This window comes from Marmota monax, unplaced genomic scaffold (genome assembly GCF_021218885.2).
Source record: "Marmota monax isolate L192 unplaced genomic scaffold, Marmota_monax_Labrador192_F-V1.1 WCK01_AAM20220418_F8-fsc00231, whole genome shotgun sequence".
NCBI lineage: Eukaryota > Metazoa > Chordata > Mammalia > Rodentia > Sciuridae > Marmota > Marmota monax.
The window spans coordinates 543429-681679 of record NW_026693458.1 but is presented as its reverse complement, the minus strand read 5'-3'; the positions used below and the strand labels follow the sequence as shown (position 1 = coordinate 681679).

Genomic DNA, 138251 nt, shown 5'->3' with positions numbered 1-138251 from the left:
AAGATGACCAAAAGGAGTCTGGCATATCCTGCAGACCTCCTCACTCATTTGATAGGTGATGAATCCAAAGCACCAGGGGTGGGCTGATCCGGGGTCGCACAGCTGGTCAATCAGCAGTTCAGGCAGTTCAGCCACTGGCTCCAGCATCTGGGCAGTGTCTGCTCCTCTTGAGGGGATCTTTATGGGCGCATATGGAGCTCAGTGGTTTGACAGATGCAGTTTTATTAAGGAACACTTTTGGCAAACTTCTATATTAAGAATCTAACAAATCCTTTATTTTCTTCTCCAAAGCTTGGTGGATATTATAAGGTAACTGAAGTGCAAGGAGCAAAAGTGAATTTGTGTGAAGTCCATATTAGACCTTAAAATGATACCTTCCATACTGGCTGCTGGTGAGCAGCTGAGAAGCCTGCTGGTGATTTTAACCCCCTCAGGGACTCACATAGTACTGCCAACACAGTGGTGCCCATTAGGGTTTTGTTTGGGGTTTTTGTTGTTATTATTTTTTTATATTTTCTTTTGCTGTTATTTTTAAAGAAATATGAATTTTAATGTTTATCATTTTAATTCTGCATATAATTTTAAAACAAGTAGTAATAGTAATAGAAACAAAATAGCATCCCTTGCCCCTCCATCCCTCTTACTCTCTGGTTTTATGCAGTTGTAAGAAGAAACCACATCCAACCCGTCAAGTCATTTCTCTGCCACTTGCCTCCATATTCCTTAGGTGTAGGCATATGCTGCTATTCTGCAGTCTCTTTACTTTGGATATTATTCTGTGTCTTCCTCTCTTGACAGATGCAGATTTAACCCCTGGGATGACTAGACCACAGCTTTGTGTTTATGTTCTTATTTTGTATCCTGTGGATGCCATTCCTATGAGCCTGGTGGAGTACGCTTCTTTTTATAACGTGAATTATCACTTTTATAAAAGTAGGTTAGTTTGCTTGCTTGCTTTCTTTTTTTTTTGGTTCTAGGAACTGAACCCAGGGGTGCTTAACCATTGAGCGACACTCCCAGTTCTATTTATTTATTTGTTTGTTTATTTAATTTTGAGACAGCGTCACACTAAGGTCACACTTAGAGTCTTGCTAAGTTGATAAGGCTGGCTTTGAACTTTGGATCTTCCTGCCTCGGCCTCTGGAGCTGCTGGGATTACAGGCGTGCATAGATTAGCTTTCTACACACTGTTCTTGTAGTCATCTGAGGCTCCATGTGATCTGTCTCTGAAGCAGCACATTCATTGGTTCTGTTACTTCCCATCAGCCCTCCACCTTCCTCTTTTAGGCTGACTTGAGAGCCTCTGGGGCCTGCGGCACCCTTGCTGAGCGCTGTACCTCATGACCCATATCTTCCCTGCTCTTGGCATACACACTGAAGTTCCTGGAGGGTTTCCTTCCGTAGCATTCAAGGACAGGGCAAAGACCTTAAACTTTTGAATGCTTCTGTCCAAAAAAAAAAAAAAAAAAGTCTTTGGGTTGGCAGGAAGTTTAGCTGAATGTGAACTGCTAGGGTGATTCTTTCTCTTTGGTTTCCTAGAGTGGCTGGGGAAAGTGCGACATCCTCTGGCTTCTGTGTCCTCATAGGAGGGACCATCTGCTTCTCTCCACCCTGCTCTAGGAGATGTGTGACAGGTTACACTGTAGCTGCCTTCAAACGAAATAAAGTTTCCTAGTAGCCACCTTGAAGTAGAAATAAACAAGTGAAATTGATTTTAATGACATGTTTTAACTCAGCTAAAAATATGTTATAATTTCAATATGTGGTCCATAATGCACATTATTAGTGAGATATTTGATTTTTTTTCCTTCGGGATCTGGTATCTATTTCACATGTACAGCACCTCCCAGTTCGGACCAGCCTCATTTCAAATGGTCAAAAGTCACCTATGACTTCTGACGGTCATTGTGGACGGTGTGGCTTTGCAGGCCGTCAGCATTTTCTCTTGGTCCCTTGTACACTCAAGTTTCAGGTCCATATATGTCTAGTTGTGGGTTCTTTGCCTTGTTATGCTCTCTCAACCTAGAGACACACTGCACTTCTAAGACACTGCCATCTCCACCCATCCTTTTTCTTAGTTCCTCTTTTTGACATAGGTATTGGTCAGATACCAGACTTCTGGATTGGTTTTCTAAATTAATTCTTCTTTCTCTACTTTTCTTTCTTTTCTTTTCTTTTGAGACTGGGTCTTGCTAGGTTGCTTGAGCTGGCTTTGAACTTGTAATCCTCCTCCCTCAACTTCTGCGTCTGGAATTACAGGCACGAACCAGTGTGCCCAGTTCTATTTCATTTTCTTTTTATTCTGTATCCTGGGAAATTTTTTTAAATATTATATTTCAACTCTTTGTTGATGTTTCTAGTTCAGGTGCCATAATTTTAAGTTCCTTGAGTTTTTTCCTTTCTCTCTTACATCATCCAACTGTTCTATTGCATGAATGCAATGTCTTCTTTTGTTTGTCTGAGGCTTTCAAAGGTTTTAAAAGGTTTACGCTGGCCAGGCCTGGTGACGCACAGCTGTAATCCCAGTAGCTTGGGAGGCTGAGACAGGAGGATTGTGAGTTCAAAGTCAGCCTCAGCTGAGGCACTAAGCAACTCAGTGAGACCCTGTCTCTAAATAAAATACAAAAAAGGGCTGGGATGTTGCTCAGTAGTTGAGTGCCCCTGAGTTCAATCCTCTGTACCCGCCCCCTCCCCCAAAAAAGTCTTACTCAGTTCGTATGCCCACCGTTTCCCCTCGGTTCTGTCAGCTTTCCTTCACACAACAGTGATGCTTGTGACCTTCCCTCATCCCTAAGGGAGTGACTGGCAGCTTGTGGGGGCCTGTGAGGACAGCCAGGGCTTGTCAACTGAAAGACCCCTGAAGTCAGAATTTGGAGACGTTTCCTTGACAGTCTTTTGAGAGTGGCCTCGTGGGCTTTCCCTTTGGGCAGCCAGGAGGCTTGGGGTGTGCTGTAGTTTGACTACCAGAAACAATCCAAGAGCCGCTGAAGGAAGAGGGTGTGGATTTTGTGTTCAGGATGCAGATTTAATTCCACCCTCCTTCTGCTCTTTCCTTCCTCCTGCTCTCTCTCTTTCCTCTTTTTCTTTTCTCTTTTTTCGTCCACATCCTTTTTCCTTGAGCTCAGAGCCTACCTGTCCTCGGTGTCTGGGGTCCAGGTGTGGAGTGCATCCTTCCATGTCTCCATAAATCTGTGGTTTCCCTCCTGGGCAAGGGGAGTGGTAACCTGGATGTTCAGCTTCGGGGGAGGGATCAGGGCAGCCGGCACCTGTCTGGACCACCACCCAGTCCTGGCTGAGGACCAGTGCTGGCAAGATCCTGACACTGGAACCCCACAGGCCAAGAGTTCACCCTTCCATTCTGTGAAGACAGTTCTCTCTGCTCTCTGGGGTCCTCCTCTCCAAAAAATAACTAATTCCCATGTCTGTGGATATTCTCTTTCCTGTTTTATTTATCACTGTAGATTTAATGTATTTTTTATTCGGTTTTTCTAATTTTAGTGAGGTCTCTGGAGGAAGACATGAAAGCAGTTGCTCTGACACAAGGAACTGAACATCCTCCATTAGATTTTGTGTATAGTCGGTTTCTGATTTTTTTGGTTAGGAAAAGTAATAATTATAGTATCCACTATTAAAGCTGTGTGTACACTATTCCAATATAATTTGCAAAATGGTCTATCATCATATTAGTACAACACAGCAAAACCAATAAAACATGAGATATTTTATGGAATGTTTTATTCTGCCTAATTAGGTAATAAGGAATTATTTGCTCATAACACTATCTTTTGACAGATATGAACAATATCAAAAAAGCTAATAAGTTTTTTCACCTTCATGGTTGCCATCACAATTTGATTGGTTGACAACAAACCTCCCAGGAAAAATTTTCCTTCCTTTACAAAGCAGCAATGAAAATTTGGTTGTCAGCTTGCAATGTCCATCTGGGAAGTAATTTTCTACATTAAACAAATACAAGCTAAAATTCTTAGCTTTATCTTATACGAAATTAAATTTGTTTAATTTTATTGACCGATTTAATATTTTGTTATCTTTAACTGTAAGTAATTTTTATGTACTTATCAGAATTCTTGGGGGTTGGGGAAATAGCTCAGTTGGTAGAGTGCTTGCCTAGCATGCAAAAAGCCCTGGGTTTGATCCCCAGCACCTCCAAAATAAATAAATAAATAAATAAATAAACAGAATTCTTCAGAAAAGGAAATTCTTCAAGGAAAGCTGAGGGACCCTGGGGTCAGAGGCGTGGCCTAAGATGGCAAGAGCAGGAAAGGGTCCTGGGGCTGTTCCCTGACAGGCAGGAGGAGAGGAGGTAGAAATAACCTGACACCACTTTCTTCTTGCTCTCAGGCCTTCACTGTTAAACAAATTTAGCCAAACACAAGAGAGAAAGTGTGGGATGCAGCCTGCAGGGCTCAGTTACAGGCCCAGAGCTGGGGAAGGCCTTAATGAACAAGGAGACCAGGGGAGGAAAAGGGGGTAGCGTGAGCTGCCAAAGGAGTGATGTGGGCTTCTTCTGGAGAGAACCTGGAAGCTATTTGGTGACCATGGACACTTGGGGTAATGGCATCCCCTGTCTCAACTAATATCCAGCTTTTTGCTTCAATGTCCCCACTGGGGTTAGGAATGCCTGTGCCAAGGATACTTGGTCCTGCTTGAAAAGAACTCATAGCTGCACATTTAAGAATTTCTAAAAAGAGATGGAAATTATAGTCTCTTTGCCGCTGAAGTAAAACAGAAATGCTTGTATTTTTCTTTAAATGCTTTCTATAGGATTAACAGTTTAGTTTAAAATTGAAGAGAAAATCCAATTCTCAAGTCTGTATCAATGCTGACCTTCCCATTTAATTTGGCTGACTAATTTGCAGATGTGAAACCTGATCATCTCAGTGTTAGTGTTTTGTTATGTAAGAAGGTGGTACCTTTAGCAAAGTCTTAAGCCTGTTAATAAAATTCATTTTACCATTGTTTTTCATGTTGACTTCAGTGAGCTCTCTTGGGTTAATTTTTCCACCCTTCAGTGGGTGTTATGTGCAGGGAAGAACTTGAGAACTGGGTCTTTGGTTTATTTCTTAACTACTCACTTGAATTGCCTCTGCCTAGTTTTCAAAAGGTGGTTTCCTGGATCTCTATTCATCTGTGCACTGCACCCTCTCTTTCCCTTTGTGAATCTGGACAATTCATACCCCTGCTTTCTTTTTGGTGTCCAAAAGTCCTAGTCTATGAAGCATTGTTGCTTAGCAACAGTTTAATGGTTCTTCCTCTCTGTGGCTATGACAAAAGAGCTGATCAGCATCTCCACAGCTCTTATTTATCCAGCAAAGATAGTTTCTTATCCTAGTTTACTAACAGTATAATTTTGTCTATCTTGAAGCTGCAACAAGATAAAAAAATGTATATTTTTAAGTAAAACATTTTTTTTAATTGGCTTACTTGTTTGAACTTGATTTTGAAACAATCTTTTTGCTTAAAAAGACTCTTCTCAATGAAATAAGGTAAATATTTTTCCTCTAAATGTAAAGCAAGGAAAATAGATATGATTTTTAAGCTGATTGAAAAACCTCCTCCAAAGTATTTTTTCTTAACTCAAATTTGCTTCACATAGTATCTGGAATATACCAGTGGGGGGGAAAAATCTTCAAATTGTCTTATGTCACATTTGAATATCTAGGAGAAGCCAATCTGGGATTCACAAAAACAGAACTGTGACACTTTGGGAAATCAAAAGCTTTTAAAAACATCTTTAAGAAATTCTAAAGTTCTACGCTATTGATCTTTCTCCCTCTTTCAGCGGATCACATACCTGTGTTATTTCAGAGAATTCCCCTTCCGGGTCTCTCCTCTCCAGAATATTCTGAAACTTCCTGGCTCTCAGGGGGGCCCCCTTTCCTGGTGCTGTGGCTAAATATTACCTTCCTGGAGTATCCTCTGATTTTCCCAAAGGAACTTCTCCCAGAAGAAAATGGCAAAAAATAAAAATGAATTCCCTCTGCATTCTTCAGACCACAGGGCCACTTATTCCAGTTTCCTATGGCTGGAAAGATCTGTTTTTTCCCTTCAGATGTGTAGTTCACTTTGCCAATGCTTTGGCCTTGGCAGTGCTTCATCATGACTAGGGTTATCAGGACCAAAAGAGAAAAAACAATTTTAAAAGCACAACAATAACAAAACCCCCAAACAAAACCAAAATAAAACAAAAGCCCAAAAGAAATTATTGCCATGCTCTCTGGTTGGCAGGGACCCCATTTACCAGAACATTTTAAAGCCAGTTCCAGAGTCTTTTTCTGCTAGGAATGTCTAAGAGTTCCAGTTCCTCCTCATTCTTCTCAGTACTTGATAATGAACAGTGTTTTAATTTCAGTCACTCTAATAGGCTAATAGGGGTGAAGTAGTTTCTTAGTGATTCCTTTTGTTTTGTTTTTGGTACCAGGGATTGAACTCAGGGGCATCCAACCACTGAACCACATCCCTAGCCCTATTTTGTATTTTATTTAGAGACAGGGGCTCACTGGGTTGCTTAATGCCTCAGCTTTTGCTGAGGCTGGATTTGAACTTGCAATCCTCCTGCCTCAACCTCCCCAGATGCTGGGATTACAGGCATGTGCCACTGTGCCCGGTTTAAAGTGTTTCTTAAACAGTTTTATTGAGACTCATTTGCACATAGCTCACCCACTAGAAATGCACAGTTTAATATTTTTGTTATATTACCATATTAATTTGTAAATATTGTGGTAAAATATACGTAACATAAAAGTTCCCATTTGACCATCTTTGGATGTGCCATTCAATGGCTTTAATTCCATTCACAGTGTTGTGTAACCATCACCACTACACAGCTCCCTAATTGCCACCACTTTAAACAAATTCTGTACAATTATGCAATGACTCCCTATTCTCCCTACCCCAGACCTTGGTAACCACTGACCTACTCTCAGCCTCCATGAATTTGTTTATTCTTGATATCTCACAGAAGGGAATTATATAATATTTGCCCTTTTGTGTCTGGTTTATTTCATTTAACACAATTTTTTTCTAGGTTCATTCATGTTGTAGCATGTGTCAGAGTTCATTCCTATCTATGACTAAACAACATTCTCTTGTGTGATATATCATGTTATATTTATTCATTCATCTGTTTACAGGCATTTGGGTTGTTTCTAACTTTTATCTATTATGACTCATATTGTTATGCACACTGGTGTTTTCATTTGAGTCTTTGCCTTAAATTCCTTTGGGTATACACATCTAGGAAGAGGAAGCTGGGTCACGTAGAATTACATTTTTATATAAGGAACTAAAAAAATCTGGTTTCCATAATGGACACAATTAGGAATCCACAATTCCTATGACCCTACCAACAGTGTATAAGGGCTCAACTGTCTCTATATCCTCAGCAATGTTTTCCCATCCATTTTTAGGATTGTAACCATTCTAGTGCATTTATCTCCTGGTTTGAACTGTTTCTCTGATGGCTAATACTAATCTCTCCTCTTTTCCTACAAAGAATTTAGTGTTAAATATTTCCTGCTCAGCATTGCCCCAGCTGACTCCTACGCATCTTGATAGATTGTATTTTCATTTTCATTCAGCTGCATGTCTTTTTCAAATTTCTCTTGAGACTTCTTGGACCCATGAATTATTTAGAATGTATAGTTTAGGTTTCGAGTGTATGGAGAATTTCCTATTATCTTTATGTTATTATTTTCTAGTTTGGCCCTACTGTCACCACAAAGCATGTTTTAAAAGTTTTAAATTCACTTAAAATTGTTGAGGTTAGTTTCACAGCCCAGCTTACAGTTGATTTGGATTGTATGTTCTGTGGGCACTGGGATGCACATGCTCCAGGGTGAAGTGTTCAATGTTGAGCAGATCTTGTTGCTTGTTGGTGTTGAGTTGTTCTATATCCTTGCTGATTTTCTGTTTAGTCTACCAATTGTCCAGAGTGGAGTCTGTAGTTTCTAACTACAATTGTAGGTTTCTCTGTTTCTTCCATCAGTTCAGTTTTTAAAATTGGCCTTATTAGTGAATTATAGTTATGCATAATAGTGGGGCTAATTTTGGTGAAATCCTACATGCACGGAATTTCATTTGTTCCATTTCACTCCACAGGGCTTCCTCTTTCCCTCTCTTGCTCCTCTTCCTCTACTCTATTGGTCTTCCTTCCATTTATTTATTTATTAAGTTGATGCTCTGGAGATATACAAAAATGTGGAATTCACTGTAGTATATTCATACACACACACACACACACACGTACACATATACAGGGTAGTTTTTTTTTTTTTACTTCATTCTGCATTTCCTCGCCTTTTCCCATCCCTTCTCCCCCCACCTCAATGGCCTTCCTCTGCTCCACTGACCTATTTTTGTGAAATATGCCCTTTTCCCCATTTGTCCTTACTTTACTCTAATTTCTGCCATGACTTGCACAGCTGAACCCAAGGAACCAGAGAGAAGCAATGGGGGATTAAGAAACACACACACACACACACACTCACACATAAATATTAAGAAAAGCTGGGATCAGGGGGAACATTGCACTCTAATGGAGAAAGAGTGTCTGAAGAGCTGGGCCAGCAGGTTTATTTATATAGGGTCTCATAAACAAGAAGATCAAGAAGTAAAGGATTACAGAGCATTGTTCTTTGGGCACTAGAAAGTTACAGGGCTAGAAACATTCTTGCAGCTATTTCACTGTTGCAATGCTTGGGGCTTCTTGTGACACCCAGGAAGCCCATTGTCTTATGTTACTGTTAAGCAAGTAGCAGTGCTGGTGAAACATTGTAGTTGTCTTGTTCTGCTCAGAATTCCTGTATCCCTGGGAACTATGTGCCTAAGATCAAGGTAGAGACTGATAAGACTCTTGCACAGAGCCTCTTCAGGTGGAGCGTCATCATAGCAACTGTGCACCCTGTTCCTCTGCACAGAAACATTCCCAGGCAGCAGGGGGGCCACAGCCATGAAGCAATCAGGTACCCCCAGTTTCAGTCACCACACTCCACAAACTTATGCATGTGAGAAGAAACATTTGACCATTGACTTTCTGAGTGTCTTATTTCACTTTGCATGATATTCTCCAGTCCATACATTTCCTGGCAAATGCCATAATCTCATTCTTCTTTATGGATGAGTAAAACTCCATTATGTATATATACCACATTTTCTTAATCCATTCATCTGTTGGCAGGTATCTGGGCTGGTTCCAGTACTTGGCTATTGTGAATTGTGCTGGTCTAAATATTGATGTGACTGTATCACAATAGTGTGCTGATTTTAGTTCTTTTGGATAAATACCAGTGTGTGGGACAGCTGTCCTAGGGTGATTCCATTCCTATTCTTTTGAGAATCTTCCAAAGTGGTTGCACTATTTTGCAGTACCACCAACAATATACGAGTGTCCCTTTCCCCCCACATCCTCACCAGCATTTATTATAACTTGTATTCTTGATGATTGCCATTCTAACTAGAGTTGGAATCTCAGTGTAGTTTTGATGTGCATTTCCCTCTCAGGGTAGTTTTGTCCAGAGCCATCCGTGGGCTGTGTGTGGACTACATTGGCATTGCAGCCTCGTGAATAGGAGAATGTGGTGTCTGGGAACTTCCAGTGCACATTTCCTCTGATTGACTGCCCAGACACATTGTGAGCCCTAGACAAGGTCTGCCCCAGGTCCCACATAGCACCGGAGATGGGGTGACCTGCTGCAGCCACAGAGCCTCTCAGAGATGGGCATGACCTGCCAAGATGCCAATGAACATGCTGACTTCCAGACACCATGAAGCAAAATTCCACCCCTGAAACCTTATCCCTCCCTGCCTTTGGTGTACCCCCCTAAATAAACCACCCGAGCCATTTTCTAGTTGTTTACCTCCAGCTCCTGTGTGGACTGGACCTATCAGGTGCTTCATCCTTTAAAATTAATTCTGACTTGGTCTTTTGTTATTCACTAATTATTCTAGACTTTAATTTCTTAAGAGGCTTACATCTTCCAAAGCAGGAAGAAGAACATCCTAATGAGGCGCTGGATACCTCTCTCTCTCTCTCTCTCTCTCTCTATATATATATATATATATATATATATATATATATATATATATATATATAATTTTTTTTTGTAGTAGTGCTGGGAATTGAACCCAGGGCATTGTGCATGTGAGGCAAGCACTCTGCCAGCTGAGCTATATCCCCAGCCCATCCCCCCTCCACATAGTTTATTTGCATTTCCCTCTCGGTGCAGTTTTTGTTTTAAATATGCATTTTATTAGTTGTAGGTGGACACAATATCTTCATTTTACTTTTATGTGGTGCTGAGGATCCAACCCAGCACCTCATGCGTGCCAGGTGAGCACTCCACCACTGAGCCCCAGTCCCAGTCCCTCGGTGCAATTTTTGATTCATATATTTTTTAGCTGTTGTTTGTGCTTCACACTTAGGATTGCTATATCCTCGTGATTTACTTATCCTTATGTTGTTATATAAAGTCTTTGGTAACTTCCTTTCTGAAATCTACTTCATTCTGATTTTAACATAGACACTCCTGCTTTATTTATGTCCATCTGGTATACCATTTTGTATTCCTTTTCATCCAACCTCTATCATTATATTTATGATGAGTTTCTTATAGCTACCATATACCATATAGTTGGGTCTGTAATCTCTGTCTTTAATTAGTATATTTAGACCACTTACATGCCATGTAATTACTGAAATATTAGGGCTTAAGTTTGGCATTTTAATTTTTTCTCTTTTATTTTTCTTGCTTGGTTTCTTTGATCAATTTTAGTATTATGTTTTAGTCTATCTACAGTGTTTTTGAGAGTGTCTCTCTGTACCTTCATCAGTGGCCGTCCTACGTGCTACTCTGTGCACTTTTCTCTAGTGGTGTCGGTGTTCTACTCATTCAAGTGCAGTGCATAAGTCTTGCTTTCCTGTGTGCCTTTGCCCTCCCCTCTTTATAATGGAATTATCTTAAATATTTCTTCTACAAATGTTTCCTCTACATATGATCATTCATGTTATTTTTGTTTTACCATCATACATAAATTAAAAAGCTCAATATGACCAAGAATATGAGTTGTATTTGCCCCTTCACTCTTTTCATTTTTCTTCCTTCACTTTTTTTTTGGGGGGGGGTACTAGGGAATTGAAACCAGGGGCACGTGACCACTGAGCCATCTCCCTAGCCCCATTTTGTATTTTATTTTGAGACAGGGCCTCACTGAGTTGCTTAGCGCCTTGATGTTGCTGAAGCTGGCTTTGAACTTGTGATCCTCCTGCCTCAGCCTCCCGAGCTGCTTGGATTACAGGTATGCACTACCGCACCTGGCATCAGGTCTTTTGATATAGTAGCATTAACACACCGAGACAAGATTCAATTCTGTCAAGTTGTCAGTTTGTTCCAAATTGATCTATGTACTCAATACATAAAATTATTGGCAGGATTTTTCTTGGGGGGTAGGGAGTTACTATGGATTGAACTCAGGGGCACTTAACCATTGAGCCACATTCCCAACCCTTTTTTGTATTTTATTTAGAAACAGGGTATCACTGAGCTGTTTAGTGCCTCACTTTTGCTGAGGCTACCTTTGAACTTACCATCCTCCTGCCTCAGCCTCCCAAGTGCTGGGATTGCAGGTGTGCGCCACTGCACCCAGATTCCTTCACTTTTTTTTTTTTAAGAATTTCTTTTTTCACAATGCCTTTATTCTATTTATTTATTTTTATGTGGTGCCAAGGATTGAACCCAGGGCCTCATACATGCTAAGCAGGTGCTCTACCACCGAGCCCCAACCCCAGCCCTTTCTTCACTTTTAATGGTTTCAATTTTTATTATTATCATTCTGTTTAGAAAAATTTCTTCAAATTTCTAAAAGAATAGCTACACATTCTTTTAGTTTTCCTTCATCTGTGGATGTCTTGATTCCTCTTTCATTCCTTAAGTAGACTGAATCGGAGTTGATTCTTTTTTCCTTTTTCTTGGTGGGGGGGGGGGGTTGCCAGGGACTGAACTCAGGGGCACTTGACCACTGAGCCCTATTTTGTATTTTATTTGGAGACAGGGTCTCACTAAGTTGCTTAGTGCCTCGCCATTGCTGAGGGTGGCCTTGAACTTGTGATCCTTCTGTCTCAGCCTCCTTAGCCTCTGGGATTAAAGCTTGTGCCACTGTGCCCAGCTGATAGTTTTTTTTTTTTTTTCCCAGTACTGGAAATTGAACCCAGAGATGCTCAACCACTGAACCATATCCTAAGTTCTTCTTATTTTTGAGAAAGGGTCTAAGTTGCTGAGGCTGGCCTCAAGCTTGCAATCCTGCTTCAGCCTCCTAAATCACTGGATTAAAGGCTTGCACCACAGCAACCTGCTTTGGTTGATAGTTTTTTTTGTCTTTGCTTTTGAAAAAAATTTTGTCACTTCCTTCTTCCATGGTTTCTAATGAGAAACCCACTGTCTGTTTTCCTCTTTGGGTCAACTTTCATTTTTCTCCTGCTACTTTTAAAATTGTCTTCAATTTTCAGAAGTTTAACTAAACTGAGTTAAACTTTAGTACAGATTTCTTTGAGTTTATCTTGTTTAGAGTTTGCTCACCTTCTTTGATCCATAGGCTTGTATCTCTTGCCAAATTTGGGGAATTTTCAGCCATTATTTATTCACATTTTTTCTTCTTCTCTTCCTTGTTGAACTCTGATGACACAAAGCTTTCTTCTCCTTCTCCACCCCTCCTCTTTTTTTTCCCCCCTTTACCAGTCTATTTCCATGTTTGCTAGTTTGGGTGGTTTCTATTGTTCTGTCTTCAAGATCACTGATTTATTTCTGTCTCCCCCATTTTTCTGTTGAGCCCATTCACTGAGTTGTTTTGGTGATTATGTTTTTCCATTCCATAATTACTATTTGGTTCTTCATATTTTCTATTACTTTGCTCAGACTTTCTATTTTTCATTTGTTTTAAGCATTGTTTGAATTTTTCATTGAAGCATTTTCATGCTGGCTGCTTAATATTCATTATCAAATACTTAAAACATCTCAAGCATGTTGGCATCTCTCTCTCTTTTTTTCTAGCACTGGTGACTGAACCCTCATGCATGCTATGCACTCTACCACCAAACTACATCTGTGGTCCTTTAAAAAAAAATTTAGAAAATTTTGAGACAGTCCTGCTAAGTTGCTCAGGCTGGCCTTGAACTTGCTGTTCTCGTGCCTCAGCCTCCCAGGTAGCTGGGGTGGTGTTGGTATCTCTTGATTTTTTTTTCGTTCACATTGAGATTTTTTTCATTCAAGTTGAGTTTTCCTTGGTGTTTGTACAATGAATGATATTTCACTGAAATATGAAAAATTTAGGTATTATATTACAAGACCCTTGATCTTATTTAAATCTTCTATATTGGTCAACCTGTTTTCGCATCACTCCAGTCAAGTAGGTCTGGGGCTGTGCTAGCTACAGCCACGAGAGGTGGGAGTGCACAAGTCAAGGGGTGGAAAACAAGTATAATGGCCATGATCATTTGATTTAAGTAAGGAAGAACAGCTTAAAGGTTTCCCATTCAGCTTCCTGGTTCCTAATAGGGAAACCTGAGGACTCCAGCACCTCACTGGGTTTCCACTGTATTACTCTGGCTACCCTGGGCACGAATGCCTCATTACTGCTTCCCAAGGGGCCTCTACTCACACAGAAGAAATGAACACATTATCATCACCTGCTGACTGTCTAAGAGGCTTTAATACCATCCCAGCGTGGAGGGGGAGGGTTGCCTCATTAGCATCGGGTTGGGGTGGAAGTCCAGGTTGTCCATGCACAGTCTCTTACAATACCTGGGGCAGGCCTCTCCTTCTCCTGGCAGGGGTGGAAGTATTGAGTCCCAGCTTGGACTTCTCTGCAATTACCCTGAAATGGAGTTGGGGAGATTTACGTGGCATAAGTGAACACTAGGCTCCCCTCTGCGCCTCTCCTGGTGGAGCTGGGGGTCTGGCTGCAGTTTCCTTGGTGGTCCTTGGCTGGAGTAGAGTGATTATTGTCCAAAACCTTTTTTTCTCCCTGCAGGCTGCTCCTTTCCTAGTCCTTTGACTAGAGAGAAAGTTGGTTTTGACTGAAGGTTTTTGTTTTGTTTTTAGATCCCTTGATATTTCATGTTATCAGCTTCTGCAGCACATCTTAGATGCATGAGGCAGAAAGAAAACCCGTCAAATTTATTACTGTGTTGTTCCCAGGGTCTGGAGGCCCCTAGCCAGTTGTGTTCATCTCCCTACCTTTCAAAAGCTTTTTATGTTTGTTCTATACATAATGTCAAGGATTTTAGTTCTACTTAGCAGGAGGAACAGGAGAAAGTACTTCTATTCCATCTTTCTAGGAACAGATGTTTCAGACAATTTATATCAATGTGACAGGGTTTGATTGAAATCTATTATCCTATTTTTCTATTTGCTGCATATGTCCTTTATTTCTTTTTTCTTCCTTTTTAACCTTTGTTTGTAAGTGTTAGATATTTTGGTTCAATTTTTTCTACTAGGGGTTGACACCAGAGATGCCTTAATACTGAGATGCCTCACCATTCCTTTTAATTTTATGCTTATTAGGGTTATAGTGTTGTCTTTAACTCACCTTAAGTCTACTTCAGATGATATTGTATTACTTCACATAAAGTAGTCTTATGACAATATACTTTTCTTTCTCCTCTCTTTGTGCTACTTTTGCCACACATACAGAGATTTACTTCCATAAATACTATAAACTCCACAGTCTATGGTGCTATGGACTGAATTGTACCCTAACCCAAATATGACTGTATTTGAAAATAGAGCCTGTAAGGAGGTTAACAAGGTTAAATGAGATCACAAGGGTAAGACCTTGATAAGACAGGATTAGTGTCCATGTAAGAGACACCAGTGTATTCTTTCTCTTCCCATCATGAGAGACACAGTGTGCAGGTGGCCATCTGCACAGGAAAAGAACTTTCACGTGAATTTGACCATGCTGGCACCATGATCTCAGGCTTCCAGACTCCAGAATGTGAGAAATATATCTTTATTGTCTAAGTCACCTGGTCCATGGTTATTTTGTTATAGCAGCCCAAGCTAAAATGCATGGTCATTATTTTGCTTTAAACTTTTGATAAACAATGATCCCTGACCCTGGCAGTACTGGGGATGGACCCCAGGACCTTGTGCATGCTAGGCAAGCAGTCTACCACTGAACTACATCCCCAGCCCTTTATTTTGAGACAGGATCTAAGTTGCCCAGGCTTGTCTCAAATTTGCAATCCTCCTCCCTTAGCCTACTAAATAGCTGATTTATAGAACCAAGATCTCCTAAAGACTTTTAAATAATAAGAAATTTTAATCTAGATGGGTAGTTATCATTTCTGGTTCTCTTCATTCATTTGTGTAGGCCCAGATTTCCATCTGGTGTCGTTTTCCTTCTGCCGTTAAATAATGTCACTTAACATTTTCTTATTTAAGCCATCTCCTGCCACAAGTCAAGGAGTGGAAAACAAATATAATGGCCATGATCATTTGATTTAAGTAAGGAAGAAGAGCTTAAAGTCCCATATACTTTTCTAGTTTGTGTGCAGAGTAATGATCCAAACCAGTGCCATGGTCCCTGGTGCTTGGATAACGGTCCAAGTTCTCTTTATTCATCTTCATATTTAGTTGGAAAATAGATTCACATGAGGGTCATGGAGTAAAGTATTATTACCACCTTCCCCAGGGAAAGGGCTCAGACTCGATGTAAGCTGGGGATAGGTGATGAACTTGGGTCTCTTGTGATATGACTAGATTAGTGTCCATGAAAGAGACACCAATGTATTCTCTCTCTTCCCACCATGAGAGGACACACTGTGAAGGTGGCCATCTGCACGGGAAAATAACCTGTGTGTTCTGTGATGTGATTTCAGAAAAATATTTCACCATGCTCACTCCCTACCCCTCGGAGTGTAAAAAGTAGGTGCTCACATGTGCACTGAGCCCTCTTCTCATAGGGCACTCAACACAGCTGCCCCACCTGTAGGCAGGACTGACCCAGCAGCCAAAAAACCCAGGATGTATATACAACTGCCACGACCACCCGTCATTTAACATTTTTTTACATTGGAGAGTCTTCTACCTTTTCTGTTTAAAAAGGTCTTTCTTTTGCCTTCACAATTTTTTTTCCTTACATAAATAGTTCTTGGTTGCCTGGAGGTTGCTCCATTTTTCTCCCGGCTGGTATTATTTCTATGAGAAATGCGCTGTCACTCCTATCCTTGTTTCTCTGTACATAATATGCATTCTGGGCAGGATTTTCTATAATCATTGTCTCATTTTCACTGCTTTAAAAATTTTATTATGTTGTGCTTTGGCGTGATTTTCTTCACAGTTATTTTACATGGGTTCATGTAGGTTCTCAAATCTGCGGGTTTATGATTTTCATCAAATTTGAAAATTACTTTTTCAGTCCATTCAACTACCCACTTACTATGTTCAATATTTCCTCTAATTTCTTGAACATATGGAATATAATCACAAAAACTGCTGTCAATGTCTGTGTCTAATTCCATCATTTTTTCTCCTCCTGGTAAGCAGAATACTATGCACCCCAAGATGTCCATACTGTAATCCTCTGAACCTAAAAATATTATAGGCAAAAGGGATTTTACATATGTGATTGAGGGATCTTGACATGGGGACATTAAATGGGGCCTTACAAGGATCCTTATAAGAGGCAGGGAGAGTTACAAGAGAGAGACCAGAGTGATGTGGGACCACTAGTCACGGGATGTGGGAAACTTCCAGAAGCTGAAAAAGGTAAGGAAAACATTCTCTTGGGGAACTCGCAGAAGAAACACAGCACTGATCACTCAGTGTAGACTTGTGGCCTCCAGATCTGTACAATAATGTATTGTTTTAAGCTACTACATTTAAAAAGCAATAAGAAATGAACAATTTTCATGAAGAGTTGATTTCTAGTTTCTTTGAGTGTCTGGTAATTTTTGATTGAATAACAGACACTGTTTTATCTTGTCGGGTGCTGTATATTTTTTATATATTGTCAATCTTTGTTAGGCAGGCCTGCAGCTGAATCTTGTCTCGGGTTAATTTATCTCATTACTGAAGGAAGACTCTTTTTGGTACTGTTAACTTTTGAATGATGTGATTCTCCAATCTTCTGGGAATAGGCACTACTTTTGGCCTTGTGGTAGTTTCAGGCACTATACTCTGTATTTTTTGCTTTGTTGTGTGCAGCTTCCTTGTGTGCATGCACTGATCAGTCCTTACTGAACACTGAAGGAGGGACCTCTGCAGGTCCCCAGTGTCCTCTTTCTGTACACCATTCCCCTTTCCTGCTTTCTGAATTCCAGTGATGCTGCCCAACCCTCAACTCAGGTAGACTGCCAGGATCTGCCTCATTTCCCATCTCTCACATCATGGCCTGGAAACTTTCTCCAGGCAGTGAGTCAATTGTGACTTCATCTTTTTTTCCCTAAACTTTCAAGAATCTCTGTTCTGCATTGGCTGATGGTCAAATGTCTCATATATTTTGTCTACCTTTTTTAGTTGTTTCAGGTGGAAGGGTGACCCAGTACCTGTTACTACATCTTGGCTGGAAGTGAAAAGCAGAAGTTTCCATCTAAATTAATCTTAAAATAAAATTTTCTTAAAATTGATTTCATATGATCTCCTAGGTATATTCTCTAGTCTTTCCACAGGCATTAATACCTTTCTTGGCAATATAAGTTAAATATGCCTATGTTTTTATCTTCTTAAAGTAGACTGAGCTTCTGGTAGGAAACATAAAAAAATTCTGAGTCCTAGTATAGGACCTTACAAATGTGAGAAGTATGAATACTTAATAAGCATCTACTTAATGGAATAACTAATAAATAGGAATCCTATTTGGCCCAGGACTTCAAGATTTGAGATAGAAATGTTGTAGTATTTTCCTAGCAGTAAGGCTATCCATAATCTTATGAGAGTCTTTGTGATAAGATGTAGATATTGGGCTGGGGCTGTGACTGGGCTGGGGCTGGGGCTTAGCGGTAGCACACTTTCCTGGCATGTGCGAGGTCCTGAGTTTGATTCTCAGTACCACGTATAAATAAATAAAAATAAAGGTCCAGCAACAACTTAAAAAAAATTGGGGCTGAGATGACTGAGGCTCTAAAATTTAAAAAAATGTAGATATTGATTTCTTGTGTAGGTAGGTGTATCTGTAGTGTTAAGTAAATGGGGGGAAAGGGAAAATGAATCAAATCAAAATAGGATAGTTCTTTAGACAAGTGACTTGGCAATCAATCAGTTTCTAATCAGTGGCTTAAGACTTAGAAGGCATAGCTTTATGATTTCTGTATCTTCTAAGGACAGGGTACATAAGAGGCTTATCATGTATGTTCAGCTAAAAGTACCCAGATTTTTCTCTGAAGTTGTACACAGTTCTGGTGAGATTGTCATTCCAAGTATCTGCTTCTTCATATTAAAGCCAAAGAAGCTTTGGCTTTTCACTGCCAAGCCAAAGAGATGTTTGGCCCATTTTACTTTTTCCATGACTTTGAATACTGAGCACGTGACTACAAGATAAGGAAAGACTGCAGTTCCCTGTGTTGTTAGCACCTGGGCTGAATTACATCTACTAGTTCCCACCCCTTTCTAATAATGGTTCTCCCACTTTCATAGATTGACTTGTGAGTTCTTAATCTTTGTAATAAGTTACTTTTTGCTTATATTAGGGAGAGTCATTTTTGCTGCCTATGACTGTTACAGTAACATGGAATCGTATATCTCAAGGTAGGGGTTTACATGGTCTTTTCAGTTAATTTGGCTGTCTGACTACAAGTTCAAACCTGTGAGAGACATCTGCTGTAATGGTAATTCAGCCTAGTCTGCACTCAGAGACCTACCCAGATCTCAAGAAATAATAATTGCACAGTACTGACCAGGCAATAAATTGACAGTTGTGTCTGGTACAAGCAAAGTATCCTTAAGATTATTGAAAAACTGAAGAGATATCCGGTAGAATATATCCCAGGTGGTGAGAACTTTTTGAGTGATGTGATATAAATAGTTGTTTAGGCTGAATTTAAAATGTAGGGGGTAAGCCTTAAAATTTCCACATTTATAGAAGTTGGCAGCCATCTAATAAGAGAGTAGAGGAGATTTTGGAAAGAAAGTAATTTATGAAGTATAAAACACTGCACAAAGAAGGTTATAACGAGGTATGACTAATTTATTGAACAAACTAATGAACACTAACATAATCCAATATGGGATCAACTGGTGTAAGGGCCCTTAGGAATTAAGATCTTCCAATATGGTAGCCATTAGATTCATGAGGTTATTTAAGTTCAATTTAAAAATTTAGTTTTTCTGTTGTTCTAGGCACATAGGGTTAGTGGTTACAAAATTAGTACAAATAATTTCCATCATAAGAAAAAATTGTTTTGGACAGTGTTCCTCAAGAAAAATGTCAGGATAAGTTTAGTCAATGTATTAGTGACATAGAAATTTTGATTTTTAAACATTTTATTGTGTTTCCTAGTTTAACAAACTGGAGGTGCCTTTGTATATGATGACCTCACAAATAATTGTGCTGAAATCCTTACTCCTGACTACACTGACGTGGTAGATGGATGCCCCAGGCTCTCAGCTCCCAGACTGGGCCAGTTCTCTCTGCACCACAAACTGTAGCTGCAGAGGTTTAGGTGGAGGCAGCTGTGAACAGAAGGGAGCCAGGACTGTCTCCTCTTTCCCAGCACTGGGCTTTCCTAGGCTCAGGGTATAGCACCACACTGAGGCTATTTGCACTTGAGGTAGAACTTTCTCCCCAATCAAGGAGTTTCCACTAATCCCAGGATGACTGTGTTCCTGAATCTGAGACCCCTGAGTACACTGTGATCTGTTTATGCAGCTGTCTCCTGTGCTAGACTGAGCTGCCTGAAAAATAGACCAATTTCTCTATGTCCATAATCCCAGTAGCTGGCCTACATATAGCAGGTGCTCAGCGAGTGAGTTGTTGTTTTGTTATTGACATCACCGACTGGACATGGCACTTACCCCTCTCAACCTCCATATTCAGATCTGTGAAATGAGTAGGTGGGTAAAGGCCCTTCCATCTTTGAAGAGTGAAATGACACTCAATACTGCTTGTGGTGGCAGTACTGAGAAATGCCCAAAGCACTACTAAATGTCCTGTTCCTTCACATCTTTCTTCTTCTTCTTCTTCTTTTTTTTTTTTGGTACTAGGAATTGGACTCAGGGGCACTCAACCCCTGAGCCTCATCCCCAGCCTTATTTTGTGTTTTATTTAGAGACAGGGTCTCACTGAATTGCTTAGCAGCTTGCTTTTGCTAAGGCTGGCTTTGAACCCAGGATCCTCCTGCCTCAGCCTCCTGAGCCGCTGGGATTACAGGTGTGTACGGCACCCAGCCCCTTTCTTCTGCTTCTTGATGGCCTTGTAAGACCCAAGAAATACTTCCACTCTGGAAAGAACTCTGAAACCAGAACCAGAAGCTCAGGAGCGATGAATTGAGGTTTTTCCCTGGTGTGATGGACAGGACCTACAGATTTGGCTACTAATGTTTTCTTGCTACTTCAATGCCTCTGCATAGTTGGGAAAGATCATTAGGGTGGATATTGTTTTGTTTTGAGATACTTTGTTACTGACATTACAGCTTCTGGAAATCTGAAAAGAAAAGTTAATTTATACATCAATTATTTGGAATATGAAATGCATTCACTCTAGAGAGTCTGAATGTTGACTAGTCACTGCCTCAGGGTAGCTCACCTACCTAATGCTGGTAAATCACAGCACTGAGGGGATCCTAAAGACCAGCCATACTTCTGAACTACTGATATACTAGAAAAGAAGTCTGATTAGTTACTGATCTTCCATTTCTGATGAAGTTCCAAAGTTTGCAAACAATTTAAGGCTATGATATGAGTCACTCTCCTTTGTTTACACTCTAGTATGGGAACTAGGAGGAAAATGGAACAATGGGTTTTCTCAGGATAGCAACATACTCTTTTGGACATCGTCCATCATTTGTGGGAAGAAAGTAAGAGATTCACTGATTCAGAAGACCTTTTGTATCAGGATCCTTGTTCTAGTGTGGAGCCAGTAACTTATCTTCTTTTTCCCTTCCATTTCCAGCCTGGTCCTTAGCAATTCAAGTCAGGGGTGCACCGGGGTGGCAGTAAAGTGTTGGATGCTGGGATCTCTAGCTGCAGTAAAGAGAGATGTAGGGACGAAGATGTCTTAGATGCCAAGAAGTGTGCAAGAGGCTTCTGGGAATTCCCAATGCATTTGAGGTATATATATATTGTGGTAATGGGAATTTGGAAAGAGACAACAAACAGTAACCCCACAGTTGTAGACAGAAGGGATGAGGCAATTGTAATGATCAAGGGAACATAGTGACCCTTCCATTAAGATGGTCAACAGCTGATTATATAAAATGTGTGTCAGCTAAGCATTTGAAGACTATATTCTTCATGAGTGTCAGAAATGTGATTTTATAGAAATCGGCTTAAACGTTCATGTTGGCTTATAAATTTATTTTCCTTTAAAAATTTATAGTTGAAAGAGAAAATGAATTCGCATCTATGTGGAGAATAAGACTCTTTTTTTTTTTTTTTTTTTTTTGGTACTCAGGGGCACTTGACCACTGAGCTATATCCCCAGCCCTATTTTGTATTTTCTTTAGAGACAGGGTCTCACTGAGTTGCTTAGTGTCTCACCATTGCTGAGGCTGGCTTTGAACTTGCAATCCTATCTCAGCCTCCCCAGACGCTGGGATTACAAGCGCCCTTCGAGAATAGGACTCTTAATCCACACAACTAAAGACAAAAAAAAAAAAAATTTAGAGTATAAAAACCATCAAAACATCAAAATCTTCAGACTGTAGAGATAAGCCTGTGCTCTTCCAGGTAAATTAAGATGACAATCAAGTAACAGATTAGGCCTGGGTCTAGGAAACATTAGGCATTCAAATCCCAAGCATGGATTACTCTGTCTTTTCCCTGGTCACAGAGTTTAAGCTTAGCCCCAGTCCAGTTCCCCTATCCTACGACAAGACCTGGTAGGAGCCAGGTCTCTGTCATCTTACTTGAAAAAGTGAAAACTCACCTGTTATTGCTGGTGAATATAGGACTCAACTTAGTGGAATATAAATTTAAGATATCATTCTACTATAAAACACATTGGTTTGGAAAGAATTGAGCAATTAAAACAATAGTTTCCTGCTTTGGGTTATAGATGAATTGACTTAAAGAAACCAACTAGTGAAAATGAAGGAAAAGCTGAAAGAATATCTCCTTGGTTTACCACATATTGATAATTTCTGAACATCCTGGGTTGGCTCTGTCTATTAATTATCACTTTTTTTCTGAGTTTTCAAAAACATAATTTTTGTGAAGGATCCCTGGGTATTATTTAGCATTTTTCTTTTTTCCCCCCTCACTGGTATGGCAATCTCTTCCTGAATTTTAAAGTTTCTATTATGATTTCCAAAGATTAAATGGATGGAAATGAAAATCCCCAATCATTAGTTGTTCTATTATAAACCCAAGCAGATGTGACTTTTTATTCAACTTTAAATATATTTTCTTTCATTTTGAGATTTAGAAAATGTAAATATCACCCAACCCCTAAATTTTACATAGTGTATCTAAAATGTTTTGTCAGCGATTAATAATGCTACTAAAATTTTTTTTAAATAAAGGTCAACAGTTAAATAGGAAAAGTAAGCATAATTTATGAACATTTTAAACTTTCAAATAGTAAAATAAATGGTCCATGTTCTCAAGCATAAAGTCTACACAATTATAGTATATTGAAATAGTGGGTATAAAACCCAACATTTATTGAGTATTTGTATAAACTGGGAAGTAAGACCTTTGAGTATCCTTATTTTGCAGATGATAAAAACTGCATTCTAAAGGCTATTAGACTGCATTAAAAAATGACAAAATCATAGAATTTGCAGGGAAATGGATGGCATTAGAGCAGATTATGCTAAGTGAAGCTAGCCAATCCCTAAAAAACAAATGCCAAATGTCTTCTTTGATATAAGGAGAGTAACTAAGAACAGAGTAGGGACGAAGAGCATGAGAAGAAGATTAACATTTAACAGGGATGAGAGGTGGGAGGGAAGGGGAGAGAGAAGGGAAATTGCATGGAAATGGAAGGAGACCCTCAGGGTTATACAGTGGAGGGGGTAGAGAGAGAGGAGGGGAGGGGGGATGGTGGAGGATGGGAAAGGCAGCGGAGCACAACAGACACTAGTATGGCAATATGTAAATCAATGGATGTGTAACTGATGTGATTCTGCAATCTGTGTATGGGGTGAAGGTGGGAGTTCATAACCCACTTGAATCAAAGTGTGGAATATGATATGTCAAGAAATTTGTAATGTTTTGAACAACCAACAATAAAAAATTAAAAAAATAAAATAAAATAAAAATTCATCACCTTAAAAAAAAAAAGGACTAATAATATTCCTTTATAGCTGGAAATAAATGGCTTAACATACTCAGTAAAAAAAAAAATAAAGGCTATTAGAGAGAGCACAGAGTTAAGATGAGAAAGATTTGGTGGTCTACCTCCAGAATCTTAGCATTTTACACTGTCTGAAGGTGAAAATAATTTCCAGAATCCCAGATAATGGCACTAAGACAATTTTTAAAAATCAAAAGAAATAATATTTTAAAGAAATAAAAATAGGATGGGTATGTAGATCAGTGGTAGAGTGCTGGCCTAGCACGTGGGGTCCAGGCCCAGCAACGTAAAAAACAACAAAAAAACGACGAATATGAAACGCAGTGCTACTAACGAAAATAACACGAGTGGTTACAACAGCTGGTCAATCTTGCTGACTGCTCTGGGGGTTTTTATTTAACATGGCTTTAAATAGATTAAAAAAAAACATGTAATTCCTCACTATTTTGTGCATGAGTGGCAGGTGAAGTGAAAGAGAACTAGTCAGAACACCAAGCGCATTTGACTTCCATACATACCACAGTGGCTGCATGAGTTTGGGGTAAGCACAGAAATTAAGGTGCGGCTGGCCTCTGCCTGCACTGGCGCGCAGGGTGGAGGCCGGCGCTGGTGCGGGTCACCCGCGCGTCAGGTGCATCCCGCCTCCCCCCAGGTCCCTCCAGAACAAAGCAGAGGGAGAGCTGAAGGTAAGCCAAACGCCACCTTGGGCGCCTGGGAAGATTATCAAAGGCATTCGTCTCTTTGAACCAGGGGTGGCGGTCCCACGCACGCAGGTCCCAGCCTCGCCGCAGCAGCCGTCCCTGCGCACCCGGGTCCCGCGGCACCGACGTCGCTCGGCAGCGCAGGTGCAGTGCCTCGGCGGGCGCGCGGCGCCCCCTCTGGAGGCGCGGGTGACAGCGGCCGCGCACGGCCGGCGCGGACCTGCGCGCTCGGGGCGTCCCTCCGGGGCTCCCGCTGTGCGCCTGTGCCGAGCGGCGCGCCCCGCGGCTCCCGCACACCTGCCCCCCGGCCGGGCCCGGCCGCGCAGCGCCGCCGCCATCTTGCTGCCGCCGCCCTCCGCAGCGCCGCCCGGCCTCCCAGCGCCCGAGCCCCGCGGGCGGCGCCGGCGGCGGCCGAGGAGGAGGAGCGCGGGGCGCAGGAGGCGCGGCCTCGCTTCTCGGGCCCTCAGGGCCAGCGCGGGCGGGGCGGGGCGGCCCGTGGCCCCGGGACGCGGCCTGCTCGGCCCGGGCGCCTCCTCAGCCCGCCCGACCGCGGCCCCCGAGGCCCGGGCAGCCAGGCCGCGCCTCCCGCTCCTCCTCCTCGGCCGCCGCCGCCCCGGGAGCCGGCCGCGTCCGGCGCCGCCTCTTCCGCCCCGCCGGCGTCCGCGCGGGCGGGCCCGACGTCAGCGCCGCCCCGCCCGGCCCAGCCTCGCCTCGGCCTCGCAGCGCGGCGGCGGCAGGTCCCTCCCCAGACATGGCCCTGGGAGGCGGCAGCACATGGCGGCCGCGGCGGCCGTGAGCGCGCCCCCGGCCCGCCCCAGCCCGCCCTAGAGGCCGCCCGCGCCGGCCCGCCACGGCCCCGCCGCCCCCCGCCCCGCCGCCGCCGGCCCCGCCGCCCGCGCGCGCCCGCCCCGCCGCCGCCATGGGCGTGCAGGGCTTCCAGGACTACATCGAGAAGCACTGCCCGAGCGCCGTGGTGCCGGTGGAGCTGCAGAAGCTGGCCCGGGGCAGCCTGGTGGGCGGCGGGCGGCAGCGGCCCCCGCAGACCCCGCTGCGCCTGCTGGTGGACGCCGACAACTGCCTGCACCGCCTGTACGGCGGCTTCTACACCGACTGGGTCAGCGGCGGCCAGTGGAACCACATGCTCGGCTACCTGGCGGCGCTGGCCAAGGCCTGCTTCGGCGGCAACATCGAGCTCTTCGTCTTCTTCAACGGCGCGCTCGAGAAGGCCCGGCTGCACGAGTGGGTCAAGCGGCAGGGCAACGAGCGCCAGACGGCGCAGCAGATCGTCAGCCATGTCCAGAACAAGGGCACGCCGCCGCCCAAGGTCTGGTTCCTGCCGCCCGTCTGCATGGCCCACTGCATCCGCCTGGCGCTCATCCGCTTCCATGTCAAGGTGCGGCCGGGCCGCGAGGCCGGGGGTCCTCGGGGCTGGGGGCCCCGGGTGGGCCAGGGTCTAGGGGGGCCGAGGACCCTCCGCCTGGGGTCCTTGGTGCCCAGGGTCAGGGCTGGGCCTTGGGTCACTCGGACCAGGGGCAGGACTGGGCCGGAGTCCAGGGAAAGCCTGGACTGGGCCTGGGGTGGTCCTCCCTCTTTGCAAGGACTGGGTAGTAGGCCGCACCGCCTTCCCTCCATGTCCCAGGCCTCTCTCCCGGGCGCAGCGTGTCGCCAAAGTGGCGCGCGGGGGACTCGGGAGAGCGTGCCTGGAGCTTGCCCCCAGGCGCCAGATGGATGTCCGGCAGTTCGGGCCGCGCACTGTTCAAGTCCGCCCGCGGCCGTCCCTCCTCGCTGGCCTGCTCGGGCCTCACCGACGACTGAGGATACTGAGCGTCGGTGAGAGCCCTGCACCAGAACTGGCATTGGTGGTGTCGATACTCATGTCCTTAGTGTTTCCTCTCCTTTTGGAGGTGGGCAGGCTACTCACTCGCGTTTGATTTGAACGGTATATGAGTCTATGCATTCTTCGGTTTTAGTCCTTCCTTTCTTAGCAACAGGTTTATGCTGGAAGCCTGAAGGATGAGTAGTAATAGTGGGGGCATCGCCAGGGCCATGGGGAGAAGCCGTTGGAAATGGCAGTGCTGCCTCCATAGCTGTGGGAGGCGAAACTTGTGTAAGGCCCGCGCTTTGGCCTCTAATTCAGAGCGCAGAACCCTGCCCCCGTGCCTTTGAAGATGGAGTGTGCCTTTGGAGAGTGTCTGTGTTTGTGGTGGTGGTTTATTTTATTTTATTTTTTTGCGTTTGATTCCTAGGAGTTGTAAAACTTGACAGGATAAGATTTTTGTCAGTTTTGTGACAGACTGTTTTTAAACTAGTTCAGTTTTATGTATCTGATGCAGAAGGAGTTCAAAATTAGAGGAAAAGGTTTGGGGATCAGGCAATTACAGGCCTGAACTTGCAGGATTTATTTTTCTGGTGCATAGTTAAGTGTTCAGTGACCTTCAGCAGTGCCCTGACTGGTGGGTAATCAGAGGTCCACATTGTCAGCCTTCTGCTGTTCCTGTGGCAGAGCATTGTGAGGCCAAAACTGGGCCAGAGGAACGTGAGGACCCACAATTAACTAGCAAAATAAGTACGTAAATGATCATGAACTTAAAGTTTTGATCGCTTGCTTTTTCCTTAAAACAGTTTTTTTTGTGGGGGGGGTATGGTATCGGTTTTTTTAGCACTTGCTCCACTGTCTTCCAACTTGTCCTTTCTATTTCTCTTGAAACTGTGCCCGAGTTCAAAGTTTGTGAAATTCTCCCTCTTCCTCATTGCCCCCACTGCCTGTGATGAGATGGTGGTAGTTAAGCCTAAAATGATAGCGGAAGTCCCACCCAGGATCCTGTTGCAGTTTCACCAGTTGCAATCCCATTGGTGAAATGGTTTTAAGGCTGTGGATAGAATTGGCTGGAGCAGTGGTGATTGGCCCATGAGCCTGGCAGATACTCTGCCTGCCATTCCTCAGGAAGTTCGGGTGAGAGACAGTGTGTGCTGCTCACATTTTCTCAGAGGCAGCCTGGGCTCTGGGAGAGGGAAAGTGGTGCCATTTCTTTTCCGTGATCCACCTCCAGTGGAGCGTCTAAGTGTTCATAGTTTTGTCTTCAGAGTTGGGAGACACCACTTAGGAGACAGCAGGAGCTTTACTCATTTGCTTTTGGTGATATTGCAGGCTGTGGCCTTAACTAGTCAGTGACTTTCAAGGGAACACTAAAAATATTACTTTGGCTTAGAATCAGTCTGTATATATAGGGTTGCTGTATCTTTTGAAAGAACTATTGGATTCGTTTTTAACTGTAGATTCTCTTTATCTTTGTGTCCTTTTAAATGCCTCATACACCTAGGACTTGATCAGAATTTTGATCTATGTTTGGAACCTGGATTTAAACCGCATTTAAGATGATCTTTCTGCTTAGATTTCTGGTTGCAGAGTAATTTTGTCTAGGTTTTATTTCAGATGAGCTGTTGATTCCTGATACAGAATCACAGCATAGTGTTAATTGCACAGATTAATATTGTCATGACTTCACTACCTGATGGTCCCTTCCCTTGCAACCTCACTTTTTTAAAAAGATGCTTAATAAATTTGCCTCCTAGAAATTTCTCAGCAAGCAAGTGGGTTGTCAGGAAGTTCAGGTATAATAACAGGAAAAAATAGCCTTCTCTTTCTTCACTGTAGAACCCTTTAAGCTCTCTCACTTCCAGACTGCCCTCTCCTTTTTAGATGTAATTTAACAAGCTCGGTTATCTGTTTTCTCGACTCAGCTTGAGAAGAGGGTGAAGAGGAAAGTCTGCCAGAGGCAGGAGCACCATTAATAGCAAGCAGTGACAAGGGAGAAGATTTTAAAAGCTATAAAAAGCAGACATAATTCTGGGGCTATTTTAGAAAAAGAAAAACAGCCCTATGTATGTACTTCAGTAGTCCCTGAGGGTAGTGCAATGTTTATTCTACAATGATGATTTGAGTGAGTTAGAAAACTGTATCTTCAGTGTTGTCTGTTTAAGGAGTGAGGCAGTGTATACTGTTATTTTTAAGATACCACTAAAATGGTTAGAAATCTTAAACCATGATGAGATATCCCTGTATGCCTATTAGAAAGGGAAAAATAAAAAGCTGGCAAAACCAAGTGCTAGCAAGAATGCTGAGCATCTGGAATCTATACCTACTTGCTGGTGGTAATACAAAATGACACCATTTCTCTAGAAAATAGTTTGATGGTTTCTTATGAGATTAACAATTTTTGTGTGACCCAGCAATCCCACTCCCAAACTGGAACAATCAGAATATCGTTTAGTAAGTATGTGCAACAAACTAGATCCGTTCTGTAGGGTACTACTTAGTAATTAAAAGGAAGGCACTACTGATATGTGTATCAACTTAAACAAGAATCTTTTACAGAGGTTTTAGGCTGAGTATAGGAAGCCAGGTTCAAATGAGTGGTTCTCTTTACATGACATTCTTGTGAAGATAAACCGTAACATTGGGGGCCACTCACTGGCATCAGGAGTAGAGAGGAGGAGGTGTGGACATGTGAACTGTTTCCTGGAGGTGGTGGTGGTAATGTGTTTTAACATAAGAATTGTACATCAAAAATAAATAAAAATTTTAGTGTGTGGTAATGACGGTTTTTTAAAAAGAAGGTTAAACACTGGTAAAAGAATTGATAGGAACACTTAACTGTTGGATAAAAGGCATTTCTCATACAAAAATTTACCATCTTGTTGGTCTTCTGATGTTTTATGAATGGACAGAAAGGTATAATTTCCTGTTGTCCTTGCTCAGAGAACTCCTTTTTCAGGCAGTAGTGTGCTTGTTTGTTTTCCATGTGGAGAAGGAACCCAGTGATGCTCTGCCACTGAGCTACATCCCTAGCTCTTTTCACGTTTGGAGACAAGATCTTGCTAAGTTGCCCAGGCTGACCTAAAACTTGTGATCTTCCTGCCTCAGCCTCCTGAGTTGCTGGGATTACAGGTGTGCATCACTGTGCAGGGACCGAATGTTTCTTTGATGGAGTAAAAACTGTACTTTTTTGTACAGTTATAATTGTATTTCTTTGGCCATTAAAAGTTCACTTTTACTTGAACTAGTTTTGTTTAGAACATTGAACAGCCTAATTTGAACTTGGCTTTAGCTTAAATCCGAGAGTATTTCCTCTTGTGTGCCGTGAGTCATCATAACCTTTGAAACTTCAGTGAATGACTGATGTTTATTTTTAAATCTTGGTGGCATTAAATCACCAAGACTTTTGTAAATCTTTCTTCTATAAGACTGGTGGTAGAGATGGGAGAGTATATCATGAAGTCCTTCAGATTGTACCTTGAATTTGCTTCTATTGGAATTTTTTTAAATCAATTCTTTGATGTGCAACTTAGATCTTCTGTAAAATGGTGTTCATGTTTTAAGTCAGTGAAAGAATGTGAGATTAGACCATGCTTTCAGATTTTTCGTGGTTAGCATAATAATATGTTTGTTTCTAGAGATAATGATCGATAGTCCTTGTTGAAGTAACTGGTATCTGACCAGGTGCTTGCTAGGTCCTTCCTCACACTTGCTAGGTCATTTAGGCCTCAGTGCCTCCCTACCCCATTTTACATGCAGAGAAATAGGATCTGCTGATTCAATGACATCTGTGGACAAGCTATTCATCACCCCTTCAAGAGGGAAGTGCAGTGCTAAAGTCCAACTTCAGTTTCATTGTGAGAGTACTTTGGGGCGTGCCTACCTGCAGTTTGCCCTGTGTCAGTTGGGATAGCAAAATGTCCATGTTCTTTTTCCAGTTATAAAAGGAGCAGCAGGGTTTCTATGTAGAAGAAATCACCCAACAAGTAGACCCTGAGAATTGACTATAGTTTTTTTCTTAAGGATCTTTAGTTGACCAGGAAATACTTAGTGTTCAAAATTGATCATGTTATAAGTCAAATCAGTCATCACTTAAAAATGGGTATTTTTCTCCAGTGTATCAGTTTTGTGACTGTAGTCACATGTTGGTTAATGACAGAGAAATATTCTGATGAATGTGATTTCCTGGATACTTAGAGGGTGCAGCCTGTAGGTTGTATGGTAAACGTCCTGCTTCTAAGCTACAAACTTGTAGAGAGTATACTGTAGGCAGCTGTAACACAGTCGTGTTTATGTACCTAAACATAGAGAAAATACAGTGAAACTGCTAGATGACAGGAAATTTTCACCCCTATAATAATCATGGAACCATGGTTATTTATGCAGCCCGACCTTGAAATGTTGTTATTTGGCACATGGCTGTAGTTAAATTCGCTTAGATGGCTGACTATCTTAAGGGTTCAGTCATGTTGTAGCATGTGTTATAATTCCGCCATCTTCTTTACACTAAATAATAATCCATTGTATATATTGCACATTTTGTTTATCCATTTGCCTATTTATGAATATTTGAGTTTCTCCCACTTTTTGACTTGTTAATAATGAATAATGCTTCTAAGAACAAAGTATAAAAATTATCTATTTGAGTGTCCCTGCTTTTAATTCTTGTAGGTATGTACTCAAATGGAATTGCTGGGTTGTATGGTAATTCTGTGTTTGTCCCCCACCCCCTCAATGCTGGGGGCCGAAGTCAGGGCCTCACACTTACTGGGCACTTCTCTACCCGCCTGGGATACATCCACGGTCCTGTGTTTTAACCTTTTGAAAGAATCTACACAGTTTTCACAGGGACTGCATAAGCTATAGGTGCTCTGTCATTCGATATGTTATCTGTTATTACAATGTGGTTCTAAGTTTTAACATTAACGTAATCACAGTGTAAGACCTCTTTCCGTTTCTATAGAGAATTCATTCTTTTTAATGCCTGTGTAGTATTCCACAATTTGTTCAGCCCTCATAGATGGTACACACATTTTGAAAGCCACATGGGACTGTGAGTCCACATTGTCAGATCTTCAGATTTTTTTTAAGAAAGCCATAAATCTGGATTTTATTTGAGATTATCCCATTTAAAAAGTACCAAGCCATGCAGTTCTTGAACCATCTCTTTACTATTTGAACACTGATCTTTATCAGCAGTTACCATTCTTGTCTAGATCTCTTCCTTTTTTTTTTTTGTTTTAAAGTTTGAAGTTATACTCCTGAAGCCCGCTGTCTGTTTCACTTGCCTCCTTGAATCCTTTTCAAGGATCAGAGCTCTTTCGTGTTTCCTTGGATTGCTGAAAATGACTTTGAATGCTACAGTCCTCACCCCTCCCTGTTGTCCACTCTTCCTTCTCACAGTCGCCAGCTCCCCTTTTTGCGCGGTGGGCCCTGTCCATGCCTTATTCAGTATCTGACAGCTCCCAGGCCACTCTCTGCAGTCTCCAGCACCTGCTTTCACAAGATCACATCTTGTCCCATCAGCACACCTGTGGCTCCTCTAGTCCCCACCCTGGCCTTCCCTGCTGTCCCGTTCCTCCTCCCACTCTCTGGTTTCACTTTCAGCCCTGACTGGTTTGAGCCCGGTGACCATTCACACTGGAGTAAGCCCTGCTACCCCAGAGTCCTCTGCCAGTTCAGCCCCATCCTGTGGTCCTGTAGTAAGGATGCGTCGTGCCATGCCGCTCCAGTCTCCACACTTGTGCCCTCCCTCATTTCCAACATCCCCAGCACGTGGACTCACCAGAGCAGCCTTGCTGCCCTGCCTGGCTTCTCCAGCGCCACCCTCGCAGAGCGGTCACCTGCATTTCCATGGAGGCCCAGCTCTTGTTGAGGCATGCAGACACCTGTAACTGGAACCCATTGCTTCATGTTTCATAATTTCTCTACTTTTTAAATGCTTTCAACCCAACTGCTCACCATTTCCTCAAGAATATTCCAAGCTCTGCTTATGCCATTTCCTGGTTTCTAACTACTACTCAGCTTTGGTTTGTCACAACCTGACTCACTGTTAGCCTATCTCAAATGTCAGCTTTCCTCATGAAGTCCCTCCTGATTTGGGGCAGGGTGTCTGTGCAGTGGGGGTCCCATCCCGTCCTGTCCTGTCCTCGGTGACCTCCTGCTTGCTTTCCTCCCCCACTAAACTGTAAGCTGCCTGAGGCAAGGGATTGTGTCCCACCCCATGGGGGCTCTCCAGCGTGTTCATGTAGGCATCATCTCTATCGGAGTATTCGCTGTGTTCCATTATGTAGCCAGACCATTTTTAGATGATTAATTCTTCTTTCAGTAAATTTTCAAGTGCCTGTTACTGCCTAGGCATGGGTGAGTGAACTAAGCAGGAAGAGGGACACCTCCAGGAAGACTGCTGCCAACAGGGGCGTGGTGTGGCCTGGTGGGGGGGAGTGGCATTTAAATAATTTTTGCATGTTAATGTTTAGAACTTTCTCTGATACCATAAAACAATAAACTCAGTGAAGATCTATGAATGGTTCGCAACTGAGGTTGACAGATGAGACTTGGCAGTGTCTGGTGGCATTTTTGCTTATTAGAGCTGGGGAGTCAGGGCTGTTAACTGTAGGCATTGGGTAGAGGCCAGGGTGCTGCTAAGCATTTTGCAATTCATAGAATACTCCCCCCTCATTTCCTTGCCTTCGCACTGCCCCAAATATCAGCAGTGCCAAGGCAAGGAAATCCTGGTATGGGCAAGTCAAAGAACTCTAAGCCTGGGGTCTTCAGAAAGCCATTTAACTGTTTGAAATAGATATTTCCAAGTACACCAGGAAACAAAAAGTACAACTTTTTTTTTGTACCAGGGATTAAACCCAGATGTGCTTAACCACTGAGCCACATCCCAGCCCTTTTTATTTTTTATTTTGAGACAGGATCTTGATAAGTTGATTAGAGCCTTGCTACATTGCTGAGGCTGCCTTTACTTGAGATCCTCCTGCCTCAGCCTCTAGAGCCTCTGGAATTATAGGCATGTGCCACTGTGCCTGGCCAGCTTAATTAAAATACATACATATGTGCATCCTATTCCTAAACTACTTTTAGACCCACATGCTCTTCATTTTAATTTTCTGAAATTTATGCTGATAGAAAGAGACTAATTAACACACACTATATATCCCAGCCTCAGCAATCAGCCATAGGAGTACATGTCAAATACCATGTAATGTGAAGAAGAGATATTTTAGAATTTGAACTACTGGACTATTTAATGTATTTGTAGACGAAAATTTCTAAATAAAATAGTGAATCAGAGTTTAGATAAAAATATTCTTAAATTCTCTGAATTTCTTATATAGTTCATCATTTATTTCAGTTTTGCCTATTTGTATGTTTACCCAAGGAAGTAAGTTCTAAGCAGACCTTGCCTGTTGTCCACTTAGAACAAACCTGACCTGTAACAGGTGTTAAACAGTGTGTGGTGAATGCATGCCTCCGCAGTCACTGTAGTCCCTCACACAGGGCACTGTGGTGGCAGGAAGCGGAGGATTTCAAGGCCGGAGTCAGAGCTGATTTCTGAGTTCCCAGCTTGGCCACCTGGTGCGGAGGTTTTTGTCTTTGATAAGCCTTTTATCCTTCTTAGGAGGCATGTGGAAGGCGTAAGGGAATGACTGCTTGGATCAACTGCTGCTGCTTCTCTTGATATCCTGCTTCTGAGGTGCATATTGAGGGTGGAGTTGCACAGCAAGTAGAGATAAGTCTAGGGTATAGTACTGAAGGATCTGCAACTCAGAAATAGCACTTCAGCACTCCAGTCATTAGGCATTTCTTAGTTGTCTCAGGAATAAATTAGCCTTTGGGGACAGTGGATTTACCTTGTTACTGGCATTTTACCAGTTATAGTTGGGGCAGTAGCTGGAGGGTTCAGAGCTGGAGGGTTGACCTCACAGGTCTGAAGAGCGTGGATTGTCTTCCATCTCCACCGAGAGCCTCACTGAACTGGTCGATGACATTTTTAGTCAATATTATCAATCTGATCTTCCTTTTTCCTGAATTCTGGAAATTAGATTTTGACATTTTGTATTAAATTTTATTTGTATTATTATTATTAGTCTTTTGAGACAGTGTCTTACTATGTTTCCTAGGCAGGTCTCAAACTCCCAGGCTCAAGTCGTCCTCCTGCCTCAGCCTCCCTGAGTAGCTGGGACTGTTGGCGTGCACTACCACATGCAGCTTGGAATGAAATCTTAACAAGAATAATCTCACTATGATGTAGCTGAGTCATCAGGAGATTAATATAGCAGGCTATTTTAAATAGATTACAAATATAAGAATTCCTTTTTTTAATTTTTAAAGTTTATAAAATTTAATTTGCATTTCTTTTATGACATTTGCTCTCCTATTTTTTTTTTTTTAAAGAAGAGAAAGGAGACGGTTTTATTGTTGAATAAGCATTAAACCAGACTGCAGTCATACCATAAGCAATCTGGAAAGGAAAAAAATGTCACCCTTTGATCCAGGCTGGGACACACAATTCATTACATGCATGCAGATTGTCATTATCCAAAGGGAAAATAAAACTTTTTAAATGTTTATATTTCTTTTAGTTGTAGTTGGACACAATATCTTTATTTTATTTATTTATTTTTTATGTGGTGCTGAGGATCGAATCCAGGGCCTCGCACGTGCTAGGTGAGTGCTCTACCGCTGAGCCACAATCCCAGACCAAAACTTGTATCTTTTGATAAGTAGGAGGTTATGTCTTAGAGCCAGGTTATATTTGAGAAGCTAAGTTTTCTGAGAAGACCGGAAGACATAGCAATACCCTTATTATTTTTAAATATGATAGTAAAATATACATAATATAAAATGTACCATTTTAGCCATTTTTAATCATTCAGTTCAGTGAGATCAGGCACATTCATAGTGTTGTACAGACATCACCAACGTCACCATCCAGAATGCTGTCACCCCACATCTTTTCCATCTTCTTGAACTGGAACTTCATCCCCATTAAGCAACAGCCCCTATTCCTTTCTCCCAGCTGTGGCAGCCACCATGTTACCTTCTTACTCTGAGCTGGGCTGTGCTAGGAACTTAATGTAATGAGATCACATAGTTTTTGTCTTTTTATGACTGGCTTATATACCCTTTGTAGTATCTTCAAAGGTTTTTTTCCATGTTGTAGCACATGTCAGAATTTCCTTTTTTTTTAAAGGGTGAGTAATATTCCGTTGCATGGAGAGCCACCGTCTGCTTTTCCATTCATGTGTGGACAGACGCTTGGGTCACTTCCACTTTTCCATGATTGTTGATCAGTGCTGCTGTGGACGTGGATGTGCAGTTGAGACCAGGCTTTCAACCTGGAAGTGGAATTGCAGGATCCTAGGTTGATTCTATTTACCTCGTGAGACTCCACCACGTCATTTGCCACAGTAGCGGCACAGCTGTTACTTTCCCACCTTGGTGCCCAAGAGTTCCATTTCTCCACATGCTCACCAACACTTCTTATCACCTGTTTTTAAATTAAGTTTGGGGGTAGTAGCCACCCTGAGAGTGAGGTGGTGTCTTGGGGTTTTGGTCACTAGCGAAGTTGAGTGTCTTTGCATGCATCATGCCCTTGTTTTAAGAGAAATGCTTTTCTTTGCTTCAGAGCTCACTGCATTCAGTTCTTATGGAATGAAGAAGGTCTGCAAGTTGTGATTGTGCAGCCCTGATTTGAGATTTCCTGAGGGGAGAGACTGCCACATGTATCCTAACAGTAAATTGCCCTTTTAAAGAGAGTCAACCCAAGCATCTCCCATCAGATTGGAATTGACTTTTCTGTTCTCATTCATGAGTTGGATCACAGTAGAGAACAGAAGCCTGAGAGTTAAATTTTACCACCTAATACCTGTTGATTAGAGTTCGGTTGACTAAAGGTCAAAGCCTGTTTTTTTTTTTTTTCCTGTAAGCAATAAGATGGGGTTAATTTATATCTCCTAACTCAGACAGCTGGCTGGAGGATATGTCATTTTATTCTTGGAGCTAGTATAAAATTATTCTGAGGAAAAGCCACATAGGGCATTGTTTCTTTGTGTCAAAGAACTCTATGACAAGCCCTAGTGAAAAGTATCCAGAAACCTGTTTCATGTAGCTTCCTTAAAAGATAGTAACTGACATGTATCTAGTGTTCAGTACTCAGAAGGATGCCGAGCTGTTGACATGCCTGTTGACATGCGCTGTGGAGCTACCCTGGAGGGGGAGGAATGCTTTTATTTTTGCAGATGAAGAAGTGGAAGTACAGAAAGTGTTACTGAAGTTGGCAGTGGACACCTCATTGTCCAAGTGTCTTCCCTGGGGATCAGGAGTCAGCAACAGTGCTGAGTGTTACTTGTGCAGGACTGTCCCCATTGTCACTTTTTAAGAATTGACAAATAATTAACACTTGCCAAGTAAGGTTGGGAACTTTTTAGCCTTTATTCCTTGTAAAATTGGAGTTTTGATGGTTCTGTCTTTTTAAAATAATGACATTAAAACTATTGATTAAAAGATTCACCCAGGATTCTGTGGTAATTTATAATAGCATAAAATTATTATCTTAAACTAAATATAAAATACATCCTTGGGTCCCAAAATGGGATTTTGCCGCGGCTTTGACTTTTTAGTGCTAAGGGTGCTATTCCTTTCCTGGAAAGGGTGGGAGGAGAGGCTGCTGGCTGGAGCCCTGAGTGGGACCCTGGCTCCTCCTCCCTCCCGGTCCTGGACTGGAGTGTGAGATGTGGACAGGAGTTTGACTTCCTTGATCTTGAGGACTTCTAATGCACAGATGGTCTCAGTGTTTACCTGCGCTTCCCAGTAGTGAGGCAGCTCAAATCAAAGTCTGATTTACCAGCTGGGCTTGCGACAGGGGAGGCTAAGGCAGGAGGATCACAAGTTTCCAGCCTCAGCAATTTAGTGAGATCCCTGTCTTGTCCCTTTGAGGAGTTTGGGGGTAGAATAACCCAGGAGTGCGGTCATTTCTTGACACACCAGGATCAGCTGGTTGGAGTGCTCTCTCTGGTCTGGTGCGCCTTTTCCCCTTGCTTATTTGTGGCACCCTCCTTTGGAGGCAGACAAGTCAGGCCCACATACACCCAGGCCCACATACAGTGGGGGTGGAGGCCGGCAGGATTAATCAGCTTCTGTTCTGGAAGGGATTATTTGGATTCCTCTGTAGGGAACATTTGTGTCTTCTTCCCCCCTCATTTATCTCATCAGCATATCAGTCGGAAGCAGTTTATTTGGGGCTGTGATCAGTCACGTTGTCCACCATGTGGCTTGCATTATAAGGTTGGTTCTGGGACACTCCCTGTCCTTTGGTTTGGGGGCTTTTCCTTGCCTTGGCCCTACAAGATGCCTCAGGTGTGTCTGTTTCCTGGCATCTGTGCTGAGCTCAGGGAGGTCTGTGTGTCACCAGGGCCTCCAGCAGCTCCATGGTGAGTGCCCCTCCCCCACATCTCCAGGCTGGCCCGGTGTGGCCTCTGCCTCCGCTTATCTGTACCCTCTTCCTCTGCCAGGTACCCTTTGCATCTGTCCAGGTGTTCTTACAAAGCAGTTTCAAAATCATTAACAGGGCCCTGGGGGGAGACCTTGCCAAGCAGAGGCGGTGTTTGTCTAGCCTTCGGGCTTCCTCAGTGAGGTTGCTTCACTTCTGTACGATGCAGCTCCATGCACTGGTCAGTCTGTGTTCCTCTCTGGCACTCCCCTCCCACATCATGGTTGATTTGTTTTTTAATTTGCATACAGGTTCATTCTTTGTGATGAACAGTTGTTTGAGTTTTGACAAATGCAGGGAGTTGTCTTGTCCCCACATTGTCCCCACCATCTCTGGGTTGTCAACATTTAACTTTTCGCTTCATGTTTTTTGTGGTTTTCTTCTGTAGATCTTTTTTCCTCCTTAATTGAGTAATTGCTGAAGCAAACTTCCATTATTCACCCATTGAGAAGGTTAAGCTGTTATCCTTGTGGGGTTTTTTGTTTTGTTTTTGGTGCTGAGGATTGAACCCAGAACCTGGCACTTGCTGAATGTGCTTTACCATGAGCTACCCTAGCCTTACCCTTGTGGGTTTTTTTTTTTGTTTTTTTTTTTAATTTTTGTAGTTGTAGGTGGACAGAACGCCTTTATTTGTTTATTTATATGTTATGCTAAGGATCAAACCCAGTGCCTCACACATACTAGGCAAGTGCTCTGCCACTGAGCTACAGCTTCATCCCCTTCTTATGGTTTTTAATGTCCTGTTGCGTTTGCATTTTCTCAGATAAGGCATAATGAATTTTAACAGGTGGAGGGGTGTATGAGAATTCTAGAAGTTGAAGGATCCTTGAAGAGCCATCAGGTTTTACCTTGGGGATTGTGCAGTTTATATGGCAGGTTGGGTATGGAGTCTGAGCTGGAGCCCAGACATTTCCACGCTTCTTGGAGACTCAGGAGAATGGACCTGCTCCTGCCTTTGCTGTAGGTTGGATGCCTCCCTTCTTGGGAGTGGCTCCTTTATCTTTTGTTTCAGGACATTAGGTCTCATAGTCAGCTATTTGTTTCATGCTCTGTGTACTTTGGGGAGGGTTAAGATATTGTTAATCATTTGCAAATTAGAGTTGTAGTGAATTATTAATGGTTTATGCACTTTGCTTTTGAATGTCAATCTGAAATTGAATGTTCTGAATGAGCATTCTGTAGGCTGGGGAGAGGAGGTGACTGTGAAGAGCTCCATGTACCATTTTCCTTTAATAAGGTTCTACTGGATTTCTGTCTCTAATACAAGATCGTATCTTATTAATCTTTAGATAATTTAAGAAATCTTCAGAGACCCACAAAAATGTGACAGTTTTTACTTCTTTCAGTTTTTACTGGGTGTCTGCTGTCCATAAAGATGCACTCTGGTCCTTGTCCTCTGGGGAGAGCCAGGTCAGACTGCCCAAAGTGCTGTAGAGTGTGGTGTGCTTTCCAATAGGACACCACCAGCTTTTTAAGCATAATTATGTTCCCTGATACAACTGTGTTGGGTTTTGCTTTTTCCTTTCTACCCTGGTTCCATAAATACAGTTTTACATAGTTGTGAATACATCATCCTGTTGTGGTACAGCCGGAAGTTGATTTTAAGTTGAATTTAATTTTTCATTCAGTACAGTCACCATATTGTATTCTGGAGTGATTTTGTTGCAGTAATTCACTTGCAGGTCAGCATGGGAAAAGAAAGAAGAAGCAGAGCAAGCAAAGCAGCAGCAGAAAAAAAGTCCTTTATTGTGTACAGCAATCTTTTTATAGTATTGTGAACAAAGAAGGTAGCCTTCCAACATCAATAAATCAGGTCTTTCAGCTAATTAAACATAGCATACAGAAGTTTTACTTTCTAATCAGAAGTGACCCGCTTCTCATGGCTAATCTATTCTTGGCCCGGAGTATGTTGAGCTCTGCTCTTTGTTAAGAACAGATAATAAAATTTTTCTCAGCGCCCTCCTAGCCCACTTGGCAGAACATCCCGTTTGCAGGCAAGCCCTCCCAAGGACAGCAGACACCTCGTTTTCAAGCATGTCCGCTGTTACCTATCTATACCTTGACAGAATATCCTGTTTGCAGGCAAACTCCATCAAGGACAGGAATAGTAACGCAGTCACATCTGATTCTCTACAGATTTGATATTTTATTGTGGCATTTTCCCTCTGTTTCTCCACATCCACTGCGGTTGCTGTATGTGCCTGTCTCCATAATGTTAATTTGCTTCTTTCCTGTAGAAGTTAATGTGATCATTTTTATGCTTCTAATATTTTATTTGGCGGTTTGGTTTTTCAGGCTCTATTTCCTGGAGTGAGGTTACTGGGTCAAAGAGTATGAATGTTTTACAGCTCTTGAGATATAATTGCCACCATTTTACAGCGCTCACAGCATTATTTGAAAGTGATGGGTTAGACTTGATCTCAGCCAACTCTTAGACTTCATCTTTGACCCCAGGTGGAGTTCATTGTGTCTCTCTGCTGGGCATGTGCACGCCCACTTTGGGGCCATTGCACTTGCCCCAGGTCTGTGTGGATGGGCTCCTGGAAACCCTCTCAGGGCCTCCTCTTTCTTCAGGTCTTTATTGAAAAAGCCACTCTGCGTTAGAAGGCTTCATCCCATTCTGGTACAGCACTGGTGGGAGTTCTTCTCCATCCCATGAATTTTGTAGCCCAAGGACTGCGAAGAGTAAGCAACCGGGAGATGAGCCGTGGGCAGCTGGACTCCCTCAGCATGGAGGTGGATCTGCTCTGAGTCAGTTTCTTGGAGGAAGGGTGCTAATAAACTACCTCACAGATATAAATATGGAATATGCATACTCCTGTGTTTTTGTTCTGTACCACCACCTACAAGGTGCATGGATCTTAAGAACCAGTGGTCACCTGCCTTTTCTAGAAGTCCTGGGAGGAGAGGTGGGAGTGGTGACTCACTGTCTCCTCTCATTTTCGGGTCTGTTTATAGAGTATACAGACTTACTATTAAAGATATCTGGAAAACAGCCAGTGGTTTCTAGTGATTTTAAAACACTTACAACACCACTCTAAATACAAAGTTCTGTGTAGTAACATCATTTGAGGTAAAGAACTTGAACTTGGAGATTACCATATCTGGAAGTGAGAGAATAAAGCTGGCCTGATTTTAGCATTTTTTTTAAGCTGTACTTTTTGGTCATAGCTGGTGTTTAGTGTTTTTAGATGTAGGGATAAAACAGCATCCTCTTATTCTAAGGAAGAAAACTCAGGAAGTTATGTTTCCTTTAAATAAGTATCTTCCAATAGGCTTTCTTTGCCTCTCAGATTTCATTACAGCTAACATTTCAGTAAGATTTAGTAACCACTTGTATTATGAAAGTCACTGAGAACTGAGATTAAGTGCTGTCCAGTGGAATTTTCAGAACTGATGGAAATGTTCTATTCTTTGATATCCAGGCACTCTGTTAGGTACTGGTCATGTCACTGTCAAATGCTGTAAGTTGATTTTGAGTTTAATTTTTTCTTCAGTATAGTCATTTTAGGTTAAGGGCACATGTGTTCCTCCACGAAGGCTCTGTAGAGAGTTAATTTTCCATTGTTAACTGAATCACCTGATTTAGTATAAAAGTTTGTTCTTTAAAATACTTTATCTAGGGGCTGGGGTTGTGGCTCAGTGGTAGAGCACTTGCCTGACATGTGTGAAGCCCTGGGTTCATTCCTCAGCACCACATACAAATAAATAGATAAATGAATAAATAAATAATCCATTTACAACTAAAAAATATTTTTAAAACAATACCTTATTTATTGTAGAAACAATAGATAAACCTTCCAGGATTTTTGTTGGAAAAATGAGCATAATAAATAGCAGAAAAGAAATCTGTGGCTTTGGACTTGAAATATTTTAGAAGAACATTTTTTTTCCAGTTATTTCTGGGACTGTGGCAATTGCAGAGGACTTTCTGCTTTTCAGAGGCGTTGCTTCTCTCTTTCCTCCATGGTGTCCTAGAAATCTGAGCTGGTATGTATGCTCCACGGTGGGGATTCAATAGAAATAAAGAACATTTGGCTTACATTTTTCATCACTAAAGTGACAGTGATTTAGAGCTAGGAGAGGGATAATATTCAGCCTTTGCTTCTTTTAAAAACCCTTCTGATTCTTGTACCTATTTGACACATTTGGTTTATTTTGAAGAAATTGTTTTGTTTGCATGGAAGGCAGATGGCTTCTTTGTCTTCTATACTCTATTTTCCTTCCCTTTTCCCTCCCTCGTTCTGTTTCCCTCTCCTCCTTCCTTCAGAAGGAAGAGTGGACTTTTTGACTATTTGGCTTTTTTGGATAGTCTGTAATTTTCCAGCTTCTGTACAGACATGTCTGCTGTTGAACATTCTGCTGTAAGTTTTACCACATCTGATGAAGTTTTCTTCTCTGTGCAGGTTGCACAGAGCATTGAGGATCACCATCAAGAAGTGATTGGTTTCTGCAGAGAGAACGGTTTCCATGGCTTGGTGGCCTACGACTCCGATTATGCACTGTGCAACATCCCCTACTACTTCAGTGCCCATGCCCTCAAGCTGAGCCGCAACGGGAAAAGTCTCACAACAAGCCAATATCTGATGCATGAAGTTGCCAAGCAACTGGACCTGAACCCAAATCGTTTTCCTATTTTTGCTGCTCTGTTAGGTAGGTGGAACATTGTGAAAAAATATACTGTGAGCATTCTGATCTTTGAAATATTTCAGTGCTTGAATCATTTGGTTGTATATCTTAAATTTAAAAGAACCAATGAATAGGCTCTTCCTTAGCATTCTTTACTTCAGATTTTTTGGCATGACTGACAAAGGGGTATTTTTGTTCTTAAGAAATCATTTACGTGGGCTGAGGATATAGGCTTGCATGCACAAGGCACTGGTTTCAATCCGTAGCACCACAAAAAAAGAAAAAAAGAAAAAAGAATTCATTTATGTAGTGTTCTGTCTGGGCTGAAAACTTACTTTGTGAATAAATTTAAAAGTTTTGGAAAAATAACATTTTTTAATTACAGGTATGCCTACTATGAATATTAGGGCATTTAAGCCTTTGGCATAAATTATGTTAATAATAGAGGAAAATATGCCATGCAGTTAGCACTGTTATGTTCACCACCATCTTTAGGATACTCACTACTTAAAAGAAAAACAATTGCCTTAAAAGGAAGAATAAAAATTAAGTAAATTTATAAATTAAAATTCCTTTGGGAGAACTACTTATGTTATAATCAATGTTGAAATCTGGTATTTTTTAATATTTATTTTTTAGTTTTAGGTGGACACAATATCTTTATTTTACATTTATGTGGTGCTGAGGATTGAACCCAGTGTCTTGTGCATGCTAAGCAAACACTCTACCACTGAGCTACAACCCAAGCCTGAAATCTTGTTTTAACTAAGATTTTATATATTAATTTCTTTTCTTAATAAGTTTCGAAGAGTAATATTTATTCTTTGACTTTGTGTGGTTATTGTTTTTTTTAATCTCTTCTGTCAATTATTTTTCTGTGCTTGCTGTGTGCATGTCTCAAGCTCTAATTTGCAGAGTGTATAATAATTGTTTCCACACATAAAGTATATTTAGGAGTGAGGCACTCTTGTGATTAGACTTCCTAATTCTGATGGGACTTGGGGCTTTTTTGGGCACATGGGAGAGAACTTTTGGAAACTGCATGATCTTTTAGTTTGTGTTCTATAGAGGTTAGCAGCCTAATGTGGCCTGCTTGAGAGGGAAATTACATTGCAGAATTTATAGAAATTTCTAGTTGTCAGAAAGATTTCCAAAACAGTTTTAAGTTTTATTATATAATGGCCAATCAACAAAATTTTGATTTCGCAAGTTTGTTTATGTGGATCTAATTTCAAATGTAAATTTTTAGAGAACTTGTGACTTTTGGGATTTGAAGGTTTAAAACTAATCTAAGTGTATTTGCAAATATTAAAATACAAAAGGATACTTCCTTTGATGTTAAAAGTGAGTATATGGGTAGCACAATTTATGAAAAGTTCTGTATTTGCTTAGGTTATGAAGAATGACTTTTGTATGTTAGTGAACTTTCAAAGGATATGAAATTGCATATTCTTAGAACATGGATACCTGAACTAATTTGAAATGTGAAAGATACTTTTATTATCTTATTTAAGAAATGTTGAATATGTTTTTTGGGAGGTAATGCCAGCTTATACTTTTCTAGCTAACTACATTGTGAACTTTCGAAATAAATGAAAATCAATAATAATATTTCACCTAATTAATTTGAGTCTTGGAGTCTCTTCAGAAAGTTTAGGCAAGTTACAGGTTAAACTCTTAATTTTAAGAGTGAGGTTTTCTATTTTATTTTATTTTTTAAAAAATTTTTTAGTTGTCAGTGGACCTTTATTTATTTTTTTAAATTTATTTATCCAGTGCTGAGAATCGAACCCAGTGCCTCACACATGCTAGGCAAGTGCTGTACCACTGAGCCACAACCCCAGCCTGAGGTTTTCTATTTTAGAAAAGAGAAGGCTCATTTTTCTTTTTTCCTCCCATAATAGAAAGTTTACACTTTGGTTTTGGGAAAGTTGAGTGTAATAGTCGTTCATATATTTAACTCAAGTTTTCATAGAGTCTGCTGTGGATGTTAGAATTGGCTTAATATTTTTTTCAATTTAAATCTTCACAAAAGACTTCTGACACTTCATGTTTCATAGTAAAATAGTGCAGTCCAGTAACAGCAGGAAGCAACACAAAGCACAGTCAGCCTGAGCGGATCAACGGGACATCCTGCTACTTCATTGCCTGTTTTATGTGGTGATGCATTTGGAATATTATGATGTAGCAGTGTTGCATATGATCTCAGCTTGTTTTTGCTTTCTGTCAGCAGCTAATTAATGAATCTGCTGTCTTAATGTGGAGGTGATTAAGTCATGTTAGAAAAATCAAGAGTTATTTAGGAAATTGCTGTTTTTAAGTTGCAAAGAGGTAACTAACCTACAGATGTTAGTGTATCAGGCATTCAAGCACTACTGGGAAAACAGTATTCCCTCAAAAATGCAGTTTGTCTCAGTTGAAAGCTGTTCTTATTTGGTGACTGACAGCATTCTAGTGATAGGTGGCATGGGTGAGCATTGTTGTAGGATGTGCCTTCTCACATGTAATCAGGGGTGGTGACCAATAGTCATTGACATTTGTCATTTAATTTTGCTAAGGAAGATTTTATAATTGTGCCGAGTCCACATTTTACTGTTGTTCCTGAGTGCACAAAATTTTGAGCCACAGCTGTTTCTTGAAGAGATGAACACTTGGATTTGGCATCAGGGTGTTATCAGACTGACTTTTTGCAAATTGGTATTTGTTTAACACTGGGCTGGAAAGTTGCTTAGGTTTGTAGTTCTATGCAGTCCTTAGTGTGAATGTTGTTGAAACTCTACTGGAAGTTCACATTGTACTTGAGTTGGTTGTATGTTGCTTTATGTTAAAAAGTAAAGAAATATTCTCCTTTTCTGTTTGGAAATTTTAGTGATATATTGACAAGCAAGCATGTAGTGAGTTGTTTAGGCATTTCTGTGTCATTTGTTACTATTTTACGTGATTCATGTTTGTATTCTAGGAAATCACATACTACCTGATGAAGATCTGGCTTCCTTTCATTGGAGTTTACTTGGTCCAGAACATCCACTAGCCTCACTGAAGGTATAGACTTCATTTGATCTCCATCTATAGCAGTCGACTCTTAACTTTTGCTTTTACACTAATATTATAAGTCACGCCCTTTATTGTAGAAGGAAATGGCAGTTAGCAGTGTCATGTTTCCCCATCTCAGGAACTGAGCAGCCTTAAAGAACAAAAAGAACAATCCTCCTTTCTTCCCTGTTTCCAACGCCTGTATGTTAGAAAATTATCAATTCCCTGAATTCTCCGGGAGGAATGCTTTGTGCCTACACAGAAGGAAATCTTTGAGCTAAAGTTTCTGAATATTAATTTTTTTACTTGCAATATTCACTTTCAACAAGTGTTATAGTTATTTGCTACTCATATCAATGTATTTTAGTATAGTCTGAGAAATTTCATAGCTTTCTTACCAATTTTCAATTTAAATCTTCACAAAAGACTTCTGACTAAACAGTATAATTTAATGCTTATTGGATGATAAGGGAGATCCAAATTCATTAGAGAACGGGTTCATTTGTACTTTTTTTTAAATTAACAGTATATTTTCTTACCTTTCTTTCAATTTTCTCCCTGTTTATGATAGTAATGAACATCAGACAAGAGGTACTTCACTCTGATTTTCTGAAGTGAGGCAGTTCATGTGTTGATGTGAGCTAATAGTAATGAGTGAGATTGGTAGGAGCCCCCAGGCACTTCATGTTGCTCTCGCTGGTGATTCCTGTGATTGTAATTGTCACTGGTTGGGTATAAGTGCCTTGGAATTAGGAAGACAGGTAGGTGGGCTTTATATCTGTTTCTAGCTCTGAAACTAACTATTTGGTCTAGGCAAGGAGCGTGGAAATGAATGTTTTCTATCGGCGGGCTTTCTTGCGAAGTTCTTAGTTCTTCAGAATGGCCCTCTATAAACAGTTTTCATTGGTGTTGACTTCAAATTGGAGTTTTTCTTCCTACACTTTCATTTATACTTAACTGTTGATTCCTGAAGTTTCAAGCATACTCTCTCTGCTACAGCTTTCATTTTGTTCCTTTTTCATCTTTTGTTGGTGTGCTGCAGAACATTCTCCCTTTAAAATTTTTTTTTTTTTTTTTTTTGGTTATACATGGTCATAATACCTTTATTTTGTTTATTTAGTTTTTTTTTTTTTTTTTCCAAATGTGGAGCTGGGGATTGAACTCAGTGCCTCACGCATGCTAGGCAAGCGCTCTACCACTGAGCCACTACCCCAGCCTATGTTCTCCTTTTTACTCTAATAGTTTTAGGTTCAAACTGTTTTCAACTTGTGTTTGAAAGTTGGCTTTCCCACCCGCTCTTATTAGAAATCACTTGTTTTCTTCTTCTTTTTTTTTTTTTTTTTTCTTTTTTGGTCCTTGAAGGAGAAAAGTTCTATTTGCTATGGGCAGTAGAGTCCCTCCCATATGTTCTCAGGATTGAAGTGGTAGGGTCTGAAGTGTTGCCCCTCAGCTCTCCGGGATACCACGGCTGACTTGCAGACTGGGAGAGTGCAGTCTGTAATCAGTGGTGCTTCAGAGAGCTGCACCCATGCGCATTGAGGCTGGTAAGCACTGTGCTATTACAAGTGGAGATAGTCGTGTAGGCTTGCTTCTCTCTCTCTCTCTCTTTTTTTAATCTTTTATTGATCTTATTTTTTTAAATACACGACAGCAATGGAATGCTTTCAATTCTTATTACACATATAGAGCACGATTTTTCATATCTCTGTATATAAAGTATGTTCACGCCAATTTATGCCTTTATACATGTACTTTGGTTTTTTTTGCATTACAATTCTTAATACACATATATACCACAATTTTTCATATCTCTGTATATAAAGTATGTTGACACCCAATTCAAGTCTTCAATTTTGGCTCAATAATTGTTGGTATCTTGCAATAAAGTGTATGTGTATGTGTGTGTGTGTGTGTGTGTGTGTACACACACATACCTAAACTGTTAAGGTTTAGGTATGAAGCGCCCCCACAAAGTTCCCAAGCCAGTGCAGAAATATTGAAGAGGTGAAATAACCGTATTATAAGAGCTGTAACCTAGTCACTCGATCCTAGTTTGAATGACTGCAGGCAGGTGGGGGGTAGCTGGAGGACAGTGGGGCTGTGCCCACGAAGTGTTCATCTTCCCTGTGGCTCCTCTGCTTTTTGGCCACAGAGAACAGCAGTGCTCCTCCACCACACCCTTCTGCCATGAGGATCTCCCTCACCTTGAACCCAGAGCAATGGAGTTGGCATTCCATGGACTAACCTTCTGAACACATGAGCCAAAATAAACTTTTCCTTCTGTAAGTTGTCTTGTTGGGTATTTTTGTTACAGCAACTCTGGAGACGAGGCATGTTTGAAGCCAGCCTCAGCAACTTAGCGAGACCTTGACTCAAAATAAGACATAAAAAAAAAAAAAGAAAAAGGCTAAAGATACAGTTCAGTGGTGAAGTGCCCCTGGGATAAATCCCCAGGAAACCCCCACTTAAAATAAACTAAAATAAAAAGCTTTGTTTTTACTCAGACTGTTTGGAATCAAGTTGCAGATATTAAAATGCTCCACCTTTGGAGACTTTGGCTTGCATCTCCACCACCTAAAAATAAAGACCTTCTTTCAGTCATTTTGCTATTTATTGCATCAGTTGAATTATTAATAATTCCCTAGAACCATGAATTTGAATATTAAATCCATGTTCAAATTTTTTCAGTTGTTCTCCAAAAGTTATTTATGGTCGTGGTGTATTTTTTTTTTTTTTTAAGTCAGGATCCAGTCAAGTGTTATGCATTGTAATTGTGTGTATTTTTGAAATTAGCTGGGTATTTTTATGACAAAATGGAGCAGTGGTTCAAAGAAACTTTTCCAGTTACTTGATAAGCTGTAGGATTTTTAGTCACATTCTGAAATACAAGCACTCTGGCTTTGAGATGATTTTAGAAATTGCATTTCTTGCCACTTCTGTGTTTTGACCTTTTTTGGGGGTGGGGAAGGGCTACCAGGGATTGACTCAGAGGCACTCAACCACTGAGCCAAATGCCAGCCCTATTTTGTATTTTATTTAGAGACGGGGTCTCACTGAGTTGCTTAGTACCTTGCTTTTACTGAGACTGGCTTTGAGCTTCCTGCCTCAGCCTCCCAAGCCACTGGGATTACAGGCATGTGCCACTGCACCCGGCTCATGTTTTGACCTTTTATACACACTTTCTGTGCGCAACATCATTTTGGTCATCTTAATGTAGATGGAGGGAATTAGATGAGATTTTTTTTTTCCACCACGAGCATTACTGTGTGCAGAATTGCATATATCCCATCTGCTATTTTAGCTATTTTTTTCTGTCAGTTATAAAATATATCTTTTGAAAATTTATATAGTTGTTGCTTATATTCATAATATTCTTGAGAATTTTAATTGGCATTTTACATTGGAGCTTTTCTTCCTGCATATTAACTTACATTTAAAACTTTGTTGATTCCTGAAGGTATAAGCAGACTTCCTCTGCCCCATCTCTGATTTTGTTCGTTACTATTTAAAACAGCTTTTCTGAGGCTGGGGTTATGGCTCAGCAGTAGGGCACTCGCCTCACAAGTGCAAGGCCCTGGGTTCAATCCTCAGCACCACATAAAAATGAATGAATGAAGGTATTGTGTCCAACTACAACTAAAAATATGAATATTAAAAAAAAAATAAAACAGCTTTTCTTTTTAATTTCTTACTATGTGTTACACATTAAGTGCTCTGAGTTGATTAGGTATTAAATTCATATAATACCAACCTCTGTGAACAATAATCTAACAGATTGACTTTGGAAAAATACTACATAATGTGATAAAAGGCATGGATCAAGAAGGCTCAAACTTAAGGATACAGAACTAGATAGCCTTAAAATTATCCTACATACTATGTTAAAAAAAAATAAGCAACTAATAAAATTTCCAAGAAAATTTTGTTTTTTTACCATCTGAGGGGAAAAAAATCACAAAATACTGTAGATAGGAAGTCATCAGTGGTCTATAATTTACTTAGTTTGGAATCCTCAGTATACTGGCAACAGTGAATTTTAATTTTTTAAAAATTTGTCTTGTAGATAAGTAGCATTCTTAGACTCATCATTTGATTATTTTATTTTTTTGTGGTGTGGGGATGAAACCCAGCACTTGCTGCATACTGGGCATGTGCTCTACTGTGGAGCTACCCGACTCCCACACCCAGCTCTGAGATTCATCTTTAAACATGTCTTTTCCCACTTCACTGTGTGCCTTGCCATTCACTGAGCTTTCACCCAACCACGTACAACATCTGGAGGCCATGAGGTTCCTTCACTACAGCTCTGGTTCTGCTAAAAGAGTGCTATGTTTACTTTGGGGCTGTATGTGCTGAAATTCTCAAAAATGATCTGAATCGATCAGGAAAGAAAGCTGAAATGTTTAAATCATTGGATAATATTTGCAATGAGTAAAGCTAGGATGGGAACAAATCCTATTTTGTGCTGCCCTATTAGTTAGTGAATCATACTTATTACTGGATTGTGAATGAGATGCTGGACATGTTTAGGACTCCAAATTGTGAGAAAGCAACAGGAAATAACGTGGTTATTCAAGTTTTAAGGTTTTGTCCGAGCTCATTGTAAGTATTAAGAACTGCTAGTAAGCTGGGTGTATTAGTCAGCTTTTTGTTGCTGTGACCAAAATAGCCGATAAGAACATCTTAGAGTAGGAAAAGTTTATTTGGGGTTCACAGTTTCAGAGGTTCAGTCCATGGTTAGCCGACTCCATTGGTTGGGGCCTGAGAACATTATGGCACAGGGTGTGGCGAAGGAAAGCTGCTCAGTGCCAGGGACAAGATTACATTGTTCACCCATGCTCCACCTGCCTACAGTTACCACCCCGTGGTCCATTCAAATTATTAACTTGATTCAAGTTAATTAATATATCAATTCAAATTATTAATCCATTAAGTGGATTAATCCACTGGTAATCTTATAGCCCCCATAATCTAATCATTTCAGTTTTGAATATTCCCACATTGCCTAACAAGTGTGCTTGGGGGAGACATCTTTAGATCCAAACCTTAAGAGTGGGCTTCACATTTTTAGATTTAGAGGTAAAGAATATTCCATTTGTGTTCAGGAAAATGGAAAGCCTTTTCATATAACTTATACAATTCTAGGGCAGGATCGGGTGAGGACCTTCTAAGATTTGGTAAGTTTTATAAATGAAAGAAAGAAAAATAGTGTTATATATTACCCCTATTCTTCTGGAGACGGAAGGTCCCTCACTGTAGTCCTGGTGGCCCAGTGACTGGGCTAATCCTCTGAGCAGGGAGTCTGGCAGCAGCAGAAACAGCAGACTAGAGCCATTGGGTGGGGCCTGAGGGCTGGTCACCCAAACCTGGGCCTGTGCTTTGTTTGCTTTAGGTAAATTACTTTCATTGGCTATAGAAACTTAGAATATTTTACTTACCTGGAATAGTTGGAAATTCTATTTCTAAACAATGGGTAGATCCTCACTTTTCCTGATGCAAGGTTTATAAAGAGTCATAGACTTAAATAAGTAGAACATCCTTCAGTGTGTGTCTTGACTCTGTCATCATGGTGAGCCCTTGCTATATTCACAATAATAAAAACCAGGTCTGTGTTTTGGCCTTTCGAAGAGGCGCCCAGTGCTGGTCCTACCCTGGACTGCTGTGTCCATTTGCTTGGTCTTGGTGGGATAGATTGTTCTGAAAGGGTCATGGAGGCCTTGGGTGGACTACGGTTCCGAAAGCTGAGCTGTCTGTTGGAGCTTGGGCCTGACTTCTGCTAGTGCCCGGTGGTAGGGCAGCCAGTCTGCCTGGGTAGGAAGAACAGTGGCTAGGCAGGTTGCTGAGGACCTCTGTAACCCAGCATGATGGGTGCTCCCAGAGGGTGTGAAGCTGCCAGCCCTGGCGCAAGGCTTCAGATATAAGAATTTTTTTTATTTTGGGTATTTTATTGTTTTAATTTTTTAAAAAATATATATTTATAGTTGTTTGCTGGCTTTACTTATTTTTTTTTAAATTGTAATTTCTTGTTGCCTGTGGTCTTCCTGAGCCTCACTTTCTAGAATGCTTGCTTCATCTGGGTGTTCTGCATTCTCACTTGGGTATTACAAGGCTTCAGTCAGACTGTTATTTGCAGATCACTGTTTTCATTTTACTAGTTTTCTGTTCCTGAACTTCATGTTCAGCTTCATGTATTTTAGTTTCTGTCCCTGTCCATTGTTCTGGAGCCCCAGTAGCCCTGCCTCCTTTCCTGGACCTCCCATCTTGCCTTGGCTGTCCTTGCCCCCAGCTTCACTGCCAGCAGTCGATGGCTTTCTGACGACTGGGTCTGCTTTGGAGATATCCCTGTCCACTCTTGGAGAAACTCCTCCTCCGTTTCAGTGGTAAACATGAACCAGAGACTCCTGGAGGTGACTGTCCTTCCCTCCCCTGGGTCCTCCACCACAGGACTCCCCTGCCTGACCCTCTCACTGTGCTTCCTCTTGCAGTTCAGGGAATGCCCTCCAGCTCCTGGCCTGGCCTGGCCTCTGTCTTAAGGCTGTCCTAGCCGTGGCTAGTTCTCAGTCATCTCCTTTAGGAGCATCTTATCCTGAGGGCAGTCTGTCAAGACACAGCAGGAAAACTTTGTTTTAAATGTGCTTTACCAGGGGCGTTGGCTGTGGCTCAGCATTAGCACACTTGCCTTGCATGTGTGAGGCTCTGGGTTTAATTCTCAGCACCACATATAAATAAATAAAATAAAGATCTATAAACAACTAAGGGAAAAAATATTTTTTAAAAAATGTGCTTTAACAGAAGCCTTCTCCAACTTTAAATTTTTTATGTCTTCATTGTGTTTAAGCTGCGTGTCCGTCAGAGCCAGGGTATAGCAGTTGGGTCTGGTTCTGAGTAGTAAGGAGGCTGGGCATTACAGGGTCTCCAGGACCCAGGAACAGAGAGCAGCCAGCCCTCAGCCTTGCCTTTCAGAGTGGGATCATGGCACCTTTGACACCTTTAAATATATCAAATATTCTTCCTGTTTTTCAAAAACCTAACCTGAATATGGAGAAAAAATGGAGGAGGACAAGATGAGGTGGTTCGGCTAACCCTTCTGGTCTTATTAGTTGCTCTTTATAGTTTTTATATTTCTTTGCTATTTTTACTGTCAAATTGAAGTCTGATAGTAGCTCAGGTCCATCTCTTGAGGCTTCTCAGATGGACGCCCTGGGTGCTGTAACCCCTGCTGCCAGCACTGCAGTTGCAGCCTAGTGCCTGCTGTGCCTGACCCTTGTGCAAGGAGCAGTGGCTGGAGGAGCCTGTGGTCTCAGGCACTGTATGGAGGCACCTTTTGTCCCAGAAGAGCTGCTGAGTGTCAGGCACTTGGAGGCATCATTGTGTGATACATAAGGGAGCTTCGTGGGAGATAGGTTGGTGAGCATGTGGCTTCATCTTTCTGAAGTCAATCCTTTTGAAAATTAAGTTGAATATAAATTGTAAATAAATAAAAAAGATGGGCTTCATTTGTTTTGCCTTTTTCGTCATAGCAGGGTATAGTTTGACTTCATGAACCTTCCAGAGAAGGAACCATTGCTGGCTTATGAGTGTTAAGTTAACTTAATGCAGTCCCTTCCCACTAAGTCATCCTGTTGTTCAGTAAGTAAGGAGCTAAGAAAAACTTCCGAAAATCTAAGAACTTCATGAGTTCTAGAGAAAATAATGCTGAAAGACAAATAAATGAAATACTTGTCTCTTTTTTATTTTTCTTTTTACATAACTTGAATGTGGGGAAAAAAGGGAGACAGACAAAATGGGGTGATTCTACTAAACCTTCTGATCTTATTAATTGATCATCACAGTTTTGACATTTTTTTCCATTTTTATTGCTTTTAGAATTTTGTGTTACCTTTTTTTTCTGATTACAAAAAGAATATGAAAAAAAATCAAACAACATAAAAATAGGTGGAAATGAAAGCTACTTACAACCCAACTCCTGAGAGGCAACCACTTCTAAAAGATAGCTGTTTGATCTTCCAGAATTTTTTTAAATATCCTTAAGTTTTAGGTAGACACAGTATCTTTAATTTTACATTTATGTGATGCTGAGGATTTAACCCAGTGCCTCATGCATGCTAGGCGAGCGCTCTACCACTGAGCCACAACCCCAGCCCCGTACTTCTAGAATTTTTTTAAAAAATGTACATTCTCTTGGTAGTTGTCACTATTGTCATGAACATTAACTACGTATTCTTTTTTTTTTTTTTTTTGTACCAGGGATTGAACCCAGGGGCACTTAACCACTAAGCCACATCCCCAACCCTTTTTTGGATTTTATTTAGAGCAAGGTCTTGCTGAGTTGCTAAGTGCTAGCTGAGGCTGGCTTTGAACTCTTGATCCTCTTGCCTCTCTCTCCCGAGTCGCTGGGATTACAAGTGTATGCCACAGGCCTGGATACCTGTGTGTTCTCAATGGTTCATGTAAACCCTTTAGAGTACAAATTGGCTGTGCGGGGCTTTAAGCTCTGAGGTCTTGAGAACCTGCATTTAGTAAGAAATTTATTCTTTGCTCATTTTTTTATTTATATGTGGAATTGTTAAATGGAATAATTTTAAATACAACACTAAACAAGACTGCTTTCCTTATATCTTCCAATTAGAGATTCCTTCTCTGTTCTCTGTTTAAAAATAAAGGTGCAAGGCGTGCAGTTCTGAGGAATTTGCTGGGATATGTTGGGATGCAGGAGTAGCTTTTCTGATTATGTTTTAGAGGTTATGATGGGTCCTCTGTCACAATGCTGGGAAGAGACGGACATCATATTTCTTTTAGAATGCTCCTACAGGAAGGGGGTCAGACTTCTTTGTGGTCCTCTTCTTGCAGTAGATGGCTGGCTAGTACAGGCAGGGCCCCCAGAAGGAGACCTGCTCAGTCTGAGTGGGTCTGAGATGTGGTGGGGGAGTGGAGCACTGGGGTTAGGGAGTGAATGCAGGACCTCATGAACGCTGGGCAAGCGAGTTCAGCTCTTCAGAGGCCCTTGGAAGAGATGGGAGGAATCATTACGCTGGAATGTTCTGGTTTTATTTTGAATAAGCAGCATAACATCAGTCTTAAAAATAACCGTGTAAACATTTTCCAGCTCATTTCCTACCCTTCAAGGCTGAGGCCTCTGCCCTGTACCTCACCTGCCTCTGGCACTTCCTGCTCAGAATACCCACTTGGCTCTGAATGTCATCACAGCACTGCTTCCTTATCCCTGTCCCGCACTTCCCCTTGTCCCAGGTAGGTGACAGGTTCTGCCCTCACATGCCAACCACACGTTGGAGGCTCCAGGGCAGCTCTCACCCTGGAGGAGGTCACTTTTCATGATACCCGACCACATGTTGATCCCAGCAGCTCCGGCCCTGAGTGTGTGTGCCCTCTGGCTTCATGCTTCTGCCCCCCAGCCTTATCCAGGTTGGCTTCCCTTCCTCATCTTTTTGCCATGTCTGGGAGACACTGGCCTCTCTGTCTTTGGCATGAACTCTCTTCATCTGTACTGGGACCCACAGCTGCAGGTTGTTTTTGCCTCAGCTTTCTTTAGTGGAGTCCCTTCTTCTCCTTGCCTGGACACTGGGTGCTCCCATGGCTACTACTAGAGTATTCCTCTCCCTCTTTGTTTTCAGTAAAGCTTTATTGAGATATATTGTTCACATACCATAAAATCCTAGGACTTCAAACAATTTAATGGTTTTTAGAATTCAGAGTTATGCAATCATTATCCATATCTAATTTTAGAATATTTTTGTTTCCCTCAAAAGGAACCATATACTCAATAATGTTCTTTTTCTCCCCACCCAACCCCAAGGCAAACACTAACATACTTCTGACTCTGTGGCTCATCTATTCTGGACATTTCATTATAAATAGAGTCACATAATATGTGGTGTTCATGTCACGTTTCTTTCACTTGGCATAGTGCTTTCAGTTCCTCCTTGTGGCATATCTCGGCACTGCATTCCTTTTTATGACTGAATAACATTCTGTTTTATGGATATGCCACAGTTTATCCATTCATCAGCTGATGGGCATTCGAGTCATTTCTACTATGGGGTGATTCTAAACAATGCTGCTGTGAACATGTGTGCACAAACTTTTGTGTGTTATGTTTTCAGTTCTCTTGGGTGTAGACCTAGAGTTGACTTGCCTGGGTCACGTGGAAATACTGTGTTTAATGTTTTGAAGAACCACCATTCTGTTTTCCACAGCAGCTGCACAGTTTACCTTCCCTCCAGCAATGGGTGAAGGTTCTGCTTTCTCAACATCCGTGCCAACACTTGCTATTGTCTGCTGTTTTATTTTAGCCACCTGCTGAGTTCAGTGAGATTTCTCATTTTGGTTTTGATGTGTATTTCTCTGATGACAGTCATGTTGAGCTATTGTGTTTAGTGGTCACTTCTGTTTGGATAATGCCTATTCAGATTCTTTGCCTACTTTTAAAGAGAGTTATTTGTCTTTTTATTATTGAGTTGTAAGAATTTTTAATACATTCCAGATGCAAGTCTTTTATCAAATATATGATTTGCAAATATTTTCTCTCCTCCCATGGTTTTATTTTCTTGCTGGTGTCCTCTGATAGCTCTCAGACCCGAGCTCTCTCAGCATACACTTACACTGCTTGTGGGTCTATCACTCACTTGTCCTCACTTTGTCATTCCCTGCTCCCCTGGCCCTTTAAACAGTGCTTGAGGGCCCCTGTCCTCTGGATCGAATTGCTCGTGGTCCTCGGGTACTCCACTGTAGCACTGTCCTTAGAGCCAACAGCTGGTTCTTGTCTTCACCTGGAAGGACGCTCTTGGTATCCTAAACCTGAATCTCCTTCCTTTCTCTTCGGCCTCCATTGCTGGCAGAGGTGACACTTGGTGCTGGCTTTCTAGAGCCTCAGTGGCCTCCTGGTGGAGCATCTTAAACCGGCTACACCACGTGGCCTGTCTTACCTGCCTGCCCGGAGTCTCCACCCGCGCGAGTGCCAGTCTGTGCCCTCTGCTCGTAGAGAAGCTCACTCGAGCAGGTGGATGCCACTGTGAAGATGAAAGAAGGGTCCAAGTGGATGAAGAGATGAACTGTGTTCAGGGGTCAGGTGACTCTGGTGTGAAGATGTCCCTTCTTCCCAATCATATCCCAGTAGGAGTTTCTATAGACACTGAAAACATGCTGATTTTAAAATTCATGTGGAATGTCAAAGGACAGGGATAGCAGCACTTTTCAAAAGGAAGAACAAATTTGGATGGCTTAATACTACCAAATTTCACTCTGAGGCTACCATAATAATTCTGGCTGGTCGTATAGATCAGGGTACCAGATTAGAGTCCAGAAGTAGACCCAGGTATAAATGGTCAGTTATTTTCATCAGAAGTTCTAAGGTAACTAAGTGGGGAAAGAATCATTTTTACAACAAATGGATATCTATATGCAAAAATAAAAAGAATGCAGAAATTAACTATAGGAAAATGTAACAAAATCTTTATGACTTTGAGTCACACAAAGATTTCTTAGTTAAAAATGAAAAGCAATGGAGGGGAAGTTAGGGGGCATGGGGTTATTGACAGTGGTGGAATGTGATGATCACTATTATCCAAAGTATAGGAACAAAGACACGAATTGGTGTGAATATACTGTGTATACAACCAGAGATATGAAAAATTGTGCTCCAATTACACAATTTCCTATTACAATTGTGTAATTTCCTATTACACAAAAAATGTGTAATAGGAATTGTAATCATTCTGCTGTCATATATAAATTTAAAAAAAAGTGAAAAGCAAACAACAGAGAAACTATTTGCAGAATAGAATGTCTCTGAAAAAAGTACTTATATCCAAAATATAAGAAGAATGATACAATGAGAAGTCAACTCAATAACAGATGGGCATAAACTTTGAGCAGGCATTTTAGAAAATGTTCAATAATTACAGAAAGAAATACTTCATATAGCTGAGGGAATGCAAATTAAAGCCACCATGAGCTATCACAACTAACAACCAGTGGACTGAGTGAAAGAGACTATTAATGCAGACGTTATGGAGGACCTGAGCAAGTGCAGATTTCTCCGTGCTGTGGAGTGGAGAACTCGAGGAAAGGCCAGTTGGAAAAGGGCTTGGCGGTTGTTTATAAGGTTAGACATACCCTTGCCATATATCCAGCAGTCTCACTCCTCAGTATTTACCCTGAAGAATCGAAAGACCATGTTTACACAGAGACTTGTGTCTGAATGTTCATAGCATCTTTATTCATTATAACCAGATTCTGGAGTTAGCCTGAGCATCTGTGAATGATCTTGAAATATGCATGAATTTCAGGAGCATTATTTTCAATGAAAAGTCAAACCCAAAGGAAATCTATATGACTGCCTTTATATAAAATTCTAGCAAAGACAGAACTACAGTGATAGAAAGCAGAGCAGAGGTTGCCTAGGACTGGAGTTGAAAGGGGTTTAAAAGTTGGCTGGGATTGTGGCTCAGCGGTAGAGCGCCCGCCTCGCTCGTGCAAGACCCTGGGTTCGATCCTCAGCACCACATAAAAATAAATGAATAAAATAAAGGTATTGTGTCCAATTACAACTAAATTTTTAAAAATTAAAATAAACAAATAAATAAAATAAATTTAAAGTTTCCAAAAGCAAAATAAAATACCAAATACCAAGAAAATGTAAAAGAACTTAGGAGGACCTAATTAGTTTCAAGAGAGTTGATATGGAACTATAATCTGATTTAAGCAAAACAAGCACATGTTTTACATTTTGCACACTTATTTTTAATTTTGCTTCTTTCAGTATTTGGATTTCTAACATCAAGTTAATATTTTCTAAATATATTTGTAAAGAAAATGTTCTTTGTTCACCATGAATTAATAGGCCGTAGAGTTCAGCATAGTGTAACTAAATGCATTCATCTTCCCCTATTCCAGTGTCAGTTTTAGACCACAATTTAAAATGTACTTTATAAACATATAAATGAATTTCTAACTCGTTTATGCCCCTGGGGAAAACTGACTTGTAATGTTGTTATCATCCTCCACTTACTTCTTCCCCCCACTCAGTGTACACACACTCTTACGTGGGCAACTAAACAGGTTTTACCACTTCACAGGCTCACAGTTAGTCGCTTTAGTGTCCTGAACATCCAAGGATTTCAAATTTCTACCAGTATAAAGAAAAAAGACTCAGGGGGCTAAACTCCATATATCCTGTCTGAGGAGAAATGCTGAGGAAGAAGATTATTTAATAAGTAAGACTTGATGACTTCCTGAGCCGCAGGTGCTGACATCAGATTACTCATACACCCTCATTTCCAGGGGAGTTCACTGGCTCTTACATTCTTCCCTGGGTGGGGGAACTAACTTATTGTGTTAAGGAACTCGTGTGTATACATGTGTTCATCTGAGTCTTGTGGCCAGCCTGATTCAGAAGTTCTTTTTCCTTAAAAATGCAATGTGGCAAGATCAGCCCTTGGACACCAAAGTGCTCAGGGTTAAGTGTGCATCAGGAGGAAAGCAGTCATCTTCACAGTAGTGAGAAAGTGGGACCATGGGAGGGAAGGGAAGGGCCCTGTGATCCCGGTGCGCCCCAGTCTGCGGAGTAGGGAAAGCCTGGCCACTGGGAAGCACCAGAGAGCAGGAAGGACCAGAGATGGCCAGCGCTGCAGCCTTTTGTTCCGGCCCCAGGTGGTTGTTTGTCCTGCTGCCTTTTGTGCTCCTAGTGCTTGCCCTCCTGTGTCAGGGCCCGGGAGCCAGGGCCAGGGAGCAGGCAGCCGGGCTCGCAGGAGAGGGAGGGAGCCTGGGCTGTGGCAGCCGAACCTTAGAGGCAGCGAGAAGATGTGCAAAATAAATAAATGATATTTGATGCAATGTGGATATAAGAGTGGTCCCTCTTCCCCTGATGAAGGACACTGAATGGTAGACAGGTTCAGTTTCTTGTGAGTGCATAATTATGAGGTGTTCTACATAGAAGAACACTGACATTAACAGTTGTTTAAAGGAAAAAAGAACCAAAATGAAGAAAAATGTTGAATGAGAATCTCTGTTCTTTAAAAAGGGAAAGTGTGACCCAGTGTAAAACTAAAATACCAGTTAATTTGGAAAATGCTCATTTTCTTTGTCTTGTAAAACAGACAAGGTGAGGTGTTAAGGCTATTTAGAATTGAAACATCATCAATACAAAAATGGAACGTGGTACAGTGATTTGGCCTCCTGAAGAAGTAAATGTCTGCCTAAAACAAAATGTCCATCCTGATGTATCCAAATACTGTATCTGGAAACCAACCCCCTCCCAGTCTTTCTGGGGGGCAGCTTCCCTGTAAGCCACGTGAGCAGTGGAAGCAGATTCCTGAGATTGGACCTGTGTGGGGAGGACCCTCATATCTCTGGAGAGGGACCTGCCATCTTGCCCTTGTGCAGAAGTCTTGTATTTCCATCATGTGAAAGTCAAGACCCCTTCAAGTTATTCTTTCTAATGGTAAATTTAGAAAGCTTTTAAGAGTTTTTAATCAACAATATTACAATAAAAAGCATAATGGATTTAAATGGGCTCCTCTGAGTCCTGTGGTATGATAGGCTTGATTTAAAAGCTGGACTATGATATGGTGACATAATTTAAATGAATTCACAGCTGTAGGAAAATGTTTTATTTTAAAAATATAACCAAGAATGAGACTGCAGAATCGCAAGGAGTGAACTGCTTGGAAGCAGTGAATAAGTACATAAATGCTTCTTCAGCAGGCTCTTCTAATACTTTGCCTTCAGGAACCTGACGGGTTGCTTTCTGTGGGTCTCAGCTGTTACAGTGTACTGTGCCCAGCTTCCCTTAACATGGCTCTTGAAAGGCTAAAACAATTAACTGAGTTTAGCAGCTGTAAAGAATCAAAGATCTCAAGGGGTCGTCAGCAAATGACTGCAGAGAGGCTTCCTCAAGTCCCCTTGGGTGTGGTTCCATTGCTAAGTTGCAGTCTTGTGCTCACCACCACCCTGAGGGTCCATCCCTCTCCTCCATCAGTGAGAACACCTGCAGCTTTTTGCAGAGGTGTTCCTGGGCATGTCCAGCTGCTTGTGGATGGGTTTGAAACCTCATGCTGTATGGCCTCAGCACAAGTGCCCTCTCAGGGCCAATCCCATGACTGTGGCCAGCCAGTGTCCACACCACCACCCAGCCCCAGGGCTTTAGAGTCCAAGAAGGTCTTTGTTGTGTTGTTTTTTAAAATCCAAAGTAAAGGTTGTCCAGAGTGGTCAAAGGACAGCTTATCTGGGTGACACAGGGACATCTATTGGATTATCAACCATGACCTATCACAGAGCCAGCAGCAGGTTGCTGGGTAAGGTCTAATGGTGCCAGTATTTATAAGCACTTTCCGAATTGTTCTCATTTGTCAATGATGTGTAAAAATCATAGTACAAAGCTTTAGGTCTGGAAATTTGGAAAGAGATGATGCCAAAAGTGAAATCTCTCACAGAAGAATATTTTTGCACAGAGACGATGATCATTTCCATGCATATGGTGCCTATTTATTATTTAATTTTCTTGCCTGAAAGCAAAGGGTTGGGTTAAATATTTTGGAGGTCTTTTCTAGCCCTAAATTTTTTTCTTTCTGACAAAGCAAATAACAGTGAAATTGCCATGAAGTGCCATGAAAAAAGGCAATTGATCAGAAACATTTTTTGCTCCCCCTGCCCGCCACTACTGGGAATTGGACCCAGGGGCTCTGTACCACTAAGCTGCATCCCCAGGCATTTTAACTTTTTATTTTGAGACAGGGTCTCATAAAGTTGCTCAGGCTGGTCTGGAACTTGCTATCCTCCTTCCCCAGCCTCCCTAGTGGCTGCCATCACAAGCGTGTGCCATCACGCCTGGCAACATTTGTATTTTTAATGAAACAATTTACCTTCTATTCTAACAAACAGAAAGTACATTTGTTTCCAACTTTGGATCTGTTGCAATTTATTTGATTTTTTTTTCCCCAAATGTTAACTTTTTGAGCTAAAAATTTAAAACAAAAGCTGAATAAAGGAAAGGAGGAAATGGAACTAATATTTGTAGCCTGCCACTATATGGCAAACACTTCTGTTACTTGGTTTGAGCGTGGATTTTGTTTTTATGAGCAGACAAGGGCATAGTAACCCTCCTGTGTGGTGACTGCTGATGTTGAGTCACTTGCTATTTGGGAAGATTTTGAATAAACAGGTCTTGATATCCCGCCCCCCCCCATTTATTTTGATGGGTAACCATCATCTACATGGTATGTATACCTATATGCATACCTTTATTTCAGTGTGCTAGAGGATCCTGGCACCAAAATTAATTCCATGGTAAATCCTTTTGAAACTCATTGCACGTTTTGCCGTGGTAAAAACATCACGTAGCATGTACTGGAGGCAGTGTGCTTTTAGCTCTTGGGTACAGTAAAGCCCTGCTGGGTATCCCTATACTAGTGCATTTTTTCTGTCCACTGGCTGCCTTCCTTGAGGAAGGGTGGGGACTGTGGTGTGAACAGGCCCTTAGGCCTCAGAGCCCTCCTCTCATACAGTGTAGATCAGAGGCTTTATCCTGAGCTGGATTTAGAAGCCTAGATTGGGAGCCATCCAGGGGAAAGGTGGGTCTGGCTATAGAACGGTCATGGAGGATGGGATGGAGTGTGGCTGTGCAGTTAGCATGTCATAAAGAGGAGTGTTTGCAGCATGAGCTAAGCTAGTGTCATCTAGCCACTCAGAAAAGTTTAGAGGACACTTTATATGATCTGGCTGGGCCCTATGGCACCTCCCTGTAATCCCAGTGACTTGGGGGGCTAAGATGGGAGGATCGGAACAAGTTTGGGGTCAGCCTCAGCAACTTAGCAAGACCATGAGCAACTTAGTGAGACCCTGCCTCAAAAAATAAAAAGGCCTGGGGATATAGCTCAGTAGCAGAGCACCCCTGGGTTATATATCTATATAGATAGGATCTGTTCACTTCAAGGGTCTTTGAGCAGCAGTGTTGTGGGGGGTGTGGCAAGACTGCACATGGGAATAAAAGCAGCACATTCCGTTGTTTCCTTTTGAAGCAGAATGGTGTCTCACAGAGCTGCCCAGGTGCTTGAGGCATGTAAGTAGGTTTGTACTCCCTCCTGACGGGGGGATGAAGGGGTCCATAGTTTGGACATTTTTATATCTAGTAACTTCTTTTCTTGGTGAGAACTGTCATGTTTTTGTTTTGTGTGTGAAATCATCTAAAATGACCAGCATTTACTGTGTGTTTCAGGGAAAGGGAGTTGTCACTGGCTTGTAAAGTTGAGGGATTTGAGTAGTTAGCTGGTCACATGCACACAGAGAACAAGGCTGAGGCCTGGCCACCAGGGATCCTCCACAGATGTGCCACCCCTCCAGGTGGCATGCTCACTGTGAGCAGAGTGCCCAGTGTCTCCTAGCAGGAGCAGGAGAGGAACATAGGGCGGGGCAGCTCAAGGCTCTCGTTCTGACCCTGCTCTCCCTGTGGTCATGGCAGCCTTCTCACTTGCCTATGGGATTGTTGAAACATCCCTTAGAAGTTGGGGCACGGACAGGCCGACCTAGGACCTAGTGTTTACCACATGTCTGCTGTGAGTATGAGTGTGACAGTAGCTTTTCACATTCTGCAGAGAACTCTTGAGTTTCTAGGAAGGTGTGGTGCTTTGGAGGCCCTTATTATTCCATTTTCCTCCTCTGGATGCTAGTAATCTAAAGGAAGGGAATGTGCTGCCTTAGGAGGTGAGGAGCAGCTACTCAACCATGCAGAAAACATGTTTTAATGAAAGAATCTTTTTTTTTTTTTTAAATGTAGTCTTGTGCCTCTGAAAGTTTGCATGATAATAACTTCAAAGTATTAATATATATGTCTGCCAGAGATTTCTTTCATTTTCTTTGCTTAGTTGAATTTTTCTAATCCTATTTCCCCCCCCCGTCCCTCATGTCAACATAATTATCTCAGCATTAGAGGCTGGAAGTCCAAAATGGGTCTCCCTGGGCTGAAGTCAGAGTATCAGCAGGCTGTGTTCCCTTTGGCAGCTTCAGGGAGAATGTTCCCTTGTCTTTGCCACCTTCAGCTGCTGCCTGCATTCATGGGCCTGTGGCCCCCTCCTCTGTCGTCAAAGCCCAACCCTGTGATTAGGCCTCTCCATGTAGTACTGAACAGTATTCTTATTTTAAGGCCAGGTGACTAGTAATCTTAGTTCTATCTTGCCACCCAGCGCAGCATATTCACAGGCTCTGGAGAGCGGGATGTGGTTGGTGTTTGGAGACTGTCGTTCTGCTGACCCCAGAGCTTTTATCAGATGTCTTTGCCTTTTTAAAAAATCTGTTAACTTTTTCTGATGCCAGCTCTTGGATAATGAGATGTTCCTACACTGTATTTCATGTTCTGTCATTCTTCAATCAGACATGCCCTTCATCAGGCAGTGGTACCATTGTTCCATAGTTCAGAACTAAATTTGGCCTTTTACTGTGGGTCCAGCACTTGGTGATTGCCTTTATTCTTGTAGTTTTGCAGGGAGTCCTAAGTTAGTGCTGCGGATGGCTCCAGGGCCTCTCTCATGAGTTGCTTTGCACTTAGCATCCGGGGGGCACAGTTCCTATCATCAGACTTTGCAAGCTAACTAAAGGTTGTCAGTGCTCTTTTAATCTAACAGAGTTTTAGCAGCTGAGTTGTATTTCATCAACTGAAAGAAAAGTCCAGGTCTTGAGCTTCAGAGCATGGGAGACTTATGGAAGCTGTAGGGCTGAGATGGATGATAGGAGTCCCCAGGGGAACCTAGAAGGCAGCACCATATTGGAATTTCTGGACCCTGCATCCTGATGTGCCCTGCTCTGTGTCCCATGCCCACTGCTGACATGTGCATTTGCTTCTCAGGTCCGGGCCCACCAGCTGGTCTTGCCACCCTGCGATGTAGTGATCAAAGCTGTTGCTGACTATGTCCGCAACATTCAAGACACCTCTGACCTGGATGCCATAGCTAAAGATGTTTTCCAGCATTCACAGGTAAAAAAAGCAAGACTCAGGGTGGGCCTTTGCATGGTGGTGTGGCTGGTTTGGGAAGGGGACTCAGGAGGTGCGAGCTGACTGTGTATGTCTGGCTGGGCCATACACACCATTCTGAAGGAGCCCGTGGCTAAGGGGCCAGGCTCCCACCAGATGGTCTCAGTCAGTTCCAAACTATAAGGGTTTCAAGTAGTTGATGGCTGAATCTGCTGCTCCGAGTTCTCTGTTTTAAAAAGACGTGTATTCCAGAGTGGGCAGAAGATCAACTGAATGAAATTGGTCAGATGGTATTGTGAATTCCCGATTTGTCTGTATCTTTTAGGGGATAGTCAGGGATTTTCTTCTTTGGAAAGTAAGGCATGTGAACAAGTCAGTGTTAGTGGAATAGGTAAGGTTTGGGGGACTTGTCTCTGTCTAGACATATTCCTGATCAGTGTGCTGCAGTCTGTTCCACCAGCTGCAGGTGGCAGGTCGGGTCTCTTGGCAGGACCAGTGGCTGCAGAATTGAAGTCAAAGAAGTAAGTCATAGAGCCAGGGCCCAACTCTGCCACAAGCTCACAGTTCTGCTTTTCTAACTGCATTGCTTTAAAATAATTAATTTTTGATTTGATTTTTTTCAGTAGTAACCTCTTGATTTTTTTTCCCTAAAGGTTTTAATATCATTCTAAATTCTTATCTAACTTGAAAGGCTACAGATTATTATACATGTGCTGAATTATAAAAGTATGTTCATACACATGACTAGTGGCATAACTAAGGTTTTCCTACATCTGTTTCAGTCTAGAACAGATGACAAAGTTATTCGATTTAAGAGAGCAATTGGATATTACTCAGCGACTAGTAAGCCTATGTCATTTCATCCATCACATTACTTAGGTAAGTAAATAAGGCCTCTCTGTATCATATTGACCTTGCAATAATGCAGAGGTTTGCCAACTTCACCAATCAAGTCTTGTTCTTTGGAAGGGTGAATTTCTGCATTTATGCCCATAAGTGTAGCTGAACTTGCTAGTAATCCCCGAGGATATTGAGGAGCAAGAGCAAACTTAACAGACTTCTTAGAGAAAAGCGGAGGCCATTGAATCACAGGCTAGAGATCTTGGTGTCTCTGACTCTTTGGACACAAGAGAGCCTCTTGGTCTGTAAATGACTTCATAAGTACAGTGGATTTGTAGTTATTTTTTTCATTTCTCAAAAAGACCAGAAAGATCAAAAAGATCATATTTGAAATTGGGGACCCAAAATAATTGTAAGCCTGAAGTCTGCTTGCATATGATGTCTCACAAGAAGCTGTTGGGCAATGAGCCATGAGCATGCTCCTCTTTTCTAAATCAAATCTGCCTTATAACGGTCCAGAGTGGTAAAGTTTGTGCAGTAGTGCCCCAAGTCTGTTGGAGTCGTGTCATTTACTTCATGTCAGCTGTTAATAATAGAAGGCATGTTCAAGAGATTGTTGTAGGAATTAGACTTTTTGTTGGTTCCTGAAGTTTAATTCCAAGGTTGAAAATGTCCCTAAGAGCTGCCTCTGACTGTAGGAGCTTTTCTCCACGGACTCCGTTCAGTGCTGCCTGTGTGCTGGACACTGGGGACATAGCTCAGCGACATGAAGGCTTGGGCTGACTGCACAGATGGGGATGAAGAAGGTGTGGGGCCAGAGAGCCAGGGCTGCCTGGCTGTCTTTGGCGACACAGGTAGCAATAGCCTTCTGATGGGATACCTGTTTCATTCTTGTTCCCTGCAGTTCATTATCCTCATAGCAGCCAGAGTAGTGTTTAAAAATGTGAACCAGATCATGTGTACAATCTCCCCTGGCTTCCCACTGCTCTGGGAGTAGCCTCCAGCTCCTTACCCTGCTCACTGAGACCCCGGCGACTTCCCAGCCTTCTTTCTTGCCTTCAATGCACTGAGCTGGCTTTTGCCTGGGGCCTTTTCACTAGCTCTTGGGCCTGGAGGGCTCCCTTCCCTAACCTCCTGTGTTTGGGTCTGCCCAGGCTTGCTGGTTCCTCCTCTAAGGCCGCTAGGCTTCTCCGTTGCTGTACCCTGGTCAGCCACGCTGCTTCACCTCCTCCCAACCTGAGAACTTAGAGACCAGGGCCTGTCTTGTATCCCTGGTAGAGGAAGCCTTGACTGAATGAATAATTAATCCATTAACTGTTTTTAAATCAGCAGAATGAAAATAATATGGTATATTTGAGGATTATCCCTGGAGAAGGGGAGAGAGTATGCTTTTATGTCAGTATCATACCTTACACACAGAAGATGTTTAATAAGTGCTTGTTGGTACATCAGAGAGCATGAATTGAGCTCTAGAACCTGTACCTGAGTATTGGGCCCCACCACTTCCTGGCCTCAGGCTCCCTGTACTATTAGAATGGTGTCATTATCTGACTGTTAAAAAGAGTATATGTGAAGAACTTGTTCAATAGCAGATGCCATTATTGTTATTCTTGTAAACCTAAAAAGGCCCCAAGAGATTGAATATTAAAGTGAAGGAAGCCTGGACACGCTTACGGAGGTAGACTGGCATCCTCAAGTATCTCCATTGATATTCTGCTCCTATTGTGTATTAGTTTGTTCTTTTGCTACTATAACAAAATATCTAAAACTGGGTATCCATAAAGAAAAGAAGTTTATTTAACTCACAGTTCTGGAAATTCAAAGTCCTGTCATTGACATCACTTCAGCTCTTGAGGACCTTATAGCAGGTGGGACCACAAAGGCAGGAGTGTTTGCTGGAGTGAGAGGTCAAATCACAAAGCATGCCGCCAGAGATAGACTAAGGTTCCACTGTCTATACTGGGAGTAGCAACCCTGGTGGCCTGACTAACGACCTCCCACTAAAGTTCTCTCTCTTGAAAGTTCCATCACTTCCCACACCACCAAACTGAGGACCAAATTCCAGCACACGAACCTTTGGGAGTCAAATTACATGCAAACCATAGCATATGGTACAATCTCTGTGGCAATTGTAGATTAAGCAGTTGTTACAGTTTACTTGGGAGTAGAACTCTTATTCAGAAGGGGAAAAATAGGAAAGTAACTATGGAGAAACACAGTATAGTCACTCTGCTTATCTACAGGTTCTGCAAATTCAATCAATTGGGTCAAAAGTATTTGGGGGGAAAAATTACCTGTACTGAATATACACAGAGCTTTTTCTTATTATTATTCCCTAAGTAGCACAGAACAAAAGCTATTTATGTGCATTTACCTTGTATTAGGTTCTGTAAGTCATCTAAAGATGATTTAAAGTATACTGGAGGAAGTGTGTAGGTTATATGCAAATTCTATTCCATTTTATATACGGGACTTGGAAAATGTGTGGTTTGGATATCTTTGGGGAACCAGTCCCCTGGATACAGAGGGACACCTGTACACCTAACATTTAGGATTGATCTGAGTTAATGATAACCAGTTTGAAGATGTTTTTTATAAGTGAGGTGAGTTTTAAAACTTAATTTAAAAATATGTAATATTTAACTGGTGGCACATGCTGTAGTCCCACCGTCTTGGGAGGCCGAGGCAGGAAGTTTGCAAGGGACCAGTCCACGTAACTTAGTGAGACCTTGTCTCAAAATAAAAAGAGTTTGGGGTGATGCTCAGTGGCCAGGAGAACTTCTGGGTTCAATCTCCAATACCACAAATAATGATAAATGTTCTACCAAGTGCTTTCATTTTCTTAATTAATCATTAAATGACTTGGTAAGTTGTTTCATAGATTTGACTCTGAATTCAGTTTCATTTTCTCTTTAACCACACAGTTATTCATGAAGGACAGGGGTGTATTGGTAAAGAATTTGAGATTTAGAGTGGTATTTTCAGGCAGGCTGGTACAGGTGATAGCTCCCTGTATATCCCCTGTATAAAGCCTTTCATTGTGATGCCGGCTGTTGCAGAAATCAGAATTGCATGCCTGTGGGCCAGCCAACAGGTGCAGACACAGCACAACATCGGGGCAGGGAGTGGGGCGGTGTGGAACTCAGGGTGTCTGCTGTGTGGCTGGAGGTGAGGCTACAGAGAAATGAGGTGAGCCTGGGAAGGCAGGTTTATCCCAAGCTGCATAGACACAATCTGAAACCTGCAAACATGGATTTTTAGTTTTTTTCTGATCAGTCTAGAGACACAGCAGCGTGGAGAGAGCACTTGCTGGTTTTAGTTCCTTCCCGGTGTGTCCTCCCAGTGAAAACAACAGGACAAGGAGAAGCGGTCTCTACTTCCCTGGGGAGCTGCTTTCTTGGCATCCCAAGTGAGATGAGAGGGGGGTGTTTTTTATAAGTGACAGGCAGTGGTTAGTGGTTCTTGGTGAGCGTGCCTATAACGGAGCAGATGTCGTCATGCCATTCTGTAGGAAATTACTGTGAATTTTGAACAGCCAATGTGAGGGCATAATTTTCATGTTTGTTGGAACCTGTCTTCATTGATGATTTTAGAAACTACAATGTGTGGACAATTTTTTAAACCTTTTTAACAAAATCATGCTAGCAGTTTAGATATCTGTGGGGCATAAAATGGTGTGCATTGGCTCTAGCCAGAGGCTTATAAACCTGGCTGGAATTTTAGATTCTCCCTCGAACTGCTATATCAGGAATTCAGTTGGGACTCAGGTGTCTGTCTGTAATGTTCAGCTTCTTGTCCCTATAATGAGCATGGAGTCTAGTTAGGAAGAAAAGACGTGTATTTAGCCCACAGTTTGGTAGGTGCAAGGGTGTGGTGCTGCAGAGACTCATTTCTGGGGACGGCCTTCTCAGCTGCATCATGTGATGGCAGATGGCTGTGTGGGAGCGTGTGTGGGAGCAGGTGATCACATCCAGATACAGGAAGCCAGCGAGCTGGGTGGGGCCAGGCCAGGCTTTTATAACCAGCCTCTGGAGATCACCACCAAGAGGGTCATGCGAGAACCACCTGCATCCTTTCCAAGGTCAGTGACCTCAGTGGACCAAAGCTTTCCCTCCAGGCCCCACCTGTTAAAGGTCCACACCACCCTAACACCATCACCCTGGGAACCCAGGCTTCTAATACATCAGGTTTTGCAGGGACATCTAGCATCGAAACCATAGCATTGTATTTAAAGAAACAAATTTCCTTGGCCTGGCTGTCCATCCTGGCATTTGGAAACCACCACTCAGCCTCCGTTTCCTCCTTTTTAACCTGTGGGCCTTTTGCAGTGTTGAAAAGAAAACTCAGGCTGGGTGCGGTGATGCACTCCTGTTGGGGAGGCTGAGGCAAGGGGATCATGAGTTCAAAGCCAGCCTCAGCAAAAGTGAGACCCTGTCTCTAAATAAAATACAAAACAGGACTGGGGATGTGGCTCAATGGTTGAGTGCCCCTGGGTTCAACCCCACCCCCACCCCCACTGATTTCCCAACAGTTACTGAGGGTCTAAGGAAGGACATAGGCATGCACTACGCACCTTGCCCTGCCCCTTGCCCTGCCCCGGCAGTGCTGTCAGGAACAGCCTAGGTACGTGTGGCTTGTTTTGTGTGGTGCTGGGGATAGACTCCCAGGCCTTGTGCAGGCCAGGCAAGTGCTTTACCATTCAGCTACGGCTAGGGGGTATTTTTTAAATTTAATGAATGTATTTTTTTATTATTATTACTATTTATTATTATCATCTACCTGCTATCTATCCTGTCTATCTTGCAGTGCTGGGGATTGAACTCAGAGCCCCATCCGTACTAAGCAAGTATTCCACCACTGAGCTGCCTCTCCTACCCTTTTTTTTTTTTTTTTGAGAATTTTTTTTTTTTTAATATTTATTTTTTATTTCTCGGCGGAAACAACATCTTTGTTTGTATGTGGTGCTGAGGATCGAACCCGGGCCGCACGCATGCCAGGCGAGCGCGCTACCGCTTGAGCCACATCCCCAGCCCCAAATATTTATTTATTTATTTATTTTTAAGTTTTCTGCAGGCACAACATCTTTGTTTGTATGTGGTGCTGAGGATCGAACCCGGGCCGCACGCATGCCAGGAGAGCGCGCTACCGCTTGAGCCACATCCCCAGCCCTCTCCTACCCTTTTTACCTGCCGCCTTTGAATTTGTGATTCTTCTGTAAGTAGCTGGGATTGTAAATGTGCACCACCATCCCTGGCTACAAATATGGGATGAGGGAAGAATGTATTTGTGTCTATACTGCCTTTATGACCTCCAGAAACAATCTACTCTTAGACTTTTAAGAATAAGTACACAGGTTGGGGTTGTAGCTCAGTGGTAGAGAGCGCTTGCCTAGCACGTGTAAAGCGCTGGGTTCTATCCTCAGCACCACATAAAATATAAACAAACAAATAAATAATGAAGTCATGTCCATCTACAACTAAAAAAAATTTAAAAATAACGAAGACGTCAACTTTTTTTTTTTTTTTTTAAAGTACAGGTAGAGCACTCACCTAGCATGTGCAAAGTGCTGGGTTCGATCCTCAGCACCACATGAAAATAAATAAATAAATAAAGGTATTGTATCCAACTACAACGAAGAAAGTATTTAAAAAATAAAAATAAAAAAAGTAGTACAGATGTGACGAGTACTTATTTTTTATGCATTTACTGTCATAAATAGTGTGCTGAGACCTGCGGCTCCAGGGTATGCTTGTGGTTGTCCTGTCAGAGCCTGGTCTGTGGTAGCTCCCAGTAAGTCACTCTGAATGTAAGCACAAATAAGACATATCACAGTTGAGTTCTCAAAAGATTTGTTTTCCTGGTTAAGCCAGAGCCTTCAAAATCACTGATAGAATTTTTAAAGTAACAAATAATAGGTATTAGGGACTCCCAGATTTGTGCATGTAGATTCTGTGCACATAGTTGAGTCCTCATGTACACTTTTAAGACTGCACAGGTGAAGCCCAAGCCCACCGAGGCTAAAGAAATGGCTACTGTACCTTAACTGGTGCTAAGAGCCACAGCCAAGTAATATGATGCATGGCATTTTTGGTTGAAAGGTGATGCCTGCAAGCCATTGAGATGATATGATTATGTTAAGATTTGCATTCATATGGATATTGGACTCCTGGGACTCCTGGAGAGTTCCCATTGGTTGGGGAAATGCGTTAGGAGGGAATTCCGGAGGAGGAACTTCCTGTTGATCCGGGAGAACGCAATCTTACTGGGAGCATACGGGGCATTGGCAGCAGTTTCAAAAAATAAAGTTTGTTCCTGCTTGAGTGGCTCGTGATTTTGTGCCCAGCCAGACTGTGGCAAACTGGCCTTCCTTATGAAGAGTAAATGAACTTCCAGTATCCACTTGCTAGAATGGCTCAAATACAAACACTTGCCAACACCAACCAAATATTGCTGGTACAAATGTAAAATAGTGCAGATGCTTTACAGGACAGTTGGATTTTTTTTTTTTTTTTAAACAATGAAACACACCTACTCTATGGTCCAGTGTGTTAGTCAGCTTGAGTTGCTGTGACCTACAACAGCTTGGAAGAGGAAGAGTTTGTTTTGTCCTTGGTGAGGCAGAAATCATAGCAGAGGAAAGCTGTTAAGCTCAGGGCAGCCGGGAAGCGCCTGGGATGACCACTTCCTCCAACCATGCCCCCACCTGCCTACAGTTACCACCCAGTAGTCCATCAGATGGACTGATCACTGATTAGGTATGGCTCTCATGACCTAAACATTTTATCTCCCACGTTAACACAGGAGCTTTTAGGGGACACCTCATATCCAAACAGTAACATCCAGCAAGCATGTCACTTGAGCATTTATCCAAAGAAGTTGAAAACTTATGTCCACACAAAAACCTGCACTTGGATGTTTATAACAGAACTTTATTTACAACTGCCCAAACTTGGAAGCAACCAAGTTGTGCTTAAGTAGGCAATGGATGAAGAAACTTGTTGATTGGTTTGTTTCATGCCAAGCACTGTTGTGGGTGTTGGCCAGTGTGGTTAACAGATGGTCATCATTATTGCTCTTGTGGACAAGTGTGCAGCTGGTGCAAAGTAATCCTAAGTGAAAACAGGAAAGTCAAGGAAGACCAACCTGATGGAGTCAATATAATTAAATTAGGGGTTAATTCTGATTGATTAATATTGTAAGTGAGGTTTATATATTTGGTAAGAGTTTAGGAAGGTGAAGATATGGAAAAAAGTATATCCCATGCAGAGAAAGTGCACTGGCAAAGAGCCTGGGGTGAGAATACATGGTGTAAGAAAAGGAAGAAGATCGTGCTTGGAGCACAGGAAGCAGGGAAGAATGGTTGGTAATGGGGAGAGCTGCAGTGCAGAGGCCACACACTGCCCTCCATTCTACTTAGGCTGACAAGAGCTCGCTGAAGGAATCCTAATTATGAAGATTTAAATAACCGTGTAATATCACACTGCAGTATATTTGTCAATAGAACTCCACTAATAGCTCGCTCTGATTGTGTTCCCCACCCTTGTACCCTAAACTTTATACTAGTCATTCTTTTTATCTATTTAGCATATCTGTATCCCTGGGTACCGAATAGGTTCACTTGTGTTATTAAATGAAATCATGTAACATGTATTCTCTGACTTACTGTTCTACTTCAGTACTCCTATTACTGTGTTTCTTTTCTTTCAGCATAGTTCTTTTTTTTTTTTTTTAATTCATTGTGTTATTATTTATGCATTTTACTGTGGATAGAGAATTGGTTGTTTCCCGCTGATGGCCATCGGAGACAGTGTCACTGTAAGCTTTCCTGCATGTGACTTGCTGTGCCCATGCACAGCACTCCGGGCAGACTTTCCTTTCCTGTTCATGTCTGCACTGTTGCCCAGCATGAGTGCATTTATTCTCCCAGAAGTGGGGTGCTCTCTAGTTAACTCCACATGTTTATTCATCTGGTGATTGTTGAATTATAGTCCAGGATGGTTGCAGTTTCATTTCCCTGATTATTAATGAGGTTGAGAATCTATAGCTGTGTTTATGGACGTGTAGTGTTACGTTATTGGAAATCGTGATCATCTTGATTGCCTGTGTTTCTGTTGGGTTGTTTTTCTTTTTGTGTTGATTCATAGAAATTCTTAATACAAGTTGGATACCAGTCCTTTGTCACTTTTATAGATTGCAAGTGTAACCTCCCAGGCTGTGGCTTGCATTTTACTTTCTTGATTGACACTAGATTCTTAGTTTTAAAATCAGAACCGTGCATTTTTTTTGTTTGCTCTGTTAATAATCCCTCTCCTAGCCAGCCCTGTGGCACATGCATATAATTCTCAGGAGGGTGAGGCAGGAGGATTGCAAGTTTGAGGAGAGCCTCAGAAACTCATGTCCTAAGCAATTTAGTGAGACCTTGTATCAAAAAAATAAAAAAAAATTTTAAAAAGGGGTGAACTGGGATGTAGCTCAGTGGTAAGGCACCTATAAAACAAAACATTAAGAATTCGTCTCTTGTATTTATAAATAAAGAGTCACCATGCCTGAGGTTTGCTCCAGTCATATGGTAGTGGGGGGAGGAAGCGCAGTCTGGCTGGGCATTCTGAAGGGGTGACAAGTGCCTAGGGCTCATTGTGCATCCCTTCACTCCTGCTTGTGCATTATTGTGCAGAAGAACGAAAAGATAGTGTAAAGGAGGGACGCCTGTCTAGTCCGAGGTCACAAACGTACTTTTTGTTTTTCTTCTAAACATTTTTATTTATGGATTTTTGCCTTAAACCTATCTGCACTGAATTTGGCTTATGGTATGAGCAGGATTCACATGGGTGACCTGCTGCCCCAGCCCCGCTCAGGAGTAGGCTGCCCCATGCTGTCCTCCTCAGAGTCTCTTCACAGGGGTCTGTTTCTGATCCTGTTGAATTTCTGGTTATCCTTATGTCCATGCTATACCATCCTGGCCCTTGTGATAATAGATATCTGATTGGGCAGATCTGCCCACTTAATACTTCTGCAAGACATGGGGACTATAAAGGCATTCCGCCTTTATTTTATTTTATGTATTTTTATTTGATGCTAAGGATCGAACCCAGTGCCTCCCACGTGGTAGGCAAGTGCTCTGCCACTGAGCTGCAACCCCAGTCCCTCGAGACTATTCTTGACTCTTCACTTTTGTATATATTTTGTGATCCTTGGGTAGGTTTTCATGGAGTTGAGCTGACTCCATAGATCAGTTTGGAGAGAATAAATTTTTTTATTGATTTAGCATATTGAATAAAATATTATATTTCTCTTGATTTGAATTGTCTTGAATGTCTTTAGTGAACTTTAATTTTCTTCATAAAGGTCAACCTTTATATATTGTTAGATACATTGCTAAGTATTTTATTTGGGGGTACTATTAGTTTATATCTTAAATTATATTCCAAACTGCTTGTGTATTGAATACAAACTGTTTTTACAGATTAATTTTATATTAAACAGCTTTGCTCAATTCTAAATAATTTTTATAATTGATTTGTAAATTTCTTTGGGTAGTTATGTTGTCTGTAGTTCAGTGTCTTCCTTTTCCTTCCTTCTGAACCAGCTATGACTTAGGACACAATATTTATAGACAGTAGTCATGGGTAATATTCTTATTTAGCTCTTGATCTTAAGGAGAAAGTTAAACATTTTGCTTGTGTAACATTTAGCATTATCTCCCCACATTTTCCAGACTAAGGAAATATCCTTGCTAAAAGTTGTAATCTGGGTACCAGTATGCTCAGGGGTTCATCCTGGTCACTTCAGTTGGCATGGGTTGGGGCAGGGAGTTCTTGCCATAAATGAGGCCAGTCTGGTGAGAGGTAGAGGGAAAGGTGACCTTTCATAGATTACAGGGAGACAGAATGAGCATGCATTGAACTTGAGTGTGGGAACTTAGTGGAAAAGATTGAGGGAGAGAGAGCTCCCAGATTTTTGGCATGCACAGTTCAGGTGATTGGTATCCATTGTGAGACAGGTACTGCTAAAGGAGAAGCCAACTTGGGACAGTTTTGGATGTGAGTTTTAATGTACCTTCTAAGATACGGGTGGAGATGGTAACACATAGTTGAATATGTGTGTCTATGCAGAGGAAGGAGTCCTGGGTGAGGCTTCAGTGGTTCATGGTGCTGGTGGGGCCGTGGCGGTGGTTAGAGGGTGAGGAGCACCTCAGACTGTAGTTTAGGCCAGGTGTAAGAACACGGGGGACCTAGGGAAGGGCGAACTGAAGAGTGGTGCAGCAGAGTGTCCTGAGAACAGCTTCAGGGCAGGGCAGGGTGAGACCACACACTGCTAGTTGTCACAGAATAGCCCCGGTCAGGCCTCACAGGGACACACCACTTCCAGACCTCATGCAGGGGAAAGGGGTTCCAGGAAAAAATATATCTCGTTTTTCTCCTCCTTTACCTCTGAAAGGTGTGGGAGGGGTGGGAAACACTGGGCCTCCTAGTCTGCCTCAGATCATTTTCATAAAGGTTGGGATTTTTAAATGAAGGGGAGACTTGAGCAAGTTTGAATTGCTAAGGTGACAAGGAACACATCTCGAGGAGGCTAGAGACACATGGTGGCTCTGGTATGTATATTCCATGGCAGGGAAGGAGGGGGCACCTGTTCCCTCCTAACACAGCCACCATAGGCCCGTCCAGTGTGCTCTGGAGCCTAGCTCGCACATCAGCATGGCAGATGAAGGGCAGAGTGTGGTGCAACGAGACTGCTCCTCTGGGCAGAAGAGAAAGGCAAGCACAGAGTGCGGCGGTGAAGTCGGGGCTCGTGAGGAGCCCAGGCCGTTCCGGATGCGCGCACACGTGCCAGGGTGCCCTCTGCCCTGGAGGCCTGTGTCGGCCCAGCTGTCAGCACTGCTCCCAGTTTGAGGAGTCTTGCGCTCCTGCTGACTGGAAATAGCCTTCCCTAGTTCAGTTTTTAACATTGTTCCCAGTTTTTTCAGGTGCCACACAGAATGTACCTGCTCACTTACTTAGGATTTGACTTTTCACTTCAGACTTCATGCACTCCTGTGTCAGTGGAGGTCCACAGAGTTGTGCGTGAATTATACAGACTGATAAATGTGCATAGTCAGTGGCAGCTACACAGTTCTTTTAAAATTAACTATTGCAACTTGACCTCCAAGCTGACCATCCTGGCCTTCGCCTTCTCCCTTGGTCTGGCTCATCCTCAGCTCTGGGCACTCACCTTGTCATTGTCTTGGTTTGGGCTTGACCTGCTTGGCTTTCTCAGCCAGGTGTCTCCTTGTAGCCACAGCCAGACTCTCCCTTCTCCTCCGATGTACTACAGGCCCCATCCCTGCCTTTCTGGAAAGTCTTCATCTGGAGCATAATGGGACAGATCACAGGAGAGTCTCCTCCCCATAACTTCGTGCCTTCATTTCTGTTGAATATTGATGTTCAGCAAAAATAGCCATTGAAAGATGTTTAAAATACTAGAAAATGTTTGCTTTTTTTTTTAACCAAACATTAAAAACTAGGGTTGGTGGTAGCCTGTATTGATTTATTAAACTTTCAATAAAATATAAAATATTCTATTGGAGGGTCAGCACTTGTCTTAAGTTGTAGAATTTTTTTTTAATTTACTTTGTTATTGTTTGTTTTGTTTAATGTAACATTAAGTTATTAGAAGAGTCTTTTTTTTTATTTTAATTTTTGTTTTTTGGGTACCAGGGATTGAACTTGGAGGCACTCGACCACTGAGCCACATCCTGAGCCCTATTTTGTATTTTATTAGAGATAGGGTCTCACTGAGTTGCTTAGTACCTCCCTGAATTGCTGAGGCTGGCTTTGAACATCCTCCTGCCTCCGCCTTCTGAGCCCCTGGTGATATAGGCGTGCGCCACCTGGAGTGTGGCTGCCTGCAGATCTAAGTAGAGGTTATAGTTTAACACTGTTCCTTTTTAAAATTATCTTTAACGGAGAGCAAAAGCTGGGCAGCTCTGTGTAGGTGTCATGAGTCATTGGAGGAGGTGGGCCCAGAGCCACACTTAGGTGTTGCAGGGAGCAAACTCAGCTGGCACCTGGAAGTCTGCTGTGGCTGCTGATTTTCTCTTGCATTCCTAAGGAAGTCCGTAGTATTTAACAAGTACTTTTAAAGTTATACAAATACTTTTAATATAGTAATTGAACATTCTTGCTGTGGTGTGTGTGTGTTGTTGTTGTTTTTTCCCTCTCTCTCTCCTGTCTTAGCCTGTCTTTGGTCTGCTTACTTTTCTAACAAACAAAGAATTGTCTCTCTAGCTCGTGTCAGTGATAGGCAGAGAGTGGTGGACCAGCAGTGTTGCCTGCGCTCAGCCCGGTGCCTTTTCTAAGAAAGACGCTCTTGTCCCGGAGAAGGGAGACACTGGTTCTGCTCAGCTGCACGTGGCATGGAGAACAAGAACCAATTTAGAAGAAGGCTGCAGGCTACAGAGGCAGGCCTTGGGAGATGAGGCATTTCTGCAGCTTTCAGGAAGATGTAGACAAATTAGTTCAATTATTATAGGACTATGTGATGTGAGAATAGTGACTCACCCTGTGGAGTCACAAAGGTTTGTTTGAGGTCATTAATTGCAATGTGATTTTAGGAAATATTTTTTCCCTTGGAAATCTTTGGTTTTATGCTATAATATTATTTGTTTATTTTAAGGAAAGTTTGTGCTTTGCAGGATGTTGCAGCATGTAGTGGCCAAAGAAGAATGAAACAAAAATGATCATCCTCACTTTAAAGTTGTTGCTACATATTGATGAGTCTAGCCTTTCATTTCTCTCATGTTAGGTATGGCTCTGCATGGTGGTACAAGCCACCAGTGACCTCAGGAGGCCAAGGTCAGCCTCGGCAACATAGCCAGACCCTAAGTAATTTAGTGAGACCCTGTCTCAAAATAAAAAGAGCTAGGGTTGGGGATATAGGTAGTTAGAGTGCTTGCCTTGCATGCACAAGGCCCTGGGTTCCATCTCCAGCACAATAAAAAATAAATAGATAGATAGATAGACAGACAGACAGGCAGGCAGGCACTGGGTTCAATCCCCAGCACCACAAAAAATAAGCACCACAAAAATAAATGAATAGACAAATAAATAAATAAAAGGGCTGCAGGTGTGACTCAATTGTGGAGCACCTCTGGGTTCTATCCTTAGTACTGCACACAAAAATTATTTGTTAGGTGTGGAAGATCAGCTATAAGAGATTGTATACTAGACCTTTTACAGGGTTGTAAATTACAATATTAGAGCTTGGCTGAATTCTTCAATGTTCTTTGGCCCAAATCTGACTGTGATAATCATAGCACATTTCACCTTATACTCAGAGGTGAAAATTAGTGGACTTGCTGCTTGATTAGGAACTTCTTGTGTGCAGATGATTGTGCACATGATGTGGCTTTGTGTGCATGGGTGTGAGTGTGCTCTATGGGCACACACACGCCAGCCTCACTGTTCCCTGCTATTTGTATTTGAATGCAAAGGTAGAAGCTGTGTCAAGATTCTCTTTGTGAAAGCCAAGATCAAAGGCCTGTGGCATTTCAGAACTTGAGCTTAGAGACAGGAACTCCAGCTAGGTACCAGCTAGGTAAGGTGTGTGAGGCTGGTGGGGCATCAGGGTGGAAGGAAGCGAGCAACAGTCTGCCCTTCTCTCCCGACCTCTGTGGGCTTAGCGCTCAGGAGGCCGCGGGTCCACAGGATCAGGACAGCGTGTCCAGGACAATGTTCACAGTCTCGGTTTCACCATGCTAGTATTAGAAAGCCTCTTAGCTTTGCACTAGAGTTCGATTGCAGAGAGTGAACCGTGCTTGGGGGATTTTCCTGTATTTTTTTTACGTGGCAGTAGGTCATGTGGTGCCGTGGGCCGTGCTCCTCTTGCCCAGTGCTGTTCACATCAGCCCTCCTGTTGCTTAAACATGGAAAATGGAACTCAGGGAGTTTGGTTTTATTCTATTTTTTAAGAAAGCAGAGGGGGTCACGGTCCAGCCATGAGGGCCCAGTTGGGGCCTGCTGTGTCTCTCCACAGGATTTGTTTCTCTGCGTCCCTAGTAGAGTGAGTCTCGGACCCTCCGGCTGGTGGTGGTCCCAGGCTCTGCAGGGCCCGTGACTCACGTTCCTCACGTGCTTACCTGGGTGGTCTTTCGAGGTGCACTGGGGCTGCCTTCTAGGCCTCAGCACAGTCCTGGTGCCACCTTAGGGAGCCTGAGCAGCAACTGGCATGAGGCACCATCCGCTCCCTGGTTTCCCTTTTGCCAGCGGATGTTGCCCTGAACTCCCGCCTCTCCTTGGACCCCATAGGTGGGGATGTTTCAGGCCTGTCTATCGCAGTTTTCTGCTGCTGTGTTTCAGCCATTCTTCCATGTGGTTTTCTATTCCCAGGTAGAATTCTGAAAATACAAGTTAGTATAAGATAAATGAATAGCAAATGCCACTGTGCATCAGAACACGTTTGCAAAATCTGGTTTTCATAGAAAACAAAATCCCCAATTACTGATCCTGGTATGCATGCTAAAATATATAAACTTACATTGGTTTTGCTTAACAATTAAAAATAACCCGAGGGCTGGAGTTGTACCTCAGTGGTAGAGCTCTTGATTGGCATGTGGGTTCAATCCTCAGCACCACATAAAAACAAATAAAAAAAATAAATGTACTGTGTTTATCTACAACTTGAAAAAAAAAAAAAAACCAAAAGTACAGGCAACTAGTACCACACATTTTTTATACTTAGAAACTTACGCTGGGGATATAGCTCAGTTGGTAGAGTGCTTGCCTTGCATGCACAAAGCCCTACATTCAAACCCCAGTGCAAATAAATAAATAAATAAGCCTTTCAGTTTAAAAAAAAAAAAAAAACTTGCTAGTTAGCTGCGAATTGAATTTGTTGTTAAGTGGTTGAGACAAAAAATTTCTCTTGCTCTCCGAGTGTAAGGGGAAGTGCTTGGTCCCTATGCTGCCTGCTGGGTTTCTGGTTCCAGTGAGATTGTGGATCAGGAGCTGCATGTTAAACCTTAGTTTATAAACAATTCTGAGAAGTGGGACCAGTGGTATCAACATCTGAGGCATGTTAGACACATGGGCCGTGGGCTGGCTCCAGGGATGTCCCAGGGAGATGGCATTCTGTTCACAGTTGTTTTATTATTTCTTCCTATATTGATGAAACAGCCAGACCAAATCCGTTTGGAATGCCTGGGATGGTGCCACCTTATGTTCCCCCTCAGATGCTCAACATTCCACAGACTTCTCTGCAAGCAAAGCCCGTGGTAAGGCATTCCCTGAGATGGATGGGGCAGCGGGCCTTGGGCATTTTGTTTTAATGAATACTAAAATGATTTCTTAAATTCTTGGAATGATATATGAGATAGGTGCCAATGTTGGTCAAATTAAAAAATCACCCAGGAGGAGGCAGCCCCGACATGCCTTGGGCCAGGCCAGCCTCATGTGATGACCTATGCCCTGTGCTTTAGGCCCCACAGGTGCCCAGCCCTGGGGGGGCTCCGGGCCAGGGTCCATACCCATACAGCCTCGCTGAGCCGGCCCTCACTCTGGACACAAGCGGGAAGAACCTGACAGAGCAGAACAACTACAGCAACATTCCTCACGAGGGGAAGCACACTCCGCTGTATGAGCGGTCCTCGCCCATCAACCCAGCCCAGAGTGGCAGCCCCAATCACGTGGATTCCGCCTACTTCCCTGGCTCTTCTACATCATCATCATCAGACAACGACGAGGGCAGTGGAGGGGCGACCAAGTGAGTGTGCGTGCTCACAGAGCACTCCCGGTGCCTGTGACCTGGGGGGCTCCCTCTGCCAGCAGCTGCTTGGGTGTTAACTCAGGCGGTCCACTGCAGGTAGGTGCTGCGCCCTGTGCTCCTTGGCTCTGGAGGAGAGAGAAGAGAGGTCTGTGAGGTCTCCACTGTGGCTATCTGCACCAGGCCAGCACCAAGGCCAGAGCTGCAGGAAACCTCTTGGGGAGGGATTTGTGTGACATGTAGAATATGGGGGTTCATGTGCATCAGCCCCACTGTTCCAACAGCCTTAACGTCTGGGACCCTGGCTGTAGGGAGCTCTAAATTCCTCTCCTTCTCCAAACTCAGCAGCTCATAGAACTGTTCTTTAAATAATACTATTTGCCCGAATAAAACCACAGAAAGCTGCCTGGACCCAGGCCGGAGTTCTTCCAGGAGAGGAGTGTTGCAAATACGTAGTTGGTTAAAATCTGATGGAGAAAATCTTAAATGGATACTACCCCTTCCCTTAAACTGTCTTGTGTTTCCAAAAAAGGTAAGGAAAAAAGAAACAGGAAGTGTCTTTTCCATTGAGGCTGTGTTTCTTTTTCCTTAGTTTGAACTCTATCTTGTCGGGCAGATGACCAAGGCTAGTTAATAATATTTCAGTTATAACAGTGCCGGTGGATGTTACCTCTAGCTCTGACCTCTGACAGAATAAATTAGAGAAAGTGTCCAGCCTTGAGCAGGTTCTTGCTGATGTGTCCCCTGAAGCAAGTGATGTTTCCTCTCTGTAATATTCCGTGTGTCCACCTGTAAAATGGAAGCAAATGTCAGCTGACCTTGGTGACGATCAGGGCAGAGTTCTCTGCCACCTGGGACTGCATATCCTGTCTGTAGCAGAGAAATATAAAATTCATAAGTGGGCTATGTATACGCAATCCTGAAACTCCAAAGTGAAGTTAAGGATTATAATTTAGCATTCCAAAATTTAAATTGGCCTTCTAGTAGGATGATAAATTTAATACCTTTTAAACCAGAATTTCTTGGTTGGGGCCCAGAAATCTGCATTTTAAATAAGTACCTCATGGAGTCTCAGGCTCACGTGGAAGTCTGACAGGTGGTCCAAGAAGCCCTTTCCCTCTAGAATTCTGGGTCGTTGTGTGTTTTCAGCGAGATCAAAGTATCTGAACAGACTCTGGAACATTGGCAGAGGTTAAAAACGCAAAAGAAGTGGACTGGGGACGGAGCTCTGTTGTAGAGTGCTTGCCTGGTATGTGTGAGGCTCTGGGTTCATGTCCCCCATGTACCCATCACCCAAAAAAAGGCAAAAGAAGTAAGCTTATACCCAAGAGTTACGTGCTAGTGGAGGAGGTTTAGAAACCAGATTGAGGTGGTTGCTTGGACCAGGGTGGGCATTCAGGAGACCATAGACGTTGAGGCTGTAGGCATTCAGGAGACCACAGGTTGCCCATCTGATTTGTCTTCATGAGGGTGAGAACTGGACTTGGAGCAAGGACAGCTGCCTGGGCACTGTGCTTTTCTGTGTGTTCAGTTCTTAACCTATTCATAAAGGGTCTGGTCAGCTCTTCCTGGACCCTGGGATCTGGTCTCCCTGTGAAGTCTTGAAATTCCCAGTCTTCACCCCAGACACGGCATTTTTTACTGCTTCTTGCAGGCACATCTTATTTCTGCAGCTGGGGTGTGAACTGCTCAGTCTTGTGGTCGGTGTCTTGCCATCCTTGCAGCGTGAGGTGTCAGGCAGAGGAGAAGGCACAGTGCACACACAGTGCCACATCAAAAGGCTGGACTCAAGACGTCTCACTCAGCAGAGATTTAATTTCCTTGAATCTTCTCCATGTTCGCTTTAATATATAGAGATCATGTCAGAAGTGAAGGAAAGCAGGCAGATAGGAAAAGTGCCTGAAGCCTCAGCGTTAGACCCTAGACTGGGGGTGTGCTTTGCTTATGGCTCGTGCTGTGGTTCAAGTTAAGTTTATGTGTGTGGCAGGGGCCAAGAGGAATGAATTTCATGGTTTTCAGTGAAGGTTCTAGTTTGTTGAATGTGTTGTATGTGGTGTGTATTCTATGCAGTTCAAGACTACGTAAGAGAATGGAATTTTGTAGTTAAAAAAAAAAAAAATACTCAAGCCGGTAATGGTAGTATGTACCTATAGTCCCAACTATTCAGGAGGCTGAGGCACAAGGATCACTTGGGCTTAGGAGTTTGGGGCCAGCCTGGGCAATGAGAGCCTGTCTACATTTAAAACAAATAGTTAGGGGTAGTGGCCCATGCCTATAATCCCAGCGGTTCGGGAGTCTGAGACAGGAGGCTCACAAGTCCAAAGCCAGCCTCAGCAACTTATCGAGGCCCTTAACAACTTAGTAAGACCCTGTCTCAAAATAAAAAGGGCTTGGGGATGTAGCTCAGTGTGGTTAAGTGCCCCTGGGTTCAATCTGTAGTACCAAAATAATAATAATTAAAAAAAATAAATAAACCAGGAGTACTAAGTCAGAACTTTAGTTACTTTTGGTTTGAACTCAAATTAGAACCCCAGACCTACTCTGTGCTTTTAGGATGGTCTTAAGGGGGAAAAAAGTTATCCTTTATTAGCCAAGAAATGCTTGAGCACTTGCTGTTTACTGTGAGCAGGGCAGTGGGTGGGAGAGACAGGGCTGTGCTCATGTGGTGTGTTCTGAGGCAGGACAGTGAGCAAATGAAAGTGTGAGGAAGACTTCAAGAGGAGCACTTGTCCAGAGCGCAGGAGAGCAGGGTAGGAGGTTGACACCTGGTCCCCAGGGCTGGGCCTTGTAGAGCTGGAGGCCTTCAATGCCACAGGAAACAGCCTTGAATGTGCTCAAGCAGGGCCTGGGCTGGAGAGGCCTGGTGTTTCTTTGGACATGAGTTTATTCTCAACTCTGTGCTGTTTTCCTTTGAGACAGAAAAGTCTCTGGACAGTTGAGCAGCTGAGCCTCAGAGATCTGATCTTAACCCCTTTGACAGGTGGACTGTGGAAATGCTTATAATCTCTAGACCATGAAATAGCAATGGAGAGCAGCCTTCTAGTTGCCTTACAACTTGTTCCCCCACCCCCAAGACTGCCTGGGGGGCCGAGGGGTGCTCAGTAAATACTTACTGGATAGGTTGAGATGCCTGTGATGGAAAACAAAGGTCAGCTTCTACAATTTAGAAATCCTTCCCATAATACATGTTAGATGATAACACAAGGAAGCGATAGTCAAATGCAGAATGTGGGACAGTTTACAAAAGAAATGGCCTAGTTCTCCCAACAGTAAATCAATGGCATTTTTTTTTTAAGGGTGTTGGTGATGGGTGATGGGGACTGTCACAGAATAAAAGAGGCAACCAAGAAAGAAAAATGCTTCCTACAAATTAAGATAAATGTTTTAAATGGCAAAAGATAGACGCATGCAATTCAGAGGAAATACAGACATCACTAAACACGTAGAAGGATGTTCACCCTCACTAAGAAGATCAAGGAATGAAACTTAAAACATAAAAAGGTATCTTTTTTAAAACCCATAAAATTGTCAAACATTTGTTCTTAAAGATAAACTATGGAGGGTGCCGTGGGTGGAGAGGGTGAGACGTGGCTCTCCCGGCAGATCCTCCTTGCCCCTCAGCCCTTCCCATAGGAGTCTGAGAGCCACGGGCACTGGGCACTAGGCACCGATTGTGGAGATGTGCTCTGTACCTGTAGCAAGGTGGGTGTGGGCTGTGTGCCCAGGGAGCATTACCCAGTGCCCCTGGAATGTCCTGAGAAAGTACAGAGCTGACCCAGCTGACCCTAAGGACAGGCAGCCACACTGCCAGAGGCTATCATGACATGCATCGGGCAGTCCCTGTGCTTCATCCTTTTGTTTCCCTTTATTTTATTTTACTTTTTTTTTTTTTTTTTTTTTTGATGTCTTGTTCAGCATTTCAGGTTCTTGAGTTGGGAGAGTTGTCAAGTGGCTCTGTTCTCGGTTCTGTGGAATGGGAGTCCTGACAGTTTTGTGCAGGACTCTTGGAGCATGGGGCCGTCCTGCCACCCGGCCACCCAGCCACAGCCTCTGCTGCTGGAGGGGTTTTTCCAACAGAGATTAGCGATAGGGGCAAGCCTGTGGGAAGCAGGCCTGGGTCTAGCTGGGTGTGCTGTTTGCCCTAGGAGGAAAAGGTGCCTTGGGCCACGATCAGACCAGCCAGTTACTAGGCCCATGACAGTTGGTTTAGCAGGAGAATAAGAAAGAAATGTGTTTTCTTCTGTTCTTTTTGTCAGAGTAGCATCTGCACACACTTGTTCTATTCTTGGTTAAATTTTTTTAAATTAAGGTGGTGGTCTTCTTTTCCCTTCCCTTTGTGGCCTCTGTCAGTCCTGTTTTGGTTGAATTAAGAATTACATTCAGGTCCTTATGGAGGTGTTTATTTTGTGTTATTTTTTGTAGATTTATTTGGGCTCATGGAATTTGAATCAAAATGAGGTTGCTATATTTTTAATTCTTTTTTTACATCCTTTAAAAAATTACCCTCTCCATACAAAGTTATATAGAATTAAAACATTGGAAAATACAATATTGAGAATCTTCCATCTTCCACCTCTAGAGAGGTGACTCTCAAAGAGTTCAGACATCTTATGTTTCTCTGCATATACTGAAATACAGTTTTTACAAGATTGAGGTCTGGTCTTAGGGATAGCAACTTGCCTTTTCCCCTTTTCTTCCCTCTTTTATGTTCTATACACTTATGTAAGTTTACGTGTGTACTTGTACATATAAATGTAAATATGTGTATTACACTTAATATTGCTTTAGTGTTTTTGCATATTATTGCTGACATTTTTAAGTGGATAGGTAAAAGTCCTACTCAGAAGACATTTCAGCTTTGTGACTTTATTCATTCACATGGGCTGTTTCATTTTCTTGTACACTGATATGTGTGCCTGAAGTGGAGAAGGGCGCCCAGTGTCGCAGAGTGTCTTTTGGCATGTACTGTTGGTTTTGAGTTATACTTGCATGGTCGCATCTCTTGTGTGCACTTTGTACATGCTCACACCCCATTAGCTCATGTGTGTAGCTCCTGGAAGCCCACATCTGGGCTGTGGAGGGTGATTTGGGAAGGCAGGCTGCTCCGCGTAGGAGTTCAGGGCCCTGGGGAGCCTCTGTACCCCAGCAGCTGTCAAGGGCTGGCCTCCTGGTCTGTGATTATCTGGCTTCAGACTCCAGTGCACTCCTGTGTTAGTGGGAGGTCTACAGGGTTGTTCGTGAATTATACAAACTGATGAATGTGCATAATAAGTGGCAGCTATCAATATTATTTTAAAGTTAACCATTACAACAATATAAGATCAAAATATTTGCAGCTGTTATATGTGGAACTGCAGATTGTTCAGAATACCAAGGTCTTATCCTGGAAGGGGCTTCTCAGTGTATCATTGTATCATTTTGCAGATAATAAACAATTTATTTATTTTCAAAAACCCAGATATATTTTTGGTTTTTAATGTAGTATAGATAAAGAATCTCATTTTGTTAGCTCTGACCTGGCATCCCAGGCAGTATGTGCTTGAGGTTGTGTCTTTTTTTTCTTTAAGGGGGTCCGGGTGTTTTTCTTCCACTTTGAGTTTTTTCAGAAACCTTGTGGTTCACAAAGAAAATTATGTTTCCCAGCTTTGGGATATGGGGACATCCACAGGCCAGCAGCTAGGGGAATGGCTTACAATGAGCAGATGTAGGCTTGTCTTTCAAATTGTTGGGCTCTTGTGTTGGACAGATTTCTATCTTGGCTTTTTAACACATAGTGATTTTTCTAGTAATTTCTCATATAAACAGTTCTGAATTTTGGCAAAAATTAGTTTTGATCTGTGCCATTGCAGTGAGAGGGTCTGTGGATGTCCTAGCCACCCACTCCCCTCTGAAGGCATTTTGTATTCATTTGTCACAGCAGCCAGCAATGGCTCATGGTGAGGCACCTCGGGACCCTCCCTCACAGTCTGTTAGGGGCACCCTGTGACCACATATCTCCCTGATACCAGTGAGAAAAGTGTGAGCCATGCTCACTGTTGCCTGGGATGCGCTTTCTGCACTCTCTGGTTCTATGCTCCCAACCCTGTTCCATGGAGAAGACTGAGTGCAGGGACATTGGCATAATTAGGGGCAAGAGGGCATTGTAGGTGTCTGCATGTGCGGACTTCTTGGTCATCAGGATTCTGAAGGATGGCATTTGACCAGACCAGGCCTCGAAGGAGAACCCTGAGTGCCTGTCTGGTGAGGCCAAGTCCTGCCAAGCGCCTTGGGGCCCACACCCTCCTGTCGCACATGGACCTAGAGCCTTCTCTCTTTTGTTCTCAGCCCGGTTGAGTTAGGGAGCAGATAGCCCTGAAAACTCTTATTGAAAGTCAGCCTTATTAGTTTGGCCACGTCTGACTTTACACACACACTCTACTCAGACATTTCTACTGTGGATTGTATCTGTTACCTTTCAAAATTTAATACTTCTTCCACATTGGTATTATTTGCCTTTGCTCTTCCTATTGCTGGAGTCAGGTTTTACTCCATGTTCTGCCCCTTTTCTTCTCTCTGACATCATACTCTGGGATTGGGGGTGGGCAAACCAGCACATTCGCTAAGAAACGTGGGAGGAAGTCTTTCAGGGACTAGCGTAGTTTGCTGCCTTTGGCATGCTTTCATGCAGAAGCAGCCCCAAGTGTCCCTGGAGAAGCAAGGCTGTGTTGCCGCTTTCTGACAACCTGCAAGGCCCGCCCTGCCCTGCTTGGCTCCCCTACCACATGTGGACTTGCCACAGTGCACGTGGTCTTCCTGTTGCTCACCTGCTGGATCTTTTCAGGTGTGTGCAGCTTCCATCCACAGCCAGCTCTCCCAAGGCTACATGTGGCACAGTTTGGAGTAATGGGTCTCATTTGAAACCAGTACCTTTACGTGTGTGTGCGCCTTGATTAGTTCCCTTCTCTCTGAGCCTGAATTTTTATCATCAGGCTTATACAGAGGGATGTAGACTCGGTCTGGGTCCAAGGGAGCCTCCCTCCTCAAATAGCCTAGCACTGCACCGCCTCTCCCCCCAGCCAAACGGAAAGAGGGGAGACATCTGATTTAAGTACAGTTTTAAGATCTTATCAGTTGTGTAAGATGAAATATAAATGTGCATGGAAGAATTCTGAAATCTAATCCATCTGTTCTTCCAAGTATGGCCTTTGTCACTTTCATATAATTGCTGTCTTAAGTTGTTTAGTAATAGAGTTATCCCATTGAAGTATATTGGACTTATTTTAAGATTTGCTGTTGTCAGCTGGGTGTGGTGGCACAGGCCTGTAATCCCAGTGGCTTGGAAGGCTGAGGCAGGAGGATCACGAATTCAAAGCCAGCCTCAGCAACTTAGTGAGGCCTTAAGCAACTCAATGAGACCCTGTCTCTAAACAAAACATAAAAAGGGCTGGAGATGTGGCTCAGTGGTTAAGCACCCCTGGGTTCAATCCCCTATACCAAAAAAAAAAAAGGCTGTTATCAAGAGGCTTTTCAGGGAAAACTTTAGATTTTATAGTATCATTAGAAGGTTCTAGGAGCATCTACATGACATTATTTTCAGTTTGATCAACTATGTAGAACAAACACTAATACTAGCAAGTGTAGGTTCTGTGGGGTTTCTGGTAGCACAGCAGTGGGTCAAGTTCCAGGGTCACTAGAAAAATGTGATTTTGCCACAAAACTGAGGTGGTCAGGTCAGTTTTTTCTCACTGGTTCTCACGATGACATTAGAAAGATTTCAGACACGTCACTCTGAGTAGCAAGCATGAGTTTATTAAAGGGATAGGAAAAGGGAAAAAGGGGACAGATACCCTCAGTGGAGAGGGTGGGTCATCTCAGGAAAAGGACAGTCTCCCCTGCCTTGCCCTCCAGTTTTTGGGGGGGATCCCGGAGAAATTTCCAGACAGTCTTGACTTGAGACTGACAGCAGGTTACGTCCCCACTGCACAGTCCAGCTCTAAGCCACTTTCGCCCATGCCAGCCAGTTCTAATTGGAACCTGTTCTCACAGGTTTTATGGTAGGGGGAATTATCCTTGTCTTGCTGAGTTCTGGGATCTGATCTGGGTAAAGGTCAGATAAGTCCCCCCTTTTGGCATTTTGGGCCTGCATTTCTCTTGCAGATAGCAGCTTGTTTCCTGAGGAATGTTACCTGTTCTGTTGACTTAAGCCAGGCAGTGCTGCAGATAAATTGCTTTTTTAAAAGAAAGCTTGTGGGGGTCAGCTAATTATCCCCTAACCCCGTGTTCCCACTGCTCTGTCTGTCTCCTGTCACTCTCATGACTGGTGCACAGCCTTCCTGCCCTCTGTCTGGGGTTCCTGATCCTGGGGGTGGGGGAGTGCTGGTTGCCTCTGTGGTCAGTGAACCTTCCAGACGCGTCTTCACAGCGGTTAGAGAATCTTGGCTGTTCTTCATGTCGTATGTGCTACCATCGTCATGTACTCTTGGTGTGTGGCATGATGAAGGGACTCGTCTCCCGTGTGTCACCACCGCATGCCTCACAGCACTTATCCAGCTGTTATTTCTCTGACCCCTACCCCCAGCAGCACACTCGCCAGTCGTTGATGGGTCTGCCTCCAGCGCGTTGTCCAGGCCTCTTCACACTCAGCCAGTAGAGCTGCTTCCTCTGGCCTTTTTAGTGGTCGGGACCCTCCTTCTCCCGGGGTGCTTGCCCTGGTTTCCATGCCTCCTGGCCCTCGCTGGGGGTCCTCTTGTTGGATCAGTGGCACCTGAGTTCACAGCAACCTTGCACAGAGCGGTGGTTCCCTGACAACTCTGGGAACCTGGACACAGAGCAGTCTTTTTGTGTCAAGTGTGTGGTGTCCTTGACTAGAAGGGCTTGTCGTGTGACTGGGATTGAGGAGCTGGAATGAGACTCTGGGGTGTCACCTTGTGGGACAGTGTTCTTGGCTTAAGATGGATGGGATAATCTTCTCATCTGTCCTCTTTTTGTACCTTTATTTAAAAATTAGAACTAAAATGAAGTTGATTAGAAGATAGGAGAATTAATGGGTCTTAAAGTCTGTCCATTTGTCACACAGGTCAGTTAGATAAGCCAGGTCTCAGTGTCCCATGCTGGCATGCCCTGTTGTCAGCACTCTTTTCATGAGGTCATTTGAGTGCTTAGGCCTGCCACAGAGGGACCAAGTCCAGGGGCAAAATGCCCAGAGCTGCCCTGGCCATCCCCACCTGGAGTCACCCTGTCTGCTGGGTCTGCAGCATGGAGTGGTTCCCTGCCCATCCTGCTCAAGGCCCCTCAGATACCTGCTACTTATAGGACAAAGCTTTCACTTTGCTGGGCACCATGGTAAACTACCCTACTAGTCTTGTGGTCCACAAGCACAAGTCAGCAGAAAACTAAGAAATGGTGCTTGCTCTTCACACTTGTTCTGGTCTCTTCCATTTTCGTTTTGCAACATGCTGATTCAACCCACTATGTGGTTTTACCAGACTACCTCAGGGTCACAACGTGGTCTAATAGAAGCTGATAGAGACATCTCCACTGGGCCTGCCTCACCCCTCTCCCTACCCTATTTTTTTTTACTACTTTGCCAAATAAAGCTGTTCCTCAAATAAGTTCCCATTAACCTTCTGTTCTCTAAACTCGCCACTTTCATCATCTTCTCCTTCCTCCTCTTCCCGTGCCTTCCTGATGGTCCGCTTGGCAACTTCCCTGGCCCTGGCTGCAGAGTAGACTAGACGCCCTACATGTGTGTCACTACCTTACACCTTTTTATTAGTTTTGCTGGGAACATTGAATCTTTTGCTGCCTGAATGTTGTCACTTACATGATGTGATTCCTGGTCTCCCTGTGACAACAGAAGGCTCCTTGGAGGCGAGGACTGCCTTTATTTCCTCTGCACCCTCCATAGTGCCGAGTATGTCACAGGCCATCTTTGTACTGTCTGGGTCCCTCCTTGAGAATTCCTTTTCCTTATCAATGGTTGCCACTTGCCCCTTTGAAGCAGGAAGAAATATTCCTGTAATAGAATAGAATTCTTTCTAGAGGTAATTTCTGGGGTGGGGTAAAGCATGGGAAGTCTTAGTGTTGTTTTCACAAGTCAGTAGACTTAGTTTGGGCCCTTCTTGTCATCACGAGCTTGTTTGGACGGTGGTTCACGGTAGTCAGTGATGGTGTTCCTTTTACATTCAGCCACATCAGTGGGAACAAGATTGGCTGGGAGAAGACCGGAAGCCACACGGAACCTCAGATGCGGGGAGACCCAGGAGACCAAGCAAAGGTACAAAGTCTGTGCCTTCTTTCTCTAAGTTCTAATTCTGTGTATGTTGTATGAGTGGTCAGTTTAAATAAGAATCCTTTTCGTTTGAGCACATAGGTCACATATGTCTTTCCAGAGGGGAGGAGAAGTAATTGTGGAGAGTTACCTCCAGCCTGTCTATCTCAGCAAGGCGGGGTTACCCAGTGCACCTCTCTTTGCTCTGGGGCATAGTGCCTGAGCCTGCCTGAGTTGCCTGTCTTGGGGGATTTCTGTGAGCACCTGGAATGTGTTCATTACAAATGGAAATAACTGCCAAGTGTGGTGGCACACATCTATAATCCCAGAGACTTGGGAGGCTGAGGCAGAAGGATTACAAGTTCCAGGCCAGCCTCAGCAACTTAGTGGTATCCTAAGCAACTTAATGAGACTCTTGTCTCAAAATTAAAAATAAGAAAAAATAAAAAGGGCTGGAGATGGGGCTGGGGTTACAGTTCAGTGGTAGAGCACTTACCTAGCACGTGTCAGCACCACATAAAATAAACAAACAAATAAATAAAGCTATAGAGGAAAAAGCTAATATAGTAAATTAATCATAAAAAAAAAAAAAAAAAAAAGGCTGGAGATGTGACTCAGTAATCAAGTGCCCTGGGTTCAATCCTTGGTTGTCCCCCTCCCCAAAAGAAAGAAACTAAATTTCACTTCTCCCTTCTTACTTGTTTCTACTTGTTAATAATAATCTCTAGAATTTTTTTTTTTCCAAAGCCACGCCTGCCACCTGTGGGCCCTAGAAGGAGCAGGACTCCTGCTGGAAGAGGGTTGGTTTATATACAGGGTTATCTGAATATCAGAAATTCATTTGAACTCAACTGTTACATAGTCTCAACTGTTGAATGATTGTCCTACAAATAAGTAACAGAATTGCATTGTGGATACCTATTATTTTCAAAGCACCTTCCAAGTTTTCTTCTGAAAGAGGGAGAATGTAGAAAACACTCGTGAATTATCCACTAGTTACTCTTCTTAAGACTTATTTTTGCACTTGTGTATTAAAGAGTAAAATTAAGCACTTAATTACACCCATTTGAAAGACATTTTGTTCCAAAACAGAAAAATTTGTGTCTTTAGGGTGGCACTGAATCAAGCGATAAGCAATTCTCATTTCCAACTTTTATTCTGATCAAGAAAAAGAAGCTTATTGTACAAATAATAATTGCTCTTAGGCAGTTATTCAGAAGATACAGATTATACCAGAGCATCTCCTGCGTCTCGTCGGCACCACCACCTGGCACTAGCCCAGCACTGCATTAATCATCTGGGGTCACAGTGCTTTCCTGTTCTGTGCACACATTCCAGGTTTTGGTGGGTAGTTATTACAAATTGGGTATTTCCCATCTAATAGATTTGAGCCATTGTGTTTGATAGGATTACTTGGATTTGTTTTGGTTTTGCTTTAATTTTTGCCTGCATGTAATTGAGTTTGGGGTTTTGTTTTCTTTCTCTCTCTTTTTTCTTTTTAAGATGGGGGTCTCTCTATGTTGTCCAGGCTTGCCCCAAACTCCTGGGCTCAAGTGGTCCTCCTGCCTTAGCCTCTGGCGTAGCTGGGACCACAGGCATGTGCCACTATACCCAGCAGGATTCTGTTCTTTAAATACCAGCGATGGCAGTAAAGAGCAAGACTTGAGTCAGGGTTGGATATGAATTCAGTTCTGAATTGTTGGTTGCATATTGGTAGGCAGACTGTGTAGCCTCTCTGAGTGTTAGTTTCTTGCTGTGTAGAAATATTAGCAATTTCTTGAGGACAGCAGGAACACAGAGGACTTGGCCAAGTGGTGATGGGGAGTGAGAGCCGAGTGAGGTAGTGAAGCAGTGACAGAGCAGGAGGTCCCAAGAGATGAGCACAGTGGGTGGGGAGCAACAGTGGCTTCCTGAGCCTCGAGCACCATCCCCCCTCCCCCAGTGCAGAGTCACACAGACACAGAGGAGCTGGGAGCACAGGGCTGTCCTCTGAGGACAGCGGGTGTTAGTGGCATTTCTGTGTGTGAGGCAGTCCGAGGAGAGGATCCAGATCAGAGCTGTCTCTGATTGCTCTGTCTTTAGGTTGGCACTAGATCTGGTCTCTCCAGCTAGGACTCTGTACCCTCCATGGATGTCAGGTAGACAAGCATCTGGAACACTTGAGAAAGTGGAAATGTGATGCAAACTTGTTCTTCTCTCTCCTGTCCGTCTCTCTGTAGGCAGAAGGTTCCTCCACTGCCTCTTCAGGAAGCCAGCTAGTGGAAGGCAAAGGGAGCCAGATGGGCACAGTCCAGCCAATCCCCTGCCTCCTGTCGATGCCCACCAGGAACCACATGGACATCACCACACCTCCCCTGCCCCCCGTCGCACCTGAGGTGCTAAGAGTGGCCGAGCACAGGCACAAGAAGGGGCTGATGTACCCCTACATCTTCCACGTCCTGACGAAGGTATTATCCAGGGGCCCTGGAGTGGCTTCCATTCCTTGACAGGTGTTTTGTACTTTTTCATTTTGGAAACCATTTTTCTTTCTTAGTAAAATATTTGTAATCAGAGTTTACGTTCTCCTTTCTAAACATTAAACAAAAGCTAAACGTTTATGCCTGTAAAGACCTTTTGAAAGTCTTACTTTCTTCTTCAACTTAGTTTAAAATATTTTTTCAAATTTCTAATGAAATAATGACACATCACATTGTTTTATTACTGGTAATTATATTGTCCTGATTTCAACTTCAAAATTTCTTCCATATTTGTGCTGTAATGTCAGAATTAATTCTGATGTGAGATATAATGTCTGATTTATTTATTGTTTGTCCTTAGAAAGTAATGTTTCCCCTTTTGAGTAGGTAGTAATAACTTCATGTATTTTGACTTGTTCATCTACTTCACTGAGTGCAGTTTTAATGGTACTAATAGCATTGTGGAATACAGGATCTTGTTACCATATGCACACTTGGAAAACACAGTGACCTTTTTACACAGTGTCATAATTTCACTTTACTGGTATCTTTCCAACTGCATGATTAAATATGTGCATATGGTGTGGCATTGTTTTTTTAATCTGGGTGTTTCCAGTGCATCTGTGTGTATTTAAATCTCTTCAATGATCTGTAGTCTTTATGTTGGCATTTGTAATCATGGACCCACAATTTAACAAGCTACTTAAGTGACCAGTTATCATGCAGAATTGGTTTGTTACTATCATGTATTATTTATGTGCTTTCCTCAATACTTGTGCCACTATATATAATCAGGCTTTTCTGGTTTTTGCAATTCATCTGTGGTTTGTGAAATGGAGTCAGTAAGTATAAAAGACTCCTACTCCACAGTACTCATGAGGTAGACTGTTGATGGACTAGTCCAAACATTGCTTACTTTTATAAATTAAAAAGGACGTGAATATTTAGCTAGTAATATTTACTCGATTCATTTATTTTTTTAGTTGTAATTGCCTCCAAACTCATCTTACTGTTTGTTATTAATATGCATGAATAGTATCACTTTCAGGTTGTGGTTGTAAGGTAAATATTATTTTGGGGTTCAAGGTAAATTATAAAGGGTAAGTGAAAGTTACTTTGTGGGAAAAGGATTTTGCTAAGTTTAAGGGACCAAAGTTTGGGGAAATAACATGTAAAAAGATGGCACAGTTTCCCTGTGGGGCTGTTGGAGATGTAGGGTACCCTGGAGCCATCTGCTGCACCCACCCTATGGGATCTGAGGCCTGTCCCCAACAGTTACTCAGATCCACATGAGGGATGCAGACTCTAGCTAACACTCTTCGGTTCTCACAAATTTCAAGGGGGAAATGTTGACATAATGACTTTGAGAAAAGTAAACCTGTCTTTTCAGATTTTAGAATGTTCAGCTTTTGAAGTATCATAGGGAATAGTTTAGAGTATAGTGCATACTATTTCTTATGAGCTGAATAGCTCTGGCATTAAATTGTATAGGCTAAGACGTGAAGCTTCATGATAAAAAATGAAGCTTCAGAGAATTGTCAAAGCGTCATAATCCTAAGAGATGAGAGTGTTAGAATACACATAGCTACTGGATTTAGAAAAAGAGTTAGAATACACATAGCTACTGGATGAATGAATATGAGAGTAGTGGACAAAAAGGGAATGACCAATTTTGAAATTAAATTTTTATGAAAGAAAATGTTATAAAATTATTAAGGCAATAAATTTAACAGACATTGAAGATATCAAATATATTTTAATGTTATGAATATACATAAATAAAATTTCTCCACAAAATGTTCTGAGATATATTTTGGTGTCATAAAATGCCCCAGACAGGACCACAGAATTTTGGCAACAGTCTGGGTTGCTGAAGGCCACACAGTGGATCCTTTGCCTCTGGGAGGCATGTTCTTGAGTCACGAGATTAACTGGAACTTGAGTGAGGTGGGGTGCTTTGATCCGTTGCCCTAGTAGCTGCTCATGACCTCACTCACAATGAGATGCTCTTTGAGCACCTATCACACTAATGCAGAGACCTATTACGTTTGTAAAATGGAGCATTCTCTTAGGTAGAATATTTTTAATATGTGGTCATTTTTAATGAAAGAGCCTAATTAAAAATATATGACCATTTCATTTTCAGAATATTTAATTCCTTGGATTGCATCAGGTCTTTAAAAATTATAAATTTTATTATACTATGACCATCTTAATCCCTTAAATAAAAAAGTTCCAAGTTCTCAACATTTTCTATTCTATTTGTTGTCTGGTGTGATCTGTCTAGGTTGTTTCAAAGACTTTGGATTTTCTGCGTGTTTTGTTATTAATTTTGGATTAAGTATAAAGTAGTGTAGGGTCTGTTTTTAGGCTTTGAGCATACATTTAGACACAGAATGCCAAATTAACTCTTCTGTACGTCGTGGTGTAGGCCAGTTGTTAAGCCTTTGATTTGGAATAGAATTGCAATGTCATTAATGGAGATAATACAGTATGTTTCTGTGAGTTGATTATAAATTCAACATGAAAAATGTGCAATATTATTCTGCTTTCTTCCATGCAAAGGGTGAAATCAAAATTGCTGTTTCTATTGAAGATGAAGCCAACAAAGACCTGCCTCCGGCTGCCCTGCTCTATAGGCCAGTTCGTCAGTATGTTTACGGAGTCCTGTTTAGTTTGGCAGAAAGCAGAAAGAAAACTGAGAGACTTGCTTTTAGAAAGAACAGACTTCCACCAGAATGTATGTACTGTAACAATCCATTGTTTGTTTTCCTCGGTACCTCGTAATCTCTTGTGCATTTTCTAAAGCCTTAGAAGAATCCTGACTGAGTTGACCCAAGAGTCTGCGTGTACAGGAGGTGGGCCGGGCTGCCCACTGGGCAGTAGGCCAGGGTAGAGCCCTGAGGACAGGAGGAGAAGCCAGACTTTCCTCAGTAATGTTCCAGTAATGGTGCTTATTCAGTAAAATAATAAAACCACAGGTTTACACTTTAAACTGAATGTTGATCTGGAAGCACTCTTGAATGGCCGTCACTCTCTGTAATTACCCGTCTTAGTAACCGGGACACTTGTGTGTCTGCTGTGGTGTTGACAAGGTGCAGATCTGCTCTCCCCAGCAGGCTGGCGTCTGGAGACAGGTCCTGCAGGGCTCTGCATCCATGGCAGAGGTCGTGGGACTTGAGTGGGTCGTCCCAGGATTGCGCTGATTTACCTCAGAGCCCTCGAGAGGCGGTGTGCTTCCAGCCGATAGACTGGGGCTGCTGGAAAGTATTAACTTGAAACTCTGATCAAAGTTGAGGTCAAAAGCATTTTCTTTTATCTTCTAGTGGGTTTATGTTATATTTTTAAGAAAATGGTGCCTTCCTACTCTCAGTAATTTGATCTCCTGATGTAAGCAGTATAAAAACCAGTGTGTGTTTACTAGGAAATAGAAAATATCCCCAAAACATAGAGTCTAAAATAAGAATATTATGAGTTGTAGAAATTGTAAATTACCACATCATTCTTTTTCAAGGAAGAACATTTGGTTACAGAGTTCCTGCTGTGTGGTGGGGAAATACAGGCCTCATTAGAGGTGAAACTCATCATCAGTACTGACTGTGTAGTTCTGAGTTTTAGAACTTAGTTTAAAGTTCAGTAGATTCTTCAATTTTCTGTTTGCAGTTTCTGTGCCAAAATGGTGATCCGTAAGGCTTTAAACCAAGCACCTGTCACTCCTTCCTTGGAGATAGCTGTCCTGAGAGCCACTGCTGAGTTGCTTGTGTGAGCAGAGCTGATAGAAGGTGATGCTGGCCCCACAGGGTCCCTACCTTCCACCTCTGTGTCCTTGATGGATAGGAACACTGAGTGTAAGAAATGGCATCTTCTCAAAGACGTGGCTCTCTTACATGTATACATTCTCATTCTTTCCTCATATCATGTTTCATTTGCTCACCAAAAAATGGCATTTCTCACTTTGTAGCCTGGCTTGGGTTGGTGGCTAATAACGCCCAGCCTTCTATCCTGGGAAAAAGTGCTTTGTGGTAGAAAATATTTGACTTATTTGGTTAAGTGTTCCAAAACTAGACTTACCTTTCCACAGCAGGCTCCTTGAGGAATTTCCAGTGATCCATGGAGGCCAACTTGACTGTCCTCTTTCCCTCTGGCCTCAGAATGTTTGGCTTCGTGTGTGCTGCAGTGCCAGACACTCTCGGAGAGTAGTCTTAACCCCTTGTGCCCTGCTGTGGGTGTGCGACCAGCACGTGTGCACACACAGCTGACCCATGCCTGGGTCTGGAGTGCTAATAGGCAGTGGGGCCAAACCTTCTCAAGGGCTGAAGTGTGCTGAGCACACAGGGAGGGGAGTCGTCAGGCAGAGCCTTGGCCCCAGCGGTGCTTGCCTGCTCCCACCCCTGTTCCATGCAGGCCAACCCCAGCCAGGGTCAGAGGTCGTGAGAATGAGCCATCAGAGGAAGGAAGGACCAGGAGGAGAAGTCTGGGGTGACTCAGGCAGGTATGCAAGACCTCAGGTGGGGGTGCCATAGACCTAGTGGAGGAGGAAAGGGACTTGGGAGAGTGCAGAAGGGTGGAGGTACTCTTATCTCCAAATGCAGGTAAGATAGGCTGGGCTGCCACTGTTTTCAGAGCTGGGTTGGTCTGGTCCCTCCCCCTATCTCTTCTCTACCCTATCCCTCCTTCCTCTCTTCACCTCCTCCTCCTTGGTAAGGATGGGAAGTTAAAGTTTGATCATTATTGTGGTATTTGATCAGTGGGAAGGACACGGGGAGAGAGTAGGTGAATGTGCCAGGGAGAATAGGAGAAAATTACGAAAGTTATGGATAAGGAGTGGATGTTCGTGGAGCTTAGGTGGGAGGGAGGAAGAGGGAGGAGTGCATGCTCTGGGACTGCCATTCTGGGTGAGGGCAGGGAAAATGGGGGGTGAGGCTGTCTCAGGCCTGCTTTGGAGAAGGGAGCCACTTAGCAATGTGCAAAAGGATGAGACCCAGCTGGGTCACACCAGGATCATGGAGGAGTGAGGACTCCACCTGCCAGATTCATCAGACTTTAAAAGTGATTTTTAAAACACATCCATTATTATTGGAGTATCTAGCAGGTTATTAAAACAAAGGGTGGAAGTTGATATAGGGACATGGCTGTGGTTTAATGGAGGTGAAGATCTGAAATTTGGTTCATTAGAAATTAAATTCGCGTGTGAGAGAGTACATAAATGTGGTGAGGTCCTTCTAAGGGTTGGTGCTGAACAAATCATTTTTTGCTTGGGTGATTTAGGGACTCCAGTTTTGACTCTTCATAGAGATGAGGGAGCCACTGGAGGTTTGGTACGAGTGATATTGCTATTTAGCAAGGCGAGTTGCCAGCTATGTACAGACTGAACTGAAAAAGACAGGTCTTTATATGGGAAGGAAAGGGCTCATTCAGGTGGACTTTGCCTAGGCTGAGTTAATTAAAGCCCTTAGAATTTAAGTGTTGGGAGAAATGTATTCATGATGTGCTGTTACAAATAAAAACTTGCTTCTCAGTGGAAATGATGTGTAAACTTGACCCGAGTTTCACTGTGAGAGATCTTAGTACTGTAAAGGCAGCAGCTTAGGAATCTTGATCTTCATGGGGAGCTCCTTCATCCATTACTTACGTTCATGAGGGGCAAACAGCCTGTAAAAGAGATTTTATGGCAGTAGTCCACCCCCACCCATGAGTACCCTAGTTGACCCCAGCTCTCCACAGGGAGATTTTCATCCTGAGAATCTCTTATGAGTGCTGTGTTTGAATGCTGTTTGTGAGTGGCATCTACTAATGCTCACTGCGGTGTGAGCACTAAAATGCCTGCCTCGACCTGCTCATCAGATTGCAGCTGACTGAATACTGGCTGCTCAGACCGTCAGTTTAGGCTTCATCGCTAGAAATATCTATTAATCGATCACACATTTTGCTAGTAGTAGGGAGAGGGCTGCAGCTTCTTGATGCTGTGAGTGAGACAGGAGAAGACTTGATCATGCTCCAGTGAAGCCGGACTTTGGACGGTTTCCCAGGAATTCGTGGTTGACTGGTGGAGTCATGATGGTATTGCCACCTGTTGACATTTACAGTCTAACCTAGGGTCACTCCTGGACTACATGCAGATTATACTACTTCATTGGCTCATAGAAGAAGAGTCATAAGCCACAAAGGGCAGGCTCCTGAGAAGGCTTGTTCTTTCTATGGGCTCCAGAAGGAGCCTTCCGCTTAGACAGCTTTGGTGGCCATTTCTAAGGCAGGTATCTGAGAATTGTGCTGTAGAGATGTATGTTCCAGTTCACGGTCACCATTATGAAAATAATATTTCAAGAGGGCTTTATTATCAGAGAAAACTATTCAAAGGGTATATTAAAGTCGTAAAGGGTTGTTTAAAAGTATTTAACTCTCATTTAATGTAAGGCATGAGTTCATGTAGAAACCTAGTCTTGATTAAGGCAGGTGATCAATGTTCACAGTTTTCATGTGACTTACCTAGCCATCATTTAAGTTGCTGTATGGTGGAAATAGTATGTCAGACCCTTTAAGAATTGTAGCCTTGGAAAGTCTGGAGTATTGTTTTCCACTCCTCTGTGTTCATCCCTAGGTTCTGTCAGGAAATGCATCAAGCCTTTGCCCACTGTGGCAGCACTAACCGACCCAGGGCAGGGACCAGGAGCATCTGTGGTTGGGGAGGCCGGAGCCCAGAGGCCTGTTTCTCTTGCTGCTGGAGACAGGGCAAGGCTCTGAAGCCAGGCTCCTGACTGGAGGCTTCACCCTGTGGAAGTGCTGAGGCTCTGGCAAGTTCCCTAGGGCCACCTGTGGAGCAGGTGAACCCCCTCTTCCTCCTGGCCTTCCTCCTCAGAGCTTTGGCTGCCCCAGTGGCTTTTGTCCTCAGGTGCCCTGGGCCACCCTCAGTCAGTGATTCTTCCCAAGGGCCAGGGGAGGGGCTGCAATGATTTGAGGATGAGCAAGGCCTAAGTTTTAAAAGGATATAGTGCATTGTGGAGCCTCAGTTACAATAAGAGTGAAGAATTCATGGTGTAAAGTTCAGTGATTAACTTTTTTTTTTAATTAACATTCAATTAATAACAAAAATGGCCATTATTTGCTCACTTTGCATTTCCCATAACAACTCTTTGTCAGTATCTCCAAACTAAGTAAGTAAAAGAAACAGGCTTAGGGGCTGGGGATGTGGCTCAAGCGGTAGCGCGCTCGCCTGGCATGCGTGCGGCCCGGGTTCGATCCTCAGCACCACGTACAAACAAAGATGTTGTGTCCGCCGATAACTAAAAAATAAATATTAAAAAAAATATTCTCTCTCTCTCCCTCTCTCCCTCTCTCTTTAAAAAAAAAAAAAAAAGAAACAGGCTTTTAAAATAGGTGGAAGTAAATTATAAACTCATGATAAATTTATGGAACCTAGGGAGCAGTTTTCTAAACTGTACTATTTAAGAAAGGATTTCCCTATATAGCTTGAGTGTTTCCTTTATTTAAAATAAAGGACCAAAAATGTTTCATGTTTCAGAGTTTTTTGGATTTTTGGAATATTTGCATAAACTTTGCTGATTAAGCATCCTTTATCCCAAAACCCTAAATCTGAAATGCTCCAAGATCTGCAACATTTTGAGGTGGGGGGCTGGAGGACTAGGGGATAGATCGAGGTCCTACAGCATCACAGCGTACCTAAACACATGCTCTGCCACTGAGCTACATCCCAAACCCAAAACTTTGTGACTGTATGTTGGAACTCAAAGGTTTTGAATTTCTGAGCATTTTGAATTTCACATTTTTAGATTAGGGACATTAAGTCTATGTTCATTCTCTGTGTGTTTGTGTGGTGCTGGGGATTGAACCCAGGGCCCCGTGTATGCTGGACAGGCATACCCCTGAGCTACGCCCCCAGCCCTGTGTTTATTACACTTTCCTGGCTACCAAAAGGAGTATTGTTGTTTTTTCCCCCTAGTCCCTTTGCTTTAGAAATGTCTTGCTTATGTGACCATTGGGATTAAAAGTCAGTCAGTCTGCCATTGTAGATTATTTCATGAAATAGCATAACTGATCAATATTAGTATGCTGGTTTAGTATTTGCAGTATTGTTCTCACCAACCTTTTAATTGATCCATCCCAAGATATGGTTACTTAAGACTATCACCACCACCAGAGTCTGATGTTACTCTTTTGGATTTGTATTTATTTTGTAAGGCCTTGAACTTTTGAGATTTTTTTTATTTTTAAAATCTGATGCTGGTGATTAAATCCTGAGGTGCTTTACCCCTGATCTATATCCCCAGCTCTTTTTTTTTTTTTTTGGAAACAGGGTCTCACTAAATTGCTGAGACTGCCCTTAAACTTTCAGTCCTCCAATCTCAGCCTCCCAAGTTGCTGGGATTATAGCAGCAGCAGGCCACCGTGCCTGGCTTTATCACATACATGGGGAGAATGAGGATTATGAACGAGTTACCTTCGCATCTGCAATATCAGGTCTACTGCATGCCTCTGCCCTACTAATAAGCTTGATATTTCTGTGGGCAGTGGACTGCCCCAAACTCAGATAGCAAAGTTTTAAGAAGAGCATTCTCAGCCTTTCACCTTTGGGATCCATTGAGCTGTTCACAGGTGTGCAGCTGAGTGGCTAAGAACCACGGGGCTTCCCTGCTGCCCACATGCTGGTGCTGCTTGGGAAGGAAGGAGCAGGAAGCTTTCCTGTTAGAAGGAAAAACCAGCTTCACTGTATCCAGTTTCCTCTTTCTGACCGGAGACAAAGGAGCTCGTAACTGTGGGAGGAGTGCTCAGGATGTGCCTCCTAAGACACAGGTGCATGAGCATAGCAGGCTAGCTGGCCAGGTCATGGAGGTCACTCTTCTCACTCTCTTGTCCCTCCCTGTCAAGGTGGCCTGTGCACAATGCAGGCTGCCCCTTCCTGAGCTCTGAGCAAGTATTGCTTATCGGGTAGTGGTGCCCTGGCACTGAGCTTAGGGACATACCATATAATGTGGCCTTATAGGCAGCCACTACCAGTCTGTAGGAACTGGCTTACAAAGAACCACGTTTCTTATTCCTTGGCTGGGGTTGATTCCAAGTCAGCATTATAACAGATTTCCAAGGTGGCTGGTTGTCATGTCAAGTGCAATGCTAGGAAAAGGTGATTAAGGTCCGATGGGAAATGCTGTGTTTTTTTTTTTGTTTTGTTTTGTTTTTTAAGGACAGCTTAAGTATGACAGTGTTTTATGCCCCCAACTTGCAGTTTAAAGGGGTCCTTTCTATAAAGAAAATGCATTCTGAATTTGGCCTCTAGTCACATAGGAAGTGGATGTCCTAGAGTTGTTCGCTAGTGTGACCGCTAAGTGAGCCTCTCAGGCTGCAGCTGAACCTCAGTGGTTGAGCACGTGCCTTAGCTTGCCTGAGGCCCTGGGTTCCATCCCCAGCACCACCAAAAACAAAAAAAGTTTGTTCCTGAAATAGTTTTCCTATCAGTAGGAAAAGCAAAATAAATATATTTGTTGATGGTGACACACAAGATTTACTCATAGATCTTCAGCTGGATGAGTGGACCTCTGGAATATGTGTCTATTTTTCTGCCCTGCTACTGGCACAGAGTCATTCATACCACCATGCTTTTCCTAAAGCCCGATCTGTGCCCATCCAAGATGTTCCTGTGGTTCGGTTCCTTGGCACCCTTCCAGGCAATTCTGTGTGTCCAGAGGCTTTTGCAAAAACGATGAGAATTCAGCCTCCTTTCTGTTAACTGGCTGCTATGAGCTAGAGCAGAGAGTGGAGACACCTGCCTTCTGGGCAGCCGTGATTCTCTGAGAGCAGTGGGCATTGCCAGCTCACTTATCCCGACTGGTACCCTTTAGCTGCCCAGTTCAGAGACTTGCCACACAGAGCCAAGCCTTTTGCTTTGTTTGGCCCCCAGCACCTTTGACGCTACTATAGTCAACCTGAAAATTGGACAAGCCTTGGAATTCTTCAATCTGTAAACTATTTTTATATTAATTTGTTGTAAATAATATATAAAATGTTGGCTGACCTCACAGTTTTTCCTGCATGGTGAGTGTTGCTAGGTGCTCCTTATGTTTAATCATCAGTCTTATGTTGCATAGCAAGGTTACAGCCCCTTTTCTTAATCCCTGCAACCAGGCTGGGTCGGGGAACCCAAGAAGACCCTCCCTTAGGCTCAGGCACATGCAGGTCACTGCTCACCTGCCTTCCTTGCCCTGGCCCTGCCTGGACACAGAAGCGGCTGGCTGAGTACTTGGTAAATGGTTTGCCAAAGGCTCCACGGCTGAGCTGCTGAGTGGCAGTGTGTTCAAATGGTCTCCAGGTTATTAGACTGTTTAAAAGCAGCTGAGCATCTTGTAAGATAAAGCAACTCCAGAGCAGCTTTGCATTCAGAGCAAGATTTGTGTTAATCGTACCTATTTCATCTGGTACAGACACAAGTTTCTAAATTAGATGTGAGCTGTGTTTGTGAATAGCGGTGCTGGAGCTCAGTGGGAACATAAATGCTTGGTGCTGTGACAGAGAGCATGGCTCCTCCCGGCACCCTCTGTGGCCCGCTGAGTCTAGAGGTATGCATCTGAGGCACAGTGTCAGATGAGGCCAGCTCAGGCCGCTGCCAGCCCTCAGCACCCTGGTAGGAGAGTTGCCAGACCCAGAGCCTGGCAAGTGTTTCTAAGGGCACCAGGCAGGGCAAGTACCTCCCATACCTCCCCAAATGAAGATAACATAATACAATAAAATGATTGCTAAATATGACAAAAGGGGGGCAAACACAGCTGACAGAAGGGAAAGAAACATTGAAGATAAAGATAAATTTAATAAGAATGCCTCTTTTGAGAAAGTCCAAGGGGCTTCTAACATTCTGTTTTTTGTGATTCATTAGAACCCATGCTAGTGTGCATGTTTTGTGGTTGTGTGGAATGGTGTGGCGGGTGTTTGTGGAGGGGGACGGGGTGTATATGGAACGGTGTGTGCGGGTGTGTGCTTGTTGGCATGCCCCAAACGGTGCGTTGGTCACCAGCTCATTCTGAAGCTCCTCGCCTGGCTTGCTCCTCTTGGCCCATACTTCCTTTGAATTGGATGCAGAAGGGAGCCAGGAAGGGGAGTGGGCTCCCAGGATGGCTGCTCATGTGATGATGATGATCCTCTGTGTTCTGACACTGCTGCGGGGGATGCTTCTGGAAGCTGAGCTGTGCTGGAGCTCAGTGGGAACTAGGTGTGGGGGAGGGGCACCTTAGATTGTGCGTCTAAAGACAGGTTCTGCTTGATGGAGATTTTTTTGGTTTTCTGACAGCTAAAAATATTAAATAAAAGCAAATAAGCATATGTTTATGTATGTATTACCTGTGTTTTTTGAGTTGATGGATTTTCAAATATTTTGAGTGTTTTAAATATCCCTTTAACATTTAAACACTAAGATAGCAAAATGTCAATGGAAGGAATTTGTCTAATGACAGCAGTAACACTTTTGTAAAAGGCTAACTTTTCAGCGACTGTCCTGACTTGTACCCCTGTTCATCCCAGTGAGCTTGATGTGTAGGGGCACAGTCTGGAGCCCTTCCCCAAGGCATGTCCATGACATGTTCCTGTGTGTGACACTGTTACTTGGCTTGTTGGGTATTGAAATGTATTTACATTTTCTGTTGCTGATAAACTGTACATCCACGTATCTAACTCCTGACATTTTTTATCACATTTTAAGAGATTGTTGTATTGCCTGATATATTTACACTTGAAGTGGAACTGGAGACCATCCAGTTATTCATGTAACTCTGTCGCGGTTTTGGAACCTTCAGAATCTTTCACCTGCCTTAGGTGTTACTTTATAGAGAAAATGAACCCCGGGGGATTGATGTTATCTGGATAGAAATAATGTGCTGAAGACCAAATTAGAATTCACGATACCATCCTGGTTTCTGCCCCTGCTGCTGGCCTGTGGGCCGTGCCGTGGAGTATGGTGGCTAGCAGTGGGGCCTTGGACTCACGTTGAGCCCCTCACTGGGCACAGGACCACACAGGTCCCTGCTCTGGTTCTGGTGTTTACTGAACTAAAGTGAGCCACTTGTTCCTTCTGAAATGCATACCTACACTTTACCATCAGGTCGTCACCTCAGTGCAGTTGACGAGGAAGTTTAACATGCTGCTGGCACGTGGAGCACCTTCATTGTATCTGCACTCTTACAGTTTTCCCTTAATTTATTTGGAAATGATGTGGGGAAAATGTGCATTGTAAGAATTTGCACTGTGGATAAGAGGTCATTGTTTTGTACTATATGAATTCAGAACTTCTTGCCCTTTGTCCAAATGAAATGTTAGAGATTCTGGCAGTGTCTTGAGTCTTGCTGGATACAGTCATTGTGCTGACATCATCCAGATTCAGAACTTGGAAATTTTTTTCTACTTGTGTCTTCCTGGCCACTCTTTAGAGTCCGCTGTTTATTCAAGAAGGAAGTCCTTGAGTAAAGTGGTTACCAAATGCAAATTATTTTTCAAATCCAATTTGTGAAAGTATTTGTGAAGAAGAGATTAGCTGTCTAAGTTGGGCTTTCCATGTTAACATAACCATATAATCATGTACTTCTGTGAATTTTACCTATTCTGTGAGTATTACTGAAACTTTTAGTAGATTTAAACTGTTGGTACATTCTAACATCCTTGATTTGTTCATTGGGTCTATGGGAAAGTCAAGTCATGATCTGATTGAGAAGAAATTTACATATGACCTCACTACAAATCTGAATGAGCCATTAATCACAGAGTAGAGGGCACAAAGTACTTGAGCATGAGGGCTCTGTGCTTGGTAGTTTGCTAAGGTGAGGACGCCTCAGTTACCTGCAAGGACATATCTCCAGGCTCGTGGGTAGAGCAGGTTGTTTTTGTGCAGGCTGACGGTCGGTAAGTCATGTGCCTCAATGAGCTTTTCTCTCTCTCTCTCTCTTTTTTCTGTAGTCTCACCAGTGATCATAAAGGAATGGGCAGCTTACAAAGGGAAGTCTCCTCAAACCCCGGAACTAGTGGAAGCCCTGGCCTTCCGGGAGTGGACCTGCCCCAATTTGAAGAGGCTCTGGCTGGGCAAGGCCGTAGAGGACAAGAACCGCAGGATGAGGGCCTTCCTGGCCTGCATGAGGTCCGACACCCCAGCCATGCTTAACCCCGCCAACGTGCCCACTCACCTCATGGTGCTCTGCTGCGTCCTACGGTGCGTGCCCAGCCATGGGTGGAGGGGTGGACCCAGGGACTAAGGCTTGGGGAGGGGGGCAGGGTAATCACAGTGTCCAGCCTTCTAGGAAGGATGGAAAGTTCACTCTGTAGGAATTGTGTATTGTCTGTTGAGACTTGTCCTGGTCCTATATTTGTATATGTTCTGGGAATGTAGGCCCACAGAAATGCAACGTATGGTTTAACTTATACTGTAGACTGTGTTTATAAAGTAGGTATATTTGGTAAACACACATGGCCTGTAGATACATAATGATTTTAGACAGTTTGTTCTTTAAATATTGAAGATTTTGAAGTCTGGAAGGGGGATTTATTTGGAATTCTTCTGTTGGGAAAATTTCTCTTCTTCCCCCTTCATTTATTTAATCATTTATCTAACTGGTAGTGGACACAAGTGTACTCTGTAGGTCATAATCACTTTTTTGCCCTGGCTCTGGCCTTGGGAGCCCTGTCGGGTTGGCCCTGAGGCACACATCATCTTTTGGTGTGGGACTTTTCCTTGCTTCCCTGCCCAACAAGATACTTCTGTGGGCCTCATATTTCCCTGTTCCAGCACCAGCTGTCTGCGGTCCTGGAGCAGCATGTGGACCAGGCTGCTGTGCTCCTGGGGCACCTCCACTGGGCCCTTGCAGCACACGGGGATGGGTGAATGGGATATTTTGAAGTTTATCTGAATTGGGGTACATACTGGATGTTTAGTACGTTTTAGTTGGATTTGTTTTATTTTGAAACCATTTAGACATAGAGAAAAGTTGCAAATACAATACAAAAAGCTTTGTTTTAAATTCAGTCCACATCCTTTATTGTAGTTTTCTAGCAAGATTATTCTGTAGGACTACCAAGTAGCCACCAGACTCAAATCCATATGGATCCTTTAGTCCATCTCATCTCAGGCTCATTTCTTAATTGTCCTAACAGTGTCCTCTGTGACAAGGGACCCACTACAGGTCCTGTGTGCTTTCGGGGGTAGTTTCCCACCTGAGGGTGCAAGGTTCCACCTGGGTCACTTGACAGTCCTCCCCAGCAGAGGACTTGGTGGGGCATGTGCAGCTTCTCCCTGCAGAGTTGCTCTCGCCTTCCAGGTGATGCATGTCCCGTGGGGGAGGTGCTCTGGTCTCAGGAAATGTGCCCTCCTTTTTGGCTGTCCATGTGTTTGTTTCCGTATGGACTAGCCTCCCAGGGCCTTCAGGCCATGGTACCAATGTTTATTTTGGCACTTGTCACCATGACACTGGACCTCCATGGTCTCCAACTGTCCCCTTGTTCTCTGAGCATCTCTTTTTCTCTCTGCAGGTGTTCTCCTTCCTCCTACCTCCTTGCATTAGCTCCAGGATCCCCACTTCTTCAAGCTGTCCTGGGTCCCTCCAAGAAGGGGGGTGGGATTGAGAGACCAGACTCTTCAGCCAGTGGCTCCTGATGCCTCGCTCTCCTATTTCTTGCTGAAAACAGTGCGTTCACCTTGGTCCCTCTGACCTGGCACAGTGGTCCCCTCCATTGTGTGTACCTCGTGGCTCTGACAATGAGACTTGGGACTGGCCCTCCTGGCTCCCTGCTTGTTCATGTTCCCTTTGTGGGATGGGCCCCCTTCAGCGGCCATCTTCATGCAGGTCCTGATGGCCCTCTGCGCCCCTCCTACCAGGCTTTAGGAAGGCAGAGATAGAGCTTTCTTTCTATTCTTATTCCTGAAGTTTCTTAAATTTGAAACAAAATTCAAGGCCAATAACTTGTTGAAGGTGAGAATATCAGCTTAGAGCATAGTGTGCCAGTTGGTTAACTTTCTTTGACTAGGTTTTCTTGTTTTGTTTTTTTAAGAGTTTTAAGAGTTTTTTCCTATGCTGGAAAATTCAACTAAAGACATGTTTTTATCATCAGTACTTTACATTAGTGAAAGTTTAAGATGAAGACTTTGGGTGCTCTGAGATCAACCCAGCAAAAGTGAGGTGATATATAGTACCTGATATATAGTACTTACTGTCCACCTGACGCAAGAGTACACTGGACCCCAGAGGGGGGATATAGTATAGTATACAGGTGCCGCTGAACAGCATTGGTCAGGAGTGGAGCTTGATGTCCACGCTTCAGCTGCAAGTCCCAGTGTGTGCTCCTTGGTGTTTGCAGCATAGACTCCGACTGCCCTTGAATCCTGGCTCTTGGCTCCCTCAGCCTCTCATCTGGCTGGTGCCACATGGAGGCTCACTCTGTGCCCACTCTCACCTCTGCACTTCTACCCTACTAGCTGCAGTGTGAACCCTTTCCTTGGCAGGAACTACCTCATGCTCTTCTCGATGCTATTCCCAGGAGGAGACACAGGCAAGACCACGGGATGGACAGGAGAGGCAGGCCTCCAGTAAAAGCTTATTCACAAATACAGGAGCCAGCCTGTGGCTGTAGTTTTTCAACTCCTGTGTAAACTGTTGTTGTAGATTTGACAGGTATTTCTTCGCGATTTGATTCAGCCCGTACACTCTGGTGGAACACCACAGAAGGGTGTGGCATCTTCTCAAGGCTCCAAAAGGCAGTTTTTGTCTTTGCTACTGCTGTTAATCTTGGCTCCTTGGTAAAGTTGCTGGGGTACTCCAATGTTAAATGTTACATTGTGGCAGCAGTTGAGGTGCATAAAGGAAAAGTGTCAGTTCAGTCTCTAGAATTTCAGCAGCAGAGAGAGGAGGGAGTCAGAGCACAAGTTGTCATGGCATGACTGTGAAGGCAGAAGGTTTTTTGGTTTTGTTAATTGTGCCAAGGATCAAACTCATGCCTCATGCATGGTAGGCAAGTGTTCAGTCACTGAGCCATGTTCCAGCCCGGAAGGTCTTGGAGAAACGTGGACAAAATTGATCAGGCCCTCCTCAAAGGTGGAAAGACAGACTTCGGGCACTCCTGGAAGGGCTCGAGTCAACATGAGTTATCAGGGAGGGCAAGCAGAGTGGCCCTCAGGCCAGTGTGTGTGTTTGGACATGCTGCAGATCATACCAGCTGTGCTCCCTCAATGGAGTGCAGGCCATGCTGTCCCCAGGGGTGTGTCAGGGGCACTGCTCTGCTCTTGGAGCTCTGGCTTTCCCCAGCTTCCCTGTTTGAGAAGGGCAGTGAAAGGAGATCAGCCTTAGAAGACTCCAGAACAGTCGAGACGGTCCTTATCCTTCCACGGTAAGAAAGAAAAGACAAGAAGGGTAACTAGCTTTCCCAAGGTCCATTGCTGATAAGCTCTTCACGTAACGTATTTACACTCTGCTTAGTTGCATGGAAAAGAACATCCCGAGAATTTTTCCAGAAATTGCACAGGTAGACTTGGCAGTGTAAAAGGGATCTAAAGACATTCTATAGAGGAGTAGTGTAGGTAGGAGCAGCCTAAATAAGTGAAACAGGAGTGAGTCGCTGTGACTGCTGCCTGTGGGTCTTGATAATTGACCCATGCGTTTATGTCCATGTATTCTCCTAACATCTGCCCCTGAGAAGAGCTGATGGTACCTTTGGTTCAGAGAGCCAAATGGAGGAAAAGGAATTCTGCCCAGTGCAGGTGTATTCCTGCAGCTGTGTTGAGTTCTGAGCGGCTTCCCTGTCAGAAAAACAGGGAAGATCTCCAGAAAACCAGCCTGTTCAAGAGCTGGTTCAGTGCTCTGGGGAAATAGTGCCTGAGGGTCAAAGTTTCAGTTTGGCTTTGGGAGGATTGGTGGCTTCAGGACACTGTGACTGTACCCAGGGCCACTAAAATGGACGCTTTGTACCTGGGAAAAGGTGTACATTTAAGCTGTGTATTTTAACACAGTTTAAACAAAATAAAAACAAACACAAAACAAAAATTAAAAAGTTAAAAGAACATAAACCATGATCCTGATGACAAAGTACATTGTATAATTGAGCATAACCTTCTCCACAGCGTTGTTTTGTTTTTTTTTTCCCCCCCAAACAACTCTGAGGACTGACATACACATGCTCACTACCCCCCCCCCCCCGCCTCCCCCCTCAGTGTGTATGGTGCTGGGGATTCAACCCAGGGCCTTGTGCATGTGAGGCAAGCACTCTACCAACTGAGCTATGTCCCCAGTCCTAGTCATTGTTTTTGTTGGTTAGGGATGGAACACAGGGCCTCATCATGGTAGGAAATGCTTTACCACTGAGCAAACTCTTTCTTGCATCAAGCCCTGATTAAAACTCAACTCAGAAAGACCATTGTATTTAAGGCTTGTGGTGCTCAAATGAAAGGATGTATATTTCCTCATTGCAAATGTTGACAGTTTACTTAAATAAAAGTTTTAGGCCACTCTTTTATTTAAATATGATAGACACATTTACTATTTGTTCATCTTGAACTTGCATTTCCTGGAGCTGGGTGTGATAGTGCACACCTGTAATCCTAGCTACTTGGGAGACTGAAGCAGGAGGCTCAAGACCAGCCTCAGTAACTTAGCAAGGCCCTCAGCAACTTAGTGAGACCCTATCTCAAAAAGGGGTTGGGAAGAGCTGGGAATGTGGCTCAGTGGTCAAGTGCTCCTGGGTTCAATGCCAGTACCAAAAAAAGAAAGAAGGAAGGAAGGGAAAAGAAATTATATTTCCCTACTTTTGCCATATAATTTCATAAGCTCCCTGTGCCTCTGTTTACCCATCTCTAGAATGAGATGGTAATCATTCTTGCTAGGACAGTGGATGAGTTAATATGTGTAAAATATTTAAATAAATAGGAACGTGCTCTTAATGGGTTTATAGGTGTGGAACCTACCTCTCTTTGCTTAGTCTGTATTACCATGGATTAATTATTATAAAAAGGAGTTTAGGTTCAGCACCAACCCTGACTTGGGTTTTTGTAAACTTGGTTTTAAGCCCTGAAAAAATTGACTCAGCAGGTGGGGATGGAAGGAGCCTTGTTAGGCATGTCACTTTTCTCCAGACTCCTTGGAGTTGTTCTCAAGAGATCATATAGCATTCTGTCATCAGAAGTTATTTTTAGTGATCAGCTGGCAACTTGATCAGATCACCTGCAGGTTGGTTGAATGAAGAGAATTGGGATCGTTGGACTTGCAGGTTTGTGACTCAGTTGTATGGTTAGCATTTCATTTTCTCTGGGCATTACCTGGGATTGTGTCCTGTGTAGTGAAACAACATTATTTGTCTCTTGGGCAGTGTTGCTACAGAAACAGGAAGCCCATTGCTCTTGGCAGATCTGTTCTAGCTGATACTGAAGATTTGGGTGTTGGTTTCCCTTCAGCTACCCACACCAGGGTGCTCCTCATTTGAAGGGGGTGGGCTTTGGTGAGCATCCTGTGCATTTCCCCGGCGACCCCCGTGGACCCGCCTGTGCCTTATCCCTTGTTGGGCGGCTGCTGAGAAGCCCTTCTTCACTCACTCATGAGATTAATCTTTCTTATTGTGACCTAGGTTCTGCCTCCAGGGCATCCTGGCCTGAAGTAAAATGAACCAATCATGTGAATTGGTGTCTATAGTGTACTTTCCGCATTTTAAATGTTTCACAAGAGTGAAGTTGTATCAAAAATCACTGGTGGCAGCCGTAGTGGGATATGCCCACACTTGTAATCCCAGGTGCTCTGGGAGCTGAGGCAGGAGGATCAAGAGGCCTAGTCTGGGTGATTCAGCAAGACCCTGTCTCTTAAAAACCTGAGAGGAGCTGGGGAGGTAGCTCAGTGTTTGAGGGCCCCTGAGTTCAATCCCCAGTACTTGGGGTGGGGGTGTCACTGACGAGGTAGTCTTCAGTATATACAATTTAGGTGCCTTTTTTTTTTTTAAGGTGCCATTTTTAATTAAAGTAAACCATTCCAGTCAGCCTGGACGATGACTACATTTTCATTTCTAATTGGCATCATCTTGTGAAAACAGGCTGGATAAAAGCCTTCGGAGCTTTCTCAGTGATCACATCATCCCAAATGTGCTTAGAACCTCTCACTAGGTGTGACCACACAGTCATGCCCGGTGTTTCTGTCTCTCCCCAGGTATATGGTGCAGTGGCCGGGAGCTCGAATCCTACGGCGTCAGGAGCTCGACGCCTTCCTGGCCCAAGCGCTGTCCCCCAAACTCTACGAGCCGGACCAGCTACAGGAGCTCAAGGTAGTGTGCCAGCCTGTCTCGGGAAGTCTTGCTTTGAGTTTTTGGTGTAACCCAGCTAACCTTTACCAGGCAGACTTGCTCTGTGCACTAAACTAATGATACTAATTCGATGTGAATCAAGAGCCTTCAGGGCAAAAGGGACATTCCTACCTAGTTATATAGATTTGCCATCCCCAGTTGGAAATGATCAGTTCCACCTTGAGAGAAAGATTTTCCCTCATTTACCAGTGGGTGTTTATTCTTGTTTTTCACATCAGGAAATAAACTTCTCTTTTTTATTTTAAGAGGGGATTCCAAATCGTGGGAGGGCTTGATCTTAAGGATTTTCTAACATCTAGCCAGGATTCTTTTTCTTATTTCATTCCATTGTTCCTAGTCACAACTTTAGTTTTCTCTAAAAAAATGTTCTTTGCCCTTCTAGTATTGTAAAATCCCTTTTAAAACAGCCACTTGAGGAACCACGAGACACCATCATCCCAATGCCCTTTTTAGTCAGCGTTTAACATCATAATCCTTTTAATTTTGCCTTCTAGCAGTTCCTTTTGTTCTTTGTTTTGACAAGGTTTGTTTTCTCTAAGTTGTCACCCAGTTTTTGAGTGTGCACATCTTTTTCAGTACACTTTTATTAGTTGCTGTGTTCACAATTGTTAATTGCTTTCTAATTTCTATTAAATGTTAGAATGTTCAAGACTTCAAAGTTAGCCAAACTCATAGGTCTGCCTTTTCTTTTTAATGCACAGGGTTTTGTTTTTTCTTTGCCATCTGTTATTTGTTTTTTATTATTTGTTTATTTATTCATTTATTTATTTTTACAAAGTTTGATTTATAATCAGTTAGTTTCCTTTGACAAAATTGCCTTCACTTTTAGATCTTTTTGCTGTTCTTTATGAACGCATCTTGCCCTGCAGAGGAATTTTAGACTTGCTTTATAGAAGTTCAGTATTCAACAGGTGGTGCTCAATAAATGTCTGGTTTTCCCTAAATTACTGTGTTAAATTGCAAAATTTGGTGCAGAGTGGAGCTCACCTGAGGCTTCTGATGACTTTGAAACAAGCTAAGTACAAAGCCAAAACGTAGAATCCCCTCAAATTGTGTTCTTTACTTTGTGGATCAACTTTTCTGTTTGTTAGGCAGAAATTGTTATTGTCTTTAACGCTTTTGTTTCTGGTGTCAGGCAGTGTGGCGGGCCCAGTCAGGTCCTCCCCGGTGCCGTCACCGTGCTCGCTGCAGGCTGTGCTTCAGGGGGTGGAAACACTTTCCTAGAGTGTGGTGCCACCCCCTACCTCTCCTCCTGTTTCTCTTGTATAGATTATTCCTTCAGTACTGACATCCCAGTTCTGAAAGTCACACCGCCAGGGACCAGGTATGCCCACCAAGCTTTATTCACCATCAAGTTACTTTAACCAAGTCCATCTTATTTCCCATATCCTTTTCATTTTCCGATCCACACACAGGATATAACTTTTGAAACCCAGTCACTCAAAGCTTTCATTTTGGTTCTTTTGAGGTCTTAGTGCCTTCATGGTTTGCTCCCGGTTCTTCATCTGAGGCCAGGCATTTCTAGAGCTGTGTGGGACACATTCCATGTGCCGCTGCCTTCTGTCTCACTCATTGCTGCCCGGGGTCTTCTTGTGTGCAGGGCGACAGTCCCGGTTAAGAGCACAGCCTACACTGGAACAGCGTCATTGTCAGGATCGGTGCAGACTCTGGAAGAGCTGTGAGGCAAAAGCGTTTGAGGGGAAGGCAGTCATTTGTTTTGTAAAGATTAAAGCTCCTCTCAGCCATCAGACTGAGAATCAGAACCAGAACAATCCTTATTTCAGTGCTAACCAAAATTCATAGGCAGAGCCAATGGTTCCAAAATTCAGTGGTGGGAGATTAAAATTAAAATTGCCTTTTCATGTAAACATGCAATGACAGTCCTTTCCTGTGAGATGCCATTTCACTGTTTAAGACACAGTCGCCTCTTGACTGTCGCTGCTCCTGTGTCGGGGCCGTGACCAGTTTGTGGATTGCCCAGGCCCCTCTTTCTTTTCCCCTTAGTGTCCACCACATGCTTTGCCATCAGCAGAAGAAAAGAGGAAGAATGGACCCAGTTCTGACAGCTTGGGCTCTTGTTAGCTTTTCTGTGGGGAGGTTCAGTGGGAAAAGACATTGCAACCATTACCTTAAATGAATTTTTTAAGAATTTCATTTCATCCATGCTTTCTCCGTCTGCCATGTTCATGAATAATTGAGAGTTCTGTGTGGTTCCTTGAACACCTGTGACAGTGACTGATGACCCTCATTTTTTTCTTTTTATATTTTTAAGCCCTTCTCCTAGGTTAACAGCATGAGTGTAATTAAGGTAAAATGAGCCCTGAGCCTGGGTTTCTAGGAGGGTGGGTAAAGGACGAGGAGAAGGAACTTTGTCCAGTTGTAATGTCTGTCCAGTTTCTTCTCCCTTGTTCTTGACATCCCTATAATTGCCTTAAATTCTTTTTAACAGTTTCACATGCCAAGTGCAGAATATAAAAGATGGAAAATGAAGAGCTTTAAAGGCAGTATTAGGGGCGTGCAGCATGTCTGTGATACCTGTAAGAATTATTTTGCATATAGGTAAATATGACAAATTACAGTAAGAGTCCGTGCCCTGTAGTTAGAGGACACACAGAGTCACTGTGCTGGATTTGGGTTCTGAGCTAACTAGATAGATCAAGTTTCATGTGTGCATTTCCCATAAAGTCAGAATTTTTTGCTCTGTTTCTCTAGCTGAGGAACTTTGGATAATGCTGAATATTTTATCTCAGTTTATATAAGAGAATAAGTTTCGAATATGAATATTACTGGCAGATATTTCTACAGTTGAGGGTTCAGATTGGGGTTCTGCAGTCTCTGTGACCTTGAAGTCTGTGACTGTCTATTACAGTGGAATACTGTTAGAAGTCCATGTGTCCTATAGGTGTTGAGAGATGGAAATGAGGTAGAACACATAAAAATACACGTTTGAAAAAAAGGGTGGTGTCTGATACATCTTTTTTTTTTAAGTTCCCTACAAGTATCACATTATTATTTGCATAGTAAACATTTAGGGAAAGAAAAATATTATGCAAATGTAAGTTTTAAATAATTTTCAAAGGGCTGACTGCAGTGGCACACACCTGTAATCCTAGTGACTTGGGTGGCTGAGGCAGGAGGATCTTGCCAGTTGGAGGCCAGCCTGGAAAACTTAGCAAGACCCTGTCTCAAAATAAAAAGTAAAAAGTGCTGGGATGTAGCTCAGTGGCAGAACATCACTGGGTTCAAGCCCAGTTCCCCCTGCCCCCACTCCAAAAACATTTTTAATGTAGCTTTTGAGAACTTTTAAATTAATTCTAATTGTTATTCCTGAAATTGAAAATTAAATTATAAACATCATTTTTTAAATTCATGAAAAATAGCTATCAACCAGTGTTGAGGCTGGTTGATACATGCATGTTTATACACAGTACTGCCTCATGCCACCCCTCCATGCTGTGTGCACCTGCTGAGGGTGTTTTAACTCACAGTGCAGATGGCAGTTTACCAGGGTGTTAGCAGGGGTTTGTGACTGGAGGTGGCCAGCCACGATCCATGGCCGAGCATGGCATTCTATGCAGGACGCTTGGACAGAGGCAGACCTCTTCAGAGCTTCGTCAGCCCAGTCACCTCTCACATTCGCCCTTGACCCAGATCCTCTGCTCTCTGATGTGGGCCAAGTGGGGGATGAGGCCCTGGGCCAAAAGTGGTGGGCCCTCCCCTGGCTGGAAGTGTTTTGTGGTCACTGTCCCAAAATGCAAGGGGACAGGGGACCAGTGTCCTGGGGTGGCCCTGTTTACTCATCAGGCTACACCTCTGCTTTAAACCCCTCTCCAGCAGAGCCGCTTCCCTCTTTCTGTCATGACGATTTTTCTTTTGTGCAGCTCAGCGATGGGGTGGCTGGTATCTAAATAAATAAAATAGATTTTCTCCATTTTGTTCCGATTAGACCCTCTCTTTCTCCACAATACACATAAATAATGAATATACGTCTAATTCCATCATCCAGCCCCAGCTGCTTCCCAGTAATGCATGGGGCACGTAGGAGCTGGCATGATGCACAGTTGGGTCAGGAAATGTAGATGAACCACTTTATTGTGAGCAGACTTATTTTGGAAGTTCATTTGCATTGACTTAAAATTTTTAAAAAGGTTGGAAAACAGTGTTAGCTAATAATGGGAAAAGTTGACATAAACAGCACGAAATAGCAGCTAATCATAAATTTCATTAGCATCTGGCACCAGAATGATCTGTTTTTTCTTCTTTCATGCAAAACCATTTTACTGCCACCTTTGGCATTATTTAGACTGATGCCCCATAAAGACTGTGTTCTTGAGAAGCCATCCAGGTAGAAGATAGAAACAAGAGCAGAGTTTAAAAACTGTCCTGGATAATCCACAAACAAGGTCTTTCTGTCAGATGATCAAGAGTTGACTGTATATTCCCATTGAGTCTCTTGCCCAACCTGTCCTGGGAGAGGAAAGGGCTATGGGCAGAGCAGGCATCATCACTCACACAGGACGTACAAGCTGTGCAAATTCTGTAGTGCTCATGGTTCAATACAGGATTTCTCTTGTTTTGTTCTTTCATTTATAAGCTATTCATGTCTCCTGAAACGTTTTGACAATTTCTTTAATAAGTAGCTATCTGAAACATAAACATATAAAAATAAAAACAAAATACAAATTTATTTCTGAATGAAATTATCCCAGGTAATTTACCTGACCTGTGTTCAGATCTGAGGTGTTATTTCGTGAAGGGATCGTGAGAGTCCCAGCTGCTGCGGGGACCGTGCATAGTTGGTCCCCTTGTAACGTCCTGCCTTAAATACAGTACTTATACACCCTAGGTGATGATTTCAGATGCCAAGCTGGAATACTTCAGTATGTTCATAAAACATGTTCTTAAATTTAAATATGCTAAATAATAAGAAGTAATTCTATTTAAATAAGACCAGTGCTAGGTCAAATTAGGACTGCTTAGTGGTACCCTTTTATTGAGGAGTGATCTCTATTAACTTTGGAGAGCAGTGGGACAGTGGGAGAATACTGAAGTGCTCTTATTCCATAGAAATCACTCTTTTCAATTTAAAGATTGAGAACCTAGACCCCCGAGGAATTCAGCTGTCAGCTCTCTTCATGAGTGGAGTAGACATGGCATTGTTTGCCAACGATGCATGTGGACAGCCCATCCCCTGGGAACACTGTTGTCCTTGGATGTATTTCGATGGGAAGCTCTTCCAGTCCAAACTCCTCAAAGCCAGCCGGGAAAAGACCCCACTCATCGACCTCTGTGATGGTCAGGTATGTTGGGCGGGACAGCCTCCCCTGACCTTAGTGAAATACGGTGCACAGGCTAACTATGTCATCTTTTATACCATACTCACCATGAAACCTGTGAGAGGGCCTCGCCCAATATTACTGAATTCCTAGTAGGCCTTTGATCCTCATTACTCCTGGTAGTTAGCTTCCAGAATTCTCCTCAGACCCTGAATTCGCGAGTATGAACCATTTCTCCTCGGAAATTTAGGATTAGGTGCCTGCACATTTGCCTCAGTCAGCTCAGAACCTTGTTCCTAGAGGGTTTCTGCTTACAGACACCTCATTTAATACATACTGTCCATTCGTGGCCTTCGAGCTCATGACAGCAGCACTGTAACTCCAGCTGCAGGAAGCTGCCCTGACACCGGCACGTCTAGTCCCGTGTGTGCTGAGAAACACTGGGCAGGGCCTCGGCACTGGGGTCCATCCTAAACACCAAAACCACCAACCGCAAGGACAGCTTGCAAACAAGAAGTCACTAAACAGGCCACAAAGAGGATGCTCATTTTCAACATGAGCTGAGTCTGGCAGGTCGGTGTTGTCTTGTTTCATCTCATCTGGGCTCATATGCCACCCCATGCTCCACACAGGACTGCGAATGGCCAAGGATTGATTTGGGTGGTTACAGATAAACGTCAGCAAGTAGAGGGGTGTGCAGACAGGACTCCCAGCAGTGAGTCTGCATGTTTTAATCTGTCAGTGCTCGTTCACATCTGGTCACGACTCTTGAGTGGCATTTTCACCTGCCGGCTCCTTGCCTTCCAGGCTGAGCAGGCCGCCAAGGTAGAGAAGATGCGGCAGAGCGTTCTGGAGGGGCTCAACTTCTCCCGGCAGAACCACCCACTCCCCTTCCCGCCACCGCCTGCTCTGCCCTTCTACCCCGCGTCTGTGTACCCTCGGCACTTCGGGCCCGTCCCCCCATCTCAGGGCAGGGGCAGAGGCTTTGCAGGTGAGTCACGGGTTGGCATGCTGTTGGGTGGGAATGGGACATGTGGTCCTCCTAGTGGGATGTAGCCTGCCATGCAAAGCCCGGGTAATTGTCAGTCTTGGGAAGGCCACAGTAGTATTTCTTTGAATCAGCAAAGAGCGAACTAGACCCCAGAGGTGGTGGTAAGAAGGGAGGATGGCAGCCACCAGCGCTGTTATAGAGGGTTGGTCTAAAATCCGTGAATGCAGCTGACAGCGCTGCTCATGTTCTGAAGATGTTTTTTTCCTCCTGTGTGCAGTGTGGGAAAGTAATCCACCTGGGTCCGAGAAAGCCGTCTTCCAACATCCGCCTCCTGGGGCCTAGCGTGATCCCCTGGCTAGCACCCTGTTGGATGACTTGCTGCAGGGAGGGTGGCCTCCAGGTGCAAAGGGTGCAAGGCAATGAGGTGGTGAGGGGGGCCAGGATACCCCTTCCCCCAGCTTAAGGAGATGGGGGTCGCTCTGCCAGGTCTCACACCGAGCGGGGGGCCCCTGACCCCTGTCCCTCATGCTTCTCCCTGTCTCTCTCTACCCTGGTTCCCACAGGAGTCTGTGGCTTTGGCGGCCCCTATGGGGAAACGGTAGCATCAGGCCCTTACCGTGCCTTCCGGGTGGCGGCAGCATCAGGACACTGCGGAGCCTTCTCAGGCAGTGACAGCAGCAGGACTAGCAAGTCCCAGGGCGGTAATTACACTCATCCCTCCCAGAGCTCCCGCCTACCAGCCCTTCCTCTGCTCCATCGTCCGGCACCTTCCCTGACTGTCCTCGTGAGCCACCTGCTCCATCAGAGCTCCCTTTCTCATGGGTCCCTGACCCGACTCCCTGCCCTCAGGTCTCTGGAGTGGCCCTGTGGTGGTCATCTTTCCTTTCAGGGTAAACCACTGAGGGTCCACCTAGAGCCGAGCACTTTTGTGCACCTGGGTGACCTGACCAGCACCCAAGCAACCCTCTCCTGGTCAAGGTGCTCACACTTGTGTAGAAAATGGTTACAGGCATAGAACTCCTGACAAAAAGGCTGTCACAGTTTATTTCATGAAAACATTTTGAAAGAAAGATCTGGTGTCTAGTAGATAAATAAGTTACTTTACTTTAAATTCCTGTTGCTTCTCTTTTCATTTGAGTTAGTCTTTCCAGGGAGAGAAAAGTCTTTTTAACATTTACTATCTTGTGATGCTGCTGTCATTTGAAGCTTGTGACTTCAGCTTTAGACTGCATGTCTAAATATGGCCATCAAGTCACATTGCAGGATTGTTCTGACAAATCTGGGATAACCTTTAGGGTAGGCAAGCCTTTCTCTGGGCGGGGGGCGGGGGGAGGCAATATTTTCCCAACTCAGTGACGTGGCAGGAGGTGTGGTGTGCTAGGAGACAGGAGATATGGCTGTGGGTCCGCTCGCCCCTCTTCTTCCTGTGTTCGTGTCCTAGCCTCCCACAGGCTTTTCTGTCCCATGGCCGTTGCCCTTGCACCTCACGGCCCTGCAGCCTCTGCTGCTGCTGATGCTGCTTTTTTTGTGGTGGTGGTGCTGGGAGTTGAACCCAGGGCCTTGTGCATGCGAGGCAAGCGCTCCACCAACTGAGCTATGCCCCTAGCCCCATCCTCTGCTTCTTGAGGTGCTTCAGCTCCTTGCAGTACCTGACCACTGAAGCTGGCCTGTGGTTGGGGAAAGAGTGAGGGTAGGACAGGTAGCATTCTGGATAGTGTGGGTAATGATGGCCAAGGAACCGGCTTCCTGGCTTTCCTGCCACGGTGTCTGAAAGCCAGACCCTGGGCTGTCCTGCACAGTAGCCACGTCTACCACTGAGCACTCCAGCTGTGACCAGTAAGTGCAGATGTACGCCAGATTTCAAAGAAAAATGGATGTAAAGTAGCCCATTTACTTTTTATCTTGATTACATGTTGGAATAATGTTATTTGGGTGAAATAAGATATAATAGTAAAACTTATTTCATCTCTCTGTACTTTTTCCATGTGGCTACCAGAAAACTTTAAGTTTTATCTTGGATTTCTGTTGGCCTTTGCTTACGCAGCCACTGCAGTGGCCATGGCCTACCAGCCCACCATATGGTGGAAGGTTTGTGATAATCCACCCCCAGCAGAAAACATGAATCTTGGGGCTCTGGTTTGTTTTATCTGAATTTTTTCTATCAGGTAATAGTTTGAGAATTATTTTAGGTCAGAAAAATTTTGAACATTCAAGATACCTATAATTAATAGAAGTTGTAAATACAGTGACTACTTAATATTCTGAACTTTGGGTTTCATTTATTAATAATTTTCTATAATGTTTGGCTAAAGAAGTAAACTTGGAAGTATTTGCCTAAACAGAAAAGCATAAGGGCTGGGGATACAGCTCAGTTGGTACAGTGTTTGCCTTACATGCCCAAGGCCATGCGTTCAATCCCTAGCACGCTGCCCCAACCCCCACCCCCACCCCACCCCCAAAAAGAGAAAAACATGTGAGTTTGCAGAGTCCCTTCTTGAATCTCTTTCTCTGAAGGGCCTGCACCCTTGCCGTTGGAACCAACAGCTTAAAATCACAGTGTGTACATAGTCTACATAATTTAAAAAAGGAGTCTTTGCAAACAAGATAAAATGGCTTCATCCTAAATAGAAACCAGAACTGAAAAGAATTTGCCTGTTTGTTTCTCTTTACCAATTTTAATGCTGTGATTATAAAGATTTTGTCTTCTTGTATATTTTTTTGTGCAGGAGTCCAACCTATACCTTCTCAGGGAGGGAAACTAGAAATTGCTGGCACTGTGGTTGGCCACTGGGCAGGAAGCAGGCGGGGCCGTGGAGGCCGAGGGCCCTTCCCACTACAAGTGGTCTCTGTGGGAGGACCAGCAAGAGGGTAAGCTCTGAACCAGGAAAATGTATTTTGTCTAGTGCAAAACAGTAGCCTCTGAATTGCTTTTTTTAAAATGATGAGCTTAGCAGGAAAGTTTTTGTATCATTATGTACACTTTAACATCATAAGATCCTATTATAGCATTATGTAAATTTTTTGGGGGGGGGTACCAGGGATTGAACTGAACTGGGGAGGGAGGGCAGCACCACTGAGCCATACCCTCAGCCCTTTTTTTTTAAGAGACAGGGTCTCATTGAGTGCCTTGCTTTTTGCTGATGCTGGCTTTGAACTTGTGATCCTCCTGCCTCAAGCTCCCAAGCCACTGGGATTACAGGTGTGCGCTATGACGCTCGGCTCATTTTGTAATTTTTTAACCATTATCAAATAATCACACGTTCAGCTAATCAGTTGCCTTTTTAAAAAATATTTTTATTAATTGTTCATGGATTTTATTTTATTTACTTATTTATATGCGGTGCTGAGAATCGAACCCAGTGCCTCACACATGCTAGATAAGCGCTCTACCAACTGAGCCACAACCCCAGCCCCAATCAGTTGCCTTTTTATGACTATTTTTAAAGTATTTTTAAATCAAAAGCCTTGAATATGATGAAAATAAGATTGATTTCTTAAATAAATTTAAGCATGACCATATTCAATAAACTCCATCCCTTACGGAGCATAAGATCAGACACCTTTACATCCACTTAAAGTTTTTGCACATGTTGTCTGTGATAAATTTAAGTGCATTTCTCTTGTCCTTTTCTATTCGCCTAGGCGTCCAAGAGGAGTTATTTCCACCCCAGTGATACGGACGTTTGGTAGAGGTGGAAGGTACTATGGCCGAGGTTATAAAAGCCAGGGAGCAATTCAGGTAATGCCCTGCAAGGTTTCCTGTCCTTTGCTGTGCGTGTCTCCTTTCTCAGCCAGGTTCTCAGTGCCTGTGTTCAGACCAAGGGGGTGAGTGGGCACTGTGGCCACCAGGCCCTCTGGTACACGGGAGTTTGCCAGACATGCAGGCCCTGGAGGCTGAGCCATTTCCTTCTCATTTGGGAGCCTCTGTCCCTCACTGTGCTCCCTTTGGCGTTCAGCAGCTTCTTGTCTGGTGGGACACAAAATCCCATGCTCCCTGGGATGTCACTGCACCCAGAGGGACCAAACCCAGGACATCTGCTTCTGTTGGTTTCTTTTTTTCTTGGTAGGAAATGGCATTTCAAGACCACAGCCTAGGCACTGACCGCAGGATTGGTCACAGGTCCTGGTGTTCTATTGGTGTTCTGTTTGTTTTAACATAAATACACACACAACATATACTGGCTTTTGTGGGGGCCCACTCCCCTGGTACTGGGGATTGAATCCAGGAGTGCTGATTCACACTGAGCTGAAATACCAAGTCTTTTTTTTTTTTTTTTTTTTTTTGAGACAGGGTCTCATGAAGGTTCAAGCCAGCCTTGAAGCTACCATCCTCTTACGTCTGCTGCCCAAATTCCTGGGATTGAGGCTTGGCCATTGGCCCACTGTGCCCATTGGTTTTTTTTTTTTTTTTTTTTTTTTTTTAAGGATAAGATCCTTGTGAATTCCTGCTGTTGTTTCTTGTCCAAGTCGAGGGCTGTGGACTTTTATTTTACCTCTTCTCTTTTATGTCCTTATGTCCTCTGGACTGAGTCTACGTTTTTAGGTTTCTCCTATGGACAGTCACAGAGACGGAAGGTACATACATGCCTGTACAAACATACCCCATAGATTCATACCTGTAATTCCTCCTCCCACCCCAGAAAATACTTCATGAATTCTTTGTTGAATCTTCCAGTTCTAATTAAGGGCTTAGAAATGTACTTACCCTCTACTACAACCTCTGTTCTTTTTTTTTCTATTCTGAGAATCTTGGTTCTTTAGAAAATAGGGTTAATTAAATTAGAATATGCTATAATGCATCATTGCTTTCTCCCATATTACACACATGGGCTCAGAATACCTGTTCTCACTACCGTGGCCAACATTATTCACTGCAAACAGCTAAAAAAAAATTTTGTAAGCAGGGTGTGGTGTCCAGCCTCCCCCACTATCTACTACATCCCCTCTCACAGTGATAACATTTATTATAATTGTCAAACCCTCCTGACAGGTCATAATTACCCAGAGTCCGTAGTTTACATTAGGGCTTACTCTTAGTGTTGTATTCTCTATAGGCTTGACATGTATCCACCATCATAGTGTCCCAGCTCCCTGGCAGGCTGAGGCAGGAGGATCCCTTGAGCCTAGGTGTTTGAGATTGCCTGGGCAAGAGAGTGAGCCCCTGTCTCAAAAAGAAAGAAAACGTTTAACACTTATTCACACACACACATACACATGCACGCACAGTTTTAAGATAGCTATGCTGTTCTTCTTTTTTTTTTTTTTAATTTCTTAGTTGTGCATGGACAAAGTGTCTTTATTTTGTTTATTTACTTTTATGTGGTGCTGAGGATCGAACTCAGTGCTTCACACATGGGAGGCAAGTGCTTTACCACTGAGCCACACCCCAGCCACCAACTGTGCTGTTCTTATCCACAGTATCTGGAAGCAGCCATCACCTACTATACTTTCCCTTTTTGCTTTATTTTTCTTGATTCTGTAAATACCTTCATATTCCACGTCCTCTCTAGGCCCATGTCTGTACCTCTGTTCTGGTCTTTCAAAGACTTTCCTCAGTGGATCCTGCAGGAAACGTCCACAGGAAGGACTCAGGAAACAGAATTCAACGTGAAACCGTTTTCCTGACCAGGAAACAATTTTTCTTCTCCATGATCTTCACATCATTTCATTTTGTTTGTGTGTATAAAGCTTTACTGTCAAAGACATCTAATGCTTTTCCCTTTGAAGCCACTCATGATGTTGTCCTAAGCACCCAGATTGTTTCTGGTCTTCCTTGAGAGTTAGTACCTCTCTGTCATTCCCTGGCACTGGTTGTCCTAGACCGTACACAGTGTGAGGGGTACTCTTTCCACAGGTAATTTCAGATCTTATTCTGTGTTAAAGAGTTATCTTGAATTAGGAATGCTCAGTTTTCTTTTTTGATGCGTGCACGTACATACACACTAGGAAATGAACCTAGGGCCTGGTGTGGGCTTTGCAAACATCTACCACCGAGCTACACTCCTGCCCAGTTTTGTTCTTTATCTTTCGCTTGACTGCTCCCATTGCTCTCATGCTGGTTCTTCTATACCTGCCTTCAGGATCTTGATTCCTTTGTGTGTGTATGTATGTATATGTGTATATATATGTATGTATGTGTGTGTGTGTGTGTGTGTATATGTATATATATATATATATTTTAAGAGAGAGAGAGAGGATTTTTTAATATTTATTTTTCAATTATTGGTGGACACAACATCTTTGTTTGTATGTGGTGCTGAGGATTGAACCCGGGCCGCACGCGTGCCAGGCGAGCGCGCTACCGCTTGAGCCACATCCCCAGCCCAATTCCTTTGTATCTTTTTCTTCCCTTCTTGATAAAACTCACCTGATTAAAATGCACAGTTCGGTAATTTGGTTCTTTAAGGATAGTTTTGGGAGCAGTTTTTAGGTTCACAGCAAAACTTATGAGGAAGGTACAGGGAGTTCCTGTCTGCCCCTCCCCCAGGCTCCCCACCACCTGCTTCACCCCTATCAGAGCGATGAACGTACAGATGCATCATGATCAACAGAGTTCATCAGGACTAGCTTACCTTAGGGCTCACTCTCAGTGTTACACATTCTACAGGTTTGACACATGTCCTTCCACCATTATGATATCCAAGGGTAGTTTCACTGTCCTGAAATCCTGTGTGCACCTTAGAGTCATCCCTCCCTCTCTCCTTGGAAACCCATGGCAACCACTGATCTTTTTACTCTCCCCATAGTTTTACCTTTTCCAGAATGTTAAAAGTATGGCAGAAAGACTGGGGATGTGCCTCAGTGTTAAGTATCCCTAGCATGTGCAAGGCCCTGGGTTCCTTCCCTGGTACCATCAAAAAAAAAAAAAAAAAAAAAAGGCTTATCATCGTTTCTAGATCTTCTCTTTCCTTGTTTTTGCTATCCTGTTCCATTGCTACTCCACTCCCAGCTCTTCTCCTTCCCTGGAGAGCTGTATCCCTGTGGGTCAGTTCATAGAAGAGGTACCAAGAGGTGGAGGAAGCCGCGCTGCTTGCTTGCTCCGACGGCACATTTAGTGATGGCAGAAGAAGCTGCCTCGTGGTGGCAAAGAAAGAGAAACCAGTTGTAGAGTGCGTGTTTCCACATGTGGGGAAATCAGCTGTTGTTAAGTGTTCCTCTCAGGCTGGGAGTGTAATTCAGTGGTAGAGACTTGGCCTGTCGTGCACAAGATCCTTGGTCCAATCCCCAGCATCATAAAAACAAAACAAATTATTTGTTTCAGAGTTCCAAGGAAATAACAATAACATTGATTTGTGAGAGTAGCATTGACTAGTGTGGGTATTTCTGAACACAAGTGTCAGGACCTAAAGTAAGAAGTGTTGTGGGAGAAAGGGGGGACACCTGTATTTTGACAAGGGTCACTTGACATGCTCCCTCTTCTAGGTAGAGCCAGTGGACTTAGTCTGCACTAGTGTAAAGCCCCCCTGGGTTTGAGGATAGGATGACAGGAAGGTGCTGGAGGGCATCACCCTATCCTGGTGGAGAGGGCATGATTAGGTGTGGGGGCGGTAGGGGGGTGCCCACCCAGTTGTTCATTTTAGAGGGCATGGGCACAGCCTCAATTTCAGAGGAGACTCATGAGGAATATTTGTTACCTTAAAAGATTGGGTGCTAGGCTTAGTGGTGGAGTGCTTGCCTAGTGCATGTGCAGCCCTGGGTTCAGTCCTCAGCACCACATAAATAAATAAAATAAAGGCACTGTGTTCATTTACAACTAAAACTATTTAAACAACAACAACAAAAGGTTGGGTGCTATATAAAGGGTTAGTTAGAGCTCCTGAAGTGGGAATCTCCCTCTTTTTCAGGATATTAACTGCAGAAATGTCAAGGAAAGGGGCCGAGAAGGGACGAACTGATATAGGAGAAGCTGTACCACCTGAAGGCCACTCAGGGCGAAGTCAGAGTCAGGAGTCTCTGTGTGCTCCGAGTCTGTAGTCAGAGTCGCTAGGCCAGAACCCGGCCCGCTGTCCCACCGCTTACCCAGGCTGCCTCACCATTTGTCTTTTCCTTTAAACAGGGCAGACCTCCTTATGCTGCTTCAGCTGAAGAAGTGGCCAAAGAGCTGAAGTCGAAATCCGGGGAATCCAAGTCCTCTGCCATGTCTTCAGACGGGTCCCTGGCTGAAAACGGAGTGATGGCCGAGGAGAAGCCAGTGCCCCAGATGAACGGGAGCGCGGGTGACACCAGGGCCCCCAGCCACTCCGAAAGTGCCTTGAACAATGACTCTAAAACGTGCAATACAAATCCTCATTTAAATGCACTAAGTACAGACAGCGCCTGCCGCAGGGAGGCTGCTCTGGAGGCAGCTGTCTTAAATAAAGAAGAGTAAACTTATTTTTTATAGAGGGTGAAGGATGCTGGAAGGGTAAGGATTTAGGAATATCTGGAGAGAAAGAGAGCCTGCAGTTATGTACATTTTGTCCTTTCCGTAAGAGAAAAATGAGGACTTTGGAAATTCAGATCCCTCTTTGATATCAGAGATTTAAACAACACATTTTTAGTTTTAACCAGTTGTAGTCAAAATGCTACAATAAAACAAAAAAGAGAGAAAGAAAATGAAGAGCATTTGACTCCCGCATTTAAAATGAAGTACACACAAAGTTTAAACTGGTTATGACAAAAGCCTATAGTTGTATTTCTTGAACTATAAAGAAAACAAATTTTGGCAGTCTTTATATATAGCTTAAAATATAATTTTTAGCATTTGGCACCATATGTATGCCATTATATTTGATTTTGCATTACTGTTTCACAATGAAGCTTTGTTTAAGGCTTTGATTTTTATGATTATGAAAGAAATAAGACACAACCACAGTTTTTCTTTCTTACTTAAATTTCATCACCGTTGATGTGGTTCTTTTGTGTTAAAAAAAAAAAAGTGCAACTATCGAAACTAAAAAAATTATAGAGTAATATTGCCGTTCTGCTGATTTTAAATATACAGTACATCATACATACTTTACAAGCAAGTTAAATGGAGATAAAGTTGAAATCATAGAGATGCAAATGACCTTTCAAAATCAACACAATGTGTTCTGAAACTTCGTGACTAATACCATGCATCTGTGATCAATGAACTATGTGGTTTTGAATCGGACGTAGACCATTAGTATACTACTTGAGCTAAACTTCTGCATGGTTCATAATTTTTAAAGTGTGTAGTTAATATTATGCATGTTATTGTCCTTTCTTCCATTCTTACCAGTATGTGCCCATTTGCAAAACAAAAATGCTAATAATCAGTAATAGTCCTATAAAAGATGTTAACTCTGTTTAGTCATTGACTGATCTTGCTCTAACCTTAAAATTTTGTGATTATTGACCTCTGTTGCATTTATTCTAAAATCCCCCAAAAATTATCTAGCCGTTTTCAAATATCAACATTACCCTGGTGTATTCACTGCTGTATGCATTATTGTTCTTTGTTGCTGTTTTATGCCTTCATATTAGCAAAATATGAAATTCTGTGAAGAAAAAAAACCCTTTGATCTTAAAAAAAAAAAAACCACCCCCCCCCCTTCTGTAGCAGGAAACAAATTGCTTGTTCTTGAAAACTTTCCCATCAAGAATTTAGTAGAAGCAGGTATACTTCTATCATTTTGATGTTTTTGTTAATGTTTCCAAACAATGTACTTTGAAATCAGAATCACTTCTTATCGTTTTCATATACTTCTGATGCTCTTCATCACATTAGTGATCAGAAATGAGGTGTAATTCCCCAACCCCTGCCCGCAAGAGCTAAGTAGGATCTTACTGTAAGTTGAAGGGAGTTCTGCCCTAACTCATGGATTGTGAAGAATGAACTGCTGTTGGGTCTGATTGACTGTCGATGGATTGTGGTGTGGCGTATCCGGAGGCTATTGAATGCAACTTACAATGCTTAATAAAAATCTTTATTCTTTTAGTATAAAGTATGGTGTGGCTTTTAAATTCACTTGTAAAAGCATACATTTTACAGAGGTTAATTCAAATTCAGATAGCTTTTGAAGAGTTCCATCAGAAAACCAAAACGTAGAAATATTGTGCCCTTTCAAAGTTGATTCCACAGTTCTAGCTTTAGGGAAATCTGAATATATGGTCAGTGTGAAAATTATGCTGACTGAGCAGCTTTGGGGTTCTGCAGTTGTTTCATGCAACCAGAAAAGACATTGTCTGATAAAGCAGGCTTAGAAATAGGAAACATTTTTAAGTCCCGTGGTGGAAATAAATTTGATCTTGATAAAACTACGTTTTTACAACTCGGGGTTACAATGTGTGGCCTGCTTTTCGTGCCACGTTTTGACCTGCAGCCCGTGGTGCGCGCTCTCTGCGGAAGGGCCGCGCACCTGGCGGGGGCGGGGAGGAGGCCCTTTTCCAGCCCGAGGGGCGGGGGCTCGGGGCGGGGTTTGCGCGGGGCGGGGCGGGGCGTTGTTGGCGTCCTCACTCGCCGCCCTGCAGGCCGGGTGCGCGCGCAGCCCCGGGCGGTGCCCAGTTGCTGGGGCCTTGCGGCCCGCGGCGGCCTGAGGGCTTCCGTGGAGCCTGGTGCCTTCGGTGCCGGAGGCGGCCCCTGATGGTCCGGATTCCCGGGGGACCCTGGGCGAGCGCTTCGGTCCCGAGTCGGCCCTCTCCCAGGGAGGGCTCCGAGTCGACCTGGGACTGACCAGGCCCTCGATGTCGCCGGAACCCGCCCTGGGTGGCCGCACCGACCTAGGGCCCCGTCGTCCCTAAGTCCCTGGGAGGTGTCCAGGGCCTGCTTGTATGCAGACCCAGATGAATTTAATTCTGTGTTGCACAGGACTGGGCTTGAGATTTGGGAGAAGCTGAAGCCTCACTCCGATCCTCTTCCTCACCCTGATTGTCATCTATCATTTTGATCCCACTGGTTTCTCAGTGGCTGAGTTTTGAGTTTCACTCCCTCTCTGTGTGTGCCGGCTGCCTGAGGGTGTCACACCACAAAGCTCCTTCTCAGGGCTTTTGGAACAAGGAACACTCCATCTTACCCCCACTCCCGGGAGGCCTTTGAGGAGCAAGTTTGAAACACTCTGGATCCCAAACGCCTGGTAGGAGGGCAGATTTTTGGAGGGAGACTTTTCAGTTTGATGGGCCTCCAACCACCGAGTGCCAGCAGTGTCGCCCCCACTTCCAGTGACAACCACAAACTCCGCCATTTCTGGGTTCTCTGTAAGCTTAGGTCCATCCTACTGGAGAACAGCAAACTGACCTGAACAGCCCTCTGGCTTGGAGATGGGACAGGATGGGTTTCTGCACAATTCCCAGGAGCAGGAATGCCATCATCTCAAAGATGTGCATCCTTTCCTTGATAACCTTCCCCCTGCAGGTTTTCATGTCACTTGGAGAGTGGCAAGTGCTGTAGACCCTGGAAGTTGACTGCAAGGAGGGTCTCTCTGCCTGTTTCTGAAGTCCTTGAGTTGCAGGTTTGAACAGGAAAGAAAAAGGGAAAGGGTGCTGGAGGCTCCAAGCATTAAGGGGCTGTAACAGGGAGGTTGAGGACACCACGCTGGCGGTTCCTCCCACACCGCTGGAATTGCAGGGAAGACCCAAACAAAGGTCAATGCCAAGTTGGGCTGAGGGACTGCAGCTGCAGGTGAACCTGGCCAGGGCTCAAGACTGATTGTGAGGCTGGTGTTGTCCTGGGTGTATGGCTTCTTGGGGCAGGCAGGTGACACACGCTGCTCCTGGCTTAGTGTTTATTTTCTTCCTTTTAAAAAAAAATAGCTTTTATTGATCCCCACCACACACTTTTTTGTAAAAACCATGCTTATTTTGGCAAGTTTAAAAATACAGGTAAATAAAAAGGAAAAGAAAAGCCACCAGCAACTCTTCCATTACTTTGAAGAGTGGGTTTCCCTTATGGATTTTTTTTTCTTATATACATTTCATACTGCCCATATATGTTTTCTAACATTTTTCTCACCTAGCATCATTGATGATTGCTATACCACAGTGGATTCCCTGTCTTTATCTGGTAGCCCAGCAGGACATTCCACTTATTTGTCATCCAACAAGTTCTTTGAACATGTACATGCTCACATGTGTGTGTGTGTGTGTTTGTGTGTGTTACAAGGCTTTGAACCCAGAGGTGCTCCACCCACTGAGCTGCATCCCCAACTCCTTTTTAGATTTTGAGATGGGTAGTCTCACCAAGTTGCTGAGGCTGGACTTGAACTGTTAATCCTTCTGCCTCAGCCTCCAGAGTTGCTGGGATTACAGGTGTGTGCCACCACGACCAGCCTCAACAAATTCTTAAGAAGCATCTGTGTCAGGTCCTGCCCTGGGCCCCAAGGAGCAGAAGGCATAAGGATCCTGCCTTTGTGGCATTTACATTTGAAGGGGGGGTACCCATCGTGTGTACAATTAAAAATATTTCAGGTGGGTTGGAGATGTAGTTCAGTGGTAGAGCACTTACATAGTATGCATGAGGCCCTAGGTTTGATTCCAAGCATGGCAGAGAGTATTTCATATATTGAATGTTTGTTTTTTTTTTTTTTAAAGAGAGAGAGAACATTTTTTAATATATATATATATATATATATATATATATATATATATATATATATATTTAGTTATCAGCGGACACAACATCTTTATTTGTATATGGTGCTGAGGATCGAACCCAGGCCGCACGCATGCCAGGCGAGCGCGCTACCGCTTGAGCCACATCCCCAGCCTGGCAGAGAGTATTTCAGGCATGAAAATGAGGGAAATGAGCTGGGTGATTGATGAGTGACAGAGCAATGAGAGGGCTCAGGCCAGGAGGAGAGGATGGAGGTCTGACAGTAAGTCATTGATGCGGGGGGGGGGGGGATCCAAGGTCATCCTCAGGCCAGGTTCTGGGGTATCACTGTGAGACAAGATGGGTGTGCTCAGAAGCCTGGGGACTCCAGGTGTCCGTGCCATTATGTGGGTGAATCATGTGACTGTCAATGCCATTACTCCTGGTGAACATCTCTCCAAAAGGAACTGCTCTCACCAATATGGCCCCAAGACACAGCATGGCATTGCCCCTATTTCCCCCCCATTCCACTGGGGCCCAGGAGTCATTTGTCTGTAGAAGCCTACCTGCTAGGAATGGGGAGACTGGCCTTTGCCAATTTGACAGGTAAAGATGGGGTTTCATTTGTGTGACTTTAATTTTTAGTGCTGGTGAACATGTCTTATGTCTAATTTGCTCTGTTTATTTTTCTTTTGACAGGAACTTCAAATGTCCCCTGGTTCTTTTATGATCCCTCGGTCAGGCCAAAGGCAAGCATTTTAAGAAATAATTCACGGTCTATAACTTAATCCATATCACCACTTGCAGAGACAACAGGAGTGCTGGCTCAGCCTTGGGGACTCTCTGCATCCCACCTCCAGCTTAGAGGGAGCCTGTGGCTACCCTACAGGAACAAACACGAGGGGCCAGTCCTTCCCTGATGGAGGGCATCCTTAGGGGGTTCAGGAGGCTCTCTCTTCTATTGATTTAGTCTAGCCTCACTTCTTCCAAGAAGGCACTGATTTGTTATTGTCCCACTCCCATCCCCACACATCATATCTTGGGCGGAAAAATTATTTGCTACTTGACAGAGTGGACCTAGCAGAGACTTTTTGTCAGAAGCCTGCTGCTTGCTGGCCTGCCAACCCTGGCTGCATCCTTCACATTGTGGTGCTGGGAGCTGTTCACTTATTGCTCTGTGCCCTGGGGAACCATGGTGGGGGGTGCTCGGGCCTCCTACCCAGGCCCTGTATGCCCTGCTAGCATGGCTCAGGCTAAGGTGACTCAATGGCCTACAGGTGGGGACAGGAAGAGGTTTTTCAATAAGATGCCTCACTCTGTGCTAGGGGTAGATACATATCCCTCCCAAATTAATTTTTTTTTTTAAGAGAGAGAGAGAGAGAGAATTTTTTACCATTTATTTATTTATTTATTTTTGGTTTTTCGGCGGACACAACATCTTTTTTTGTATGTGGTGCTGAGGATCGAACCCGGGCCGCACGCATGCCAGGCAAGTACGCTACCACTCGAGCCACATCCCCAGCCCCCTCCCAAATTCATATGGTAAAGTTCTGACCCCCAGTCACTCAGAATGTGACCTTACTTGGAAATAGGTTCCTTGCAGATATAATTAGTTGAATTAGGACAAGGTTATGTTGGAGTACGTTGGGCCCTAATCCAGGACAACTGGTGAATTTATAAAAAGGGAAAACATGGACACAGGAGAGGCACACACAGAGAGAATCCTGTGGGAAAACTGGAGTGACTACCATAGGCCAAGCAACTACCAGAAGATGGACAGTGGTTGGAACAGATCCTTCCCTAGCACCTGTGTGAGTGTGGCCCTGTAGACACCTGGAGCTCAGACTTCTAGCCTCTAAAGTTGGAGACACTAAATGTCTGCTGTCTAGGTCTGTGGTCCTTTTTTATGCAGCCCAGGACTCTGGAACACTGAATGTGCCACTGTCCTGGAAAGTGGAGGTGTCTGAGACCATGGTAGGGCCACCGTCCTCCCTGACCCTCAGTAGGGTTGGGACTCAGCCAGTGCATGCACCCATTTTTCCACCCCTCTGGACTCCCAAACTGGAAGTGGCCCAAGCCAACCAGAATGCAAAGGGTTCCACGGACAGTGAGCCCGCCTAGGTAGCAAGAACTGTAGCCAGCCCTGCCTCGCTAGCTAACAAGGGGAGGTAGGGATTCAGGCTGAAGGTCTTAACCAAGTGACCACAGTAGGCCCTACACAAGCACCCCAGACCCATGCATCTGGAAAGAATGACTTAGGGTCTCCCCATGAAGACAGATGTCCTTTGGGCCTTCACCACCAGCTGGTCACTCTGGAGGGTCTGCAGGGGGCGGTGCTGTGCTTACTCCCAAGGGGACGGTGTCCTCCCAGGGCTGTAGAACTTTACCTGAGTGGGGAAAGGACAGTCATGGGAAAACACACAGGAAAAAATGAATCCAAGTCGGGTGCTATGGCACACAGCTGAAATCCCAGCTATTCTGCAGGCTGAGGCAGGAGGCTGGCAAGTTCAAGGCCAGCCCCAGCAATTTAGTGACACCCTGTCTCAAGATAAATAGACGAATAAATAAATAAGGCAGGGGATACAGTGTAGTGGTAGAGCTTTTGCCTAGCATACAGGAGGCCCTGGGCTCAATGCCCTGTGCCGGAGGAAGAAGAAGAAATTCAAGGAAAACCACAACAGCAATGGTAGTAGATTCATTTGTTTTGTTTTTTGATACTGGGATTGAACCCAGGGGGATTTAACCACTGAGCCACATCCCCAGATCTTTTTATTTTTTATTTTGAGATAAGGTTTTGCTAAGTTGCTTTAGGGCTTTGCTAAGTTGCTGAGGCTGGCCTGGAACTTGTGATCCTCCTGCCTCACCTTCCCAGGTCGCTGGGATTACAGGCCTGCGCCCGCTCAGCAGAAGAAGGTTCTATGGAGAAGAAAAGCAGCGGAAGTGAGGAGCATACACCAGTTGGGGGGAAAGAAGGCATCAGGGAAGCCTTCACAAGGAGTGACCTTGGAGGACAGGGTTAATTACCCAAATGGGATGTCAGAATGGCTCTAAAGATTTTACACATGTATACACACACCTTTTAGAACTAATAACTCACACCAGTCGTGGTGGCGCATGCCTGTAATCCCAGCGGCCCTGGAGGCTGAGGAAGGAGGATCACGAGTTCAAAGATTGCCAGTTCAAAGCCAGCTTCGGCAAAATCAAGGTGCTTAGCAACTCAGTGAGTCCCTGTCTCTAAATAAAATACAAAAAGGGTTGGGGATGTGGCTCTATGCCGCTGAGTTCAATCCCTGGTATCAAAAAAAAAAAAAAAAGAAAGAACTAATAACTTATATTCAACAAAGAGCAGGATACAAATCAACATGTGAAAATCAGTCCCCTCCCCATACACTAGCAATGCACAATCTAAAAAGAAGATTAAGAAAATAATTTCATATGGCATTATGTTAACCGATGTGATTCTGCAATCTGTATTTGGGGTAAAAATGGGAGTTCATAACCCACTTGAATCTAATGTATGAAATATGATATGTCAAGAGCTTTGTAATGTTTTGAACAACCAATAAAAAAATAATTTCATTTATAAGCATAAAAAATACTGAGGAATAAACTTAATCAAAGAAGCAAAAGACTTATCCACTGAAAATGATCAAACATTGATGAAAGTAATTAAAGAAGATGCGAATAAATGGATAGACAGCTTGTGTTTATGGTTTAGAAGACTTAATATTGTTTAGAGGTCAGTCTCTTAAAATCACTCTACAGATTCACAGTGATCCCTATCAAAATCCCAGTGATCTGTTTTTCAGAAATACATTTTTTAAAAAAAATATTGTTTTAGTTGTCAATGGACCTTTATTTTATTTACATGTGGTGTTGAGAATTAAACCCAGGGCCTCACACATTCTAGGCAAACACTCTACCACTGAGCCACAAACCAGCCCTCAGAAATATAATTTTTTTTTTTTTAGTTGTAGATGGACACAATATCTTTATTTTATTTTTATGTGGTGCTGAGGATCGAACTCAGGGCCTCACACATGCTAGGCAAGCACTCTACCACTGAGCCACAAACCAGCCCTCGGAAATACATTTTAAGAAAAAAATCCAACCTAAAATTCATATGTAGCCTCAGGAGACCCCCACTAGCCAAAATAATTTTGGAAAAGAAGACAAAGTTGGAGAACTCGCACTTCCTGATTTCAAAGCTTACTACAAAGCTACAGTAATCAAACCATGTGGTACTGGCATAAAAGCACATATACTGGCAAATGAAACATAAGTGAGAGGCCAGAAATAAACCCCCACATGTACCAGAAGTCTCAAAAGGGGATCAAATAATTTTCAACAAGGGGATCAGGACCATTCAGTGAGGAAAGGGCAATCTTTTTAACAAATGGTTGCAGATATCTGTATTCAAAACAATTAATTTGGAGCATTACCTTATGCCATATAAAAAATTAACTCAAAGTGTATCAAAGATCTAAACACAAGAGCCAAAACCAGAAAAATCTTAGAAGAAAATATAAGGTAAAATCTTCCTGATATTGGAGTTGGTGACAATTTCTTGGATATGAAACCAAACATTCAAGTAACAAACAAAAATATAGAAAGTTTGGACTTTATTAAAATTAAAAACTTTTGTGCATAAAAGGACATTATTAACAGAGTAAAAAGCAGCTAACAAAACAGGAGAAAACATTTGCAAATCATATATCTAAGAGATTAATATCCACAATAAATAAAGGATCCCTACAACTTAACACCCAGAAAACAACCCAATTCAAGTATGGGCTAAGGATTTAAATCGATGTTTCTCCAAAGAAGATCTGTAGATGGCCAAAAAGCATAGGAAAAGTTGTCAACATCATTAATCATTATGGAAATGTAAATTTAAACTACAATAAGATACCAACTCAGACCAATTAGGGTGGCTATTACCAAACAAAAACAACTAAGAGAAAACCAAATCTATGAGTGTTGGCATGGATGTGGAGAAATTAGAACTCATGAATTGTTGGTGGGAATGCACTGCAGCCACTGTGGAAAATGGTTTGGTTAGTTCCTCAAAAAAATCACCACATAATCCAGCAATTCCAGTTCTAAAAATATACCCCAAAGAAGTGAATAGACATTGACATATCAATGTTCATTGTAGTGTTATTCACAATAGCAAAGGGTGGAAGCAACCCCAAGTGTCTACCAATAGACAAATGGATGTTTAAAATGTGGTATGTGTGTGTGTATAGTGTACATATGTATACATGTGTATATATATATATATATATATATATATATATATATACATATTTATGCAATGAAAATATACACCTGCACAATGTACACACACAGTACACACATTCACACAAACACACATGTAATGGAATGTTATTGAGTCTTAAGGAGGGAAATTCTGATATGTGCTACAGCATGGATGCAACTTGAGGATATTTTACTAAGTGACAGAAGCCAGTCATGAAAAAACAATACCGTGTGATTCCCCTTGTATGAGGCCCCTAGAGTAGTAAAATTCATAGAGAGAGTGAGAATATAGAATGATGGTTGCCAGGGACAGGGGGAGTGGACAGTAGGGAGTTATTGTAAGAAAGACAAAGTCTGAGGGGAGATGAAAAAGGTTCTGGAGATGGTTGTTGGTGGCTGCCACAGTGTGAATGTGTTTAATACAAAACTGCACATTTAAAATGGTTCATATGGGCCAGGTTGTAGCTCAGTGGTACAGCATGCACCTAACATGCATGGAACCCTGGGTTCAATCCCCATCATTGAAAAAAAAAAAAAGTTAAAACAGTAAATTTTAGCTGGGTGTGATGGCGCGCGCCTGTAATCCCAGTGGCTTGGGAAGCTGAGGCAGGAGGATAGCGAATTCAAAGCCAGCCTCAGCCATGGTGAGGCGCTAAGTCAGTCAGTGTGACCCTGTCTCTAAATAAAATACAAAATAGGGCTGGGGATGTGGCTCAGTGGTCAAGTGTCCCTGAGCTCAATCCCTGGTACCCACCCCCCAGAAAGGTCAATTTTAAATTGTGCATCTTTAACCACAATTTAAAAGAAACCTGCACTAGCACTCAGTCATGCAAAGGGGCAAGAGGGTGCATGCCTGAGAAAAACAGGCACTGGAATGGGTGACGCTTACCTCTGACTTGAAAGGGGAAAAAAATGGGTCTGCCTCAAACAGCTGTGCTGGTGTGCAGCCTGGCGTGTAGGTGGCAACTGTGCTGCCGCTGGAATGCCAGGGTGCAGGGACAGCGTGGGGGCCACACAGCTAGTGAGCCCATGCTCCCTATCCCTGCAACAGGCCGGACGAATGGGGCACTGGGTGGTGACTTTGGGACACGAGTACAGATTCGTGGATGCTGAACTGCCCCTGAGCCCAAGGGCACGGGGAGGGCTTGGTGGGCAGGCATTGGGGTCCAGATAGCACAAGCAGATGGGGCTACCAAGTTTTGGGGCCTTCCCTGGCATGCCAATGGCAGCCAATTGCAGCCCTGTGCCACTGATGGAATCAGAGGCGTTTTCCTCCCCTTACCACAGACATGAACGTTAACCCATTCTTTTGGGGGTCAGGATGCCCCCTGAATTTGGGGGACTACTGATGCCCCCTGCTTGGGGGTCCTCCTCCCACCCCCTTCAGTATGGGAAGCTCACTTTCCTCCCTTTACCCCTTCCCCCAGATCACCTTCTCAGAGGCATCTCTGCGCACCCCTCAACTCCTT

General features: G+C 43.3%; 1 protein-coding gene across 2 annotated transcripts; it reads left to right on the top strand.

Moving 5' to 3' along the window:
- Window positions 1-25074: 25074 nt before the first annotated feature.
- Window positions 25075-128938, top strand: Fam120a (family with sequence similarity 120 member A). 2 transcript variants are annotated; one of them, XM_046457712.2, is made up of 18 exons: window positions 25075-25563; window positions 41896-42142; window positions 45078-45160; window positions 64005-64133; window positions 64913-65009; window positions 80123-80220; window positions 80425-80708; window positions 90876-90963; window positions 93177-93404; window positions 95979-96153; window positions 106359-106608; window positions 112568-112682; window positions 117812-118021; window positions 118805-118988; window positions 119552-119689; window positions 121715-121856; window positions 122631-122727; window positions 127045-128938. In XM_046457712.2, exons 1-18 carry the CDS (start codon window positions 25090-25092, stop codon window positions 127354-127356), a joined length of 3351 nt encoding a protein of 1116 aa, XP_046313668.1. In that variant the 5' UTR covers window positions 25075-25089; the 3' UTR covers window positions 127357-128938. The 2 variants fall into 2 exon arrangements, with proteins under 2 accessions (XP_046313668.1, XP_046313669.1); XM_046457713.2 differs by lacking the exons at window positions 117812-118021; window positions 118805-118988; window positions 119552-119689; ... (1 more) ...; window positions 122631-122727; window positions 127045-128938 and adding an exon at window positions 113991-115264.
- The last annotated feature ends 9313 nt before the right edge of the window (window positions 128939-138251 follow it).

Bases quoted from the DNA above. Each gene is read 5' to 3' on its own strand.
- Fam120a (XM_046457712.2), top strand. From the start codon at position 25,090: ATGGGCGTGCAGGGCTTCCAGGACTACATCGAGAAGCACTGCCCGAGC. The intron at 42,143-45,077 runs GTAGGTGGAACA...TTTGTATTCTAG, and splicing joins TATTTTTGCTGCTCTGTTAG to GAAATCACATACTACCTGAT. The intron at 80,221-80,424 runs GTAAGGCATTCC...CCTGTGCTTTAG, and splicing joins CTCTGCAAGCAAAGCCCGTG to GCCCCACAGGTGCCCAGCCC.